Below are 144,179 nucleotides of genomic sequence, written 5' to 3'. Positions count from 1 at the left end.
TAGTAAATTGTTTTCACAATTTCATAAAAATATATGATATTTTCTGATTATACTCCTTTGCTATTTCCTTCACACTTTCCCTGCCTCCATTCCTTTGTAAAAATCCCCACCCTGTTTACTAGTTTTGACCTTATTTATTATCCCACAGAAGTTAACTAGGGACATTTGTGTTACCTCCAATCTGCTGCTAGTTGGAGCCCTGTGGGCTTACCTCTTGGCATACAAATGAATACTGTGCCTCCTCATTTCTCAGAGTCTGTTGTCAATAGTAAGTGGTGTGTATCCATGTATCTTTTCCCCTGTATAGCTAACTAATAGGAAGGCCTGACATTATATTGTGCTTTAAATTGTATACTTTGCACTTTCTGAATATAAGCTAAACATATATGAAGGATGAATTTCTTAATTTCTGTTATTATATGAAGATAAATGTGTCTAATTTGCTGTGTATTATTACTGGTGAGATGGACTATTTGATCAAACAACACACATTGTTTGAGTATGTAAGATCATGGGAATGTGAAATGATTCTCACCAAATAGTCCTTTTTCTGCTGTCAATCTGTTAGATTGCCTAAAGGAACATTTCTGATTCATTATGGCATAGATTCCTTAAGAAATGGCTTGGTACATCATGAAATGGTGAGCATTCCCAGATGGTCAAAGGGAAAAGCAGTCACTCTGTGGTTTGCAATGGGTGAAGAGTAGTTAGTGGAACTGGATTGTTGTTGAAATCAATGCCTTCAACAACTGCATTTGAATTTCTAATACTTATTTCAAAATTGCTATGACCAAAATCAAATATTCACTATGGTCTCTGAACTTAATTAGAATTAAGTTTTGTCTTTGAATACATGGGAATTCTAATACTTTGGTGTGTTTTTATTTTTCAAGTCAAACTGGAGTTGTCCTATCTTTTATTAATGAAATCTGTTTATTATATAATGACTTTTTAATGCCTGAGAATTTCATGCAAACATAATTGATTTTGATTAAATTTATCACTGCCTCCTCCACCCCAGCTTCTTCCATATCCCTTAAACACTTTTCCTTCCCAGTTTCATGTATTCTTTTTTTTCAAAGCACACTGAGACACTTTAAAGATTACTATATGTGCGTGGCTATAATTCAATAATCCAAAACCTGTGTAGCCACTTAGGGGTAAAATCCTAGAAGAAAACCAGTCCTTCCTGTCAACTGCCATCAGTTGACATTGTATCCTCAGCTGGGGCTGGAATGCCATAAGCTCAGTCCCCATCCATGCCAGGATTATGGTTAGCTTATTCTCCTGCAGGTCTTCTGCATGTGGGCTAGCCTCTTGTGAGCTCATATGTGCAGCAACACTTTCATCTCTGAGAAACACTGTTTCACGGCACGTGCTCACTATATCTGAGCATCCTCGTCCTTGACAATTCCCGACCTTAGAGGGAGGAAGTGAGATATACATGCCATATTCAGAGCTAAGTATTTCTCATTATCTGTACTTTGAGCAGCTTTGGATCGCTGCCTTGAATGCCTACTACTGAAAGAAGAAACTTCTCTGATCCAGGAAGGGAGCTGTACGAAGCACCTCCTGCCAGCTGGAGGAGTTTGCCTTAACTCCTTTCCTTTTCTTATACTCCATATCAAGTCAATACCTTCTGTTGGTGCAAATTCAAATTATATTGTGGTTCAATTTATTGTCATGTACTGATACCTTTTGGGGGATCTAATTTCTGTTTATTAAGTAGATTGTGTGAGAAACTTGTAAGTTGTTGGCATTATTTTGCTAAAGTTCTTACATTGAAGATACATGGATTATGTTAATGTGTAGCTCAAGTGTTATTATTGGTCACCTTTGAAACTCTCCAGTATATCTTGTCATTAGAGAGTCCCTTTCCTTTCAGTGTCTTTACGCCTACAGCAGACACCCTGACACTCCTTTGAGTCACATCACACCATACCATACAGCCAACAACTCAAGTCAAGGTTTCCTGGCTTGGAGGTTCTCTCTGGTCATTCTGCATGGCTTACTTTCTAAATTAAATGGATTACACAGTGGCACAATACTGAAGTTGTTGTTTTATAACTACCATGTTCCACATCTTTGATTTCCTGCTTTGTGATTACATTAGCATCTGACATATGTGTCCTTTACATTGTTGCTTTGATCCTTCCAAAAGATTATTAGTTCTAGGAGAGCCAGGACTTAGCACATTGTGTGTATCACAAGTTTTAGGTCCAGAAAAATGCCAGGCACTTTGCAGCTTGTCACAGACTACAGTATGAAGAAGTGTTTCTCTTTCGCCCTTGGATGATTATCATCTCTATAGTAATTCCCACTTCTTTAAAAGGAGATTCTCTCGTCTTTCTTTTATTCTTCACAAATAAATAATTCTTGGAATCCTATTAAACCAACCTCATGCTTGCTTTGTCAGCAGTTTGTAAGTAAATTGGAATTGAAACTATTTGTGTATATTTGAACTTACTTAGAATACTTGTATATGAAGTTTGTTAGGGCTTTATTCTTAAAATTATTACCCAATCCCATAATCTTCCATTCCAGCTCGTGTTTATTTCACATGGGTTCTTCCTAGAATGTTAAACACTGCAATCATCAACTCCTGATATTTTTCTTGGAATAATGTTCTTACTTTCTGAATAATAGCCCTTAAATTCCTCATTCTTTATAAGTGTTTTTATTTTCTCTAGAATTGTGAATCTAGGCATCTGTATATTCTCTGGAAATCATAAAACGTTTCCTAGAAATAGAAAACTCTTCACTCAGTCACTTCAAAATATTAAACTGTCCATACTTTACATATTGCATTTTAATGAATTTGTTTGCATAATGACCATAAGTATAAAATAAAATGAGTCTTAAGATAACTTTATAACATATAATAGTTGGAAATGGAAGTGTATGGCTGTAATTGTAGTACCTGCAGGTCATGCTGGTCACATTTATTTTTATTATGATTTTTCTGCTACTTTGACTACTTTATGAATAAAATAGAGGAATATTATGTATCCATATGGAGCAGACCTTATCTAAAGTGCTTGGGTACCAATATGCTTTGGCTTTTAGAATTTATTTTGACTTAGGACATTGGACACTGCAGGGGTAAGTGCAGGTGTAGTTGTTTTACGTATGACTTACACAAAAGCCCAGAGGTAATTTTGTACAACTGACTGCCCTTCCAAGTGATCCATCATATGAGACCAGATTATGATGTTCTATTGCCGAACCATGTTACTACTTAAAAATGTTTGATCTATATTTAAGATTCCACTTTACCCCAATCAGAATGGCTAAGATCAAAAGCTCTGGAGACACCAGATACTGGCTTGGATGTGAAGAACTGGCTTGGAACAGAGCTCTCCATTTCTGGTGAGATTGTAAGCTGATACAACCAATATGGAAATAAATCTGGTTCCTCAGAAAATTGGAAATAGTTTTACCTGAAGATTCAGCTATCCCACTCAGCATGGACATGTGCTCCACTGTGTTCATAGCAGTTTTATTTATGATAGCCAAAAGCTGATGTCCCTCAATGAAAGAATGAACATAGAAAATGTGGTACATTTATACAATGGAATACTAGTCAGATATTAAAAATGATTACATCACAAATTGTGCAGACAAATGGATGAAACTAGAAAATATAATCCTTAGTGAGGTAACCCAGACCCAAATCTCAGAATTCCCATGATACAACTCACAGACTATATGAAGCTTAACAAGAAAGAAGGCCAAACTATGAATGCTTCAATTTCACTTACTAAAGGGAAGAAACTAATCAATGGAGGCAGAGGGAGGCATCTAGGTGGGAGTGGGGAGGGGAAGGAGGAGGGAAAAGGCAAGCAGAATCAGATATAGAAAGAGAAAGGAAAGAGGGCCAAGAGAATGAATAGTAATATATAGCATGGAGAGGGGAGCGCAGGGGTAATCACTAGAAAGTCCCAGATGCCAAAGCTGCAAGAGAATCCCAGAACCCAGTAGGGATGAAATTAGCTGAAATGCCCAAGTGTGTGAAGACAGAACCTGTAGAGACTACCTCCAGTAGATTGACATGACTCCAAGTTGAGTATGGAGCCACTTATCCATCTCAAATTTTTTAATCCAGAATTGTTCCTACAGAACACTCAAGTCTAAAGGAAATACAGAGACAAAAATGGAGCAGAGACTAAGGAAGAGGCCATCCAGAGACTGCTCCACCTTGGGATCCATCCCATCTGGAGACACAAAACACTGACACTATTGCTGATGCCAAGAAGTGCTTGAAGACACAAGCCTAGTATGGGTGTCCTCTGAGAGGCTTCCACCAAAATCTGACCAAGACATATTTAGATACTCATAGCTCATCATTTGACTGAGCCCGGGACCCCAATGGAAGAATGAGGGGAAGGACTGAAGAAGCTGAAGGGGGTTGTAACCCCACAGGAAGAACCACAGTATCAACTAACTGGACCACTGAGAGCTCCAAAGGATTGAACCACCAACACGAGCTCATCTATGGCTTCTACTACATATGTAGCAGAGGACTGCTCATCTGGCATCAGTGGAAAGGGATGCCCTTGGTCCTGAGGAGGTTTGATACTTCAGAGAATGGGGATATAGAGGAGTGGGGCAGAAGTCAATGGGTGGGTAGGGGATTACCCTCTTAGAGAGGGATTGGATGAGGGGTTTGTGAAGGGGAGACTTGGAAAGGGGGACATTTGCAATGTAAACTAATAAAATAAAAAATTCAAAATTAAAAATAAATTTAAAAATTTAATTCATGATTATCCTTGACATTGAAGTGTCACACTAGGTTAAAGAGTGGCATCATTTTGGAGACAGTGTCTCATGTAGCTACATCTTTATGTAGGTGAAGATGATTTTGGTGCAGAAGATTGAATCCAGAACTGAGTAGTTGCTAGGCAAACATTACTGAGTTACATGCACAGTCCATACATAAGATGTGTAAATATAAATAATAAATATAAAACCAAGCTAATCAATCGATCACATTCATGTTTTGGTTATTTAAGGTAAAATTTTTCTTGTTTTAGAAACTTTTTTTGGAATCTACTAATACTGTATATGTGAAAATTTTCATAGTTGTTTCAAAGACTATGTGAGATAATTCATATAAAAACATTTCCACATTGATGGATTTTCATATATTGAACTGTACCCAGGGAGAATACATGAATTTCACTCTGAAGAGAAAATTAAGTAGACATAAGAAGTGGATGGAGAGAGGAAAATTGGTAGGACAGGAGGTGAGGAGAATAACAAGAATGGAGAACAGGTGTTGGGGTGAGGCAGGAGGGGTTGGAGTGAAAATGGAAATCAGTGCAGGGGGATATCTGATGACTAGCTGGAAGCCTGAGATAGGAGAGGATACAGGGAGTCTATGGTGGTGACCCTAACTGAGATTCCCTCCAGGAAGTGATAAAGGGACTGAAATGGCCACCTTACATAGGTAGGCTTTCAGAGTATGGAGGGGGATATCAATCCACCCAAAAAATAACTTCAACCCCAAACCTGTCTTGCCTATAAGAAGCTCAGGAATAAACATGTACCAGACTGAGGAAACATCCAATCAATGACTGTCTCAACTTAAGAGCCATCCCATGTGAGATAGCCAACCCCTGATACTATTATGATCTCTGTGATGCTTGCAGACATAGACCTAGCATAATTGTCTTTGGAGAGGCTTCATCCAGCAGCAGGAGGAGACAGATGCAGAGACCTATAACCAAACAGCAGCTGGAGCCCAGGGCGTGTTGCTCATAGAAATGAGCAAGTTGGATGGGTGAAGAACACCACAAGAACCATGGAGGCTCATACAACCTGGGCAATCAAACAGGGGCCATGCAGGAGCTAAACCGAGACCCCCTACACATTTGTAACAAATATGCCATGGGGACTTCATGTGGGTCCCCTAACAAGTGGACTAGAGTCTGTCTTGTTCTCTGTTGCCTGACATTTGTTCCCCTTCCCCCTATCTGAACTTTCTGGTTGAGCCTCACTGGGACCTAGTCCTATTGGGACTGGATGCCCTAGGTGAACTGGTACCCAAGAGAGGCACCCTTTAACTGAGAAGTGGTGGGAGCAAATGGGGAGAGGGAATCGTAAGGGTGGGATTGGGAAGAGAGGAAGGAGAGAAGCTGTGATCAGGATGTAAATTCAATTCTAAAAGAAGAAAATGTGGACAAGAAAAAAATCCAAATGCCAAGAATTAAATTACACAGAGGACATGCCTATAGTTAGTGCAAATGGCCATACATTTCACTGTAAATATTTTTATTCCATTTGCTATATATTATGACATATGTTCTAGGGCAGCATGGTCAAACTAGCTAGACTCTGGCTTATAAAGCAAAACAAAACAAAACAAAATAAAATAAATTGGCATGGGATTGAGCTTAGTGCTTGACAGCATAAATAAGGCTACAGGTTTTGTTTCTAATGTGTATTTGCATTTCTGACCTCATATAAAATTTTGTTTCTCTTGTGCACTATAACTTCAAGAGAACACTGACATGTCTTGTCTCCAGCAATCCTGGGAAGTTTACCTATCATATTTGTGAAGTCCTTTGTCTCTACCACAGTTTGTTTTCTGCCAAGGAACAGGGAAAGTTTGAACCTCAAGACTAATAGTTATCTCAAGAAAGAAAATTCTTTATCAGTGTTTATTGGTAGACTTGTTGAACCTTTGAACATTCTAAGACATGATAAGAATACTCAAGAAACATGAAAATAGTCACCATTCTACTAATTCTTTATGTTTGCATTTTATGAGTTTCTGTTTTATAGTTTATTAGGCATCCTTCAGGCTTATTTTCTTTGGATCCTCAGTAAGTTAAGGCTGAATTTTTCTACCATTTAGCATTTAATTTGTTAAGGATCAAAAAATATTAATACTACTGCTTATGCTAAGTAAAATTCCAAATTCCTCATGTCTTTCTCTGGCCATTATTCTGCAACTTTGACTGAGTAGAGAATATTGAATACTCAGAAAAAAACATAAAGTGTGTTGAATAAAAATGTTATTTTCATAGTTATTTGAATCTAGATTTAGGAAAACATAATTTTAGCTCAATATTCCTTTACATCCTATGACAATGGAACATACAATAAAATTAGCACAATTTGCAGTCTTGGAACAAGTAGTTACAAACCAAAGTACACGTTACCAAGTTCTTTCTGGTGATACAGAAGGAAGAAAGGAAGGAAAGGAGGGAAGGAGGAAGAGAGGGAGGATTAACTCCTCCAATTTTTCCTATGCATCTACATTACAGCATGCACTGAAGGTTGCTTTGGTTTGAAGGTTCCCAGTCAAAGGTTTCCAGTCAAAGAGCTGTGAGATTGGGTAAGAGATACCATAAGCTATACAGGACATGCTGACCTATGAGGTCCTGAATCTGAAGAAAACATTAGCCAAACATTTTAGAACTTACCACATTAATCAATATAACTCCCCTTTGTGAAATATAAAAATAAAGAAGAGTTACTATGAATTTCTCTTCTCCAATGTTCAAGACACTGTGATTATGTAGGGCAAACTATCTTCTGCAGCAAAGTCAAACCATATGATTGGATATAGTTTCCATGTCAATGTGAAGCCTCTTTATCAAATGTGTCTGTCACTCAAGGAAGAGATATGTAAATATGGCTTCACTGTACAATGAAGGACTTCGGGGATAAACACCAAAGAAAACTAACTGAATTATGATTGCCTCTCAGTAGAGTGCCCTTCTTCTATAAAAATAAATGAGAAATTGCATGCGCATTCAGTGTTACCATAATATAAATTAGAACTTTTTATATGAATTTAAAGACTAATGTGGAACTCTTTGAGCAAGAGTGGAAGGCGACCAAGAAGAGAGAGAAATGAGTCACAGGAATAGAATGTGGGAGTGCTGAACAATAATAAAGGATAGTTATATATAAAGATGAAAGTATTTCAGTAAAACCCATTTTATGCACTAAGCAAAATGAAGGACAGATATGGCATAGTTTACATGTGTACAAACCATTAGCCTATCTTAGCCTAATAAGGCAGTTACAACTTACAAATAGGAAGACCAGAACATCAAAGAAGGGGTTATTCACATTCTGAAGCTAGTGCTTAAGAGTTTCCTCATTATCAGCCTTGAAATGTTAGTAGTGCACTGTGCAGCTCTGTGAATACCTGTGATGCATTAGTGAATTGATGAATGAGATGCCCCTTCTGAGGTGTCCATTAATAAACTCACAACATAGCGGTGATGGAGGCAGAATGCTTTCTTTTCTCTTTTGGTCCCCTCTTATTTGTGGCCTCCAATTCCTATAGTGTTAATTATTTGTCTTTTCAGTGGAACTAAAACAAATATATACACATGACCCTGGCTTATATAAATCACTTGGTTCCTGTTTCTGCTGACATACATTTTTAAATTGCCCCTTTTTTCTAATTCCAAGTGTATTGATCTGTATTTCCATCTTAGATCATTCATCTTTGAGATGCTTGCCTCCGTGGCGTGCATGTACTGAGGCAGCCATTCCTAACCTGCTCTAAAGCAGCTTACCACACGATTGTCTTTCTAAATCAATGGTTTTAACTATCTCCAAATCTCCCCTGAAAATCCATTTTATTTCTATTACCTTTGTAAGTCTCTTTAGTGTATTAAAGAGTCTCAGAAATTGCTGATGAGACAGAAGTTCAAAATAGCTACATTATGAATTTATTAATGAATGGCTCAGAAGGGGAATAGTTTCATCAATTCACCAGTTCCATATTATTCTTTATGAAACTGCATAGAGGATTGCTTAAATTACAAGGCTGAGGAGCAAAATAATCATAAGCACTTTAGGATATCAGATGCAATTTTGTCTTTGAACCATGCACAGCTATCTAGCTTAATTTTGGAAGAGTTTCTGGAATTTTTATTGTTACAGAAGTTTGAGGTAATTCGAAATGTAGACAGCTCTGCTTAAATTTGATATATTCTCAGTTTGGCTTTAAGAACATATGACCCTTTAGGTGTGATGATGATTAATATCATTTAGTCTTTGTGCTTCATTTCTACAGTTAGTAATAGTGGTATGCAATTAAGAATAGTCTTTTTAAAAGGCTGCGGTGCGAAGCATCCCTAAATACCTACTCATTTATTATACTAGTTTTTTAAAAACACAAGTTTTTTCTTCTGGAACTCTTCAAACAGTTCTGAAAATTGTGTAGAAAAGAAGGGAGGTTCAGTTTACACCTCAGACTATTAGAAATTTGAAGAACAGCTTGATATATGTATGGAATGTGTATCAGTCTGGGTTCTCTAGGGGAACAGAATTGAATATATATATATATATTCCACATACAAAAAAATACTATATTTTATTATTGTATTTATTATATTTATGATATTTTTACATATATGGTATTATGTATGTATTATCTATGTATTACATATGTGATACTAATACTCCCATATATTTGGTATTAATTAGAGTGGCCTTTATGCTGTGCTCCATCTGATTCAATAATGGCTCTCTGGCTGTCCAGTATTGGAAAGTCAAAGAATCTAGTAGTTGTTCTGTCCATGAGGCTGGATATCTCATATGGTCTTCATTATATGCCAGAATCCTAAAGAAGTGGGCACCTATAGCAGTGAAGAAAAGGACTTGCCTGTGCGAGTGAGGACAAGCTTGTAAAAAAGAAAGATTCCTTCTTCCGTTTCCTTTGTTTTGGCTACCACTAGAAACTATGACCAAGATTAAAGGCAAATCTCCACCCCCAACCACCACCAATAGGTTTAATTAAGAAAATATTTCTCACAGGTTTATCCATCCACTTCGGTTTTAGTTAATTTTAGATGTAGTCAAATTGACCACCAAGAATAACCATCAGAGAATGCATACATACATATCTTTTTGTCATTAATTGTGATTTTACAATTTCACAGCCAGCATGAGCTTTCTTCTAATCTCTTGTACAGAGTCACCTGTAGTTCCTAACCCAGTCAGTCACTGATGAATTTGTATCCCAATGATTGGAGCTGGATGCTTGAGAATTTTTGAGCTGGAATTAGGTAGTACACTGTCTTCTTTGTCCTGTTGAGACTCTTGCATTGGACTACACACTATGCCCGACATGTGTTCATAAGTAACACTTCACTGCAAAAATTCACTATAAATTAACCATCCACTTGACTGTCTGCATTTGGATCATTTGACCTTCTTATTCCAAGAGAGCATTTTTGAATACTTGCACACATTTTTTGCAGTCTTTTTTTTTAAAATAGGCATGTATTGTATTTGAATGGTTCAAACCTTTCAGAACAGCTTGCCCTGATGCACACTATTGGCTAATAGCATTCAGGTAGCTTGCTTTTATGTCTGTTGCAGAGCTCAGCTACCATTGCCAGATGGTAGGGAACTTCCTCTACCTGGTGCCATCATAGGACAAAGTGAAGATTTTCCAGTGTGGGTCTCAGGCAGCTTTTTAATCTTTCGTTTTTTCATAGTAGTGACTGGTAACTGAAGGAGACTGGAACCGCTAGTGTTGGCTGGAACAGTCTTTGCCCAGGCCTCAAGCAGCAGAACTCATAGCTATTCTAGTCTTTCATCTCTTGTACAATCATGTAGTGTCAGGATTCCTTAGTTCTGGTCAACAACCAGAACTGCAGTTTTGGGACATGCATGCAAAGGTAGAGGGGTTATCCAATCCTTGGCAGTGACCATGCTATAGCTCTTGAGCATGGGATCACTGGAGCTCCTGACCCTAAGTCTTGACCCTAAGTCAGAACTCTCCCATTCAGTAAAGGCTGAATTCTTTCTCTTCTGCTCTGTACAACTTTCTATGTATCCTCAGAGTCAATTCTCCACTTGGCTCCTGCCTGGCCTGACTGTGTTTGTCAGCTTCCTCTTCCTCAACGGCCAGGTATCTAGCTCTTTTTCAACCTTTTCAGTTTATTTTGGAAGCTGTTTGGCCAGCATTGCCACTCAACTATCTCTGTTGTCTTTTCATGTTATTAACTAAATTTGTACTATGAAAAATAGATAAGGAAAGATCTCTTCTCCAAATAAGAAATTAACAGGAAGCAACAATTACTATTCCTTAATGTCTCTCGAAATCAATGGACTCAATTCCCCAATAAAAAGACACAGAGTAACAAACTGGATTCATAATGAGGACCCAGCATTTTGTTGCCTACAGGAAACACACCTCAGAGACAAAGACAGATACTACCTCAGAGTAAAAGGTTGGAAAACAACTTTCCAAGCAAATGGTCAAAGAAGAAAGCTGGAATAGTCATTCTAATATCGAATAAAATCGATTTTCAGCCAAAAGTCTTCAAAAAAAGATAAGGAAAGATAGTTCATATTTATCAAAGGAAAAATGCACCAAGGTGTACTCTCAATCCTAAATGTCTATGCTCCAAATACAAGGGCACCTACATACATAAAAGGAATCTTACTAAAGCTCAAAGCACACATTGCACCCCACCCAATAATAGTAGGAGATTTCAACACCCCACTCTGACCAATGGATAGATCACAGAAATAGAAATTAAACAGAGATATATACAGACTAACAGATGTTATGAACCAAATGGACTTAACAGATATTTATAGAACATTCTATCCTAAAACAAAAGGATAAAACTTCTTCTCACCACCTCATGGTACTTCCTCTAAAATTGACCATATAATCAGACATAAAACAGGCCTCAACAGATAAAGAAAGATAGAAATAATCCCACGTGTCCTATCAGACTACCATGGGATAAAGCTGGTCTTCAATAACAATAAGGAGTACATGGAATTGAACAATGCTCTACTCAATGAAAACATGGTCAAGGAAGAAGTAAAGAAATTAAAGACTTCTTAGAATTCAATGAAAATGAAGGTACAGCATACCCAAACTGATGGGACACAATGAAAGCTTTGCTACAAGGAAAACTCATAGCTCTGAGTGCCTGCAGAAAGAAACAGGAGAGAGCATATATCACCAGCTTGAAGTTCCTAAAACCTACACACCTAAAAGTTCCAGAACAAAAAGAAGCAAATATACCCAGGAGAAGTAGAAGGCAGAACATAATCAAACTCAGAGCTGAAATCAACCAAATAGAAACAAAAAGGACTATACAAAAATTAGCAGAACCAAAAGCTGGTTCTTTGAGAAAATCAACAAGATAGATAAACTCTTAGCAGGACTAACCAGAAGACACAGAGAGTGTATCCAAATTAACAAAATCAGAAATGAAAAGGAAGACATAACAACAGAAACAGAGGAAATTAAAAAAATCATCAGATCCTACTACAAAAGCCTATATTCAACAAAAATTGAAAATCTGGAGAAAATGGATAATTTCCTAGACAGATACCAGTTAAATCAGGAACAGATACACCATCTAAACAACCCCATAACTCCTAAAGAAATAGAAGCGGTCATTAAAAATCTCCCAACAAAAGAGCCCAGGTCTAGATGGGTTCAGTGCAGAATTCTATCAAACTTTCACACAAGACCTCATACCAATACTATCCAAACAATTCCACAAAATTGAAACAGACGCAGTGCTACCAAATTCCTTCTATGAAGTCACACTTACTCTTATACCTAAACCAAACAAAGACCCAACAAAGAAAGAGAACTTCAGACCAATTTCCCTGATAAATATCGGTGCAAAAATACTCAATAAAATTCTTGCGAACCGAATCCAAGTACACATCAAAACAATCATCCGTCATGATCAAGTAGGCTTCATCTCAGATATTTAGGGATGGTTTAATATAGGGAAAACCATCAATGTAATTCACTATATAGACAAACTGAAAGATAAAACCACATGATCGTTTCATTAGATGCTGAGAAAGCATTTGACAAAATTCAACACCCCTTCATGATAAAAGTCCTGGAAAGAATAGGAATTCAAGGCCCATACCTAAACATAGTAAAAGCCATATACAGCAAACCAGTCACTAACATTAAACTAAATGGAGAGAAACTTGTAGCAATCCCACCAAAATCAGGGACTAGACAAGGCTGCCCACTCTCTCCCTACTTATTCAATATAGTTCTTGAAGTTCTAGCCAGAGCAATCAGACAACAAAAGGAGATCAAGGGAATACAGATGGGAAAAGAAGAGGTCAAAATATCACCCTTTGCAGATGATATGACAGTATATTTAAGTGATCCCAAAAGTTCCACCAGAGAATTACTAAACCTGATAAACACCTTCAGCAAAGTAACTGGGTATAAAATTAACTCAAATAAATCAGTAGCCTTCCTCTATACAAAAGAGAAACAAGCTGAGAAAGAAATTAGGGAAATGACACCCTCCATAATAGTCCCAAATAATATAAAATACCTCGGTGTGACTTTAACCAAGGAAGTGAAAGATCTGTATGATAAGAACTTCAAGCCTCTGAAGAAAGAAATTGAAGAAGATCTCAAGATGGAAAGATCACCCATACTCATGGATTGGCAGGATTAATATAGTAAAAATGGCCATTTTACCAAAAGCAATCTACAGATTCAATGCAATCCCTATCAAAATTCCAATCCAATTCTTCATAGAGTTAGAACAATTTGCAAATTCATCTGGAATAACAAAAAACCCAGGATAGCTTTAACTATCCTCAACAATAAAAGGACTTCCGGAGGAATCACTATCCCCGACCTCAAATAGTATTACAGAGCAATAGTAATAAAATCTGTATGTTATTAGTACAGAGACAGGCAGATAGAGCAGTGGAATAGAATTCAAAACCCAGAAATGAACCCACACACCTATGGTCACTTGATTTTTGACAAAGGAACCAAAAGCATTCAGTGCAGGTTCACTGGAGGTCAGCATGTTGAAGAATGCAAATTGATCCCTTCTTGTATCCCTGTACAATTCTCAAGACCAAGTGTATCATGGACCTCCATATAAAACCAGATACATTCAAACTAATAGAAAAAGTGGGGAGAGCCTCAAACACCTGGGTACTGGTGAAATTTACCTGAACCGAACACCAATGACTTATGCTCTAAGATCAAGAATCAACAAATGGACCTCACAAAATTGCATAGCTTCTGTAAGGCAAAGACACTTTTTCATTAGGGCAAAACGGCAACCAAAATGGCAACCAACAGATTGGGAAAAGATGTTTACCAATCCTACATTCTATAGCAGGCTGTTATCCAATATATCAAAAGAACTCAAGAGGTTAAACTCCAAAGAGTCCCATTATAAATGGTGTAAAAGAATTCTCAGCTGAGGAATATCAAATGGCTGAGAAATACCTAAAGAAATGTTCAACATCCTTAGTCATCAGATAAATGCTAATCAAAACAACCCTGAGATTCCACCTCATACCAGTTAGAATGACTAAGTTCAAAACCTCAGGTGATAACAGAAGCTGGCAAGGATGCGGAGAAAGAGGAACACTCCTCCATTTTTGGTGGGATTGAAAGCTGGTACAACCACTCTGGCAATCAGTCGCCAGGTTCCTCAGAATAATTGGACATAGTACTACCTGAGGACATAGCTATACCATTCCTGGGCATGAACTCCAAAGGTGTTCCAACATATAACAATGACACATGCTCCACTATGTTTGTAGCAGCCTTACTTATTATAGTCAGAAGCTGGAAAGAACCCAGATGTGCTTCAACAGAGGAATAGATACAGAAAATGTGGCATACCTAGACAGTGGTGTAGTTTCAGCTATCAAAAACAGTGAAACTAGAAAATACCTTCCTGAGTGAGGTAACCCAATCACATAAAAGCACACATTATATGCACTCACGGATAAGTGGATATTAGCAAAAGCTCGAATTTCCCAAGATACAATCCACAGACCACATGAAACTCAAGAGGAAGTATGACAAAAGTATGGATGTTTCAGTCCTTCTTAAAAGGGGAAACAAAAATATTCACAGGAGGAGATATTGATATAAATTTTAGAGCAGAGACTGAAGGAATGGCCATTCAGAGTCTGCTCCACCAGGGGATCTAGTCCATATACATACAGGCACCAACCCAGACGATATTGATGATGCTAATAAGTGCATGCTGACAGGAGCCTGATATAGCTGTCTCTTGAGAGGCTCAGTCAGTGCATGACAAATACAGAGGCAAATGCTGGCAGCAAACCATTGAACTGAGAATGGAGTCCCCACTGGAGAAGTTAGAGAAAGGATTGAAGGAGATGAAGGGGCTTGCAACCTCATAAGAACAACCTTACCAATCAACCAGAGCTCCCAAGGACTAAACTACTACCAGTAGAGTACACATGGACAAACCCATGACTCAGATATATATGTAATAGAATGGCCTTTTTAGACACCAATGGGAGGAGAAGTTCTTGGTTCTGACAAGGCTGGAACCCCCTCAGTGTCAGGAAATATCAGGGCAGAAAGGCAGGAAAGGATGTGTGGTTGAGGAGGGGGAACACCCTCACAGAAGAAGGAGGAGGAAGGTGGGAAAGGGGGAGGGGGTTTTTTTTGGACAGGAAAGTGGGAAAGGGGATAACGTTTGAAATGTAAATATAAAATATCCAATGAAATGAAAAAGCAGAGAGATTAATTAACATTTTCACTTTAAAATACAAACTGAGAATAAGTCAAAGGCTGGCACATTTTTATGCTCAATGAAAAATTTGATATTCAGAAAACAGTTAATCATATATACAATGAGAGTGATTCATTCACACAGTGAACAATATTCATAGAAGATCGTACTTAAAGCTACTGCCTTAGATTCCTGAGCACAGTGCTTGGCAGCCCTGGAACATACAACAGCTGAGTGTTAAGAAGGTCCACTTATTGCTGGAAATAGGAGAAATGCTTTTTTTCAGAACTTCATTGTTTTATAACTTCCACAATAGTTACAATGAAAAAATACTTGTTTATGTATCTTTCTTCTTCTTCTTCTGTTGTTGTTGTTGTTATTTAAAAATACTGTGTGTGTCTGTGTGTGTGTGTGTGTCTGTGTGTATGCGTGTGCATGCATGCACATGTATGTGCCATGTCAGACTTGTGAAAGTCAGAGGTAATCTTGCAGGAGTTGGTTCTTTTTCTACCGTACGAGCCCCAGGAATCAAAATCATGTAGTTACTCTTGGAGTCAGCCATCTTTAAAAACTGAGTCATATCCCTGGCCTGTAAACACTTGACTGAGGATGATTGACCTGTAAATATATGTGCATATTTAATGTGGACAAGTCAATAGGTTTTCACCTATCACACAAAGCATTCACATTTCCATCATCTTTTGGGTTCCTCCTGTAATTATTACTACCTTTCGACTATAATTCTTCATCCTTAATGAAAACTATCATTTTCTTTTATTAATATATATGTTACTAATTTATTTTGAAATCTTAAAAAAGTGGATCACATTATATCTGTCTGAATTTAAATTTTTATCCACTCATTTTTAATTCTCATCTCTTTTCTTAGAGTTAGCACTTGTTTAATGATGCCTGTCTGCACACTACACTGACTGTCAAAATTTTACCTTCCCTATGCATCTGTCCTCATTGTATATGCAACAGCATATGGCTACACACAGACACACACACAGACACACACACACACACACACACACACACACACGGGGGAGGAGGGAAGAAAGAGAGAGAGAGAGAGAGAGAGCGAGAGAGAGACAGAGAAACAGAAGCAGAGAGAGAAAGAGACAGAGATAGAGACAGAGACAGAGAGAAATAGAGAGACAGAGAGAGAGAGACAGAGAGAAACTCACTCAAGAATCATGCCAATAGCTATCTTATCAGAGATTGTGGTGGTTTGAATATGCTTTGCCCAGGGAATGCCCAGGGAATAGTACTATTAGGAATTTTGGCCTTGTTGGAGAAACTGTGTCTTTGTCTGAGGAAATGAGTCACTGCTTAGAAATTAGTCTCCTCCTGTTTGACTTTGGAACAAGATATAGATATTTCAGAGCCTCCAGCATCATGCCTGCCTGGACACTGTCATAGTGTCATGTTTCTGACCATGATGATTATGGACTGAACCTCAGAACCAGTAAGCCAGCCCCAATTAAATTTTGTCCTTTTAAAGAGTTGCTTTGGTCATGGTGTCTTTTCACAGCAGTAGAACCATAACTAGGAGAGAAGTTGGTACAAGGGACTGGGGTATTGTTGAGAAGGCCAGACCTTGCTTTTGTTTGAAAGAATATGAATTTTGGGACTTTGGATTTGGAAAGCAATGGAATACTTTAAGTGGGGTTTAATGGTTTATTCTAGTAGCAATATGGAAATCTTTGTGCTGAGGAAGATTTGAACTATGGAAGCCCTGCTCTAGAGATTTTCAGAGAAGAATTTTACTATGTGGCCTAGAGACTGTTCTTGTGATATTTTGGTGAGGAATGTGGCTGCTTTTTGCCTTTGCCCAAAGAGTCTTCCTGTGGCTATGGTGAAAAAGAGTCAAATTAATTGCATCATCAAAATTAGGTCTCAAAAACCAAACTTAAATTCTGTGCTGGTGTTCACTTTCATGAAGAGGGTTTTGATGAAGCATAGCAAGCATATAAAGAACAAGTATAAAATATATCGTTCAAGTATTAAAGGGGTACCATGAAGTAGAATGGAGTTAATCCTGTGTTCAAGGAAATAAACAGATTAAGGGAATGGTGACTTCCAAGCAAATACCAACCTGCTATATTTATTGTTTTTGCTTTTTTCAGTTGAACAAGGGACTAAATTATTGCTTTCATTTGGAATTTTAATCTGAAATGAACTAAAATCCAAAAATGGAGAACACAGATATGATCCAGATCTTGAGCCTGGAAGACACAGGTTTTGATCCTAATATTGTGGAATAGTGGGCATGAAAAGCTTATGTCCAGGACTGATAATACACACCTTTAATGCCAGGAGACAAAGGCAAGCAGATCTATGAGTTCAAGGCCAGGCTGGTATATAGAAATTTCCAAGTTGAGAAAACCTTAGATTCAGGTATGGCTGAACATACCTTTAATCCCAGAATTCAGGAGACAGATGCATGCAGTTCTCAAGTTCAAGGTCAGTTTACAGAGCAAGTTCCAAGACAGCCAAACTTTTAAGAAGTGATGGAGTTGGAAAACAGAAAGTAAGTGATGATATCACAGAACAAGGAGGGTGGGGCATGTTCCAGCCTCAGAAAGCCAGAGAACTCAGCCATCTAGCTCTGGCTGTAGAGTCAAGAATAGAAGACTACAGGGACTGTTGATACTTTTTAGCTCTAGCTAAGATTAAAAAGAGCCAGCATCATGGTAAAATCTTCTGGGGAGTATTTTCTGAAACACAAAGAGGTTGTGTACTAGAGATAGACAAGGTTGTACCTCATACTGCAACGGAACTTCGTATTATGTAAGAATTACACAAGTGGTACTGGTTTTGAAGACATGAAGAATTCAATGAGAGTAGCTTAGGCTTGGGACTGTGACAGACCAGGGAAAGCTGATGGTGAAGTACAGCTTCAGTTGCAGTTGTTGGCCCAGGAATTTGAGACTTGGCACCATGAAAAGAGCCTATGATAGGTTATTGGTGAAGCCTAGTTGCAGTGAAAGACTCCACCACATTAGAGGTGCCAGTAACATGGATGGACATCAAGAACAGAAGCAGCAGAGGAGTCACCAAGAGACTAGAGTGCTACAGATGGCAGAGCTGGAGATGGGACCCCAGCCCATTGGAGGAGCCCAGAAGATCATATATTGATCCTATTCTGTAACCAGAAGCTAAAAAGTCAAAGTTGCCTTCAATACCCCAAGATGCAGAGTTCTCAGCTTCACCTGTATCATGCCTGCCTGGATGCTGTCTTGCTTCCTGTCATGATGATAATGGTAGACTGAACCTTAGAATAAGCAAACCAGTCCCAGTTAAATGTTGTCCTTTATTAGACTTGCTTTGGTCATAGTGTCTGTTCACAGAAGTAAAGCCCTAAGACACAGATGCAACCAAATTTCGACTAAAATTCATTTAGGAAAAATTCTGTATCTGTGCTAAAAAGTATAGTATTTTTGTCCTATGAAATTGCTTCCAAGCAACACAGAATAATGGACACCTGACTATCATTTAAATTGCATTAAGTGTATTAGTCTGCTAGAGTTAATGAAAGCACAGAAAATGTACATATCAGTTACCTGTAAACGTGACACTACTCTAAATGGGGAACTAGAGCATATGCTTGTTTCTGCCTGTGGGCAAGCTTATAGTAAAATTTTCACAGTTATAGAAGGTGTGTGTGTGTGTGTGTGTGTGTGTGTGTGTGTGTGTGTGTGTGTGTGTGTGTATGTGCATGTGAGTGAAACTATATTTTTTCCCTCTACTGAAAGTGAGCTATTTCTGAGATAGCTATTTATTGTCCTTCATAACTGCTTGGATTTTCCTCAAAACACCATCTCAATGTATATTTATCATATATATTTTTTCAATTGATACTTGTTCCCTGTTTTGAATTTTCTTTTATTTAATTTTATTTATTTTTAATAAAGAAAGCAAGTGGTCTTTGAAATAATTGCTGAGATAATAGGACTTAGGCTAGACATTCTAGCTAGCCCAACCATAGATCTCCACAAGATGTCCATATGTCTCTTCATCTTAATGACTGGACCAGGGTTCCATAGCCCATATTCCAAGTCCAGTGAAGAGTTTGATCAATGTATTTTCTAGGCAGCTGTGCTCATTAGGCTGTTGTACAAAAGAACAATATAGCAGCAGCAGCAGCAGCAACAACAACAACAACAACATGCATCACTGCCTTTAGCATGAGCATTTCTGGCATTTTGTGCTCCTACTTATGACAGAAGTGCCAATAGAACCTAGAGCATTTTTGATGCCTTGTCAGGATGGTCCCTGCCTTAAGTTTTTGACTGTTTTCTTTTTCCCATTCTTATCAGGGCCTTCTATTCTCTGCACTACAACACCAAATACTGACCCCAGTGTCCTGCACCTTCGAGGAGAGGGTTTATAATGTCTTAAACAGGCTCTTAGGGTCCAGTTCCTTGACTCCATTATCAAAATCTAGCAAAGTGTGTGCTTGTCAATGGTGTTATGATTAGACTGTTACCCAAGTTTCTAAGAGACAGAAGCAGAGCCTTGACAGCTCCAATAAATCAAATTTAGCCACCGTTCTAAGTGTTAAAAATCTGAAAATGGAGATGTCTTCAAAGTTACCACATTTGGAAAACAGAACTATAGACTCCCTTGTAGGATTTTATTGAAGCAGAGATAATAAAAGGTCACTCGTGGGCATACTGATTACTTATGAATATCTTTTACATTCTTCATAAGCCTAGGCCTCATGTCTCAATCTAAATATATACTTAGTGGTAACTGGCTATCTTGTCCCTGTTTCCATTTCTGTCAGGTTTTATAATTTTTCCTGTCGTAATAACAGCATCCTTTCTTATGCTTTCAACTATCTTAGACACTTTACCGCTGATTGCTGTGTTGAGTAATTATGCTTAGATTCATCCAGGTCTTCCAGCTTCTTTTAAGAATGGCACACTCCAGATGTCCATCCTACTGTTGTTTGAGCATTTCTCTTGGCCTAGGATCTTGCCCTGACCTCTTGGGTTATGTCTGCTACAGAAGGATCCCTAGACAGAGTACAATCTCTGTATTGTGCCTGGGGTGTGTCAGGATAAAATAGGAGACTGAGTATTTTACACAAGAGATTTTGTTCCCATTTGCCATGACTCTATGAAAAACAGTTAGGATTTATTATAAATCTTTAAGTGCAAGGAACTACTTTCATAAATAAATGAAGTCTGAATTGTTTATGAGGGAGAGGAAAACAGATAAATGAAGAACCAGGATAAATTGGCCACTTCCCACCCATCTTGCTACTGCAGTGATTCTGTGAATTTTTGTTCTGTTCTTGGTCCAACATAACTAGTTCCTTAAAGACAAGAGCGTGCCATGGTGGTAATGAAAGAAGAAACATTTAAAAGCTTCACAATCATTGAAAAATACAAAATAACTTGCTATAACTCTAACCAGGCAAGTGAAAGACTTGTATGTTAAAGACTCCAGGTCTTGGAAGAAAGAAATTAAAGAAATTTCATATGGAAAAATGGAAAAAAAAATAGGATAGCAGAATCAATCTTGAACAATAAAAAAACTGCTGAGGTCTCACTATTTATAATTTCAAGATGTGCTACAGAACTATAGCAATGAAAAACACATATCCTAGGCATAAAAAAGACACATTGGTCAATGGAATCAAACTGAAAACCAAGACATTCAAGACATAAGGATACTTGGTTATTATTAGTTTGCTTGTTTTAGGGAAAAAAGGCAGAAATACATATTGGACAAAGACAGTATCTTCAACATAGTTTATCTCACTGAATATCTACATATAGAAGAATGAAAATAGATCCATACTTATCACCCTGAACAAAACTCAAGTACACATGATCAAAAACCTCAACATAAAACCAGATACTATGAACCCAAAAGAAAAGAAAGTAGGAAATACTACTGAATTCACTGGCATAGGAGAAAAGTTCCTGAACCAAACATCCTTAGCACAGGCACTGGGATCAACAATTAATAAACAGAACCTCATGAAAACTTTAAATCTTCTGTAAGGTGAAGCATACCTTCAGTTGGACAAGAAGGCAGTCTACAGAATCAAACCTCAAAAAAAATCCAACTTGAAAATGGGATTCCAGATATAAACAAAGAATTCTCAACAGAGGAATCTCAAATGACTCAGAAACACTTAAAAAATTTTCAACATTCTTTGTCATCAAGGAAATGCAAATAAAAAGTATTTTGAGGGGTTGGGGATTTAGCTCAGTGGTAGAGCGCTTGCCTAGCAAGTGCAAGGCCCTGGGTTCGGTCTCCAGCTCCAGAAAAAAAAAGTATTTTGAGATTACATTTTACACCTGTCAGAATCCTTAAGATCAACAATACAAGTGACAACTCATACTGTTGAGAATGTAGAGTCAGGGGAATACTCCTCCATTGCTCGTGGGAGTGCAAGCTACACTTGTACAGCAACTACGAATCTCAATACGGCATTTACTCAGAAGGCTGGCAATCAAGTTACTGCAAGATCCTGCCATACCAGTCATAGGAGTATACACCCAAAAGATTCTCCATCCTACCAAAAGGACACCTCTTCAACCATGTTCATCCAGGCTTTATTCATCATATCCAGAAACAGAAAACAATCTAGATGTAACTCAACTGACTAATTCACAAGCATATCATGATACATTTACACAATGAAGTATTTACCCTGCTGTTAAAAAAACAACAAATAAAATTTACAGGCTAATGGATTCAATTAGAAAAAATAATTTTGAGTGAAGAAACCCAGACCAAAAGAATAAATGTGGTATATAATTGCTTATAAGTGGATATTAGTCATTAGGTAAATGATAGGCAAGATACAATGTTTAGAGCCAGAGAGGTTAGTTAAAGAGGAGAGCTCTAGGTAGCAACACATGGATCTCCCCGGAAAAGGTAAATAGAATAAAGTTGATGGGCAGACTAGGAGTGTGTGGAAATGGGAACAATTAAGTGTTGTGGGGTTCAGGGTAGAGGGAGAGATGGTTGGATTTAGAAATTTGGGGGAAGTTTTACAGTGGAAACTTCTTGTACTATATAGAAATAACCCTAATGAGGACTCCTATTAATGGGGGATATGGAGTCTCAAAAGTCCATCTTTTCTTTTGCCACTAAGCAAGGTTTTCTGTTTTGGGACTGGGTTGCATTCAATTGGGTTGTTGGCCTAGGGATTTCCACAGAAATAAATAATCTACCCAGGCTATTTCTAAAACACTGCTTTTACTTTTAAATCTATCGTTCTTGTTATGTTTTCTACAAATTCTCCAGATTGGAGTTTAGAGTTTTCAAAATTTGCTGGTTTATCATCTTGGTGGGAACCCAGGTACCCTGGGATATGTTTGATCCCTCTGCACCTGCTAAGTGTCTGGTGTTGGCAGTGGCTTTGTCTTTGGTTTCCAATCCAAACACTCCCTACTGTAACTTCCTGTAGCAGCTTGAACCCAGATATATCATTTGCCAGATATAATACAGGCACAATCCAACACACATCAGTGAGTATAATTTTAAACCTGGAATACAATTGACCCACCTGCGTAATAATCATAGCCCCGACTCATTTTGTTGCTGGATTCCCCTTAAGTTCAAAGAAGAGAAGAGGATCATTACCAAGATTTACTTTTCAACCTTAGGCTGTCTGATATGCCCTTGTTTTCAATGCGTGGATACTACTGTTTTACAATGTTTGGATGCAGTGTGTTGAAGGCTTTTCCTCCAGAAACTTCATACTTAGTCAATGAAAACAATATCTTAGAGAATTTAAGAATGAAGAAGAAACTTGTATTCAGAAGTGCAGAGAGAGAACACTGACACATTGCTGCGTATCCCAGCAAAGATAAGAAAGAATATCTAAGAGAATTCTTTCTACAATTTTATTTTATTTATTTTCAAAATGTGTATTTGTCATGATAAAGTGTTTTTGTGTAGGTACTCTAGGAGCCCAGAATAGGATGGGATCCACGTGATCATGACCCACTGAACCTGAGTGCTGGAAACTCAGGGTCTTTGGAAGAACACTATGCAGTCATGTCCACAGAGCCATATCTTCAACAGAGATGGAGAGAATTTAAATAAAACTACTGAATGTCATTAAGAAACACCAATAACTGGTGCTCAGTGGCATTTGTGGAGTGGAAGAACAGTTTGACTGCATTTTAGAGTATCTGTTCCTGAGCTCAGAAAAAATTGTGAGAAAGAATTGGCAGATGCTTCTGGCAGCTGCATTATTGCCTCCCAAAGTCAGGGAAGAAGTAAGCTGATATTCAAGGTAAATGGGACTATGAAAGCCTAATACTACTGCCTCTAAAATACGGTATTTACTGAACCAGTAAAGAGGAAATGCCTAACTGGTTTTAAGGATATTTGAAATTTATATGGTATGACATTCTAGAGAGTTTAGAAATGTTTAAATTACCAAAGGATATCCAACCACTGAAGTTAAAAATGCATAACAGTTCAAACTGTCATTCTACACAAGGAGAAACTTATCTTTAACTAACACCTAAGATAACTTTCTAGTTTAAGCTCAGCAGTAATTCCTATTTAAAATAAACAGTAGAATGTCTGGGGACAGGCACAATTGGCATACACAAGATAAAAACATAGGAAAGTATCAAGATCTGCTGTGGGGGTGTTGCTATGTTCAAATACAAATATGCTTACATATGGCACTTGCTGGCTAATTTTAATTTTAATTCTTTGATCATAATTTTGTAATAATGACAATAGCCATTTGTGTTTTGTCTTCAAGCTGTTCTCTGTTTTGTAAACATTTTACCACCTGTTGCTCAATTTTGTGGTACCATATCATGTACATGTGACTTTTAATAAATGACAATTCTATATCAGTCATATCAATTGGCATGTGAATGAAGAGTCCTAAACCAATAGTGAATTGTCCCCAAATTGCCCCCAATCATTGTGTGCCTTTATTGACATCTTGTCAAAGGTTTTACTTTTTTTTTAGTTTTATATTTTATTTAGTTTGTGTGTCTGCATTTGTGGGTATGTGTAAGCCATCGTATGCATGAAGAGGCTAGAGGACAAATAGAAGAAGGTTGTTACCTTTTTATCCCATGTAGGACCTGGATATTAAACTCAGACCTTTAGGAATGGCATCAAGTGCCATCTTCTCAGGCCATCAGAACATTTCAATTTCTACTTGGAATTCATTTCATCTTACATGATGATCTACGTCGATCAAAGGATGTGGTAGTTTTGAAACTGACAATTAAATATAAGAAAAGAATGTATAGATGACTTTGGGTTTCACAGAAAAGAAAATTGCAGGTTTTTGCTTTGGTTGATGTTTTCCTTCTTTTTTTAAAAAATTGGATATTTTACTTATTTATATTTCAAATGTTATCCCTTTTTCCAATCTCTCTTCCCCTGCATCTATGAGGATGCTCATCATCCACCCATCCACTTCTGCCTCCTAGCACTGGAATTCCCCTACACTGGGGCATCAAGCCTTTGCAGGACCAAGGGCTTCTCCTCCCACTGATGCCCAACAAGGCCATCCTCTGCTACATATACAGTTGGAGCCATGGGTCTGTCCATGTGTACTCTTCTGATGGTGGTTTAGTCCCTGGGAGCTCTGGGGATTGGTATGGTTTTCATGGGGTGGCAAACATCTTCAACTCCTTCAATCCCTCAATCCTTTCTCTTAACTTCTACAATGGGGACCCCATTCTCAGTTCAGTGGGTGGCTGCAAGCATCTGCCTCTGTATTTGTCATGTTCTGGCAGAGACTCTCAGGAGACAGCTATATCAGGCTCCTGTCAGCATGTACTTCTTGGCATCAGGAATATTGTCTGGGTTTGGTGGCTGTATGTCTATGGGCTGGATCCCCAGGTATGTCAGTTCCTTTCCTTTAGCATTTCTTTAGGTGCTTTGAAGCCATTTGAAATTCCTCAGTTGAGAATTCTTTGTTTTGCTCTGGACCCAATTTTTAATCAGGTTATTTGATTCTCAGAAGTCTAACTTAATTCTAATCCATTGGTCTAACTTCCTGTCTCTATACCAATACCATGCAGTTTTTATCACTATTGCTCTTTAATACAGATTGAGGTCAGTGATGGCGATTCCCCCAGAAGTTATTGTTGAGAATAGTTTTTGCTGTCCTGATTCTTTTTGTTATTACAAATGAATTTGTAAATTCTTCTTTCTAACTTTATGAAGAATTGAGTTGAAATTTTGGTGGGAATTGCATTGAATCTGTAGATTGCTTTTGGCAAAATGGCCATTTTTACTATGTCAATCCTGCCAGTCCACGTGCACGGGAGATCTTTCCATCTTCTGAGATCTTCTATGATTTCTTTCTTCAGATACTTAAAGTTTTTATCATACAGATCTGTCACTTTGGTTAGAGTTACACCAAGATATTTCATATTATTAGTGACAATTGTGAAGGCTATAATGTCCCTAATTTCTTAGCCTGTTTATCATTTTAGTAGAGGAAGGCTACAGATTTTTTGAGTTAATTTTATATCCAACTACATTGCTAAAGCTATTTAATAGGTTTAGGAGTTCTCTGGTGAAATTTTTGGGGTCACTTAATTATACTATGATATCATCTGCAAATAGTGATAGTTTGACTTCTTCCTTTCCATTTTGTATCCCTTTGATCTCCTCCTCCCCCCCAATTGCTCTGGCTGAGACTTCAAATACTATATTGAATAGGCAGAGAACTAATTGGCAGTCTTGTGTAGTCTTTAATTTTAGTTGGATTGGTTCAAGTTTGGTTTGATGTTGGCTACTGGTTCCCTGTATATTGCTTTTACTATATTTAGGTAGGGGGCTTGAATTCCTGATTTCCAAGACTTTTAACATGAGGGGCTGTGGAATATCATCAAATGCTTTCTCAGAATCTAATGAGATGATCATGTTTTTATGCTTGTTTGTTTATATGATGAATTACATTGATGGTTTTGTGTATATTCAATTGCCCCTGCATCCCTGGGATGAAGCCTACTTGATCATGGTGTATGATCATTTTGATATGTTCTAGGATTTGGTTTGCAATAGTTTTATTAAGTATGTTTTCATCGACATTCATAAGGGAAATTGGTCTGAAACTCTCTTTCTTTGTTGAGTCTTTGTGTGATTTAGGCATAAGCATAATTGTGGTTTCATAGAACTAATTGGGTAGTATTTCTTCTGTTTCTATTTTATAGAATCATATGAAGAGTATTGGTATTAGGTTGTCATTGAAAGTCTTATAAAATTCTGCACTGAACCCATCTGGTCCTGGGCTATTTTTGGTTGGGAGATGTTTAATGGTTGCTTCTATTTTTTTAGGGATTATGGTACTGTTTAGATAGTTTATCTGACCCAGATTTAGCACGAATATCTTATATCTGCCTAGAAAATTGTCCATGTCCTCCACAGTTTCCAGTTTTGTTGGCTACAGTCTTTTGTAGTAGGATCTGATGATTTTTTTTAATTTCTTCAAATTCTGTTGTTATGTCTCCCTTTTCATTTTTGATTTTGTTAATTTGGATACTTTCTCTGTGCCCTCAGGTTAGTCTGGCTAAGGTTTTATCCATCTTGTTGATTTCCTCAAAGAACCATCTCTTGGTTTTGTTGATTCTTTGTATAGTTCTTCTTGTTTGTACTTGGTTGATTTCAACCCTGAGTTTGATTATTTCCTGCTGTCTAATCCTCTTGGGTGTATTATCTTCTTTTGTTCTAGAACTTTCAGGTGTGCTGTCATACTGCTAGTTTATGCTCTTTCCAGTTTATTTTTGAAGTAACTTCAATGTGTGAGTTTTCCTTTTAGCAATGCTTTCATTGTCCCATAAATTTGGGTATTCTGTGCCTTCATTTTCATTAAATTTTAAAAAGTCTTTATTTTCCTTCTTTATTTCTTCCTTAATCAAGTTATCATTGTGTAGAGTGTTGTTCAGCTTCCAGGTGTATGTTGGCTTTTTGTCGTTAATGAAGACCAGCCTTAATTCATTGTGATCTGATAGGATGCATGGGATTGTTTCAACCCTCGTGTATCTGTTGAGGCCTGTTCTGTGACCAATTATATGGTCAATTTTGGAGAAGGTACAATGAGGTGCCGCGCCCAACCTGGACCAGCAAGGAAGACACAACCACAGGAGATCTTCTTTAAGCAGTTTTACTCAGGAACCTTGATACAATCTTCTGACCTCTCTCTCTTCTGGCTCTCTCTCCTGACTGACTGTCTCTCTTCTGTTTCTCTCTTTTCTGTGTCCTCTCTCTTCTGACTCTCTCCCTTCTGACTCTCTCTCTTCTGACTCTGTCTCTTCTCTTTCTCTCTCTTCTGACTCTCTCTTTTGACTCTCTCCCTTCTGACTCTCTCTCCTCTGCCCCTCTCTCTTTCTCCTTCTCTCTCTTTTCTGACTCTCTTTCTCTCCTTCTTCTTCTTCTTCTTCTTCTTCTTCTTCTTCTTCTTCTTCTTCTTCTTCTCCTCCTCCTCCTCCTCCTCCTCCTCCTCCTCCTCCTCCTCCTCCTCCCTCCCTCCCTCCCTCCCTCCCTCTCTCTCTCTCTCTCTCTCTCTCTCTCTCTTTCTCTCTCTCTCTCCCCTCGGGGAACGCCCTGCACCACACTTAAATAGCTAGCACTGGCCAGTCCTAGCAAGCCACGTGGATCATGTAGATAGGCTGTCATTATGCGGAAGCTAGCGGGCCAGGCGGACATAGCCAAATAAGGACTTGTTTACTGCAAGGAGCGCTCACCATTGGGATGGTGGAAGGCCGAAACCAGCGCCATCTTTGAGGCGTGGCACATCGTAGCTCTCTACAGTTCCCCCTTTTTGTTTAATTAATTAAGCAGGCAAAGGCACAGCTGAGTGTGGCGACCCCCACCCCCCGTCTTAGGATCATCCCTTCATTAAACCCGTCGTAGGACACCTCGTCACCCACAAGGTTCCATGTCTTAGGTAGAAGGGAAGTTGCCCGTCGCTGGGCAAGGTCACTCACATATATTCAGGGGCGAGGTGCAACTAGGTCTTCTGAATGACCGTAGGCCAGGCTTGAGGGGACTGTCCTGCTTCAATGGCTGTAAATGTCTGTACCACCATAGCCACGTGCCACCTCTGAACAAACCTCATTCTACAGAGACACCACATGCTCACTAGGGAGACCAGCAGCAAGAGTCCAGCTAGGGCTCCCATACCCTCCCACTCTCTAAGATGATTCATAGCAGCAGCAATCCAAGATGACAATTCCAAAGCCAGTCTAGCATCTGCACATGTGGAGTTCACGGTCACGATGGCTACATGTAGCTGATCCATTAAGAAATCGAATTCTCAGGGGTTGGGGATTTAGCTCAGCGGTAGAGCACTTGCCTAGCGAGCGCAAGGCCCTGGGTTCGGTCCCCAGCTCCAAAAAAAAAAAAAAAAAAAAAAAAAAGAAATCGAATTCTCCAGTCCAATTACCTAAAAAATAACTTGACAACTGTTTAGACAAATTAGAGGAGTGGGCTTAAAGGTCATGACGTAGCGGCATGAATCTCGGGAACACCGAAAATTGGCAGCAGCCTGTTCATTGGCATATTCAATTAGAAAAGCTCTCCAATCTAGATACTGCCCTGGGCTGAGGCATGCTCACACCAGGTTGGTCCAATCATTAGGAGTCATGCAAAATCTGTGCAGAGCCTCTATCTGAGCTATGGTAAATGAGGCCATAATGCCATATATCCTGACTGATTCTGCCAGGGACTTGATCACCTTAAAGTCTAAAGGCTCATGATACCTTTGTTGATTAGCATCCACATAAACAGGATAGGCCAGATGTAGTTCTGTGCGGAGTGTCTTCCACATTTCTGGGCAGAATGTACTACCCGAAACTCTACTTCCTCCCTCTACAACATTGCAGGGAGGAGGAGCCGAGGGGAACCTGCCAGGAGGTTCCTCCACCATTTTAGGCTTTTTCCTTTTCTTCTTCTGTCTATTCCTTAGAGACTGTTTCCGCATTTGGTCTATCAACTCTTGTAACTCTTCTTCTGAATCTGTTTCGTCTGTTTCCTCCTCTGCATCTGTCTTTTCTGAGTCTGTCTCCTTTGCGCTTCCCTGCTTTTCTGACCTCTCCTCTTGAAGCATTTCTAGGGCAGCTTACCCCTTCTCTATAGCTGCCTGACAACATTTCTGATCCTCAAGGCAACTACGCACTAAGTGACATACTGTACGGACCCCAGGTCTTAGAGTCCCCTGTTCCCGGGCAAAATCAAGGTCTTTCCCTAACTTGTACCAGCTCGCCACTGTGAGATTACCAGAGGCTGCAAACCAGGGTGCAATGGCATTGCATTCGCTCAAAAATCTCTCTATGGTGCTTCTTTTTATTTTTAGTTTCTTTTGCTCAAACAGCTCTTGAAGAGCCAGAGAAATTGGACGAGACTGTGAGGTCCCCATGACAAAAACTTTCTATGCTGCTATGGCTAAATTCACCGTGCGTTTTGCTACTTTAGGTTCTCTGCTACCACAAACTTTACTTTCGGTTCTCTGCTACCGTGAACTTTGCTTTCGGTTCGCTGCTCGTGAATAAATTTTTCAGGCAGTCTACCTCTATCAAATCTGATCAGTATGACTCTGTGAGGTTTCCAGAGCCTAATCACACCTTTTAAAAGCACAAAGACAAAATCATTCTCCCAAAATACTGTGTTCCTTAGTCTGAAACCGGAACAGCTTGTATCTTGTACTCTCTCCCACAGTAATAATATAACCATAAAACTCAAAGTCACACCCATCATAATATTCACTTGTTCCTGGAGCAAATAAAAAACTCTCCAGATTTCCAGGTGTAAGCTACATCCCTCTTAACTTATCCCCAAACCGGGAACCTTATAGTTTCAATCCGAGAGCTTTGCGACTTGTCCCAAAACTGGGAACCTTATTGTCTCAATCCGAGAACTTAACCCTTGTCCCAAAACCTGGGAACTTTATTGTCTCCTTTCGGTTCGCTGCTACCACGAACTTTACTTTCAGTTCGCTGCTACCGTGAACTTTACTTGCTCACTCCCCTGAGACTTTATAGCCGCTTATTTCCCGTGGTCCTTATTGTCCCACCTTACCTTGGGAGCTTTCCAGCGCTGCCCTGACTGCAAGAAGTTCTGATCTCGGAGAGAGTTGAGTCCCTTTACGGTGGATTCAAGGATTCCCCGTACGGGCGACCACTTGCCGCGCCCAACCTCAACCAGCAAGGAAGACACGACCACAGGAGATCTTCAAGCAGTTTTACTCAGGAACCTTGATACAATCTTCTGACCTCTCTCTCTTCTGGATCTCTCTCCTGACTGACTGTCTCTCTTCTGTTTCTCTCTTTTCTGTGTCCTCTCTCTTCTGACTCTCTCCCTTCTGACTCTCTCTCTTCTGACTCTCTCTCTTCTGACTCTCTCTCTTCTGACTCTCTCTCTCTCTCTTCTGATTCTTTCTCTCTCTTCTGACTCTCCTTTCTGACTCTCTCTCCTCTGCCCCTCTCTCTCTTTCTCCTTCTCTCTCTTTTCCGACTCTCTCTTTCTCTCTTTCTTCCTCTCTCTCTTTCTCTCCTTGGGGAACGCCCTGCACCACACTTAAATAGCTAGCACTGGCCAGTCCTAGCAAGCCACGTGGATCATGTAGATAGGCTGTCACTACGCGGAAGCTAGCGGGCCAGGCAGACATAGCCAAATAAGGACTTGTTTACTGCAAGGAGCACTCACTGTTGGGAGGGTGGAAGGCTGAAACCAGCGCCATCATGAGGCGTGGCACGTCGCAGCTCTCTACAATGAGGTGCTGAGAAGAAGGTATATTCTTTTGTTTTAGGATGAAATGTTCTATAGATATCTGTTAAATCCATTTGATTTATAACTTCTGTGAATTTCAGTGTGTTTCTGTTTATTTCTGTTTCCATGATGAGAGTGGGGTATTGAAGTCTCCCACTACTAATGTGTGCTTTGAGCTTTAGTAAAGTTTCTTTTGTGAATTTGGGGACCCTTTCATTTGGAGTATCTATGCCCTGAATCAAGAGTTCATTTTGGTGGGTTTTTCCTTTGTTGTGTATATAGTGTCCTTCCCCAACTTTTTTGATAATTTTTGGTTGAAAGTCAATTTTATTCGATATTTGAATGGCTACTCCAGCTTGTTTCTTGGAACCATTTTCTTGGAAATTTTTTTCTAGCCATTTACTCTGAGGTAGTACCTGTCTTTGTCACTGAGGTACATTTTTTGTATGCAAAATGTTGTGTCCTATTTATTTATCCAGTCTGTCAGTTTATGGCTTTTTTTTTTAAATTGGGAAATGAGTACATTGATGTTAAGACTTATTCAGGAGAAGTGATTGTTGCTTCCTGTTATTTTTGTTGTTGGGGTGGAATTATAATTGTGTGGTTACCTTATTTTGTGTTTTTTGAAAGATTACATTCTTGCTTTTTCTATGGTGTAATCTCTCTCCTTGTGTTAGAATTTTCCATCCATTATCCTTCTTAGGGCTGGATTTGTGGAACGATATTGTGCAAATTTTGTTTTGTCATGGAATATCTTGGTTTCGCTATCTACAATAATTGAGAGTTTTGAGGGATATAGTAGCCTGGGCTGACCCCTGTATTCTCTTGGTTCTTTATGACATTTGCCCATAATCTTCTGGCTTTCATAGTTTCTGGTGAGAAATCTGATGTAATTCTAATAGGTCCTCATTTATATGTTACTTGCCCTTTTTCCCTTACTGATTTAAATATTCTTTCTTTGTTTTGTGCATTTGGTGTTTTGATTATTATGTGACTAAAGGAATTTCTTTTCCAGTCTATTTGGAGTTCTGTTAGCTTCTTTTATGTTCATAGGCATCTCTTTCTTTAGGTTGGGGAAGTTTTTCTTTTATAATTTTGTTGAAGATATTTACTGGCCCTTTAAGCTGGGAATCTTCATTCTCTTCTATTCCTATCTTCCTTAAGTCTGGTCTTCTCATTGTGTCCCAGATTTCCTGGATGTGTTTTGTTAGGAGCTTTTTTTCAGTTTTCATTTTCTTTGACTGTTGTGCCAATGTTCTATATGGTATCCTCTGCCCCTGAGATTCTCTCTTCTATCTCTTGTATGCTGGTGGTGATGCTTACATCTATGACTCCTGATCTCTTTCCTAGGTTTTCTATATCCAGTATTATATCCCTTTGTGATTTCTTTATTGTTTCTATTTCCATTTTTGAATCCTGGATTGTATTGTTCAATTCCTTCACCTGTTTGGTTGTGTTTTCCTGTGATTCTCTAAGAGAATTTTGTGTTTACTCTTTAAGGGCTTCTACATGTTTACTTGTGTTCCCCTGCATTTCTTTAAGGGAGTTATTTATGTGCTTCTTAAAGTCCTCTATCATCATGTGATGTGATTTTAAATACAAATCTTGATTTTCCGGTTTCGTGGGGTATCTTGGACTTGCTGTAGTGGGAGAACTGTGTTCTCATGATGCCAAGTAGAATTGGTTTCTGTTGCTTAGGTTCTTGCACTTGCTTCTTGCTATCTGGTTGTAGCTGGTGTTAGAAGGTCTTTCCATCTCTGACTGGGGTTTGTCCCTCCTGTGAGCCTGTGATCTTTCCTGGGTGTCCATCTATTTCATGGCAGTAATGGGGTGCAGAGATCTTTAATCTTTTTGTGCTAGTGCTACTGGGAGACAAGTTCTCTCTGGGCAGTATTTGGATGTGGAGACCTGTATCACAGGGTTAGCTCTGGGGTGCTGATTGGAACCACAAAGTTCCTGTCCCCAGCTGCTTTGCTGTTCATGTGCACCATAGATTCCTGGCAGGTCCTTCTTTGGCCAGTTATTGGAACAAAAGTGTGGTCTCACCTGTGAATTTGGGAGCAACAGCACTCTTGGGAAACCATCGCCTTCTGGGTGGGATTTTGCTATGGAGAGCTGTGGCTCAGCCTCAGCTCTGGTTTGCCACTGCAACTGCAGGAAAGTATCCTGTCCATGGCAGTTCCCCAGTTCCTGTGCCCTGTTTTTTCGTCTTTTCCAGTTAACTTTCACATTGAGTCTTTTCTTCAAAGTTATAGAATCTTGCAGTATAGTTTTAGCTTCTGGGATTTTTTTTAACTCTGGAAACTGTCATCATTTGGTTTTCTTGCACCTAGAAGAGATTTTGAGAAATACTTCAGTTGATCCCTGCCTTTCTCTGTTCTCATTAATATGATGACAGATAAATAGGAATCTACCCTTCCTATCTTAATTGTATGTAGACTGATATGAGGCAAATGGTAGAGGCATAAATTTCCTTAAATCTGTGACATGGGTTCAGAGAGTCTTCCTAAGTTCAAATCTAGATTTGCTAAAAGTAAGATGGACCTATATAATAGTATAGTAATAAGTATATACTATATACTCAAACTATGCACATATATTATATATATTATATAATAGTATAGTAATAATTATAATAATATGAGACATCATATAATATAAAATAAGACCAGAAATATTCAATAACGTTTAAAAAGAAAACCATGACTTCCTCATTAGCTTTCTTCTTCTTCTTCTTCTTCTTCTTCTTCTTCTTCTTCTTCTTCTTCTTCTTCTTCTTCTTCTTCTTCTTCTTATGATATTGAATGTTAGGGTAAACTTGAAATATAATCCTAGTGGAGTAAAACCATGCCTGGTTTGCATACTCAATAGCAAAATATTGTAGCTCACTCATGTAGTGAAGTAAAGTCTATGTCTCAGCCAAACCAAACCTTTTATTTGATGTGTTACTTAACACCTTGTATCTGAGGAACATATGCTTTCCATGCCTTTTGCTGTGTATTATTCATTTGTACCACGATGAATTCTTGAAACAGTGAGCAATGAAGTGAAAGATTCCTTCCTTACATTACATTCATCAGAATATTTTATCACTGCAACAAAAAGTTAGGGAGACCAGTAAAATTTCTAAATTCAGATAGATGAAACAGGAAATGCAAGGTTTGTGAATGAGTTTTCCTTGAGAGCAATATTTAGTGTTTATACTCATTTAGTTTAAAAAGAGTAAGACTCTAAATATAGGTGAGAACCATACATATTTTTAGGAGAGATTTTTTGGCAATCCATCAACAAGCATCTATGAAAAAATGTAAACTTAAAAATATCATGTCAACTTGTCAAGATCTGTAATATTAGTTCTAGCACACAATGCAGTATTTGCTCACAGCCCATTAGGTTGGAAAAAGCTGTCACTGAGTTCTCAAACACCTAGCTAATGACCAAACACACACTTAAAATGTGAGTTAACTCAGATATGAATCTGATATTTCCTTTGTTAAAATACAGAAGGCATGCCATCCTGTGCTAGTTTTTGAGATTACAACAGTGAAATTTTGTAATCAGTGCATGTTATGAATTTTGTGTCCTCTAGAACTATATTAAATTGTATGCCCGGGAAGGCCTTCTATTTAGCATTCGCTAGTATTGGTTGTGTCTTGTAGAATAAGGTTTAAATGCACCTCTTATGTTTTTTTCTTTTTCTTTTTTTGGCCATACTCTCAGCTTGGATTTCACAGTTCCTTTCTTGTGGTAACATTTTTCAGACTCATCCTTGCGTCTTTCCCTTCTTCAGAATGTATTAAACATTGTGATTCACTACTTCCTTGCAAACCTACCAGCAAAATGTAATTTTGTGGTTACAGTATTTATAATATTCCTCAACACCCTGTATATTTCAAATATTATAAGTCTCACTCATGGTTCTTCTTATAGTTAACATTGGCTTTTATATCAATTATTACTTCTGGTTTTATGCAGAGAGCACTAGTTCATTTTGTAAAGATAATATCTCCCTCCATCTCTATACTATAATGATGGGTTAGTCATGTTAGACTGGTTTAAAATCTAGCATCTAGATTTCTTCAGCTTTTACTTGTCCATATCAATTAGAAATGAAGAGATGGAACAGAGTTAGGAGAGTGTTCTGCTACTATCAAGGATTGGAGTTTGGTTTCCATAACACATGTGATTCGTTACAACCAGCTATAACTCTAATTGTATGGGATCTGATGACATCTTATAACCATCATTAGCACTTGTACTCATGTCCACAAACACACACCCACACCCACAGACACACATTCATGTACACACTTCAAAATAAAGCAAATCTTAAAGTATTGAGTAATCTATAAACAGTGCACATTTTTTCTTCGACATTAAGTACTGAGTCTTTGTTTTTGCAATGTATTCCAGACTATAAAAAAATTACAGGAAAAAAAACCAAATAAAACACAGGAATCTCTTTTCAAGATACAGACCCTTATTCAAATTCCCATGAAGCTTTGATTCTTTTTTCTTCCAACACTAGATCTTGTGTGTACTTATATGATAATTTGGGTGATAATTTTTTAAGCTTAAACCGACAATTTTATACTTCTTTCATTCTTTCAAATATTCATTATGAAAATGTAGATGAACATAATTGTAAATTAGTGTGTAATTTGTTGACTTGGAAATAGATACAGACCCATCATTAAAAATTAATGTCATAAATAATGAAATACTTTAACTTTATAAAATATAATAAAATAGGCTTCTAAAAAGTGTCATGCAATTTATCCAGAAAATAGTAGTAATTAGCCATCCAAAGAATGTGCTGTGAAAGCAGAGAATTATGGTGGACACATAAGAAAAGGTACTTTATATTTGGAAGAGCAAGTAGTGTCACAAAGCCGAATATATCATGGTTTATGACTTTATAGTTAAGAGTGTGAGCATATTTATCTCAAAAGATGGATATACTAGATCAAATGCATTTAGATAAATGTTTCCAGAACAACGGAAAAATTAAGTTGTACTCAGCCATCATCTGTGTGCATTAGGTAATAGAAATGACCATTATTCATCTGTTCTTGGTTAATCATCCTGATTTTATGATCCTCTCTATTAATAACACAAATTTTCACATTGCTGGTTTTTACTGTAAATAAACTAATGTTGAAAAAGATTAATTGTTTAGTGTCATAGAATTTATAACAGAGTATAGGTACTCAATTCAGCAAATCTGATTCAACCCTTGCCTTAATCTAAACTGAAGTCAGCATTGATAGTGGCCTTTCATAAGTTTTTACTGCAAGGATATTTCTCATGCACATTGGGATTTGTAAGAGGAAAACAAAAATTTCATCGAACCTTGTGCCATTCAGTAGGAGCCAAAACACCTTATATTGTTTTTTTCCTTGCTCTGACAAAATTTCCAGAGGAAGAATTTCAAGGGGAAGATTCTTTTGTATCACAGTTTATAGGTGTAGATCTTCATGGTAGAGAAGTTTGGTTCTTTTGGTTTGGTCTACATAATGGGAATTGGATTTTAGCTTGGTTTGCTTATGCCTGGGAAATGTGTGAAGCAGAGAGAGCTCGACCTAAACTATAGATAGGTACAACTTTCCAAGCCCTGCCCAGAGTTGCTTGCTTATGTCACTCAGTCACCATATCCTAATGGTTGCACAAGCTCCTAAAATGATTCCACCAGTTGGAGGTACATTTCGATGTGTAAGATTCTGGGTGGCATTTCACCTTCAAACCATGGTAGGAGGGAGACTATGGAAGCACACACTTTCACACAAGAGTTGCTTATGGAATAAGCATGTTTGTCTCCTACAAGATTATTGTTTGTTTGCTTGGAGATATCACATTAATATGATAAAGAGTGAAGAGAAGATTCATTGTTGGTTGAATTATCTGCCTGCCTGAGACATCATTCTCAAGAATGGTAGGTATAACAAGCCAACTTGGATTGATTTGATTAGAAATTAAAAGAAATCAGTATTGTTTGCATTTCTTGTCTGTGTAGAAACATGTTTAAGTAAGGTTTACACTCATTTTGAATTACATTTGAAGTCAGTTGTTGTAGCAAGAGCAGCTGGTCAATCTAAACCTCCGTACCCCGGACTGCTCGCATGGAGCTGACACGCCAACAAGTCCTAGAGTTAAGAACACTTATACTCTACCAGCCACAGAAATGCTGCATGTGTCATTCAGTTCACTCATTCCTGCCAAAAAATGTTCTCATTTTACCCACGTTACTCATGTGTCTATCGCATTGCCACTATGGAATAAGAAAAAAGAAAAAAAAAAAAGGAAATATAAGGGTACTTTCACTTAGGGTCCTGTTTATTCAAGATGATAAACATAAGACAAGAAACTTGCATTTTAAGAAACTGGAGGAACTTAATAAATTATGAATATAACTGGCTCAGAATCTATGTGTGGAATATTAATCTAGATAAACAGGAATCAAGAGCCTTTGCTATAGCTATACCAGTCATAAACGAGGGGTGGGGGTAGGGATGGGAATGGGGTGGGCAAGCACCTATGCCATGGAGAGAGACGTTACATCAAGCCTCTTCATAGTATATTTAGGAGCTTCAGAAGTGTCCCTGACAGGGATGAATGCTCCTCCAAAGACTGAGTGGCCTCAAGGTGAAGAACTATAGCTGCTATCGCAGAGGATCCAGCTCAGTTCCAAGCACCAAATTTACAAATATAATATAAAGACAAATGAATCAAAAATGAAATTAAGAAATACTACACACACTGTGGCAGCTAAGGTTATGAATCAGAAAGCCAAGCAATAGTAAAAAACCTGAACATTCCTCAGTTGTTTTGCTTTTGGTAATGCTGTTAGTTAGACATTTGGGAAGCGGTGATAGAAGACTCTACCGATGCTCAAAGGATAACTGAATTCAAAAGTCCTAGATGTTAATGTGCAGGAGATCAATTAAGATCATCTCAGCCCACTCACTTGCAGGAGAGGATAGATCCCCATGGCATACTCTACAGCACAATGGAATAATATTTGAAAAAAAATAAAGAGCAAAATGATTTCCCCTAGTCCACACTAGGATAATCATTGCAAATAATTACAAAAAAGCCCTCTCAAGCCATTCTTCCCACTCTCTAGCCTCCTCAGCAAATTAAAATGATTAATAGGCTTTGAGGCTCCAGACCTACACAACAAAGAGGAACTCTGTGCACCAAGTTTCATAGCAAAAGGCACTGCTTTAATGAAAAGGTTTAGAGTGAATGGCATGAATCATGGTGGAGTTACACACAATAGGGGCCTTCACTATCTGAACAGGAAGGTTCAGGCACCTTAAGCTTACCCAGCGTAAGCTTTGTATAAGTCAGAATTTCCAAATCTCTGAAGTTGAAACATTTAGAGTAGATTTTAGATGGAAGAAATGCTTTATTCTCTTCGTTGGGAATTGTATTTCTATAATGAAAAGCCCTCTTAAAGGTGCAAGAGCATTAAAAGTTAAAAAACTGTGTCTCATAAAGGGTAATTGCTGTTTCCTCATTGAACTCAGAATATCCTGAGAGCAGTGGGTAGAAACCTGAGTGAAAAGGTCAAAATGCATTGAAAGGGCTAGAGACTGACTTTGAGGACTCCTAAACTTGGCTTATCTTTCTTTGTAAGGATGTGTCTACACAAGACCCATTTTTCTAACTATCATAGTGATAGGTCTTGTAAATGGCAGCACTGAGCATGCCTGACCATCCCCTTAACATCAAAATATGTCATATGAAGACTTTGGTAAGCTTTTTCTTATTGAAATTACTAATCTCCTTACATGCGAGCTTTACCTGTCCATTGTGTATTAACTATGTTCTCATTGCTGTAAGAAAATACCCAAAAGGTAACTTAAGAAGTGGTTTATTTTGGCTCACCATTAATGACAAGAGTCAGTTATGGCAGGGAACCATGACAGGCGGAGCATGCAGTGGCTAGTCATTACATCTACACAGAGGAAGAAAGATGAATGCTGGAATTCAGCTCATCTTCTCCTTTTAATAACTTCAGGACCCCAGAACATAGACTGGTACACATATTTAGAAAATGCCTTCTCCCATCAATTAACCTATCCTACACTGCTATGGCCAGAAAGTTGGCTGATTCTAGATACTGTCAAGGTAAAAATCCCAATTAACCAATCCTATGATTGTGGATAGCAGCACAAGTCAGCAAAGATTCCAATTTCCTGACATCCAGTGGACCAACTTAGTCTTTTAGAAACAGGAAAGTGCACAGGATATGTGGACTTGTGTTTCTGGAGATATCCTGGTTATCCTTGTTTGTGAAAGAAGATTTCAGGCAGGAAGTAGTGTATTGGGCACAGGTCTATATTGATGTTCAAGCAATGTGGTGCTGTTTGAGTGTGAACTGTCATGTCCCCACTTTTGTGGCATTCCTTTAGTGTGCAGTACTTGATAAGTGTCAATTACTTGTCTTGTTGCTGTGACTAAATGTTGGCCTAAATTAAGAGAGGAACGGAAGTTTATTTTGGCTCAACTTCTACAGCACAGCCCAATGAGGTAGAAAAGGCATGGCTTCAGTAATATCTGAGTCAGTTTCATCAGGAATGTGAGATAAGAGTGTTCCATTTTGAAACAGGACAGATAGAAATGAATGTTAGTACTTTATTTGCTTCATCCTTTGTTCCTTTTAACTTTGAGTAAATATGCAAGAGTGTGAGATGGTTCTCTCAACTTTCAGGGTACTCCTCTAAGCCTCTTCAGAAATTGCCTCACAGGCTCCCATAGATGTGTCATCCAGATGATTTAAATCCAGCCAAGTTGACAGTGAGGATGACCTGCCATGGTCACACAGGAGGTGCACTTGAACCCCAAATCATCAGATATTTGCTAAAGCATGTCCTTTCTGAATTAGAGTCCCTTCTCATGAAACAAAAACTTATATTTCTGTCTTATATTAACTGCTTTATACTTCTCACCATGTATGAGATTTACAACTCAGAATACCCTATGTTCATAAAGTATTTCTGAGTTTTGTGCCCTGGATCATTTCCAGTATTTTTATTAATAAATAAGCTACATTGAGTTTTTTGCTTCTGTTTGCTCATTGATCAGTATGCTCAAGAACCAACTGTACATCTGGTAACTTCTGGAGATGTTATGCTTACACTGTGCCTACTACAGCTTAGAGACTTCATTTCAAAAGTCCCTGATCTATATTCTCAAGTAAAAATAATTGGTTATACTTTCTTTAAGTGAATTTTTCAATGCTGTATCCTTCAACATTAGGTTTTGTTAACCTGTACTAATTCTGAACTCCAGGATAGGATTTGTGATTCAGAAACTAAAGATTCAGGATTTTGGAAGATGCCCTCCTCAATGAAAACAATGAAAATTTTACTACTTAAATTAGGAAGGACTTTTTGAAAGTCTCTCTTTGCCATCATCCTATTATTCTTTTCAGACCCACTGGGAATATAATTCTCTCATGCAGCTCTATAAGATGACTTCGCAGTGCGAGCTTGGATCTTATCCTGGGTAGATATGCATTGCAATCTCTGAGTCCCTGCTAGCCATGTACAATAAGACTTGGCGTTCAGATTATCAAAATCATTTTATCTTTTTCGGAAATGAAACTCCATATGAGCATCCATACTATGAGACATGAAGATATAGACTTTTTTTAATTGTTCAGGGATATAGATGTTTTAATGTGTTTAAACTGCTGTTTGTTTGGCTTGTAAATAACAGGTTCCCTGCAATATCTATTGCCTTCTATATTTGATCACTGTAAAGTACAATGTTTAGCCGTATATGCATGCATATACTACAATACATTTTCCTCTGTCTCTGTATGGAAAAGAAGAAATTTAGTCTTTAAAACAAGGAAAAATATAACAATACCACAATCTTACCATAGGGAAAGTCTGATTTTGGAGGTGAGGATATATTTTTCCAAGGTAAGATTATTATTACAACTGTACTTACCATACCTCATAGATACACAAATCAGAGATGCAGATTTTTCTTTTTATTAAAAAAAGAAAACATTTAATTGGGACTCACAGTTTCAGTGGTTTAGTCCATTAGCAAGATGGTGGGAAGCATGGTGATCTGCAGACAGACACAATAACTAATAGTTCTAGATACAAATCCTAAAGAAGCAGGAACAGAGATAAGCACAAGGCCTGGGTTGGACCCTTGAAACTTCAAAGTCCACACCAGTGACCCCTTTCCTCCAACAAGACCAAACTTTCTCCAAGGCCAAATCTCTTCATCCTTTCAAATATTACCATTCTTTTGTGAGGAAACACTTGAATATATGAGTCTATGGGGATCATTCCTTTCTTTGGTTAAGTTATTTATTTATTTTATATCCAGATTGCAGCTTCCTCTCCCTTTCCTCCTTCCTCACGCTCCTCTCTTCCCAGCACCTCCATCTCATTTTGCCTAAATCCCCATTCACCCTTCCTCCTCTTCTCAGAAAAGAAGAGGCTTCCTATGGATATCCACCTACCTTGGTAAATTACCTTGTAATAACACTAGCTACATCTTCTATTGAGGCTAGGAAAGGGAGCCTAGTTAGGGGAAATGGATCCGAAGGCAGGCAGTGTAGTCAGAAACAAATGATTTTTTTGCTATACTTTTATACAGGAACCTAGCATATCACAATGGTTTTACCCAGCAACTGATGGAAATAGATGCAGAGGCTCACAGCTAAAAATTAAGAGGAGCTCATGGAATCCTGTGGAAGAGGACAAGGAAGGATTGAAGAAGCCAGAAGGGTCAAGTATATCACAAGAAATTGACAGAGTCAACTAACCTGGGCCCATAAGGGCTCACCAAGTCTGAACTGCCAACCAGAGAGCATGCCTAGGACAGACCTAGGCCCTATGAACATTTGTACCGGTTGTGCAGTTGGATCTTCCTATGGTACTTCTAAAGCGAGAAATGCAGATTTTTAAAGAAGAAACTCCTTCCCAGCTTGCACATAACTAATAATGCTGTCCCAAGTACTGATTGTTTCATTTGAAGCCACAATTTACTGGAGCCAGTCTAACAGAGAGACAGATAGCACCCACCACTTAGAGCTGTGATTAATATGTTTTTAGTCTTTTTAGATCCACGTAAGACGATTTTCGTAGATCAATGGTGTTTACCTCAGTAATTATATTAAAGTGAAGAGAAAGACAAAATTCTCCTTTCCATTGAGCTTGGAATTGGAAAGCTAATGAGACGGAGAGTGATGAGAAGACCATTTGAGGCTGTGGGAATTATAGAGGGGGAGATTCTGATTTCTGGTACTGAAGTAATTCATACAAGTTTGGGATTGAATGAGAGAAAATTACAGATTATAGATTTAATGTGGAAAACTGTAAGGAGTCTATTGTAGCCTAAAAATCAAGGAAACAAATGTTTGTCCCAAATAAGTTACTGGAGAGAGAGTAAAATGTATCATTTGATAATGTTCTGGTCCTGTGTTCTGTAACAGTGTCGAAAGTTTGGTGTGTGGATGTGAGACTTCCTGAAGCTCTGATCTATAGATTTCTGTGGGTTACACCTTGGAACGTGTAAAATGTGAACCTGGAGAGGCTGTTATAGACATAAACTGGTACTTAAACTGAGGTGCACTGAAAGAGATGCATGGAGATGCCACTGTGTCATTGTGGTACGAAGAGACAGATTTGCAGAAGGGGCTTTAATGTGATTTTAATGTGTTTGTAAAAGCTGTGGAAATCTTGGCACAGTGCCTACATCATCGAGGCTGCATGCAAGTAGGTCAGAGGGAAAGTGTGAGACAGAAACTTAGAGAACAGCATGAAGGAGGCCATCAACAGCTGAAGGGGAAATCAAGTTTATTAATTAGACGAATTAATTGGTTAGCTTTGACTTTTGCCTTATGTGGTCAAAATAGATAAGAAAACAGATGGAGCAGTCTATATGGTTTATTAACAGAGCTTAACGTATAATTTTATTGAAACTAAAGAAACAAATGAATAGATTCAGTGACTCTCATGATTTTAGAGTGTAATGTAGTGATTGCTATCTCTTAGGCATATGAGTTCAAATTAATTCAACATAAGAGACTAGTCAACTGCTTGGTCACTAGGTCAATATAAAATGACAGCCCAGTAATGGATCCCACTAAAAGATATAACTGTGCTATGGATTATTCTTGTTTAAGTTAAATAGATTTTTCTTTCTCTTTTGAATGAAGAATGGGGGCCTTAACAACAATATTTTGATAACATCAAATGAAGAGTAAAGGGGCATTTTGCAAGGATGATTTATATTGTCTGAGTTGGTGTATGTGAAGCAAAAGTTATTGCTATAAAGCAATATGCTGTGCGATGTTATGATACAGTGTGAGGGCATACATACATATACACACAGGCATGTAGACATACTATTCCTTAATGAGCATGTATTTATATGCATATAAATAAATAAGAAAGGGAGAGAGGTGTGACAGAGCCAGGAAAAGCAAGGCTTGCTACATGTGTGATAGTGAGCAAGCAGATAGCATCCAGGAGTCAAGAATAAAGCCATAAACATGGGGTCAAACCATGTGTCCAGGGCTTCTGGTCATTGTTGTCCACACAGCATCCCGATCGCCATCATTCTTCTCTCTATATACAACATCCTCCTGTGACTTGCTGGCTGATTTGAATTTTTCCAGAGCATACAAGTGAGACTATGAATACTGTGTATTTTGAGAAATAATCAGCTAACAATGATCGTATTTGAACATAGAATGGTTCTTTAAAAATTATTATATTTGGGCTGGAAATCTGGATCATTAGTTAAATAATTTGCTATACATGTATGAAGTCCAGAGTTCTAAGCGCCAGAACCTATGCAAATGCTGGGTGAACATGTTATGGTGTCTAGGAAGGCAAAGAGAAGGGCCTTTGCTAAAAAGCTAGCTAGCAAAGTATCTTAGGATTTTTATTACCGTGGATATACACAACAACCACAGCAACTTTTATACAGGAAACATTTAATCAGAACTGGCTTACAGTTCACAGGATTAGCTCATTATAGTCATGGCTGGAAGCACTGTGGCTTATAGACAGAAAGGATGCTGGAAAAGATGCTGTGGGTTCTCCCTCTGGATCTGAAGATAACAGGAAAAAAGAGACACTGACTTGAGCATTGGAAACCTCAATGCCCACCTCAAGTGACATACTTCTGCCAACAAGGCCATATCTGTTCCAGCATGGCCAGATGTCCCTATAGCATCACTCCCTGGTGACCAAGCATTCAAGTCAATGAGCCTCTGGGGGCTATTCCTGTATGAACCATCACAGAAGGCTGCTTTTGTTGTAGATCTATTGGGGTTGATCGAGGCACCCTTTATTACTGAATAAGACAAACCAATAACACCTTTTGTCAACCTCAGGCTTCAATATGCATACAGACACACTGCTTGGGTCCAAAAATAGGACAACATGCATATGGACACATGCACACTTAAATACACAAAAAGCAGAATATTAAAATGAATTAAATCAAGTTTAATAAATGAGGATGTTTTAGTATTGCACATAACACATGCTTGTCCTGTAGAATTGCCTCTTAAAACAAGCATAGTTATAAGGATTTTACTTTTTTTGAGCACCCTGAAAGTGTGAGAAAAATTGAAAGGCTGAAAGTCTATACCTTAATCTACCATGGTACATGTTGAATATTAAATTGGGACTAAAAAGTAAATTAGAAATTGGATTAGACTTAGGCGAACACTCTCCATTTGACTGACACTTCCTCTTGTTTTCCTTCTGTGTCACATGAACAGTAACCTCACTTTAGAGAGGTGAGTAAGACCATCGTTCACTCAGGAGGAGAGGAAACATTTAAAAAAGCAAGTAGGTCAAGGCTGTGATAATTTTGAATACTGATCAAAATATATTGTTTGCTTTAAGAAATTCTCAAAAAATTAATAAAATACACTTTAAAGAAATTCTAAATGAAGCTGGGATATATCTACTTGTACGTGCTTTTGCTGTTCTTCAGTTTTTATGTTCTAAAGAAACTTTTGAACTTAATCAGTGTTTCAAAAGGAAGTTTAGCGTGATCCTTTTTAATGAATTGTGTTCAGGACAGCATTGTTACAGAATTAATACCCTCAACTTCAATGAATACAGCACCCCATCCATGGGGGCTCTGGATTTACTTCTCTTCCAATGCCAACCGGTCGATCAGGTGAAGTCTTAAGTGTATTCACATGAATTGTCAACAATTTTGGCTTCTATAATAAAAAAGACAGCAACAAAACAGTATTTCTTCTTGAAAGAATTTAATATATTTTACTGACACAGGGATAGAAATAGAGTTATTAAAAATTAAAAGGATTTACAGTCATTCATCATTCATCATTTTTATACTTTCTTCAAAGAGATTCTACATAAAACTGTAACACTGAAGAAAAATAATTCAGGGGACCTGATGGCACTAGTAATTAATTGGGATACAGATTATCATTAACGATCTTAGTTATAGGCTTTATGTGCCCATTTTGGCTCTCTCCAAATATTTGTGTTGTCAGATTTGGGAAAATTATTCTAACTTAGATGGAACATAGATTATTAAGGTGTAGTTATCTGGGATGGATATATGTACAAAAAGAGGAAAGAACAAGGCAGGCATAAGGCAGGTATGTCAACATTTACAAAAATAGGTAAAAGAAAATAAGATCAAGAGGAGAACTAATCAGAAAAGGTAAGTAGCACATGTATAAAAGGACTAAAGTCCACAAAGAAGCATGAAGAGTTAAGTAGCAGGAAGAAAAGTTTAATATCTGAGAAAAGACATTGAACAGAATAAAGGAAATGGCAGAATGGGGGCAAGGGAAGGAAAGGGCTTCCTCTCAAGCACTGATGAGAATTCTTTAAATGAAAAGCATGACCTAGAATGAGTTGATATTTTTAGTGTAATGCTACCTTAGAAAAATGCAGCTGACAATTGTTGAATAAAGGTCACTCAATATTTAATTTTAGAATATAGCTTTTAGTTCTTTAGACCCCAGAAAATTTTAAAAACCAAAATTTTGATTAAAGTCTGGTGTATATTTAGGTTATAGAATCCAGCACTTTGTGGTTCTTAAGATACAATGAGTGGTACACATTTAACAAAGCTTTTAAATTCTAATCCTGTTTGAAACACACTTTCTCTCGAGTTAGACTTTGTTGCATTATATTTGTGGAAGCTCAACTTTTTCGGAATTTTAGATTCAAGTAATTGTAAAGGCTATAAATAGGCTGTATAAATAAATATAAGGGAAGCAAGAATGGTCATAAAATGCAAAGCCCATAAGCGGTAGCCCCTGTCTGCTATGTTAGATTGTCTGATATTTATGAGGCTATGCGTCTTTAATGCTCACATGAGCAAAAGTGTCTGGTAGGGTACTTGGTTCCCTTTCTCCTTTCTCTGGGGGCCAGTGTGAGTGACCTTGGTCCTCTGTCTCTTTCATTTCTTGTTACATCAGAGGCCATTTATTTATTGTTTTGTTGCTGAGACGAAATATCCAGCATGAATCAATTAGTATGGTTTAATTGGTCACGGTTTGAGTGACATGATTCATTATGGTGGGAAAAGTCAGTGCAGATGGTTCTAGCTCTGGTCTCAGAAGCATGAAGCTGCTGATCACCCTGAGACCACAGGAAGCTGAGAGAGATCAGTGTTCATAGGCTAACAGGATTCTTCTGTTTATTTTCTAATGGACTCTCTCAATGAAATGGAGACTGTTACATCCAGAGTGCTATCTTCACACTTCTCTGACAATTTTTGGAAACACTCCTGAAGAGTATATAACTTGAGGGCCAGTAGAAAGAATGGAAACAGGCAACTTTGAGAGGTAGGAGATAGGCCTCCTCCCCCAGAATGTACCAGAGACCTCAGAAGTGAGAGACTCACAGCACTTAAAGGGAGGGGACTTAGATGAAATGTCCTACTGTGGGGAGAGGGAACTTGTAGAGCCCACTTCCAGCAGAAAGACAGGGCATCAAATGAGGAAAGGACAGTGTTGCTATCCCACAGTCAAAACTTTCTCAAGGGTGGCCCCAAGGCCTGACACTATTACTGAGGCTTTGGAGTGCTCACAAAAAGGGACCTATCATGGCTGACCTCCAAAAGACCCAACAAACATCTGAAAGATTCAGTTGCAGATATTTACACCCAAACAATAGACAGAAACTTCTGACCACTGTAGTTGAATTAGAGAAAAGCTGGAAAAAGCTGAGGAGGAGGGCAACCTTCTACGACCAGCAGTCTTGATTAAGCTGGACTCCAAGATCTCTTAGACACTGGACCACCAACCAGGCAGTATATACAAGCTGATATGAGGCCCCTAACATACATATAGCAGAGGACTGTTGGGTCTGGGTTCAGTCAGAGAAGATATACCTAACCCTCAAGGAACTGGAAGCCCCAGGGAAGTTAGAGGTTTGGTGGGGTGAGGTGTGTGTTTGTGGGAGTGGTTAGTGGAGACGTCTTTGTGGAGTCAGGGGATGGAGAGGAGGTATTGGATGAGAAACAGTCAGAGGGTGGACTGGGACGGGGATAAAATGTGGAGTGTAAAAATAAAAAAGAATTTAAAGAAAAGTATATAGGAAACTCAAGAAGAAAGAAGATCACACCATAGTTTTCAAACCTCTTTATGGCTAGGTAATATCTCATCATATTGTATCACATTTTCTAAATCCACTCCTATATTGATGAGCTTTTAGATATTTTCTCCTAGTTATTATGAGCAAGTGTTTCACTTTTCTAGAGTAGTTATGAACTATGTTTGATTATAGGATGTGTCATTTTTTCATATTATTAAACATTTGTCTCATACCTGTCATTTTCTTGTCCTTGAGTCTACATCATGAAAGCATGCAGTAATAAAAATTTTGTATTCTTAACAGTTTTGGAATCAATAATGACCATGTTTTTATTTATAAAGTTTTGTTGAAATCTTCAAAAAAAAAACAAAAACAAAAAAAGATCACACCAAAGTCTGGATGCTATAGCACTATTCAGTAGGGGGAAAAGAATAATTTCTGTGTAGTAGAGGGAGAGAGGGATCTAGGGGGGGAGAGAGGAAAGGGAGGGAAAGAGGGCAGTTCAGATATGGGAGGAGATGGGAAAGAAGTACAACGGGCAGGAATTTGAAAGTAGGTGTGTATCAGTGGGGGAGGGTAATTGAGGGTAGCCACAGGAAAGTTCCAGATACCAGAGACCCAAGAGGTTCCCAGGACCCAACAGGGAGGACTTTAGCTGAAATACCCAACAAAGGGGAGATAGAACTTGTAGAGACCATATCCAGTGGATAGGTATGGCTCGCACTTGAGGGATGGGGCCACTCATCCACCTCAAAAATATTAATTCAGAATTCCTCCTGTCAAAAGGAAATGTAGGGACAAAGAGTGGTGCAGAAACTGAAGGAAAGGCCATTCTGAGACTGCCCCACCTAGGCATCCATTCTATCTGCTGACACCAAACCCAGACACTATAGCTGATGCCAAGAAATCATTACTGACAGGAGCCTGGTATAGCTGTCCCCTGAGAGGCTCTGACAGAGCTGGACTAATACAGATGTGGAAGTACACAGTTAAACACTGGACTAAGCATGGTGACCACAATGGGGAAGTTAGTGCAAGGACTGTAGTTGATAAAGGGGTTTGCAAACTCAGAAAGAACAACAATATCAACCAACCAGAGCCCCCAAAGCTCCCAGGACTAAACCACCAACCAAAGAGTACTCAAAGAATACCCATGGCTCCAAGCTGGATATATAGCAGAGGAATGCCTTATCTGACATCACTGGAAGGAGAACCCCTTGGTCCTGTGTAGGCTTGATGACCTCGGATAGGGGAATGCTAGGCTGCTGAGGCATGAGTGGATGGGTGGGTGGGGCAGCACCCTCATAGATGCAGGGGTGAGGAAGGAGGGGATGGGGGGGTTGTAGAGATGAAATTGGGAAGGGGATAACATTTGAAATGTAAATAAATAAAATAACAAAAAAGAGTATATAACTTTACTGGTTATTGGCTATGAAGCTTAGTATTTATTCCAAATTTTAACAAATGCAAGTTTAGACTTTGTCCTTTTGTATGTTACAAGGTACTGCTCACAAGTTATTTTGTATCAATAGAGGACTCAATTGGCAGCCTTATTTACTCCACAATAAATACAGTTTTGGGGGCTAGAGAGATGATTCAGCAGGTAAAAACACATACCCTTCTCTGTTATCAGAAAACTATAATTTAAATCCTACCACCCTCATCAGGAGGCATTCAAACAGCTTTATATTATGGTACCCATTTCTGGTCCTCTTCAGCAGCTGCATACCCATGTACTCAAACATTCACACACACACACACACACACACACACACACACACACACACACACACATTTTGGAAATCTTATTTTCATTTTTTTAATGAATTCATTTATTTTATAGGTATGTCTGTGTATCATGGTGGCCAGAAGGCAGAGATGAATCCCTTAAGGCTTGGAATTACAAACAGTTATAAGCCAACATGTGTGTGCTGTTAATTCAACCCTGGCCTTCTGGAAAAGCAACAAGTATTTTTCAAACTAAACCTTTTTATGACCTGTTTTAATTTTCAGTTATATGCTATTCTTTTCCTTCTCTTCTCCTCTTCCTCCTCCTCCTCACTGTTGGTTGCCATAGAAACAATACACATAAGACCACCAATAAGTACAGTCTGTACTAGAATAGATACCAGCAGCTCTGCAAACCAATAGGCTGTTTTAGCTTCACCCCTGAATACAGTTTTTATTCTTCAGTTAGGTTTACTGAGATTTGTTCCTGTTAGGCTATGGTCAGTTTTATCATCAGTTATCCTAATAATGTTATATGAATGAACTTCTTTTGACGAGTTTCCTCTACTAGTTGTGGGTCAAGCAGGAAGACCACAAACTGAGGACTCTTCTGCTGTTATAATGGGACGGATGGCAGTGTTGACACGTTTTAACTAGATCCTAAATCTATAGCTATAGTTCTTTAAGAAGATTTGTGCAGGCTGGCAACTTCCTTCAGCAGGTAAAGGCTCTCACCACCAAGTCTGAGGACCTGACTGAATCTCTGAAACCACAGAGTAGAAAGAACTAACTCTTGCAAGTTGTCCGCCACAAACTTGCTATATGCACATGTGCAGACACATACACATAGATATACACAGAGATACACACCAAGGCACACATACATACACATTTATTTATTTATTTATTTTGTGTGTGTGTGTGTGTGTGTGTGTGTGTGTGTGTGTGTGTACAAAAGTTGGAGGTAGGGTCTGAAGAACCATTTTGTGTGAGAAATTATTTTAATTTTTTTCTCCAGTCTTTAGGTGTTAGCTGCATTGCCGTCTAGATAATGCCAAGAGCACAACACCCACACAGAAAATTGACCTGGACTTGTCACCACTTCATCCAACTCTCCCCAGTTTCTGACATCTTTCCTTTTCAAATTCTAGAATTGTGTCCTGACTTTCAAAGCTGTTTTCAGTGTTAGAAGCAACATCACTGTTGTAGATTTAACTAGTGGTGTTTGCCTTGCTGCCTAGAATTGGTACTGCTTACCGCATGAATTTCACCTTACCGACATTTCTAACCGCAAAAAAGAAAGTAGTGTTGACTGTTTCTTAGTGCCTTGAGTTTCCAGAAAGACATGTTAAGAATATGATTTGCATAATGATTAAGCTGATGGTTAGGTAATAAATCTAAATTCTAGAATTGCCCTATCATTTCTTGGTAGCAATTTCCATGAAGGTAATAACACAGTCTCACTAATTTTCCATCCCTTTGTGAGTTTAAAAAGTAACAACTATATTCAACCTGAGTTAGAATCAAGTGAATTATTAGTAGCATATATTATACATTTATAAGTGCTTATTAGTTATATATAACTATAGTTTATAGACTAAACATAAAGCTTACTGTGTATTAGTATTAAATTTATGTTTATGAGTGTGTGTATTCTTGATCTGCAAATAGCTGCTTCAGATTGTACAGAAAATGAATCTTCATATCGAATCCTCTCAGAGTTGCGGATGGATAGCTACTGAGCTGGATTGACTGCAAGGGCATGTACCAGTGAGAATGTGATCCAAGCCTTCTCCTACTGCCATTTTATAGTACACTTGAATTTGTCTGCTGGACTAGAGGAGTGCGATCATGGGGATTGAAGTACTGGCCTGAGCATTCAGATCAAAGATTGGAGAATGAAAACTCTGAAGTGTCTTACCAAGTATAGTATTGGTGGCTATGGAAGTGATCACATTTCATAGAATGAACTTCATAAACTGGTGTGGAGTAAATTCATCAAGACTTGGACACTATATTATCCATATCACTATAATATTCCCTGCCATTGCTTTGTCTAGATCATCTCATTTTATTCTGCTCTTATAGTTAGAATAAATATTCAGCCCTCTATTCAACATATTTCAAATACCCCTACAGCCATCCAAGCCCAAATAGATCCAGGGCAATGCAATTAGGACTTAACTGGATTTAGTTTATTGCTTTTTAAATATTTATATATATATATATTAATCCTTCAAGGGCTGACATTAGTTTATTCTTCCTCAAAATTTCTAGCTGTACCTTGTTTCTAACCTAAGCTAGGTTGGTGATCAAATTTCATTATCTTTGTGATTTTAAATAAGCTTGAACTTCTGCAAAATACATCTACTCAATGTATGATAACCTTTCTGAATTTTGAAAATGGCAAGATTAATCTAATGAAGAGGTGATATTTATTCTCTCTGCTCCTTGACTGCTATTAAAGTGAATAAAACTTAAATTATTTCCCTTTTTACCTCACCTTGTCAGATTTTTTTTAGAGCCTGTGTCACAAAATGCAAGCCTGGTTAAATGTCTTGACAGATTCAAGAGTATAGAAATAACAGCAATTACGTGCTGGACTGTATTCTGCTGGTGGATTCCAGGCCACCTCAGAGGTGTTGGCCTTGAGGAGGGTACAGGACACAAGTGTGCAACTGTAAGAGAATTAAATGGATCTACAATGAGCCCCATTTGTTCTTGCCCACTTGGTAATTTTCAAGCGGCAAATTTAAGTAGACCAGAATCACTAAAAAATATTTGCAGTACATTAACCTGTTATAAGATCTCAATCACAGGAAATAGTTGCTTCTGATGAGAATATTGGATAGTACATTTTCTTAAATAGATTATCTATATTAAAGTTTTGGTAAAACTGAGACATCAATCTAACATATGGTATTTCATAACAGATATCCGATGTTTGAGGCTTCCTAAGTTAGAATACACAACTTTAATGAACATTTTAAATGAACTTTGTGACATATGTTAATAAAGCACCAAGCCCCAAAGATTACGGGAAATCAAAGCTGCCAGTGTTCCTCATCTCTCACCAGTGTGGTCACATTGTCTTCCACTGTGCAGACAATGGAATTTGTTATTTCAAATTCTTGATTTTCATATCTTTCATGAACTGTAATTTCCTCATAAAGAGGTATGTTTCTCTCCCGTCTCAGCCCTTAATTCTCAATTGTCCATAATTAGATGGAACAGAGCTATTGTCAAATGAAGTAAAACTCTTTCAGTGGACTGGCTTCTATATACTTTTACGTATGTATTTTGATGTGCCCACTGGCCATCTATCATTTGTAAAGACTGATAATTATGATGGAAATATGAAGGAGAAGGCCCTGAATTCTCAGTACTTGGAAAAAAAAGCATGCCTGAATAAAGAGCAAGGCATTCTAGAATGCCAGTTAAAGTACCTCTATCAAACGAAGATGGTGATGGGCCGTAGGCTGCTGCCTATCAAATTTAACCTCAGTAGATAGAAGATTATTACTGTGTTTAGAAGTTGAGCTACTTATCTTTTCTCATAATGTTAATGTGGTGAATAAGAAGGGTACAGAATATTAATTGTATGAAACTATTGCTAATATAAGATAAAAGTTTTGTGCACTAATTTTGCAACGGCATCTCCCCTATTGTGTTTCATTACAATGTACAACAAACTTTAACAGCAATGTGTTTTACAGAGTTCTGCTTTCCTAAGCTTGTGTCAGATAGGTTGAAGCCATGGCTCAGTGCTCTGGTATCATATTCAGAAACGTGGCTTGAGACAAACTCCTGCAGAGTGCAATGGGGGAATTTGAAAGCTTTGCAGCATTCTAGATCGGGACATGAGATAATACAGACCTTATTGCATGGACATATTAACAGGAGGTAAATAAAATCATTGGCTCATCATGGTGGCTGCCTCATAGAAGACCACCTGTGAGAGTGAGATAAACTGGACCCGGAAGCCAGTGGGCATGGTATGAGGGTTTCCTTTTCCTTTATTTTTTTAAGTTTTCCAAGGCTGTTTTCTTCTATCTATAATGTCATTTTCATTCTGGTTTCTTTTTCTTACTTAATTTCTTTTTAGCTACAAAATAAGAATATCTTAGTATCTGATACTTGTGTCTACCAAAAGCTGTGTTGATAGGACTGCCTAGTAGTACCCCGTGAAATATGCTCACTGTTAATTCTTGGAAGAAGGCAGTAGGTCAGATACCATGAGAACTTAGAATAGCCTGAGAGTTCAATAAATAGCAAAGGCATTTTTGTATTTTCTTTCTACCATAGCAAACTCTTAAACTTTTGCCAGAGTAGGGTGCAACAAACGCTATGGTCATCTTTTCCCACGCAGCCTGCATTCTCTTAAAGGAGAGTGTGCACCTTTTCTTCCTTAAGTGGCAGTGATCAGAACTTTAGCAGATTTGTATGAAATTATACTATGTGGATTATGTTCAGCCAGATAACTCCAACAAGAAAGACAGGGAGAGGCCCCCATGAAGAGGGTTTTTATTATTGTTGTTATTTTCTAGATATCTGTGTATATGTTCATGAGTCCTTGCAAAGCGAGTTTGCAATCTGAGAGCAGTCTGCAGCGCTGAGGCTCAAAGGTCAGCTTTTGGTTGTTGATTGCAGATGCCTTTCCCCAGAAAAGCCTTAGTTCCGTCTGCATCTAGGGTCTTTCAGTTGCTTAACGACTACCTAAAAAGGTCACCCAGGTTTACATCCTTTACTTAAACTGAACTGATCTCACACATTTATCACCTCTACAATTATCTTCACAACTTCCTGAGATTAATTTATTCTTCTGACTGCCTGTGTGTGTGGCTTGGTTGATACACAATGCTGACTGTCATAGTTTTCTCATCCAGCCGTCACCAGCACAGTGATTCTATCTCCTTGGGTGATGATTTTACCTTCGACATTATTGAAAATTGTGATGGATGAATGCTGGGAATTTGGGCTTTAACCATGCTTTGTCTTGCTTTGGAGTGTGAATATGTACCTGCAGCTTAGTAATATTTGAATCAGCACACAATTACATTTTGTAGTGAAAAGGGATATCTGGCATAAAACAGAAGGTCTTCAATGGTTTGAATAACAGCTCTAGGCCATTTCTCAGATAGGAGAATCAGATCATTTCATAGTGTTGGATCATGTAACTCCTATAATTTAGTGTGTTAAAAATAAAGCCTCTTTCAGAAATGCATTTAACCCCACAAAGCGGTCGGTTCACAGTAGCTGAATTTTGTTGCTCAGTGTTCTCTGCACCAAGGGACCGAGTACTTCCATGAAAACCACACAGCCTTCTGCATTACGGATTTTATGTTGTGTGACTTAGCCAGGTAATGCTATTCTATTAACTTTTAAAGATTTCTTAGTGCTAATTTCATTGTAAATTAAGTAATAATCATTTACATTAAAGGTGACTTCTTCCACTTTCCTCCTGCCTGGGTTTTAAAAATGGGGGATCATTCAGTTTCTCATGCTCGTGAAGCTCAGGGGCTTCCTTAAATTGCTGGTGTTTCACTGCCTCAACCAAAATTGTTGCAAAACCTGTTTAATTCCTGCTGTTATTGCCATGTTCCTTGTTAACAATGAGGTCATATATTGTATCTACATAAAGTTGGTGAACACAAGGAGAGCAAATGGATCTTTTAAAATACTTTAGAATCTATCCACTCTTGTGTCTCCACAGTCATTTTCACTAAATTTTGTCTTCCATCTATTCTTGTATCCACTGCCAAGGCAATGCCACCCCAACCCCTTCAATATCTAGCTACAGTCCTAGGACGAACCAGTGTCTTTTTCATACATCTCAAGACATACCCTAAAGCATTCTTCTGAAGACTGATCTTCCCAGTGCCTTTGAGCTAAAGCTTGCATGGCTGCTGTCTGAACATTATGGTTTCCTTTCTTTCAAAAAATGTTTTGTTATTTTACGCATATGGTTTTTTTTGGGGGGGGGGCCTGCACGTCTATGAACCAGTTTTTGCCTGATACCCATGTGAGCCAAAAGAATGTGTCATATTCCATGGTCCTGGAGTTACAGATGGTTGTGAGCTGCCATGGGGGTGCTTGGGAAACGGAGTAGTCAAAACGGTGCTTTGCAGGAGTAGTCAATTCTGTCTTAACATCTGAGCCAACTCTTTAGTCCCACTTTTTAATATGTAGTGTGTGTGTGTGTGTGTGTGTGTGTGTGTACATGTAGGTGAATATGTGTTTCTGCAAGTGCACAAATAAGCATATACATATATTTGTATAGATTTTTGTTGTCTCTGGTAGTTTATTCTTAGTATTTCTCTACTAAAGCAGCATCTCTTGCTATAACTAGAACTCATGAATTCTGGTGAATGTAGTTAGACAGTATGCTTCAGGGATGACCTATTTTTGCCTTCTGTGTGTTGGGACGTAGGTGGCCTCTAGGACTACCCTACTTTTATGGTGATTTTAGGTATCTGAACTCCAGTCTGTGTCCTTGAGTTTAAGTACTTTAGTCACCAAGGCACTCTGCAGACTTATGCTTTCTTCAAAGCTGCATCCTTATCCTTTCTTTAGAGTAGACATTCCCATAAGACAGCTAAAGGCTCAGTGGCTAAAACACTAGACATATAAGTGTGAACAGCTCTGCTTGATCCCCTGACATGTGTAAAGCTACATACAATAGAGCTGTGATCATGAGGCTCCTATAGTGTTAGGATACGCTGAGACAGCAGATTGGAAGCTAAGAGAATATCTCTCCTAATATACAAAATTTTAAACAATAAGATCCCCACTTCAAAGAAGATAAAAGGCAAGGACCAACACCTATGGTAGTTTCATGAGTTCAGAAATTCATGGTGACAAAAGCCCCCCACACCCACATAAACATACACACATAAACATATATGCATACAGACTAAAATCTAGATACTCAAGGACAATACTGCAAAATTATATAAACATTTTGTTATCATATTCAGATAATTCCAATTATATATACTGATATCAGTGTCCTTGTGTATATGGAACACATCTCTATGAGTCTTTAATAGCTTCCTGATGTTCCTTATCTCCAATGAAAATAACTTCCTAATATTCATCTCTTATCCATAAGGACCCTTGAATTTGTGTCAATTTATGTACAATGCAAGTTTCCAGTTTTAAGCACCATTCCACTTTTGAAACCATGATCAAAGGAGAGGAGGTCCTTGTTCCCTTGAAGGCTTGAGGCCTTGGCATAGGGGAATGCTAGGGCGGTGGGGTGGGAGTGGGAGGCTAGGTGGGGGAGCATCCTCGTGGAGACAGTGGGGAAGGGGGTGGGTTGGGGGATTTTCAGAGGGGAAACTGGGAAGAGGGATAGCATTTGAAATGTAAATAAACAAAAAATAATAATAAAAGAAAGAAACCGGGATCAGCTTTACTCTGCACATAAAAGGCTGAATAGTCATTTTAAAGTTCATTTCACATCCTTGTATCATAGGTACTTGGAATCTGGTATGCAAATACTGGCAGGAAAGAATTTCCACATTCACTCACCTTCATGTAGTGTAAATAATGGTCCCATGCACACAATTGTATACTTAGGCAGCTATGATTAATACAAGCCTGATCACATATGTGTAATTTGAAAATTCTGCATTACTTTTCCTCCTTCAATGATCTTTGTACTTTTCTATCCTTATGGAATGTTTATAAATCTATTTTTCTGAGTGACTCATAATATTTGACTATGTTTAAGTTTCAATGTGCTGCTGTGATCCACTATTTATTTATTTATTTATTTATTTATTTATTTATTTATTTAGGCAAATGTTCAATTTAGGTTACTTTTCATATGCATTTTTAAAACTTTTGTCATTTTAATATCATGAATATTTTCAAATCTATCTTTTATTTAGAGAAATAATGTACTGATGTCAATTTATTGACTGTGTTATGAGCAGGTCATAGAATTATTTCCTCCTCCTCCTCCTGTTGAACTGAGCCAGTGAACCCATCTCTTTTTCCTCACTACACTGGCCTTTGATTGGTGCATGCAGTTCTCAATTGCTGTGAGAGCTGCACATTTCAGAATCCAAGTATAAGTGAGATCACATGATGTTTGTACCAGACAGTTTTGCTTTTAATAATGTTTTCCATTCCCAATCATGTTGTTGCAGATGACAGGATTTTCTAATTCTTAGGGATGAATAGTATTCTATTTGATATCAAATAGTTAAATATAGTTTTTAAAGAGAAAATATACCATAGTTAGTAGATAATGAATATTCTCAATATCACTAAAAATCAAGAAAGGGTAAATCAAGTCCACAATGAGATGCCATTTCCCTTTTTAAAATAATTATCCTAAGGCATAAAAAAATTACTGTTCCTCCCTCTCATCCTTGTCCCTGTAGATTTTGTCTTTTGAAAAATGTACTTCCTAGAAAGTCTTTGATAATGCCTAGTCCATGTGATGTCTCCTTTTAGATATTATGAATCATCTATTTTCTTTTTTCTGTGTTTTGGTTTTATCTTTGCTATTCATATTTTGACTTGTAGTATGTTAGTGTTTTGTTAATAAGTATATGGTTCAATAATTACTGAAGGAAAGTATTTCATAGAAATAAAGTCAGTATTCAGTTTGTAAAGTAAAACTTGCCTAAAATATGTCAATTAAATATATATTTAGGTGAGTATCTCCTTCTGGTGTACTTGTTTATTTATGTCAGAAGTAGAAAACAAAATATGTTGAGAAGCTTGAGGCTAATAGGCTTTAGTGCTAGGTAAACAAAGGTTTAGTTTCAAATAGAGTGCAACATCCATAGTCTCTAGACCCTCAATGGCTGAATAAATGAATGACTTATTCACCTGCTGGGTTTTGGGAGCCTTAATCAAAGAAATTTTCATGAGTCAACTTGAGCCATTAGTCATCCTAGGTTTATTCCTGTGTTGCAAAATGCTAACAGGAAAGAGATAAATTTATAGTTTAGACAGTTTGTCTTGGTTTCCCAGAGTTGACTAGTATTCTTGGCTCCCTACTTTTTCTTGTTAGGCTTTTGTTAAATTGATACAAGTAAAACAAAACTAAAGAGAAAGAACCTTCATTGGGAGAATGCTGCCAACAGATTTACCTGTCAGCCAGCCTGGTGAGAGTGTTTGTCTTCTGATGATTGAGATGGCCTGGTGGCCTGCGGGTCCTACCATTCCACAGCAAGAGATTCCAGATGGCATAAGAATGTTGGCTGAGAAAGCCATGGAGAGCAAGTCAATAAGCAACATTCTTCCATAGCTTCCACTACAGTCTCGCCTCCACATTTCTGCCTGGATTATTGCCCTCACATCCCTTCATGATGGACTATTAATTGGATGTGAAAGATGAAATAAACTCTTTCCTTCCCAAATTGCTTTTGGTCATGATGTTTTATTACAGCAGTAGAAGTCTATGTAAACTACCACTACACCCTTTCATTCAGCCAGTAATGGAAACCAAAGACAAAAGTATGCTAGGGAAGCTGCAGAGAGTTTATCTATCAGTGATGTCAAAGTTACTTGGGTAATGATCCTTTCTAGAATGAGCTATGATTCACTGGCTGTAAGAAATAATTTTAGAAAATAACTGCATTGCAATACACTTATTTAATTAATGATACATATAAAAAGTATTTCTCTTCTGAAATTCTTCGGTCATATTGGTGCTCACAAATAAAGTTTGTAGCAGTATGAAACTAATATTTTAGCAATTCTGATGACATATTAACCATAATTACTATTCTGAATTGATACTCATAATGCTGTCATATGGTTATTGATTCAGGAAATGATTTTTATTCAATGTATCTAGAAAAGAAGAGATATAAGAAACAATTTGCTTTTGTCTATTAGGGAATAGAAACCACAACTATTTTAACTTAGAGAGTGGACTCCCTTGCTTTGCGTAATGACAATCTAAGGAAGATTGATCATCATTACTTTGGATGGCTTCATCTCATCCATTGATGTTTTTTGTGACAACTGAGGTTGATGAGTGGAAAACTAAAAACATTCTGTGAACAGAATTTGGGAGACAGGTTTTGGATTTTTAGAATGAGCAATAGAGAGGATGAGGAACCACAGATTCCTGGGGCATGGTAGGTGGGTTGATCTTGGAAAACACAACGTGAAATAAAGCTCCAGGGAGTGTCTAGAAAATGAGCACGCTGAGTCATGTCTATTCATAAAATCCCCACAGAGAATTTGCTAGACAGTTGCATGCCGGTGAGTAAGTTGGCATGCTGGTCCACTCTCTAGATAGCGGTGAGACTCACTGAAAATTCTGGAATTTGTCTTCATTGCGTATATTATATTCTCCATCATATGACAGTATCTGACTTGAGAAAAGATTAAATTACACTGTCAGCTGCAAAATAATAAAGAATTATATTCTATGATATGAAGATATGTGATAAATGTTCAAAACAGACAATAGTTTAAGATGTATGACTTTTCAAGATATTTCCACTTCAGAGGTTCATTCACAAAATTGAGAAATCAAGGAAACGTCAAATAATCCACTGAAAATAAATTTTATTCTCAGATTAGGAGAAGTACAAAGTTCAAGTATTCAATAGGATTTTAATCTCTGAGAGACAAGGCCTCAGTGTCAGCTATTTTCATGAGTAAGCTAACATTGGATTTAGACAATTTTCTAGATCACTACAGTGATCTCTGTAATCTAGCATAATCATATATGGCTGCATGCAGCAGGTATATCTGTGATGAGAATTTTCAAAACAAAGGGTACAGCCCTGTGTCCCTATCTTTAATAACAATTATTAAAAAATAATATGGGCACAAGTCCTCCGAAGAGACTGTGTGCCCGCAGGTACCTGTGTTTTCCAATAAACCCTCTTGCTGATTGCATCCGAGTGGACTCGGCTCGGTCATTGGGCGCTTGGGACTCCTCCTGAGGGAAAGGTCCTCTCTGGGGATCTTTCATTATGGGGGCTCGCCCGGGGTTTGGAGACCCTCCGCCCAGAGATCACCAACCACCCACCGGGAGGTAAGCAGGCCGGCGTTTGTCTTGTCTGTTGTGTCTTGTCCTGTGAACGATCGATAAATAGGCTCAGATCTGGGGACTATCTGGGCGGGCCAGAGAAGGAGCTGACGAGCTCGGACTTCTCCCCCACAGCCCTGGAAGACGTTCTAAGGGTGGTTGGAGGAGAGGGAGATCCAGATCCGTGGCACCTCCGTCCGTTTTCGGAGGGATCCGCACCCTTGATGACTCCGACTAAATTTTATTGGAGTAGAGGATCCAAGACCCTCGCTGACTCCGTCTGAATTCTTGGTTTCAGTTTGGTACCGAAGCCTCGCGGCGCGTCTGTTTGTTACTTGTTTGACTGTTGGAATTGTTTGTCTTCTTTGTGACCTGACTGAGGTTTTCTGGATGTGTTGGTGTCTGTTAGTGTCTTTTTGACTTTTGTTTCATGTTTGAATTTGGACTGACGACTGTGTTTAAAATCTTGGACCGATGACTGTGTTTGAAATCATGAAACTGTTTGCTTTGTTCGTCGAAGAGTTTTACTTGGTCCCCTTAACGCTTAGTGAGTAAGAAACTTAATTTTGTGGACCCCGCTCTAGTGGCGGTGTGTTGGTTGATAGCCAAAGTTAATTTTTAAAACATAGTGTTTTGGGGGTTGGGGATTTAGCTCAGTGGTAGAGCTCTTGCCTAGCAAGCGCAAAGCCCTGGGTTCGGTCCCCAGCTCTAAAAAAAGGAAAGAAAAACAAAACAAAAACATAGTGTTTTATCTGTGCTTGTGCTCGCAGCCAGCTGTGATGAACTGGGAAACATTTAAATTTTGCTTGGGAGCAAAGAATCTTAAAGGCGGAGTTTCAGCCGGTATGACACTTAGTGCGTAGCTGCCTAAAAGATCAGAAATGCTGTCAACAGGCAAAAAAAAAAAAAAAAAAAAAAAAAAAGGGACAGGCTGTGTTAGAAATGCTACAGGAAGAATGATCTAAAAAGGCTGAGAGCTAGGTGGGGCTATAAGGAAAACACACAGTAGGAGAGCGCTCATTTAGAGAAGTTCTTTAAGGAAGCCTGCCTTATCTGCTGTCTTTATTCCAAGGGAGGAGTCAGTCTCCAGCACTAAATTACTTGGCGGTGGCCACAGTCAGGATTAAGGTTTTCTTTTCCATGGGCCTTTAACCCAGTGAGACGGTTTGGTAAAGGGCTGCTACTGAGGTCCTGATAGCCCCAGGTGAACTGGTTACGATTCTTTTTTCAGCCACCTGGCATCTAGCAACCAGGTTCTAACCATCTCTCCATCCTTTTGTTATTAGTTGTTACTAAAAGCCTAGTGTCATTTGGAGGCTAGTTCTCTTGAAAGACAGAGCCACTGAGCTGGCACTGAAGGGAGGTACTCCTTAAGGGAAAATCTAAGTCCAGAGAGACAACCTGTAACAGATAGACTGCCCCTCTGCTCACTTTTCTGTTTCACAGACACAAAGATTTTTTGTCCCAAGAAAGCCTCCTGGCTTAGCTGTGTGACTAAATGCTATTTGCCCTCTTCAGTGGACCTCTATTCTCGAGATTCCCTTGTTTTCTCACCATCCCATTTGAGATGCTTGTTAGTAACTATTACAGGTCTTCTTTACCACCGAGGAAAGACAAAATCCTACTAGAGGCCAGAAAAAATGTTCCAGACACGGATAGAAAGCCCTCGCTTCTGCCTGCTCTCTTCAGACGCCTGAAGGTAGGGAGTGCTCCAGGTCTGCCGCCAGGCTCCAAGGGTGGGTCTCTGAGGGGCTGGAAAATGCCCCACCAATCTGGCTAAGATAAAGAAAGGATATGAATAGAAAGTTACAGAAATTTGAAGGGCTAAGCTAAGTCGCTGAGAGTTAGTATAAGTTACAGAGAAAGTAAGGTTAAAAGAGAAAGAGGTAAAAAGAGCAGGAAGCTAGGGAAGAGAAGAGATAGAAAGTTAAGAAGAAGAAGTTAGAGAGCTAAAGAGAGATAAAAGATGAGAGAGGAACATATACTGGCCACAGTAGTTAGGGAACCTAGGAAGATAGTACCTGGCAACAGAAGAGAATCCCTGGCTAAAGATCAGCGTGCCTAATACAAAGAAAAAGGACACTGGGTCAGGGACTGCCCAAGAAGAACAAGAGGGGCCATTGGAGAGCTCCTTGGTCCTAGAGTGCTGGCTATGTACAGAGATAGAAGGGAAGTGTGGATACAGGGACCCAATGCTCTGTGCTCCTATGCCCCCCCCCAGTGGGCCAATATCTAAGGACCTTGAGTACAAGGGGCTACTGACAACGAACAATACCTATGGACTGCCCGAAGAATAGTGGACCTTGGCGTGGGCCGGGTAACCCACTAGTTCATGGTCATCCCTGACTGCCCCTATCCCTTGCTCATGAGAAAATTGCTCTCCAAATTGGCTTGCGTGGGCTGAAATGGCTGGGTGAGACCATGTGTATGCATATCTACAGACTATGTATGTGGAGCTTAAGACCTGTCTCAGTGCACCAGTACCTGATGCTGGGAGATGTGTGACTTAGTCCTGTTCTGCCTGGAACATATCACTCCTGCCAGCCGGGCACTAACAATTATCACCCAATCCAGGACTTAAGCTGTGATAGAGTGGCTGATGTCTTGCCTTTGAATAGTGTCCCAAAAGATGGGACCACTGGTCAGCTGCCATGGACTAGATTCTCTACCGGTTGGGGACAATCTGGTCACCTTGCTGCCCAATCTGGATCTGGAGTCACTGCAACATGAATGTCAAGCACTGGCAGAAGCCCATGGATGGAAGAAAGACCTCTGCAACTGGCTGATTGACCCCTGCTGAAAGCCGAGGACCTTGTCCACAGACGGGAACAGTTCTCTTCATGAATGAAGGTCAGAGACAAGTGGGTGCTGCCATGGTGGACAAAACGATGTCATCTGGGATGGCTGAACTTCTACCCCCCCAGCACATCAGCACTGCAGATGCCTTTGCCATCTCTTAGATGCCCTGATGAAGCCAACAACTGTGAGTACTATTCATTGCTCAGGGTATCAGGAGGGAAGAGATTCAGTGACATGGGGCAGTAACAAAGCAGATAAAGTGGCTCGGGAAATGGCTATGCAGGAGCCTATCCTGGTTGCAGGCCTGCAAGATTCAGCCACTGAGAACTAGGATCGGACTAAGGGATGGCCTCACTTAGAATGTAAAACAGAAGAAAAGGCCCAAATTGCTTAAACAAACAAACAAACAAACAAAAAGACAATGACGCACTTGAGGGGAAAGCTATACTCCCCAGAGAACAAAGAAAAGACTCACTTTGCCAAATACAGAAATGGACTCATTTAGGAGATAAAAAGTTTGTCCAAGTAGTTAACTGTATGTAATAGACTTTAAGATTTTAGCCGGAGAGGCAGTAGAAAGTATAAGGTATGACAATAAGTGAATGCTTAGCAAGCAAACAGGGCAAAGAGACCTAGAGAGTTTAGTGAAAAGTCGAAGTGAACTTCATTGAGATAAAACCAGAAAAATATAATCACAAGTATCTCCTAGTGCTTGTAGATACCTTTTCAGGAATAGATAGAAGCTTTCCTCACCAAACGAGAGACGGCCTCTGCAATCATCAAGAAGATACTGGAAGAAATCTTCCCCAGGTCTGGAATGCCCAAGGTAATCTGGTCAGACAACTGCCCTACTTTCGTTGCCAAGGTAAGCCAGGGTGTGGTCAAGTATTTAGAGGTCGATTGGAAATTACATTGTATTTACAGACCTCAAAGTTCAGGACAGGTAGAGTAAATAAATAGAACTCTAAAAGAGACCCTGACCAAATTGACCATGGAGACTGGCACAGACTGGGTGGCACTCCTTCCTTCTTGCTCTCTTCAGAGCAAGAAATACCCCTTCCAGATTCAGCCTTACCCCCTTTGAGATCTTTTATGGGGCCTCAGTTCCCCTGACTCTATTAGATGATGTTACTGAACCAACATGTCATAGTGCCATAGTAATAATGATTTGTGTGCCAGGCTAAAAGACCTACAGGTGATACAGAAAGAAATCTGATCACAGCTGGCAGCAGCCTATGCCCTGGAGACCCCTGAGACATCTCATCAGTTCCAGGTCGGAAGCAGCTACACTGAGCCCAGACACTCGAGCATCGCTGGAAAGGACTGTACCTGGTGCTACTGACCACCCTGACAGCCGTCAATTCTCAGCCCTCACCAGCCACATACTAGCTGTTGGGGCTGAGAGCTGAGACCAAGAGGGACACTCAGATCTTCAAAAAGCTCCCTAGACTTAAACATCAGATAAGTGGATACATCAGAAACTGACTGGGAGGTTGCTATAATGCTCACTTGAGGAGTGTGCTTTAGGAACAAGAATTTCATGTTTGCCCTCGTTCTATCAGGATAGGTGTGGAAATAGGCTTGATTTCTATTGCAAATGATGTAACATTGTTAGTACTCCTAACACTTCTTGGGACTGTGCCTCAGGGATCACAACCTGTATGAGTTTAGAAGTTCTGAAAGACAGTCATGACCTTGGTGTATAGGTTCAGATAGTGTCCAGATTGGAATCCTGATGCTAAAGACTTAGTAAGATACACACAAAAAAAAAGGAGTTGAGAAATACTTAGGGCTAAGGCTATCTAGGTGCTGCAAGGGCAGCACAAGGACATCTGCTGTTGCAATGCAAGGCTTATAGAGAATTCAGAACTGCCATTCAGGAGTAATTAAAGACTCCATGAATAAATTTAGAGAAAGGTTAGATAAAAGACAGAAAGACGGAGAAGCACATCAGGAATGGTTCGAGAGCTGGGTTCGTAGATCTCCTTGGATAACTACTCTGATATCTTCCCTTATGGGACCCTTCTTAGTTTTGCTTCTGCTCCTGATTATAGGTCCATGTATGTTAAAGAAACTAGTTAATAGGCTTGACTCCTACAGAAAGATAGAGACGCTTAACAAGGTTGGTTTGAGTCTTGGTTCACTCGGTCTCCCTGGATGACTACCCTACTCTCTGCTACAGCTGGGCCATTATTAATAATTTTCTTGGTTTTAGTTTTTGGACCCTGTGTGACAGAGACAACAGTACCAGTCAGTTAGGACAACTGGGGAGGCCAAATACAAGACTTGATATCAAAATTCTAAGATTAGAATTATTTAGTAGAAGGAGAAGGGAATGAAAGGAGAATTATACGAATTTTAGGTTTGGAGATACAAAATTAAAAGAATAAACCCCAAAAGGCCACAGACCGAGGGCTAAGCCCTACAGCCAGGACTAGCAGGCCATAAAGATAAAGGAGCACAGGAAACACTGTCTAGGCAGGACTGGCAAGCCATAAAGATAAGGAAAGGAATGCAGAACAGACCAGGAGTACCGGACCTGACTCACAGGCCACCTGGCAGGAAGAGATAAGCCCCCAACCCCCGACATCCAGGATGCCCCAAACCTGCCAACGTGTGTAGCTATACCTTATTACCTCATCATGTGAAATAGCCAATCATATGTGAACATGTCTATGTGCCTCGTTTGAATCCACCAATCCCTGTAACTATGCATCTGCTTCTGTACGCCCGCTTCTGCTTCCCCAATCCCTATAAAAGCCCCATGCTGGAGCTGCTGGGCGCACAAGTCCTCCGAAGAGACTGTGTGCCCGCAGGTACCTGTGTTTTCCAGTAAACCCTCTTGCTGATTGCAAAAAAAAAATAATAATAATATGAAGTAGCTCTATGGCATCAAGTCCTATTATGTCGGGTGCCCAATGTCCCGCCAGCAAGAACGACGCACGGCAACAGGATTCTTCTGAGAGCAAGCCTTTACTGTGTTACAGCTCTTCTTAGTGTTACAGCTCTTCTCAGTGTTATAGCTCTTCTCAGTGTTACAGCTCTCTTGAACAGGGACCCCGAGCAGCAAAGTCGCTCGACTTATATACACAACAGTATGCTAATTATCTCTCAGGGATTGGTGGGGCATGGATCACCCCACTATCACCCCACTACTTGTCCTCCAGGGATTGGCGGAGAATGAATCACCTCATTAGCATATTAACGGTCAACTGACACCTGGTGCATAAACCGCACATGTGCAGTACCGCTGTTCACCACTAGAGGGAGCCCTAGCAAGGGGACAAGCCTGCACATGCACAGTAAGTCCTTTATATCCAGACAAGGCTGGATGTCGGCGCCATCTTTGTTTCGCCGCGCCGCTCTCTACATCTCCCCCTTTTTTGTTTAATAAAATGACTGGTCTAGATCTGGGTGTCACGTCAATCTTGTCATTGCTCCTGTCTTAGGTTGTTCTCATCCAAACTTGGCCTTACCCATCATAGAGTTACCCTATCGCCACCGGGCCCCATGTCTTGGGTTGGTCCGAGCTCGAGGAAAGTTGTGTGTCCCTGGATACAATGACTCCACATGACTGTGACAAAAATGATCTAGGGCGAACTCTTGATCTTTCAAAGAGGCCATCCATATGTTGGGAGAAGTACCCTTTTTAATGGTGGTCATAGCCTGGTAAACAACCACTTTGTGTCTGGCACGTTCTCTTTTTAAACGGCCAATAAGCCAGAGACCTACTCCGCATCCCAGGAGGACAATAGCTCCCCGGGACAAACTTGCCCGCCCACTCCTTAAAAAGGGAGAAAGCATTGGTAACCCATGAGGTAAAGTCTTCAACTGTGATGGGGTCCAGCCTAGTGCTGTTGAGGACAGCAATCTGCATCAGCAATTGTCTTGATAGTTGCTCTGCTTTCATGGACCAGTTTCCTTTCAGATAATTCGAGATTTCTTTGCTCTGTTGAAAATTTTGAGAAAAGTTAGTTCGCAAAGGAATAATGCATAAACCTCTAAGGGAGGAAACACAAGGCAGCTATGTCATATGATACAGTGCTTCAATTTGTTCTTGAATTAAATCTATCCTTTGATTGGCTAATAGAAGGCCAGATGCCAAATGGGTATTAAATTCTTCTTGTATCTCTAGCGCCACTGCAGTTCTTTCTACAATCCAGCCGTCTGTATTTGATTGGTCATAGCGATTGCAGCTGTGGTAGCTGTGGCAGCAGACAGCACAATGGCTGAAATTATGGCTGCCGTAATTCCAAAATCTCTTTTGGCTCTCAGCAAATTAAGAATAGGAAAGCTATCTGGGTTTGCCTCCACTGGGATTGGCACAAAGGAGGGAATCTTAACCATCACTGCGGTGTCATTGGTGCCATCCCAGCATTCAGCTAAATAGCAGACTACATCAGAGCTTTTACAATTTAAAGCACCACTGCTTACATTAGTGCTTATCAGAAAAAAGGTGATCTAGCACATACTGAAGTACTAGTGGCAGTATTATTTACCAAGAGGTTATTATATTGAATATTAATCAACCTGGTATCACCTTTTTCTGGGAGCTGAAACATTATACAGCACGAAGTTCTCTCCCATCAACCTAGCAAAGGGGGTCAGGGATGTATATGCCCCTTGCTCATTGGACAGCACCCATTGAAACCAAGGCCAGAGATTATGCTTGCCAGTCTTATTCTCAAAACAGTAGAATTGCTATGAACTGGCATGGGTACTGGCCAGGATCTGGCAATAGCCCACAGAGTGAGCAAATTAACCTGTATTACCATTCCCAGTAGTAACAGTAGGGTTCGTAGTCTCATCTTCAGGAAGAGCAGAAGACAATCTTCGAGTCAAATGCTCGGGTACCCAAATTGGATTTTCTTGATTCTGAGGAAAAACACAAATTGCTCCCCTAGATCTCGAAATCACGGGATCTGGGCCATGCCATTCATCAGTTAAGACATCCTTCCACTTTACTTCTGCATTAGTTATAGGTGTAGTAGCAGCATGGCGATCCGCAGCAGAGCGGCCATGCGCATCCAAAATTAAGAAATTTAGAGTAAAAAGAGCTAAAGAAAGTTGTTCTTTTGGTGTTTGGCCGCTGACAATTCCCTCTTTTTGTTTTTGTATAAGCTCTCTTAAGGTACGATGTACTCTTTCCACAATTCCTTGACCTTGGGGATTGTACGGTAAGCCTGTAGTATGACCGACCTGTATTGTCTGGCAAAATGCCTGAAAGGACTTTGCAGTGTAGGCAGGCCCCGGTGTCTGTCTTGAGACTATCAGGCTTTCCCCAGGCTGCCCATGCCTCTAAGCAATGGCTAATGGCATTACGAGCCTTTTCACCAGTCATCAGAATAGCTTGTATAATACCGGAACAGGTATCAACAGAAACATGAGCATATTTTAAATTTTTACCAGTTTTATGTCAACTTTCTGTTATCAATGTTACATTTTTTTAAACCATATCCAATAACTTAAAAGCCAATAGTCCATAACCAAGGCATGTAGAGAATATTCATACATTTAAAACCAGTCAGAAAACAAAATTGAAATGGCTACACATATCTTAGCTATAGGTGCAAGGCTCCAAGGGCCAATTGAAACTGCTTTTTTAAGAGAAGCACCTTGTCACTTGCTAAATCTCCTTGAGACCAGGAATCCAAGTAGGCACACTCAAGTTTATCTTTTTGTTTGATTCTCCTGAATAAATTTTCAGGCGGTCTACCTCTATCAAATCTGATCAGTATGACTCTGTGAGGTTTCCAGAGCCTAATCACATACCTAGCAATAGCCTCAACTTGAGCCACAACAAAAGCTGCACTGACCCCATTTTTTATCTCTACCTTCTCTCTGTTCCTTTTATCTCATTTTCTTTTCTTTTTTTCTTTCGAGACCTTTTCTCCCTCTGACATACTTTCTTACTGTTCTGCAAGGACCCTCTGACCTGTCCTAACGGGTCTAATGGCTTCCTCACATCGTTTATCCTCGAAGCAGGCAGGGACCATTTGCCAAAGAGGTTTTGGTCTGGGCTTAAGCTTGCCGTCAGTGGCTTCTCTATCCCACACAAAGAAAAAAAGAAACAAAATTACCAGCCTTGCCCACAAAGGATCCATAACTTTAGGTTTCTACACAGTGGCTCTCCACCTAGGCCCATATCTTTCTTCCTCATATATGGCTGCCTCTTCCTCTAATTCCTCCTCCTCGGACTCTGACAACTCTTGCTCAGAGTCACTGCCAGCCAGTTCTAAGGCTTCTAATTCTTTTAATAGATACAAAGTATCCTCTCCGGATGACTTGTACTTCGTCCTCCGGGGCATACCTATTTTTTCCTCTGGTGGCGTTTCTTCTGCCTTTTGTATCTTTTTCACTTTTGTTTTAGTAACCTTTTTCTTTTTGCGCGCTCCTAATTTCTCACTCCACTTTGTTTCTGACATGCTCTCTTAAATCCAAAAAGGGGGCATGCCTCTCAGAAGCCTAATTTCTCACTCTGCTCCGTTTCTGACAGGCTCTCTTCCAAAAAGGGGCATGCCTATCGAAGCTTACCTTTTAATTTACCTTCTCGCAGTTCTGAATCCTCTTCAGCACACTGAAGGGTCCCCTCGGCACCGGCGATGTTGGTTCCCGGGTTTCGGCACCACTTGTCTCGCGCCCAATGCCCCACCAGCAAGAACGACGCGCGGCAACAGGATTCTTCTGCGAGCAAGCCTTTACTGTGTTACAGCTCTTCTTAGTGTTACAGCTCTTCTCAGTGTTACAGCTCTTCTCAGTGTTACAGCTCTCTTGAACAGGGACCCCGAGCAGCAAAGTCGCTCGACTTATATACACAACAGTATGCTAATTATCTCTCAGGGATTGGTGGGGCATGGATCACCCCACTATCACCCCACTACTTGTCCTCCAGGGATTGGCGGAGAATGAATCACCTCATTAGCATATTAACAGTCAACTGACACCTGGTGCATAAACCGCACATGTGCAGTACCGCTGTTCACCACTAGAGGGAGCCCTAGCAAGGGGACAACCCTGCACATGCACAGTAAGTCCTTTATATCCAGACAAGGCTGGATGTCGGCGCCATCTTTGTTTCGCCGTGCCGCTCTCTACACTATTAGCCCTTGGTAATCATAGGGATGGAGTTTGGATTCTTATCAAAGAAAAAGAGGAAAATTCCCAAAAGGAAAACAGAAACCTTTGCTAACCATGGTCATGTTGTGAGAAGAGTCTTGGAGATAATATTTAAAGTGTAGACATGGAGACACCGCCGGAACCTGAAGGAAACAGACCGGATAAACAGTTCTCTGCACCCAAATCCCGTGGGAGGGAGAGCTAAACCTTCAGAGAGGCAGACAAGCCTGGGAAACCAGAAGAGACTGCTCTCTGCACACACATCTCGGACGCCAGAGGAAAACACCAAAGGCCATCTGGAACCCTGGTGCACTGAAGCTCCCAGAAGGGGCGGCACAGGTCTTCCTGGTTGCTGCGGCCGCAAAGAGCCCGTGGGCAGCACCCCGCGAGTGAACTTGAGCCTCGGGACCACAGGTAAGACCAACTTGTATGCTGCAAGTGACCTGCCTGGTGAACTCAAGACACAGGCCCACAGGAACAGCTGAAGACCTGTACAGAGGAAAAACTACACGCCCGAAAGCAGAACACTCTGTCCCCATAACTAGCTGAAAGAAAACAATAAAACAGGTCTACAGCACTCCTGACACACAGGCTTATAGGGACAGTCTAGCCACTGTCAGAAATAGCAGAACAAAGTAACACTAGAGATAATCTGATGGCGAGAGGCAAGCGCAGGAACCCAAGCAACAGAAACCAAGACTACATGGCAACATCGGAGCCCAATTCTCCCACCAAAACAAACATGGAATGTCCAAACACACCAGAAAAGCAAGATCTAGTTTCAAAATCATATTTGATCATGATGCTGGAGGACTTCAAGAAAGACATGAAGAACTCCCTTAGAGAAACACAGGAAAACTTTAATAAACAAGTAGAAGCCTACACAGAGGAATCGCAAAAATGCCTGAAAGAATTCCAGGAAAACATAAATAAACAAGTAGAAGCCCATAGAGAGGAGACACAAAAATCCCTGAAAGAATATCAGGAAATCATAAATAAACAAGTAAAAGCCCATAGAGAGGAGTCACAAAAATCCCTGAAAGAATTCCAGGAAAACACAATCAAACAGTTGAAGGAATTAAAAATGGAAATAGAAGCAATCAAGAAAGAACACATGAAAACAACCCTGGATATAGAAAACCAAAAGAAGAGACAAGGAGCTGTAGATACAAGCGTCACCAACAGACTACAAGAGATGGAAGAGAGAATCTCAGGAGCAGAAGATTCCATAGAAATCATTGACTCAACTGTCAAAGATAATGTAAAGCAGAAAAAGCTACTGGTCCAAAACATACAGGAAATCCAGGACTCAATGAGAAGATCAAACCTAAGGATAATAGGTATAGAAGAGAGTGAAGACTCCCAGCTCAAAGGACCAGTAAATATCTTCAACAAAATCATAGAAGAAAACTTCCCTAACCTAAAAAAAGAGATACCCATAGGCATACAAGAAGCGTACAGAACTCCAAATAGATTGGACCAGAAAAGAAACACCTCCCGTCACATAATAGTCAAAACACCAAACACACAAAATAAAGAAAGAATATTAAAAGCAGTAAGGGAAAAAGGTCAAGTAACATATAAAGGCAGACTTATCAGAATCACACCAGACTTCTCGCCAGAAACTATGAAGGCCAGAAGATCCTGGACTGATGTCATACCGATCCTAAGAGAACACAAATGCCAGCCCAGGTTACTGTATCCTGCAAAACTCTCAATTAACATAGATGGAGAAACCAAGATATTCCATGACAAAACCAAATTTACACAACATCTTTCTACAAATCCAGCACTAGAAAGGATAATAAATGGTAAAGCCCAACATAAGGAGGCAAGCTATACCCTAGAAGAAGCAAGAAACTAATCGTCTTGGCAACAAAACAAAGAGAATGAAAGCACACAAACATAACCTCACATCCAAATATGAATATAACGGGAAGCAATAATCACTATTCCTTAATATCTCTCAACATCAATGGCCTCAACTCCCCAATAAAAAGACATAGATTAACAAACTGGATACGCAACGAGGACCCTGCATTCTGCTGCCTACAGGAAACACACCTCAGAGACAAAGACAGACACTACCTCAGAGTGAAAGGCTGGAAAACAATTTTCCAAGCAAATGGTCAGAAGAAGCAAGCTGGAGTAGCCATTCTAATATCAAATAAAATCAATTTTCAACTAAAAGTCATCAAAAAAGATAAGGAAGGACACTTCATATTCATCAAAGGAAAAATCCACCAAGATGAACTCTCAATCCTAAATATCTATGCCCCAAATACAAGGGCACCTACATATGTAAAAGAAACCTTACTAAAGCTCAAAACACACATTGCACCTCACACAATAATAGTGGGAGATTTCAACACCCCACTCTCATCAATGGACAGATCATGGAAACAGAAATTAAACAGAGATGTAGACAGACTAAGAGAAGTCATGAGCCAAATGGCTTAACAGATATTTATAGAACATTCTATCCTAAAGCAAAATGATATACCTTTTTCTCAGCTCCTCATGGTACTTTCTCCAAAAATTGACGATATAATTGGTCAAAAAACGGGCCTCAACAGGTACAGAAAGATAGAAATGATCCCATGCATGCTATCGGACCACCACGGCCTAAAACTGGTCTTCAATAACAATCAAGGAAGAATGCCCACATATACGTGGAAATTGAACAATGCTCTACTCAGTTATAACCTGGTCAAGGAAGAAATAAAGAAAGAAATTAAAACTTTTTAGAATTTAATGAAAATGAAGGTACAACATACCCAAACTTATGGGACACAATGAAAGCTGTGCTAAGAGGAAAACTCATAGTGCTGAGTGCCTGCAGAAAGAAACAGGAAAGAGCATATGTCAGCAGCTTGACAGCACACCTAAAAGCTCTAGAACAAAAAGAAGCATATACACCCAGGAGGAGTAGAAGGCAGGAAATAATCAAACTCAGAGCTGAAATCAACCAAGTAGAAACAAAAAGGACCATAGAAAGAATCAACAGAACCAAAAGATGGTTCTTTGAGAAAATCAACAAGATAGATAAACCCTTAGCCAGACTAACGAGAGGACACAGAGAGTGCGTCCAAATTAACAAAATCAGAAATGAAAAGGGAGACATAACAACAAATTCAAAAAATCATCAGATCTTACTATAAAAACCTATATTCAACAAAACTTGAAAATCTTCAGGAAATGGACAATTTCCTATACAGATACCAGGTACCGAAGTTAAATCAGGAACAGATAAACCAGTTAAACAACCCCATAACTCCTAAGGAAATAGAAGCAGTCATTAAAGGTCTCCCAACCAAAAAGAGCCCAGGTCCAGACGGGTTTAGTGCAGAATTCTATCAAACTTTCATAGAAGACCTCATACCAATATTATCCAAACTATTCCTCAAAATTGAAACAGATGGATCACTACCGAATACCTTCTACGAAGCCACAATTACTCTTATACCTAAACCACACAAAGACACAACAAAGAAAGAGAACTTCAGACCAATTTCCCTTATGAATATCGACGCAAAAATACTCAACAAAATTCTGGCAAACCGAATCCAAGAGCACATCAAAACAATCATCCTCCATGACCAAGTAGGCTTCATCCCAGGCATGCAGGGATGGTTTAATATACGGAAAACCATCAACGTGATCCATTATATAAACAAACTGAAAGAACAAAACCACATGATCATTTCATTAGACGCTGAGAAAGCATTTGACAAAATTCAACACCCCTTCATGATAAAAGTCCTGGAAAGAATAGGAATTCAAGGCCCATACCTGAACATAGTAAAAGCCATATACTGCAAACTAGTTGCTAACATTAAACTAAATGGAGAGAAACTTGAAGCAATCCCACTAAAATCAGGGACTAGACAAGGCTGCCCACTCTCTCCCTACTTATTCAATATAGTTGTTGAAGTTCTAGCCAGAGCAATCAGACAGCAAAAGGAGGTCAAGGGGATAGAGATCAGAAAAGAAGAAGTCAAAATATCACTATTTGTAGATGTTATGATAGTATATTTAAGTGATCCCAAAAGTTCCACCAGAGAACTACTAAAGCTGATAAACAACTTCAGCAAAGTGGCTGGGAATAAAATTAACTCAAATAAATCAGTTGCCTTCCTCTATACAAAAGAGAAACAAGCCGAGAAAGAAATTAGGGAAACGACACCCTTCATAATAGACCCAAATAATATAAAGTACCTCGGTGTGACTTTAACAAAGCAAGTAAAAGATCTGTACAATAAGAACTTCAAGACACTGAAGAAGGAAATTGAAGAAGACCTCAGAAGATGGAAAGATCTCCCATGCTCATGGATTGGCAGGATTAATATAGTAAAAATGGCCATTTTACCAAAAGCAATCTACAGATTCAATGCAATCCCCATCAAAATACCAATCCAATTCTTCAAAGAGTTAGACAGAAAAATTTGCAAATTCATCTGGAATAACAAAAAACCCAGGATAGCTAAAACTATCCTCAACAATAAAAGGACTTCAGGGGGAATCACTATCCCTGAACTCAAGCAGTATTACAGAGCAATAGTGATAAAAACTGCATGGTATTGGTACAGAGACAGAGAGATAGACCAATGGAATAGAATTGAAGACCCAGAAATGAACCCACACACCTATGGTCACTTGATTTTTGACAAAGGAGCCAAAACCATCCAATGGAAAAAAGATAGCATTTTCAGCAAATGGTGCTGGTTCAACTGGAGGGCAACATGTAGAAGAATGCAGATCGATCCATGCTTATCACCCTGTACAAAGCTTAAGTCCAAGTGGATCAAGGACCTCCACATCAAAGCAGACACACTCAAACTAATAGAAGAAAAACTAGGGAAGCATCTGGAACACATAGGCACTGGAAAAAACTTCCTAAACAAAACACCAATGGCTTACACTCTAAGATTAGGAATCGACAAATGGGATCTCATAAAACTGCAAAGCTTCTGTAAGGCAAAGGACACTGTGGTTAGGACAAAACGGCAACCAACAGATTGGGAAAAGATCTTTACCAATCCTACAACAGATAGAGGCCTTATATCCAAAATATACAAAGAACTCAAGAAGTTAGACCGCAGGGAAACAAATAACCCTATTAAAAACTGGGATTCAGAGCTAAACAAAGAATTCACAGCTGAGGAATGCCGAATGGCTGAGAAACACCTAAAAAAATGTTCAACATCTTTAGTCATAAGGGAAATGCAAATCAAAACAACCCTGAGATTTCACCTCACACCAGTGAGTATGGCTAAGATCAAAAACTCAGGGGACAACAGATGCTGGCGAGGATGTGGAGAAAGAGGAACACTCCTCCATTGTTGGTGGGATTGCATACTGGTACAACCATTCTGGAAATCAGTCTGGAGGATCCTCAGAAAATTGGACATTGAACTGCCTGAGGATCCATCTATACCTCTCTTGGGCATATACCCAAAAGATGCCCCAACATATAAAAAAGCCACGTGCTCCACTATGTTCATTGCAGCCTTATTTATAATAGCCAGAAGCTGGAAAGAACCCTGATGCCCTTTAACAGAGGAATGGATACAGAAAATGTGGTACATCTACACAATGGAATATTACTCAGCTATCAAAAACAACGACTTTATGAAATTCGTAGGCAAATGGTTGGAACTGGAAAATATCATCCTGAGTGAGCTAACCCAACCACAGAAAGACATACATGGTATGCACTCATTGATAAGTGGTTATTAGCCCAAATGCTTGAATTACCCTAGATGCCTAGAACAAATGAAACTCAAGACGGATTATCAAAATGTGAATGCTTCACTCCTTCTTTAAAAGGGGAACAAGAATACCCTTGGCAGGGAAGAGAGAGGCAAAGATTAAAACAGAGACTGAAGAAACCCCCATTCAGAGCCTGCCCCACATGTGGCCCATACATATACAGCCACCCAATTATACAAGATGGATGAAGCAAAGAAGTGCAGACCGACAGGAGCCGGATGTAGATCGCTCCTGAGAGACACAGCCAGAATACAGCAAATACAGAGGTGAATGCCAGCAGCAAACCACTGAACTGAGAATAGGACCCCCGTTGAAGGAATCAGAGAAAGAACTGGAAGAGTTTGAAGGGGCTCGAGACCCCATATGTACAACAATGCCAAGCAACCAGAGCTTCCAGGGACTAAGCCACTACCTAAAGACTATACATGGACTGACCCTGGACTCTGACCTCATAGGTAGCAATGAATATCCTAGTAAGAGCACCAGTGGAAGGGGAAGCCCTGGGTCCTGCTAAGACTGAACTCCCAGTGAACTAGACTGGTGGGGGGAGGGCGGCAATGGGGGGAGGGTTAGGAGGGGAACACCCATAAGGAAGGGGAGGGGGGAGGGGGATGTTTGCCCGGATACCGGGAAAGGGAATAACACTCGAAATGTATAGAAGAAATACTCAAGTTAATAAAAAAGAATAAAATGTAAAAAAAAATAAAATAAAATAAAAAAAAGAATAAATCCAGGGGTTGGGGATTTAGCTCAGTGGTAGAGCCCTTGCCTAGCAAGCAAAAGGCCCTGGGTTTGGTCCCCAGCTCCAAAAAAAAAAAAAAAAAAAAAAAGAAAAGAAAAGAAAAGAAAAAGAGAAAAAGAATAATTCCACATAAAATTGGCCTGCAGTCAAGATTGTGGCAACATCCTTGATTAATGATTAATGTGGAAGGCCTAGGCCAGGGTGGTACCATCCCTGGGCTGGTGGTCCTGAGTTGTACACACAAAAGCAAGCCAGTAAAGAGTATTCTTCCATGGTTTCTGTTTAAAAAAAAATAAAGTGTAGACACTGAATCTATGATGTCTTGATTTCTGGGTATGGAAACTATCATAGCATTATTTGCAACACATTTATTATTATTATTATTATTATTATTATTATTATTATTATGTGATTAACACATCCCTAATCACACAAATACATATGTATTCATGCTGTTAATATAGTCATCATATTGATACAATTGTGGTTTACTTCGGGGGTGACAAGACACTATTTTTTCCAACTTGTGGGAAAATGTGAGTTTCCTCACCTGAAAGAATTACAGTGAATGATATGCTGTAAGTGAAAGTGAAATTGTATTTAGGAATTTTATAATCTCCTACTCTTTCAAGCTCTAGCCCTTCTCCACTGGTCACCTCTATATTACACTATATATTACATGAAGTTCACTTTGCTCTAAATTTTGAGAAAGAGTTAATAGTAATAAAAATATATAAGAGGAGGCAGAGAGACCAACTGTGAATGCCTTCTACTGCTTTATGCTGCACCAATCGCTCTATTGCTGTGACAAAAATACTCTGAGTTAAGGGAGAGGGGTTTATGGCAGTTCATAGTTTAAGGGTACAGTTTACCATGGAAAGGAAATTGTGATGGCTGGAACTTCAGAAGCATCTTCCTTCTTCCATGCAATCTCCTATCTAGCTCAGGGAATAGTGCTACCCATAGTGGGTAGACCTCCCTACCTTAACTAAACACATCAAGATAATCCTCCCTGTCTTCTGCATTCACAGAGGCCATATACTAAATGATTCTATATTTGATCGTGTTGATGACTGACATGTTAAGGGTTTAGCTCTTATTTGTTTTACATAGACCCTCTTTCGAGCTACTGTGAATGACTTGGAGGTTTGGGGTTTTGTTGTCGTTGTTGTTGCTGTTGTTGTTTGTTTTGGTGTTTGTTTGATTTCTTGCTGCCTCACTCATTTTTAAAAATAAGATAGGCAATGACACTAGAGATTATAAAATCCTATTGCTTAAAGCTGTTTCGCCACCTCTTTTAGATTTTTTGATTCTGTGTGAGATACTGTTAGTTAAATCCCAAACAGGTAGATTGTTCATGTGTAACTCTGGGTCAGCCATTTTGGTGACAAAAACCAAAAGTTTTTGGTTTCTTTTTACTTTTAAGGACATAATTTTCATAAGAGGTGACATAAAATGGTTATAATGAGATGTTTAGAATGTTTATGACACAGTCTAATTATATACACCAATCTATTGAAATTTAAATGCCATCCTTTGCACTGTTGCAGCTTTGCAGTTTGTTCCTATGAGTGATATATGTGATACTGAGATATATTTTACATTGAAACATACAAAGTAATAGCCTAATTAAAAAAGATACGGCTTTAAGAGGAGGAATAATTATAAGGAAATGGTGCCAAGTTGCCAAGGAGAATTTATTATCATCTAAATAAACAATAGCCAACACTTCACAGATGAACAAATGGAGGTTTCAGGCTCTTTCTTTCTTTTTCTTTTTCTTTTTCTTTTTTTTTTTTTCTGAGGTGGGGACTGAACCCAGGGCCTTGTGCTTGCTAGACAAGCACTCTACCACTGAACTAAATCCCCAACCCCCGGTTTCAGGCTCTTGAGGTCATGGCCACACCATTCTATTTTCCCTTTTTGTAGTAGTATATCAAAGAATTTGTTCTGTTTCCCCTGTGACCTTGTAATGGAGAGCAAGCAAGTCTCTCTGTCACCTGAAGGATTTCATTTCAGAAAAGACACCATGATATACTGAGTATTTTAAGCTTGCCATTGTTCATCTAAAATAGACTGTACAATGTGAGTATATGTTCTGAATTCTGTTTGCTTGGTGTGCTCATTACTTCATGTCAATTTACAGAATGGTGATTTCTCAGACCTTCCATACATTCTTTTCCAAAACAGGTCAAGCAAGTGGACTGATACTATTTATGTATGTGTTTATAGACTTGGAGGAAGCTAGGCAATAATCTGGGTGTGAGACAAGTAGGTAAACACTGAAGACACCTTTCCCTGTGGGTGATAAGTGTTACACAGAACTTGAAGTTTGGAAATCAGGACATCCAGTTTTTAGTTCAGGTCAAGGACAATCTTGTCATAATTTACAAAGGCAGAGAGAAGTTGTCTTTCCTTTTCTTACATTCATTTTTATTCTATACTCTTTAAGGGGCATATACATAATTGCCCCAAAAGCAAATTCAGTCATTTCTGATTTTTTTTCTTAAAGCAATCCACTTTATTTGGAATATTTTCTAAGTCCTCTCCAGTGGAATCAGGTCCAAGTCCCAATACTCCATCCATAACTCTGTTTTGGATATGCCTTTCTATTTATTATAGAAGTCTACAGTTCTCTGTTACCTCTCTGAAAATCTTACACTAGTTTTCCATTTTGATACATATAATTTTTTATTCAATTTATCATTCTGAAATTCCTTATGTGATGTGTCTAAATGAGAACTTGGTTTATATTAATCAAAATTTAGATGAAAAAGCCAATGGTAGATATTGAAATTGATGTGGTATGTGAAGTTTTGTTTAGGAAAAGATACACATTTTTGCTCTAAGCATCATAGAGACACCCTGGGAACAGAATGCCATGTCTATTCCACAGCTTGTCCAATCATTCCCCAGTTTCCTTCTCTTGGAATAAGAACCTAGTGTCTACCCAGTGCATGACATCAAGTAACATTCTTCTAGATGATTCATGTCTTTCCAAAACAGCTTCTCTTATTCCTCAGTTTATCAGTGATATCTCATGAACAACTAGCTAAGGTTTGTGTTAAAAAGTTAATCTCTTTTGTGGTACTAGTAAGTGAACATCTTTAGAGTCAGACTAAAATTTCTTTTGATAAACACTTCACCTCAAATTGGTTACCTTCTTGACAGTGTTCAAAATATATACAAGGTAACAGTAGCAAGCTGAGACTGAGAATTTAAGAATACAGACTCTTTAATACAAGAGGATACCATGATAAAAAACTCAAGACAGGCTTTGGTGCTAAGTTAACACTTAGTCTACCTGCTAGTGTCATCCATATGTCCTGGCCTGTGTTTAGGTATTTTCATAAGAGACAATGACCACTCGAGCCAGCAGAGACAGCTGAATTTCATCAACTTGTCACTCACTGTACATACCAGTTGAAAAGTCATGGACCTGTGCAGAGTTTCGTTTGTAGAACAGAGCAAAACATTAATAAAAACAGGCAGAATACGTTCATCATAAGCTCTGAGGTTGTTTTTAATTTATTCATTTTTTGTGTTTTGTATTGTTTTATTGTTATTTAATGTGCCTTACAGATCAAGACAGATCTAGATTCTCAGTAAGACTCCATCATTCTATGTCTGATATCTTCAGGCCTGTAGAGAGGTAGCTAATGCCTGTTCTGTGATCTTTGCTTAATAGTTTATATTTTATGGAAGTAGCATTGGTTATCAATTTAAAAAATAAAGAAGGAAAGAAAGAAATTCACCCCCATTTCATCACAAGTGCTTTACTGTCCTTTCCAGTTACAGTCATTGTAAAGTTGTTAGATAGGTTTTCATACAGATTTCTAAACTATAGTCTTCTCATAGACTAACCTTCTTTCCACCTCAATGGTATTTTTCATAAGCCCATATCATCCCTTGTTAAGTCAGTGTTTAATTTCTTATATGTTCAGGTAAAGAGAGTTAGAAAATTAAGAAAGTTAGTGTCTTATAATTTAACACAGGGGAACTCTGTGTCTTAGGAATTTCAAGAGGAAGTGAGAAATGGCAAATGCCCAGTGATCTAATCAGTGCCTGGTATCACATGAACTGGAAAAAGAGCTTTTTAAAAAGAATTTCAATCAAAAGAACAAAATAGCCCTTTCAGCCAGTGCATTACACAGGAGCAGATCATCAGCACACCAGCCCCTCTGAAGGTCCCAGAGTCTGAAGGCTTCCCAGGAGATCTGCTGCACCCAGGGCAACAGGCAAGTGGCCCAGATAAATAACCTTAGCAGTGGGGACCTCTGAGCAGCTCAGCAAATGTGGGATCCCTCCCTTCCACTGGATCTCCACCTTGCTTCCAGCCTACACCCTCTGCCTGGGCATATAATTATGATTTCTACCCCTCTGAAGATCCCACATTATGAAAACCTCTCAGGAGATATGCTGCAGCCTGGATCACAGGTCTTCCAGGAGAACTGCAACAACTCAGGAACACTGGAGTCAGGCTCAAGATAGAGATACCCAGGCCAGTTAATACCAAAGATAAACAGATGGTGAGAGGCAAGATGAAGACCATAAACAACAGAAGTCAATATACTTTGGCGCCATCAGAACCTAGTTCTCCTACCACAGAAATCCCTGATGTGGTGGTTTGTATATGCTTGGCCCAGTGACTGGCACTATTATAAAAGTGTTGCCTTGTTGGAGAAGGTGTGTCACTGTAGGTATAGGCTTAAGGTCCTCACCCTAGCTGCCTGGAAGTCAGTATTCTGCCAGAAGCCTTCAGATGAAGAAGTAGACCTCTCAGGTCCTCCTGTACCATGCCGGCCTGAATTCTGCCATGTTACTGCCTTGATGATACTGGACTGAACCTCTGAACATATAAGCCAACCCCGACTAAATGTTGTCCTTGTTAATGGAAGACTGACTTCCAGGAGGCTAGGGTGAGGCCTTAAGCTCACACCCACAGTAGCATACCTATTTCAAGAAGGCCACACCTTATAATAGTGCCACTCCCTGTCCCAAGCATCACAAATCATCACTATCTAAACCATCACATTCCATCACTAGTGGAAGGGTAAGTGAGGGAAAATATTGTGATTTAAGCTGGGTCCCATGCGTCAAGCAGCTTGGAAGTAATTCAGGAATGTATTCATTGCATTTAGAGGGTACATAGGATAAGATGAGAAATTGGAATCTTTGTTTTGAGAGACGATGAAGAGTCACCCCTATACTCAGAGCACAGTCAGAAAAGCAGCAGAGTTAATAGAGCATCCCAGAAGATATGGTCAAACTAAGAAGAGAATGAACAGTGCTTCTATACCCACTGTGAGTCTTGTAAACCTAAGACACTGGGCTGATAAAAACAGGGCTTTCTGGGCATATAGCACAGTCAGATATTGAAGTTACTAGGCCAACTGTCAACTGTGGAGCATGGGTAGCACAAGGCATGAATTCATCCTATGTCTGACACAATGATATGTTTTCTCTATCACTGAAAATTGGTATCACTTTGATGACTGTCTTATGAGATGAGAAGAAAGAAATATTGCATCATCCAGCAGTAGAAATAGGAGTTCGAACACCTTCTGAATCTAGATTCAATGCAGCCGTGGTGGTGATGTTTTGAAACACAAGGAAAAAATCCAATAAGTGACTGATGAATTGTAACACTGAATGAGTTTATTTTTGACCAGGAATAAACAAAATGGTTGTAGAGTTAAGGAATCACAGTGTGAGTGAGAAAGCTTCCTTCATAGGCTCACTCACTGACAGGACTTGTAGAAGCAACTGAATCCCCAAAATTCTGGTTAAAAAGATGTATTGTTTGGCTCATTTAGGTCTTTGGCGAAAGTAGACCTGTGGGAGATTGGAAGGACTGGGTCATTTGGGGTGTTTGAAGATTGCCTGGCCCAGGCACTTCCCATCTGTCATTCACTCTGGTATGTGGCTCTGTTTTTTTTTTTTTTTAAATGTGAAATGTTTTTTATTGAAAGCATAGTGTCAAAATTATAGTTTTTAGCAGGGCATTTAAAATACATGCTTTTTAGAAAACCATTTATTTATTTCCTTTACAATCCTGTCTTCCCAGTAACCCACCATACAAATCTTCCCTCCATCACACTTTTCCTGAAATGGCAAAGCTTGTTTCTGGGTGTCAACGCCCATGAATGCTTTTTTTTTTTTTTTGATTTTTTTTTATTAACTTGAGTATTTCTTATATACATTTCGAGTGTTATTCCCTTTCCCGGTTTCCGGGCAAACATCCCCCTCCCCCCTCCCCTTCCTTATGGGTGTTCCCCTCCCAACCCTCCCCCCATTGCCGCCCTCCCCCCATAGACTAGTTCACTGGGGGTTCAGTCTTAGCAGGACCCAGGGCTTCCCCTTCCACTGGTGCTCTTACTAGGATATTCATTGCTACCTATGGGGTCAGAGTCCAGGGTCAGTCCATGTATAGTCTTTAGGTAGTGGCTTAGTCCCTGGAAGCTCTGGTTGCTTGGCATTGTTGTACTTTTGGGGTCTCGAGCCCCTTCAAGCTCTTCCAGTTCTTTCTCTGATTCCTTCAATACGGGACCTATTCTCAGTTCAGTGGTTTGCTGCTGGCATTCGCCTCTATATTTGCTGTATTCTGGCTGTGTCTCTCAGGAGCGATCTACATCCGGCTCCTGTCGGTCTGCACTTCTTTGCTTCATCCATCTTTGTGGCACATGTTTCACCATAATGAGGATCTGATTCACTTCAGACTTAGGTATCAGCTAATTCATGAAACTGTGTATCTCTTGTTTCTAAGGGGATTGCAACCCCATAAGAAGAACAATGTCAACTAACTGGACTACCCAGAAATCCCAGGGACTAAATCATCAATCAAAGAGTATACATGGAGGGAGCCAGGACTCCAACCAGATACATATGTAACAGAGGTTTGTCTTATTTGACATCAGTGGGACCGGAGCGAGACTTGATGCCCCAACATAGGGAGAAGCTAAAGGGGTGACGTGGGTATGGGTGAATGGGTGCCTCATAGAGGCAAAGGGGAGGGGATAGAAGGGAATGGGCTGGGGGGGGGGGGTTGGTAGAGGGGTAACCAAGAAGAGCGTTATCATTTGAAATGTAAACAAATAAAATGATTAATAAATTTAAAAATTAAAAACTATAAAATGTTATCAATAGTAATATCTATGAGGAAATGGCTTGCAGATTATAAAATAGGAAAAATAAAGAAAACCTTTTGTCTTAAAAATCATTCTAGAAACAGATCTCAAATAGAAGTGAAATAATATAATAAAAAGGGAAGTGTTTACTTAATATTGTACTCCAGCTTAAAAACAGTTATTTAGTTTTTAGGAAGATAAAGTCTGTGGAATATAAGACAAAACATTGGCTTTCATTACATTCTTATTCTGGCACATTCACATGCATAAAATCTCTTGTCACAGAATCTGAGAGGTCAAGCATCAAGAGAGAAATAACTTTAACCTAATTTAGACAATGAAATAGTGTTGAACTGTGAAATTAGTTATGTCCAACGCCATGCCAATCTGAGATTGTAGAGTTGCTACTGTGTGGTATGTTGCTTCCAGCTCCTCTCTGCCTCTGCCAGCTGTCAATTAAGTGCCTCTAATGAGGACACCATCGGTCGCTTAAAGAAATGTTCTCCCTTGAGTATTTCCCCCTTGAGAAAGGTTATATTATTAGACCCAGTGAATAATCTAGCAAAAACTGTCTGTATTTCTTGTGAATGGCAGTCACACCTGTATTTTAAGAATTTAAAACTTCGAATCTATTTTCAAGTTTTACTTCTGTGTAGTGTGAAGTTCACAGTAATTACATACAACTTTAAAAAGAAGTCTTATGATAAAAGCATGCCATGTTGAGAAAAAATAATATTTTGAGTTACATTTCTTCTGTGCTAAGATACTATAGGTAGAGGTGTGTGAAAGGTTTTGATAATGTCAAATAGCATTTATTTTAACATACAAGAATGCACACATATTTATACACACACATTTACTGACACATTTATATATGCATACATACCTGTACACAATACACACATATATGCATACACATGCACATATATGTACATACATGTATGCAAGCACATATGTATTCATATCCACATGTATACTCATATATGTATACGTACACTCATATGTTCACATATGCATACACATACATGCACACAGATGTAATCATGTTTGTACACATATATGCACATTCATACACATATGCATAGTTATAGACACACACTTACATACGTGTACACACACAGGCAAGTTTGACTTCAATGAGCCATTCTGCAGTTAAACTTTATCACTCCTGGACTGTTTCAAAGTAGAAGTTAACCACACAAAGAACTGTGTCCTCTTGAACACACAGCGACAACTTGTAGGTGTGTAACATTAAAGAGAATATCATATATAGGATCCCAAGAAAGCTAGTTTACTTTAACTTAAGTGACATATTTTCCAATTAAAACACATTCCAAAGTGTTTCTCCATTGCTTTCATTCACTAGCTTGGTAGAGTCCTGCCAAGTCTTTGTGTGATATCCTGTAATCTGTGCCCTCTGATTTGCCCATTTCTAAATGTCCTAAACACCCCCAGCACTCTTGGTGCTTATCTCTTTGTTTAAGTAACTTTTTTACCCTTTCTCACAGGACAGTTACCGAGTTGGGCATTTTTCCCTGCCAATTTCCTCTCTTTTGCTATCACTTTAAAATTATTTTCTTTTATATGGAGTGCGGAACAACCTCTCACTAATGACTAAGTTGAATTAAGCTTCCTTGTTATGTGTTCTAAGGCATTGCTGTGGTAAAATCCAAACAACTGTCTCTGGACATTGATCTGAACTCCAGGTTAAATACATTTATGTAACCTTATAAAATCTATATTCAAAATAGCCCAGGTCCTGAAGGGTAAAACATTGACAATGTAAATTCAGTTAATTCTGGTCAGCGTGGGAGGAATTATTACTATTTGGTGTCTCCTCCCAGAAGTAGCTGTGCATAGTCACACAGAAGGCTAACTATGACAGCAGACAGCCTTTCTGGAAAGGTGTTAAGAATCTCTTCTGGACCCACAGGGTGAGCCTGCCTTATAACTGCTGTGAATCTGAAAAGCTGCAACCACAGATCTGCTGCCTAAGGACTCAGTACTAAGCTAAGGCCTGTCCAGTGCCCTCTGGTGTTATAGCAGCTTCTTCCTTCAAAGTACATTCTCTTCTAATATCTATTTAGTGTGTACTCTCCAGCCCCTCAAGGTGCTCAGCTATTCTACTCAAATTAGGAAACAGGAAAGCAGAAGGCCATTTTAAAGATACTTTACTTCATGGTGTCATATTGTAAAGAGGCCTAAAAGCCTCATCTCCAAGCTATCAGTGCAGCCAAGTTTGACTGTCCAGTTACTCCAGGCAGAGCCATTTGATGGATTAAAAAGTGCTTGTATCAAATTGACATCTGCCGCTTCAGGGAAACAATGAGGACATTTTAGGCATGTATTGAAAATGGAAATTGGGTTTTGGGACATTGAAAATAACGTCCAAAAACATTAACAGTGACATTTGTGACTGAATATATTTATAGGTGTAGAAAAATAACACAATGATTGTTTCCTATAAAGCAAAATGCTATTTTACCAAATGGAAATGATATTTTTTAAGTTCAATCTTTATTTTAAAATACTATGACACATGACATAACACTTCCTGCCCACCTAGATGACTTGAGTTAAGTCCTTGGGAACCAAATGCTAGAGAGAACCAACTCTTAAAAGTTGTACTCTGCTTCTCTGCCCCTCTGCCCCAACTATGCTCTGGCATATTTAGAAGTGTGTATGTGTGTGGGGGGGGATGCAAATTAAAACAAATTAAAAGTTGGTAACAGCTCCAGTGCATGGAAACATGAGTTTCAGATGGAAAGATCTGGGTTTTCCCCCAGGAACATCCTGTTAGATGATTCTTTTTCTTGTCTGAAACCCTAAAATTAGGGACAGGCTATTTTTGTTTTCTCTAGAATCCAGATATTTCCTACTAATATACAATTGTGGTTTGCTGAGCTACAAGTATACATATATTCTTTTGAAAGATAAGGTTCTAGCTGACAAAACTGCCTTTGATAAATCCAACAGAATCTATTAAAGAACTTTTAAATGTATGTCTTTATTTGCTTGGGTATTATATGGAAACACCCAAGGCTTGTCACTGTAAAACTATGAAATTTATTTTATTTCAACTGTGAAACTTGGGAAGTCCAAGGTGAAGGTGCTGGCGGATTGGGGTATATGGTGAATACTGTATACAGAGGAAAGGTAGTGTAACCTCACGTGGTGGAAGGATGTAGGATAACCTAGCTATGTACTGCAGGGAGCCTCTTTCATGGGCATCTTGAGAATGATGGAGGTAACCTCATGGTATGATCATTTCCTGCTCTCACTCTCACATCATCATTCCTGGATTCTGACCGAAACCAATCCAAAATTATGAATAGATCTTTTTCTCTATCGATTTATTCCCTGTGTGTCTAAATGTATGCTACATGTGTGCATATGCCATGGAGGCCAGGAGAGAGGTCAGAGACCCTGGCTCTCGATTAAGAGATGGTAATGTGCCCCTCTTAGTCTGGGAACTGAACTTAAGATGTCTGAAAGACCAACAGTGATTCCTAACTTCGGAGCAACATCTCCTGCTCCTGAATGAACTTTTAAATGTTACATTTTCAGATATAATATTTGTTATAAAACATATTGTGGGATGTGGAAAGTATGTATGCCACTTTTGTGTAAAGTATAACATTGAGATAATCATGTTTATTTCTTTAAAAGATTGTATTATGTTTCATTTATTTTTGTGTGCCTCCACAAACGGTTTGTATATGCACATGCATATACAGGTACGGACACATACATGTTTGTCACTGCATATATATGGAGGTCAGAGGACTACTCAACGAGTTAGTGAAGTGGAAATTTCTGGTTTCTTTGGAGACTTGGGTGTATTGTGTGATGTTTTTCTGTAAATTGTCTTATGAGAGAATAATTTCATTGAAACAGGCACATGAGAGGATGTTTTGCTGAGAATAGACATGTAGTGATTTTCTGGAAGCTGCCTGAATAAAGAGCATGTAATGTTTTGCTAGAGCAGATGTTTGGGAGGACATGCAATATTTAAAAGGTATGAAAATAACCGAACAGATAGTGGACAATGCTATGCTGCATTGGTTCACCTTGCCACTCTTTGCTGCCATTGTTGGGCTTTGCTGATGCTGGTCGTCACCAGTGATGCTCTTTGGTGTTGGTTTGTCTTGCTAATCATTGTTGAGTGTCATTCATTGTGACTTCACAGAGAGAAATGCACCAAAGAACTGCCTGTGGCTTCTTGCCATTTCCTTGTACTCAGGCCTATTGGTTGAGCCTCACGGTTTTTCTTTATTGAACTGCCATTGCTCATCCTTGGATGGCGTTTGCAAGTGGATTGAGTTACCAGTGTTGATTTGTGTGTACTGCCGATATCCTCATAACATAGATTGGATTCCTCCAGATAACTTATTTCCTTTTTATTTTAATTCCATACCCCTGTATGTATGATAACTTATTTCTAAAAAAGTCCACACCCTCCTTTTACCCTATAAACCTTTACTTTCCATTACCTCTGGTGGGTGGAGGGCTAGAAGGGAGGTTACAAAATTTAAATACACTTATTAAAGTAGGTTTTGAAAAATATAAGCCTACAATTTGGTTCTCTTTTTCCAACATATGAGTCTCGGGTGTAAACCTCAGGCAGTCAGGCAGGACTGTCAGCCGGCATCTTTAGTTGTTGAGCCCTGAGTCATCTCAAAGTATCATTAAGTATGTATTGAATATAGACTAATAACAGAACAGGTATTAAAGTAGAATTTTAATTAGAAAAATTTTCCATGTCTGCAATTTGAAAAACAGGATGACAGTATAAAAACTGAGTTCTTTCAATAGAGGAGAAAAAGCACACTGGAGACAGACAGTGATGTCTGAGAGAATATGTTCAGAAGCAAGCTAAAGGCAAACCATGACACCACACTCATCCCAGGTGGGAGTGCAAAGGAAAATAATTACAAGAAAGAACTTAACACTGGATAAAGGAAATGAGTTGACATGATAGCTCATGGGTCTCTTAGAGGGGCCCAGACTGAAAACTAAGTAAATGAGACAAATCCTGCTTGTGATGCTGCAGGGAATATTATGGAAAGGAAAGATCTGAAGCTTCATGCACAGAGCCGCCAGAATTCTTATGCTAGCAGCAACTGTCAATTTAAGATATTTCTTCATAGTGTAAAACTCAAGGTTTAGGAAAACTGTCCTAGGGTATCCCAGGCAATGAAATGAAAATGATACATGAATAAAAAAAAATTTCTCTCAAAAATATCTAAAGAAAGACAAGCAAACAGGGTCTCACCACATTTTAAAAATGGAAGTATGGAAATATGAGCCAGAGTTAAATATCAAACCCAATGTCTCATTATTGTCAAGAACATGGGAGCACTGCATGGTGCATGGGATGACGGGTGCCATTTCCGGAAATCCTATTGGAATATGAGTGGATTCTAGCCATAGACTTTGTGATTATATTTTAAATTAAATGGTAGAGATGAGACTCAGGCTGGTTAAAAAATGAAATATTATTACATAAACATCATGTTCTATGACAAACAGAAAGGATGCTGCAAAATAATCATTGATCCTGTGCAGGTCAAACATGCGAATCAGAGAAAGCTTGATAATGATGTACAAATTCAAGGTTGGAGTGGAAGTCAATAGAGATAAAGACAGCATTAATGATTATTTATATATTTATAGGAATATAAAATAGAGAGATATCAAAAAACACCACAAAAAATTTGAACACCCTATCCATGGAGGAAGTAATGATTGGGAATTTTACCTTCAACTTCTTTTTCTTTTTTGGTAACAGGATCAAACAAATAAAATAATGCTGGGGTGACTGAACAGAGGACAGTACTACATGATTGGAAAGTAATTTCATTTTCAACTCTTGCACTCTTTAAATGATATACAATAGATTTTAATATTTACCACACTTTGAGAATCCTTGTTGAACATAATCAACAAGAATGGACATATTTCTTCTTACTACCTAGCGATACAAAACTTTCAGAGGTAAATGAACACTGGGTAATTGTACTCAAAGATGAGCCAGTGAAGTACTCGATTCATTATCTTGATCACAGATTATTGTTGTAAAGTAAACAAGACACAGGTATTGAACTATGTGATTTAGAGGTGGGTAACTATAATGAAAATATTTAAAGATGGCAATGGTATTTGCTTCATACATTGAACTTTTTTCATGTCTTTTGGAAAGATGAAAATCATCTCATGACTATTGGATACAGAGATCAAAGCTATTGGTTTTCAAACCTGTGATGATCCCCAAAGCATAAATTATTTCATTGCTACTCCATAAGTTGTAATTTTGCTACTGTTATGAATTGTAATGTAAATATCTGATAGGCACAGTAAATCATCTGTGACCCTTATGAAAAGGTAGTTAGAACCCCAAATGGTTTGTAATGCACAGGCTGAGAACAGCTTAATTGTAACCAACTGGTTCCTGATTGGACTAGATAGAAGCAGCCTTGTCTTCTCCATTCCACTTGAAAGGGAAACCAACTTGTGTTTGCCTCAGGGGCAAATCAAAACAGTTTAATGCTTATCCTGTCTTACTTCCCTTCTTCTTTTCTCTCTTACACCGGTTTACTTATTTATTTTTTTATTGGTTATTTTATTTATTTACATTGCAAATGTTATCCCCCTTCCTGGTTTCCCTTCTGCAAACTCCCTAACCCATTCTCTCTCCCTCTGCTTCTACGAGAGACCTTCCCCACCTACCCTCACCTCAGTGTCCTAGCATTCCCCTACACTGGGGTATCAAGCCTTCAGAGGACCAAGGGTCTCCCTTCCCACTGATGCCAAATAAGGCCATCCTCTGTTACATATAGGGCCGGAGCCATGGGTCCAGCTATGTGTACTCTTTGCTTAGTGATTTAGTCCCTGGGAGGACTCTCAGGAGACAGCTATATCAGGCTCTCAGGAGACAGCTATATCAGGCTCCTGTCAGCAAGCACTTCTTGGCATCAGCAGTAGTGTCTGGGTTTGGTGTCTGCATATAGGATGAATCCCCAGGTGGGCGGTCTTTGGATGGCCTTTCCTTCAGTCTCTGTTCCACTCTTTGTCCCTGTATTTCCTTTGGATAGGAGCAATTCTGGGTTAAAATTTTTGAGAAGGGTGGGTGGCCCCATTCCTGACCTGGGGGCATGCCTAACCTCTGGGTATGGTCTCTGGATACAGACTCTCTCCTTTGTTGGGTATTTCAGCTAATGTCATCCCCATTGGGTCCTGGAAGCCTCTTGCTTTCCGGCATCTGAGACATTCTGTGGGCTACCCATAGTTTTCCATCTCTTATTGCTACACACCTCTCTTCAATTTCCTGACCCTCTGTACATCTTCCATCTTCTCCCACACCTGACCCTGCCCCCTTTTTCCTCTCTCCTTTCTTCCTCCCAAGTCTCTCCCACCCTCTGCCTCCTGTGATTATTTTCTTCCACCTTCTAAGACCAATGTGTGGATTCTTCAGTCCTTAAATTTTAGAATCCATCCTTAATATTGCATGCTTCCCAGCTTTTGTTGACCAAGACTAAACCAGCAACAAAATATAAAGTGTCCTGTCTGCAATCCAACCTAGTGCAAATGCAAACAAACAAACAAACAAATAAACAAAAAACCACACCATACCAAAGGAAGGGCTGGGGTGGGGGTTTAACGGACGTTATCCACTGGTTCAATAAGTAAGAGTTTCCTTGCCAGCAGTAACATTTCCAGAAACTCCTGCTGTGTAAGCTGTAAGACTTCAAGCTGAGCTCTTTATTCTTTATTCAGCAGCAAGCTGCCCTTAGATAAATTACACTGATGGCCAAGTGAAGCTCAGGTAATGTGAGACCAGAGTATCGCTGACATTCCTCACGTCATGCACCATTATCAGACTCAATGAAGCAAACCTTTGGAAATCAAAGAGAAGCCTCACCCTCTCTGCGTTTTGCTGTGCAGAAATTTTTAACTGCTGGTTAGTCTATTTTTAACTTATTTAAATGGAGCCAACTGCTCGCTGCCTCAGAGGGCAGTGAACCGAGAACTCTTGCCTGGCTTGTACCGCTTTGGCCTTTACGAACTTCATGCCCGAAATTTCCCATTACAGATCCTGTTTGCCTTCTACTGAAGTATCTAGTACAGGTGTTAGTGACTAGAGTATAGCTGAATTCTTTCTTCTTGTCAGGGTTTTCTATATAAAATCACTAACTTGTATTCTCCAAGCAGATTGGTCTCCAGATAACATCCCCTGAGGGAGGCTAATCAGATCTTCATTTAATTTTTTTTCTTTTTATATCCCAAACACTGTCTCTCTTCACATCCTCTCTTACAGATTCCTTTCTTCAATTCTCTTACCCCATCTCCTCTGAGAGGGGAAGGACCCCTGCGTATCTTACCACCCTGGCCTCTCAGTTAGACCTTAATGTTCCCATGTGAAAATTGAAGCTTAGTTCCTAAGGGGAAGAGTTCTGATGAGGTTTGGGACTGTGTGACAGGCTATGTCACAAAAGCTGTGTATTGTAGTACCTGACTCAGCAGTGTGGCTGGGTGGGTGAGATTGTTTTCATTTCCTCAATCTATTGTCTTTTTCATGACCTCTTTGGCTCTTCTCTGTGACACAGGGCTGCGAAGTTTCAAATGGTTTGCACTGTGTACAATCTTGTATGTCTAGAAATTATTTCACCCACTTTTCCTTTTTCCTAATTCCCTTCTGTAAAATTCTCAATCATTTTGTTGTGCATATTTTCCAATACTCATCCAAGTTCCATGCTTTCCCATGACTGATTTTTCCTTTCCTCTCTAGCTATATTTGTTCCACTAAAAGTCATTAGAACAAACATAAAAATGGTGACATTACAATTTTAAGTCAAAGAAAGACATATAACTACAGTATAAACCATTTTCCTTGTTTAAAATAACCCTGCATTCTTTTCACATGAATGTCTGATCATCTAAATAGTGTGACCTAATTTCTGAAATGAATAAATGTGGTGGTTTTGAGGTTGGAGAATGTCCTGTTTTGTGTACTTGGTTCTAAGTGTAGTTAAGATGTGTTGAAAGAAAGGCGAAAGGCGCATGGAACACAGGAAGTGAAAGGAGGAGCATTAGGACCAAGCAGGCAGAGACGTGAATAGTATCTGTGCTAGTAGGAAAATCACCCAAGCTGTGGCATGGAAGAGGGAAAAGCAGGCTGTTCTCAGCAGCTCCCATGGGGATAACACTCAGGCTGGGGATGCAGTTTTGAGCTAGGAACAATGAATTCGCATTACAGCCTCCTGTGAGAATAAATGTCTGTTATCTTGAACATCAGTTTAAAGTATTTTCTTATAGAAATCAGAAAAACTCTCTAAATTCTTAGTTCTTCCTATTTAGAAATATGTTTGCTTCATATCTATTCATATACTTGTTATGAGGTTAATTTAGCTATATTAGTAGTTTGTTTTGAGTTTTAATGAATAGGTAAACTAAATAATATCCTGCATTAGTTGTCATTATTTGACTACTAGTAGCAAAAATACATTCACCTACCCATACTTCTAAAAGTAAATTATATTTGCCTTTTTAAAAGAAACTCAAATATAACATGATGTTTTCTTTTAGTGGGTATGATTTAATGTTATTTATGTAAAATTTTATAATTATTTTTAAACAAAATAATAATGACATATATTTCTTGTACACAATTATTGTGCCTGGTGCCCGGAGAGGTCAGAAAAAGGAACTGGATGCCTCAAAACTAGAGTTTCAGGTAGCTGTGAACCCTCATGTGGGTGCAGAGAACTGGAATAGGGTCCAAACCACTGACACACTTGTATAGCCTTGTTACTAATCTTGTACATTTATAGACATAGAAGGAAAATGGCAGAAAACATTCAAATGACTACATTCTTGGAAGATTCAGACAGTAGGCTATCCCTTTGGACATGTTTGTTCATCTATCGTGGCTAGTCTAGCTAGCCAGTATGCTGTCGGTGTCCCCATCTCTGCTTTAGGTACAGGGGCATTGCAGGTGACTTGTCATGCCCTGTTAACTTATTCATTATCTACTTCAGTCAGTTGTACTCTGGGAAGGACAACCTTGCATAATCTAAGAGGCCACTCTCAAACATTTGACTTTGTCTACTCTGATCTAGGATCCTTCTATTTCTAAACCTCCGTATGGCATAGAGATTTCTTTTCTAAATGAAGAAAATAACCCTAGAATTTCTTTCACTGATGGGTTTTTAGTTTTAAGTAAAAGACTGTGTATGGAACAGAGTGCTTTTATCATGAAGAGTGTCTCTTAGCTACCAGAGGTTTTCCTATACTACTCTACTTAGAAACATATTAGGACAGTTTCAAAAGCACTTCTACAAGTCAGGGGTACTCCTTTATTTTCAGAAGAGTTAAAGTTGGAGGTTGATGACCTCATAATAGATACATTAACTCAATAGGAAAATAGCTTAGCTTCAAGATTCTGCAATGATGCCATTCTCCTTCTCACTAAGTGTATTGCATTTAAAAGCAATGAAATTACATTCTGTTTGTGATCTCTCTTTGCGTCCATATGTTTTCTCAGATACTGTCTCACAGTCAGTGTAAGTGGCAAAATTGCTGATGATTAATGCAGGACTGAATTATTTATTCTTTCTATTTAAAGGTTTAAATAGAATACATTTATTTGTAGACAGCTAAAATGGTGGTGTGGCATTATGTTTTTCTTATTGGAGAAGCATTCACATTTCAATTTCTCATCTTTATTTGTTTGCTTGTTAAATTACCTTTTATAACAAGGCAGCATGAGGCTAAGACAGACTTCTATTACTGTTATCAGATAATATCCTATGAATTGGAACTGTGTCTTTAATTTCATTAAATGGATTATCTCCTCCATGTACAGCAGCAGTTTTTTTTCCCATAACTATACACATGTGTGCTAATAATAGGCAGCAACTGATCCTTTTATAAAGCTGTGTGGGTAAAGATTCAGCACTTTGAGCATTAGTCTGTCACATTTTCCCAAAATTGTATGTTACATTTTGGTAAATCAGGACACATCTGGAGAAATGTTTTTATGGCACATAAGTTTCTCCATCTCCTCTCATAACAGCCAAACCAAAGCTCAATAACTAAAACTGTATACATACAAAAGAATTTGCCAAGAGAGTGGGAAATAAAGTTTGGGTATGTCTTCTTAACGGTGATGTGGATTCTCAGGCTCCTGAAATTACATGGTTATTTTAAAAAAATAAAAAATAAGATAAATGCAATAAATATTTCAACTAACATTAAAAACAATCCTGAAATACTATTAAACGTAAATTTTACTCCTCAGACAGTATATGCTCTTCTCACTAAAAGCTAAAAATAATTAAGGTAGGATGTAACAGAGGAAAGGAGGGTGCAGGTTCATGAAGCATCAGTTTTTATGGTATTTATCAGAAGTAAAGATTTTTCTCTGTACGTAAAATTAAGAACACAGATGGAGGAAAAGAGTATATTTTACCTTTCTGATATTCAAACGGCCACAGTCAACTAGAGAAGTCGATTTTGGAGGGGCTATGTATGTGCACTCAGATATACAATAACATAAGGCTAGGCATAGGTTAGTAAGATATAGATGAGGAGGCTTATCAGAAACCTTTTAGAGATGGCTCAGTGGTTAAGAGCACTGACTGCTCTTCCAGAGGCCCCGAGTTTAAAACACAGCAACCACATGGTGGCTCACAACCATCTGTAATGATATCTGATGCTCTCTTCTGGTGTATCTGAAGACAGCTACAGTGTACTTATATATAATAAATGAATGAATGAATGAATAAATAAATAAATAAATAAATAAATAAATAAATCTTAAAAATACATGACTGAAAAACCCAGAGGAATGAAAGTAATAGTTAGGATGCACCTTCCCAAGTGATGCATTGGTATTAAAAGACAAGCAGAATTTGTACCTGCCATTAAGAGTGATTGATAGATAACTTCTATGAAAGTTAACAATTTACCTTACAATAACAAATTTTTTGAAAATAGTGAATATTACACAAGAAACTGTTCCTGCTACCAGGTTGCAGAATTTAACACATTATTATTTATGATTTTTAAAGTGACATTGGAGTAGCAGCAATTGGAGAAAGAAAGTCTCATATGGGATTATACAGAAAAAAGGGACTGTCTTCTTAACGGTGATGTGGATTCTCATGCTCCTGGAATTACTAGGTATTTTAAAAAATAAAATAAATGAATGGTGATGTATAGAACTGCCAAATTGTTGTTTATTATTAAGGATAAATATTCAGGAATTTTTTTATTTATGTCATATATTTTTGTTAGTATCTTGGAAACATTCTCTTGCTCTTATTGTTTCAAAAATAATAATTTAACTTCTGAATATTTTAAAAATTTTATACTGTGTTTAATAAATTGTATAACTATTTACATCTAGAGTGGTTGTAGAACTACAAAGAGAGTTTTGCTCAGAAAAAATAAGTCTGATCCATAGTGAAACAGAAGAATAAGTGGTTGAGCTAGAAGTGTTTTCACTTGGTCTGTTGGAATTTCAAGCAATGTAGTAAGCTGATGCATTGAGATATCTCACCAGCATTGTCCCCAGGCAGCAAGCATAAGAAGCAAGAGTTGTAAAAAATGACAAATGACCAGCCTCTGCATTTTGTCACACACATACGCATGTGCACACACACTCACACACATGCATACACACATACGAACACATACATATACATAATACACACTCATATACACATTCACACACATGAGCACATGCACGCTTACAGTCAGTCACGCATAGCTTAGAACAATTGAAAAGAATTTTCTGAGGTTGAGACACAAAATAAAGTTTATCCATTTGTTTGCTTTTTATCATTTCTAGGCAAGATAGATACTGACAATGGCAGTGAAGTAAAAAGTTGTTCTACATCATGAAAATCAAAGAAAAGGGGATAGGTAATGTGCATAGGTCGATGAAAACACTTTCACTAGATTAAGTACAAAGATAATTTAGAGGTCAAAAATAGAAATTGTGATTAATATTTGATATCAGATGCCAAAATTAAGTCTAATATCATAAAACAGTGTGAATTTATTTAATATACATTATTATTCTTTGAATGGGCAGAAAACCTACTTATATATTTATGTTTGCTACAAGTGTATGACGGCAAACTGTCTAGGCTGATTTTATATTGTAATAAGTTTACCCTAACAATTATTTACTAAGTACACACTGTTAGGATACAATTCTGGGTTTGAAGGAGCATAAATAGGCCTGGCATTTTAAGTTTTTATTAGGGTAGGGTTAACTAGAGTAGTTGTGGTATTTATACTTTAACAGAAATATATAGGTTATCAGAGTTAGATATAAAATGAAAAATTAAGAAGAAAAGATAAGGCTCCTGAATTCATGAACTCATAGGAGTTTAAGCCATACACAAAAGCCTGCACAAGAGTAATGCTGAAGATTCCATCATTTGTATGGCAATGACTCTTGAAGCCTCTCCCCATTGTAAGGAGCAATTTTCAGCTAGTGTTTGGTGCTGGAAAGTAATGTTTTCTGTAATGTAGTCATTGGCAGGCTGCCCATAGATCAGTGAATAATCACAACCTATGTTCATGTAAGTGAACATAGTGTAAATTAAAGTCCATGAATTACCAAAAAAGGAAATACATCACAAAAATATAAGGAGGGTCATTGAGAAGTAACTCATTGGGAGTAGGAGAGAAAGGGATGAATATGATCAAACTATTAGACATTCATGTGGGAAACTGTCAATGAACACATAAAATATTTTGAAAGGGACAAGAACCCAAATAATAATACAATAAGTTTGATATCATGGACTCACATGCAGAGCAGCTAATCAAATACTGGAAGAATTTAGAAAGACAGAGATGACACTGAATTGATTATGAGGGTCAGCCAAGGCTGACTGCCACAGTGAGATCCTTTAACCATGTATTTCAGTAATGGAGTACTGTTCACAGTTGGTGTCGGTATAATTCTCTGAGCATTTGCTATCACCTTTTCATTCTTAATCAGATTTTAGCTTCTACATGTATGATATCTGGGACACATACAGCTGCTCTGTATGTGAGTCCATGATAAACAGGCTCCAGAGTTCTTGACATGATGATCAATCCTATGCGGACAAATTCTCCACACCGGTTTTGTCATGTTTCTCTCTTCATCAGGGATGTTCAGGCTCAGTCATAGACTCCGTTTCCAAAAGTACAGGCTAAGTACACTCAGCAGTGCCTTTGAAGACTGTCATCACACTTCTCACTTAGCAGGTTCAGTACCTTAGCCTGAGACTTGGTTGTATTGGACTGTATTTACTGTCTAAGTGTGATGGATAATTGTCTATGTGGATCTGTCTCATTGCTTTCTTATTGATAGTCCTTGAGAAATTATTAAAGAAGCTAGAAGTATAACATTCTGAGAGTATGGAGGAGTGAGGATGAGAACAGTCAAATTTCTGTTCCTCTCCTGTGAGGTTTCTTCTCCACTTTAGACAATGTTGCTCAGTTGATGCAAAGCTGTGCCTGGTCAATTGGCATAGAGGCAATTAGGGCATGACCAGTGTGTATACCTACCACTGACAGCATTGGTTATCCTTGGGTGATCACCTTTAAGACCTTGGGCTTTGTTGCCCCTTTCTTTCACTTTGTACATAACACATTGATTTCATTTTTTACTGGATTTTTTAATTTACATTTCAAATGATATTCTCTTTCCAGGATTTTCAGACATAAGGCCCCTATCTTATCCCCTCTCCTTCTTTATAAGGTTGTTCTCCTCCCCATCCACCCCCTTCCTGCTCCGCAACATTCTCTTAAACTGAGAGGTCCAGTCTTGGCAGGTCCAAGGGCTTCTCCTTCTATTGCTGCCCAACAAAGCCATCCTCTGCTACATAAGCAGCTGGAGGCATGGGTCAGTCTTTGAGTAGTGGTTTAGTCCCTGGGAGTTCTGGATGGTTGGCATTGTTGTTCTTAGGGGGTTGAATTTCTTAGATCTTTTGTTCTTGCACTCCAGTTTGGCTGAATTCAGACATGTTGATGATAATCATGATGAATCTGTTTAACAATGACTAGCAGGGGGAGAGTTGCAGACAGTGAATGGCAGAAAGCATTGTCTTGGAAGACATTTGCACAATCTTCAACCAAAGCAAAAGCTTCTAAGATTTATTAGAGAATAAACAAGATCTCAAAGTCTTGCATTTCTTGAAACTGGAATTCAGGCTCTTAAGCCTACTGAGTAAAGCCTATGGGGAAAGCAACATGCATTGCTCATATTAATACTGAAAAGGAATTTTATCATTCACCTATCTTTCTATTCTTTCTTTAGTACCACACAAAAGTCTCTGCTTCATTAGCTCTATGTAACTTTTTGTAAATAATTCTATGACTATTCCTAATTGACTGTCATCCTGAATACAAGTTCCAGTATTGATACGAGAATAGAGCTCCTCACTGGTAACATTTCCAGTCCCACACAAAGCTATCCCTCCCTGGTCCTAATCAATCACAGTAATTTCAATCGTTTATGATCTTCAACCATTTCTCAAGTGTTGTGTTAATAAGTTCTGTATTTTGAAGCTGTGTGTGTTATTTCTTTGTAGAAAAAGCCTGTACTTATTTGTTTGGGATGTTCTGGACTTCAGCTTAGGATTAGCCTGACAAGAATGATAGATGGCAGTTGTAAGTCTGGAATAGAACACACATGTCTTTCTGTGAGACACCTGCTTCTGTTTATTTTTTTACACAAGCTGTATCAAAAAGAAAGTTTTCAGGGAATTGTCAGGGACTGCTGCTGTCAGGCTGCAGAGTTCCGGGGATTTGTGGTTCCACTATTCTCATGCTCATCATCAAGTTGTTGACACTGTAGATCTCATTATCTCAGCCATTCCCATTAGAGCTTGGATTTTAGGGCAGAGCTGTTGAATATAAGCATTACACCTTCTTAGAGGTCTCTCAGGTACTGGGTCTGATATTGCAAGCATTCTGTAAAAAAAATCGGAATTTTCTTGAGGCTTACCATAGACCCCCACATATGACTCACCGAGGAACTTGACAGACCTATTTGACATGTATAGATTTTTATCTTCCCCAAACCAAACAAAACATCCTTTATTCTATTCAGAACGAGTTTATGTAGCCTTCTTGTTAAAACTAAATTAAACTTGAGCTATAAAAATAAATATTGGAAAGAAAGCCTGAACCAACAAAGAAATCAAAAGGAAACAAAAGGGAGAAAAATAAACTTAAGAATGTTAAAATGTCTGGAAATAATTGTTACTTGTACATTCATTCAATAATTATTTACCTGGGATGTTAAATTACTCTAATCTTTTGACTTAAGTGAAAAAATTAAAAGCTTGGTTGTCAGGATAGCTCAGCTTGTTAAGGTACCTGCCTCCATCAATGGCAAACTGTGCTCAACCCTTGGAGTCCATATGGTGGGAAGAGATTAGGTTAAAAATTATCCTCTGACCTCCATTTTCTTGTCAGTTTATTATACTGCACGCATGTAACACACACACACACACACACACACACACACGGGGACGGAGAGAGAGAGAGAGAGAGAGAGAGAGAGAGAGAGAGAGAGAGAGAGAGGTAGATCGCAAAATGCATAAACATTCATTTGAAGGAATTATAAAGCCTTACTCAGTTAAGAGCTGTCCAGCAGACAGGAATTGGAACTCTGGCTAAGTAGTGGAATGATGAAGGTAAATCCTGAAATGATTCCAGGGGTTGGAGGAGAAACTAGAACAAGGACAAAGGAGATTTATAGGTAAAAGAGGTGATGGAGAGAAAAATGTTAAAGAAGCATAGATGACGTATTTCTGGTAGGAAATTGGTGCAAGGTGGTATTGGATGGTGAAATTTGCTTTGCCTATGTTGAATGCTGGCAAAAAGAATCCTCCATTAAGCCCAACACCCAGTAGGCTGAAAAGAGTCAATGCTGAAGTAGCCATAGATTGGAATCTTCAAAAGGAGGGTTAAATAAAAATGGATATTCGAGTGTTAGTAATAAAAATTAAAATAGCACTGTTCATTAAAGGTCAAGATGAGTAAGATGTATTTATAGTGAATATGTAACCATGGTAACTACTGGATATAAGCTTCTGGCATATTGAATGTATGACCCGGACGGGCTACTTGCTAGGCTGATGCATGTCAAAGACAATATTTATGCTACATTAAATAATTAAAATATGGCAAATAATAGCTACACTTAGAAAGATGCCATAAAGTGCTTTGCTTTCTAATACTCTTATTATATAAAGAAAATCCAAATGTGTGTTTCATGAGATGTTTGCATTATTTCAAAATGGGCAACAGAGTCATAGTTATTTCAGTTTCTAAAAGGGCACCTAAAAATCCAAGCAAGTCTCATGATTGGCCAGAAGTGACCCCAAAAATTATATCTCAAAGATGAGGCAAGATGCCTGAATCAGCTTTCTGACCTATTGCAAATTGCAGAAGACAGCCTATTGCAAGATAATATTTTCATACTTTGTGTGCTTACCTGATAATTGGAGCTATGACAATTACTTCTTCCTCTCTGGGAGATGCAGCACATTAAGAATGAACTGGGGTAATGGGGTGAATATAAGGAAGCTTCAAATTTCAGTATGTGCAGAGGCTTTGGTTAATATTCCAATATGCTTCTCTCCTGATGATGAATTTCAGATAATAATGATTATCACTGTTGGAATTAATTTTCTATATGAGTGTATAGTAACCATTTCATCTAACTGATTTGCATCTGTTGCAATTATAGGCTCTCACTATTCACTTAATGAATGCATGGTTTCCTATTATCCATATAGTTTATGTGATATTCAGAAGTTTAGGGCATAAAAATTGTAAATTAAATCTATATAAACCACATTAAATTATGCTCTCAGTACTGAGAAATTCAATAGTTATTCAGAATTCTATATCAAAATAAAATGCTGCTTTTGCAGTCCTCAGGATATCTTGGATTGTTTGTTTGTTTGTTTTGTTTTGAGTAAAGTGATGGACTGGTCATGTTCAATCTACTCTTTATACCCAGAAAAGCTTGTGACTTCATGATGAATATTTAGGAGAAGCCCATGGAAGCAGTATTATATTGAGAGATAGTGAATCTAAGGAACAATAAATCTATGATAGAAGCAGGCTTTATTTATCTTATGGAAATGTCAGAAAATACATGGAAGTGATTTAATTTATTTGGAAGAAACTTCCCTGAGACATAGAGCGGGATGATTTAGTCTGCCAGGGATTGACAAAAGATGCCTTTCTATAGAGACCAGAGATATCTTCACCATGGCCAAATGTGTACTAATCTGTATATCATGTGTATGTGAAGGTTATGTGCAGACTAATAATGTCACTGGTGGTAACCATGGTTAACACATTTTCTGTGAGACTCCTCAGGAAGTAGAGGGCAGTCATTGTAACTCTGAATTTCCTGACTGGTTCTGTAGAAACTTATAGGGAAGGATATTTCAGTGTTACTTTTCCTATAATTTAAGAATTAACTTTAATAAATTCTCTACAGAGATTCTTTACTTCAACCCATTTCTTCTGCCTGTTGAATCCCTTTCAAGCCACATCCCCAGAGGTCACCCAACTGCTGAGTGACTTCTACTGACAAAGACGTCCAACAGAGGCACATTACATCAGGATCTTCAAAATTAGGACAACCCCCAATACCCTCTACAACAGGAACATCCCGGGACAAGCAGATGGGTAAAAGCCCATGAAAGGATACAATCGACAGAAGCCCTGTCAACAGGGCACCTTCACAATAGCTATTCTACCACAGCAAGCCCTGCATATCCTAAAAATTGAAATACAAGGAAAAAAACCACAAATTGAGGGAATCATGGAGATGGAAAAACCTAGGAAAGAGAACAGGAATGGCACAAACCTCACTAACAGAATATAAGTGATGGAAGAAAACATATCTGGCATAGAAAATATGACAAAAGAAATATAGAAGAAAGAGTTAAATCTAAGAAATTCCTGACTCAAAACATTGAGGAAATCTGGGATACCATGAAAAGCCCTAACCTAAGAATAATAGAAGGAGAAGAAGGTGAAGACTACCAGCTCCATGGCCCATCAAATACTTTCAACAAAATCATAGAAGAAAAATTTCTCACTCTAAAGGAAGAGGTGTAAATAAACATAAAAAAATTTACAGAATACTAATTAGCCTAGATGAGAAAGATAAATACTCCAGCCAAATTATAATCAAAACACTAAATCTACAGAACAAATAAAGAGTATTAAAAGCAAAACGAAAGAGGGTAGGTAGCATATAAAGGCTGGCCTATCAGAATTACACTGAACTTCTCAAGAAAGACACAAAAAGCTAGAAGAGACCGAACAGATATTTTGCAACCACTAAAACAAGAAACAAAGAAAAGAAAAAAAAAAGCCCACAGATGCTAACCTCGACTATTATACCCAGAAAAAGTCTCTATCACTATAGATAAAGAAAATAAGATATTTCAAGACAAATCCAAATTTACACAATATTTATCCACAAATCCAGCCCTACAGAAAATATTAGAAGTAAAACTCCACCCTAAGGAGTATAGCATCCAAGAAAACACAGGATATAAGAAATTTCATAACAACATAAAGAAGGAAAACACATATACACAGACACATACACACACAGACATACAAACACACACACACACACACACACAGACACACACACACCACCACCAACAACAATATCAACATCTTCAAAACAACAAGAATTAACAATCACTGGTCATTAAGATCTCTCAACATCAGTGGGCCCAATTCCCCAATAATTCTGTAAGACACAGGCTTACAGAATGAATGCAAAAACAGGATCCACCATTCTGATGCATATAAGAAACACACCTCAGCCATAAAGATAGACATTACCTCAGAGTAAAGTGCTGGAAAGAAGTTTTCTAAGCAAAGGACCCAAGAAGCAAACTGGAGTAACTATTCTAATATTTAATAAAATAGATTTTCATCAAAACTTAATCAAAAGAAATGGGAAGAAACATTACATATTTATCAAATGAAAAATATACCAAGATGATGTTTCCTATCTGAACATCTATGTGCCAAATAAGTGGTGTCCAAATTTGTAAAAGAAACATTGCTAAAGCTAAAATCACACATCAAACCTCACACATTAACAATGGGAGACTTCAACTTTTCAATTTCACAAATGACCAGATCATTTAGACAGAATCTAAACAAGAAATAATGAAACTAACAGAGGTTCTGAATTAAAAGGATCTAACAGATATCTACAGAACATCTAGTCGAAATACAAAAGAATGTACTTCTCCAAAATTAACAATGCAGTCTGTCACAAGGCATGTCTCAAAGGTACAAGAAAATATAAATAATGCTATGTATCTTATCAGACCATGATGGACTTCAACAGAAACAGAAACACCAGAAAGCTTATACACTTATAGAAATTAAAAAACACTGTAGTCAATCATCTCTGGGTCAGGCAATAAGTAAAGAAAAGAAATGATAGGCTTCCCAGAATTCAATGAAAATGAATACACAACATACCCTAATTTATCAGACACAATGAAATCAGTGCTAATATGAAAGTTCATAATACTAAGTGCCTCTATGAAGAAATTATAACATTCTCATAACAGCAATTTAAAAGTACATCTGAAAGCTCTAGATAAACAGAAGCAAGCACACCAAAGATTAGGAGAGAGGAAATAATCAAAATCAGGGCTAAAGCAATCATTTAGAAACAAAGAAAACAATACAAAGTATCAATGAAACCAAGATCTGGTTTTGAGAAAATCAAGAAGATAAACCAACCTTTAGCCAAACTAAGAAAATTCCAGAGAGACAATATACAAATTAAAAAATAAGAAATAAAAAGGGAGCTATAACAACAGACACTGAGAAATGTCAAAGAATCATTAGGTCTTACTTTAAGAACCTGTACCCCGGGGGCTGGGGATTTAGCTCAGTGGTAGAGCGCTTACCTAGGAAGCGCAAGGCCCTGGGTTCGGTCCCCAGCTCCGAAAAAAAGAAAAAAAAAAGAACCTGTACCCCACAAAATTGCAAAATCTTAATAAAGTGGATGATTTTCTAGAAAGATATTACTGACTAAAGTTAATGAAGATCAGGTAAACCTTCTCAATAGACCTAAAATTTCTAAAGAAATAGGAATAACTATCAAAAGAATCCCGACCACAAAAAGCCCAGGGCCAGACAGGTTTTTTTTAATTGGATTTTAAAAAAAAATTACATTCCTAATGTGATCCCTTTTACCAGTTTCCCATCCATAAACTTCCTATCCAATCCCCTTCCATTTCTTCTATGAGGGTGTCCCCCCACCCATCTACCTCTTCCCTTACCGTGGGGAGTCCAGCCTTGACAGCACAAAGGGCTTCTTCTCCAATTGGTGCCCAACAAGGCCATTCTCTTCTACATGTGTAGCTAGAGCCAAGGGTATGTCCATGTGTACTCTTTGGATGGTGGTTTACTTCCTGGGAGCTCTAGTTGGTTGGTATTGTTCTTTTTATTGGCTTGCAACCCCCTTCAGCTCCTTCAATCCTTTCTCTAACTCCAGCAATGGGGACCTTGTTCTCAGGTCAATGTTTGGCTCAAGCATTCGCCTCTATATTTGTCAAGCTCTGGCAGAGCCTCTCAGGAGACAGCTATATCAGGCTGCTGTCAGAATGCACTTCTTGGCATCAGCAATATTGTCTGGGTTTGATAGCAGTAAGTGTGTGGGCTGGATCTTCAGGTAGGGCAGTCTCTGAATGGCCATTCCTTCAGTCTCTGCTCCAGACCTTTTCTCCATATTTCCTCCTATGAAATTTTTTATTTCCCCTTCTTAAATGGACTGAAGTATCCACATTTTGTTTGTCCTTCTTCTTGAGCTTCATGTGGTCTGTGGATTGTATCATTAGGTAATCTGAACTTTTGGGCTAATACCCACATCAGTGAGTGCATATCATGTTATGGTTTCATTTATTTATTTATTTATTTGTGATTGGGTTACCACACTCAGGATATTTTCTAGTTATAAATAGGGCAATTTGATTCTCCGGAGTCTAACATCTTGAGTTCTTTGTATGTATAGGATATTAGCCCTCTATTGGATGTAGGATTGGTAAAGATCTTTTCCCAATTTGTTGGTTGCCATTTGGTCCTAATGACAGTGTCCTTTGCCTAACAGGAGTTTTGCAATTTTATGAAGTCCCCTTTGTCAATTCTAGATTCTAGTGCAGGAAATTTTCCCCAGTGCCCATGTGTTCAAGGCTCTTCCCTACTTTTTCTTCTATTAGTTTGAGTGTATCTGGTTTTATATGGAGATCCTTGATCCAGTTGGACTTGAGCTTTCTACAGGGCAATAAGAATGGATTGATTTGCAGTCTTCTACATGCTGACCTCCAGTTGAACCAGCGCCATTTGTTGAAAAGGCGATCTTTTATCCCACTGGATGGTTTTAGCTCCTTTGTCAAATATCAAGTGACCATCGGTATGTGCATTCATTTCTGGGTTTTCAATTCTATTCTATTGATCTATCTGCCTGTCTCTGTACCAATACCATTCAGTTTTTACACTATTGTTCTGTAATACAGCTTGAGGTCAAGTTTTCCATAATGTGGGTTTTTTGTTATTCCAAGTGAATTTGTAAATTGCTTTAACTCTATGAATAATTGAGTTGGAATTTTGATGCTAATTGCACTGAATCTGTACATTGCTTTGGACAAGATGGCCATTTTTACTATATTAATCCTGGCAATCCATGAGCATGGGAGATCTTTCCATCTTCTGAGTTATTCTTCAATTTCTTTCTTCAGAGACTTGAAGTTCTTGTAACACAGATCTTTCACTTTCTTGTTTAGAGTCACACCAACATATGTCATGCTACTTATGATTATTATGAAGGGTGTCATTTCCCTAATTTTTTCAGCCTGTTTATCCTTTGAGTAGAGGAAGGCTACTAATTTATTTGAGTTAATTTTATACCCAGCCACTTTGCTGCAGTTGTTTATCAGACTTAGTAGTTCTCTGGTGGAACTTTTGGCATCACCTGCAAATATTGATATTTTGACTTCTTCCTTTCCAGTTTGTATCCTTTTGACTTCCTTTTGTTGTCTGATTGCTCTGGCTAGGATTTCTAGTGCTATATTGAATATGTGGGGAGAGAGTGGGAAGCCTTGTCTATTTCCCGATTATAGTAGGATTGCTTCAAGTTTCTCTCCATTTAATTTGATGTTGGCTACTGGTTTTCTGTATATTGCTTTTACTGTGTTTAGGTATGGGTCTTGAATTCCTGATCTTTCCTAGACATTTAACATGAAGGGCTGTTGAATTTTGTCAAATGCTTTCTCAGCAACTTAGGAGATGATCATTTTTTTTAGTTTGTTTATATAGTGGATTATGTTCATGGATTTTTCTATATTGAACCATCCCTGGATCCCTGGGATGAAGCCTACTTGATCATGGTGGATGATCATTTTAATGTGTTCTTTTATTCAGTTTATGAGAATTCTATTGAGTATTTTTTGTGGCCAGAGAGTTTTAATGTAGAATTCTTTTTTTAGATATATTTCTTTATTTACATTTCAGATGTTATTCCCTTTCCCAGTTTCCTCTCGATAAGCCCCCATCCCCTCCATCTCTCTTCCATATGGGTGTTCCCCCCATCCACTCCTATTACCCCCCTTCTCCGATATTCCCCTTAACTGAGTGTCCAGTCTGGCAGGACCAAGGACTTCTCCTTCTACTGGTGTCCAAACAAGACTATTCTCTGCTACCTATGCAGTCGGAGCCCTGGGTCAGTCCATGTATAGTCTTTCGGTAGTAGTTTAGTCCCTTGAAACTGTTTGGTTGGCATTGATGCTCTTATGGGGTTGCAAGCTCCTTCAGCTCTTTCAATCCTTCCTCCCTCTAATTTCCCCAAAGGGGGTACTATTCTCAGTTCAGTGGTTTGTTGTTAGCATTGACTTCTGTATTTGACATGCACTGGATATGTCTCTCAGGAGAGATCTATATCTGGTCCCTTTCAGCATGCACTTTTTAGCATCATCAATCTTATCTAGTTTTAATGTAGAATTCTATAAGTCTTTCAAAAGGAGCTAATACCAATACTCCTCAAACTATTCCACAAAATAGAAACAGAGGATACTTTGCCAAACTCAATCTATTAAGCCATGGTCATCTTGATATCTAACCATACAAAGTCTTATCAAAAAGAGAGAAACTCAGAACAATTTCTCTTAAGAACATTGATGCAAAAATACTCAGAAAAATACTTGCATACTGAATCCAGGAACACATCAAAAACTTTATCCACTATGATCAAATTGGCTTTAACCTAGGGATGCAATTGTGGTTTGAAATATGAAAATTCATCAATGTAATCTGCCATATAAACAAACAGAAAAAAATTAAGGAAATGATTTTTTCATTAGAGACTGAAAATCCCTTTAACAAAATCCAACACCCCTTCATAGTAAAAGCCTTTGAGAGGTCAGAGATACAAGGTACATACCTAAAAATAATCAAATCAATATACAGGAAGTCAATAGCTAATATTGAACTGAATGGAAAGAAACATAGAGCAATTACACAAAATGATGGAAAAGATAAGGCCCAATATCTCCCCATCTACTCAATATAGTACTTTAAAGTATAGCCATAAAAATAAAACAAGTAAAGGAAAAAGTCAACTATCATTATTTGTGGATGATATGACAGTATACATAAGCAATCAAAAAAAGAAATCATTTAAAATAGACATCAATAATATAAACTATCTTGGTGAAACACTAACCAAGCAAGTAACTGACCTTTAGGATAAGAACTTTACATTCCTGAGGAAAGACATTGTAAAATATATCATAAGATGGAAAGATTCCTAGTGTTCATGGATAGGTAGTATTAACAGTGAAAATGTTCATTTTTATCAAAAGCAATGGACCCTTTGGATGCAATACCCATCAAAATTCCAAGACAATCTTTATAGACCTCAAAAGAGCAACTCTCAACTTCATATCGAAAAACAGAGAATCCAGGATACCAAAAGCAATCCCCCAAAACAAAAGAACTTTGGGAGAAGTAACAAACTCTGATATCAAGCTAGCTGTACTACAGAGCAATAGTGGTAAGAACCACATGAAATTTGTACAGAGACAGACAAAATGACCAATGGAACCAAATCAAGATCCCCCAAATAAGCCCCCAGTAGCATGCATACTAGATTCTTGATAAAGAAACAGTGAAAGAAAACATCTTCAAGAAAAGATACTGGACTAACTGGATATCTGCATAGGGAAAATGCAAATACATCCATTTTCATAACACTGAACAAAACTCAAGTCCAAGTGAATCAAAGACCTCAAAATAAAACTGGATATACCAAAATTAATACAAAAGAAAGTGGGGAATAATCTTGAATGCATTTGCACAGCACGATGACAACAACAACAACAACAACAACAACAACAACAACAACAACAAATGGCTCAGCATCTAAGATCAATAATTGATAATTGGGACCTTATGGAACTGAAAATCTTCTTTAAGGCAAAGGACACTGTCAACAGAACACAATGGAAACCTACCGATTGAGAAAGAATATTCTCAAACCCTCTATTTGACAGGGCTAAAATGAAAAATATATTAAGCTTAAACTCATGTAATTAGACAAAAATTAAGCTAATGTTCAAAGGCCTTAGGGAACAGGGAATTTCAAACCAAAAGAACTCTGATAATCTGTCTTATACTGGTTAGAATGGCTAAGATAAACCCTCAAGTGGTAGCATATGCTGGTCAGATGTGAAACAAGGGCAACACTCCTCCATTGCTGCTGGAGGTTGTACAACCTCATTGGAATCAATTTGGTACTTTCTCAAAAAACTGGGAATAGTTCTACCTCAAGAACTAGTGATATTACTCCTGGGCATATAACAAAACATTTTTGACAATCTACAAGGGCAATTCCTCAGCTATGTTCACACGAGTTTTATTCCTAACAGCCAGAAACTAGAAACAACCTAGGTGTCCCTCAACTGAAAAATAGACAACAAACATGTTCTATGTCTCCACATTGGACTGCTATTTGGGTATTAAAAACAAAGACATCACATATTTTGAGGGATAAGGAATGGAATTTGAAAACAAAAATCTGAGTGAGGCAATCCAATGCCTAAATATTCATTTATAAATAAATAAATGGTATATGTTTATTTATAAGTGAATATTAACCATAAAATACATGATATCTATGATAAAATCCACAGATCCCAGAGGCTAAATGAGCAAAAAGGTACAAGCAAGGATGCTTGAATATCACTTAGAAGGGGGAATAAAATATTCATAAAAAGATAGGTGGAAGGAGGTAACTCGGTGGCAAAGAGAATGAGGAGGAAAATGGGGGTGTTCGGGATCAGGTGTGGGGAAGGACAGGCCAGATGGCCAGATGGCTATTTGAAAGATTGGATATCTACAACTTACAGAGTTGTGGAGGAGATGGGGGAATCTCCAGCACATGACAAATCTAGGATAAGTGAGGTACCCAACAATCAATGGTGGTGACCTTAGCTGTGACTCACAGCATTGGGGATATAGAACCTGGAGAGGTCACATTCTGTATCTAGGCAAGAACCCCAGTGGAGCAATAGGGAAACCAACCTATGAAACTATTGACCCAAAAATTATCCTGTCTACAAAAATGCAGGGATGCAGGATGAAGCATAGAGAAAGGGAATGGCCAAGCCATAACTAGTCCAACTAGAGATCTATCCCATGGGCAAGTAGCAATCCCTGACAGTATAAATGATACTGGGTTATCCTTTCAGATAGGAGTCTACCATGGCAGTGCTCTGAGATGCTCCACACAGATACTGACACAGACAGATGCAGACACCCACAGACAAACAGTGGAAGAATCTTAGGGACTCTTATGGAAAAGTAGGTGGAAGATTGTGGCCCCGAAAGGGATAGAAATGCCACAGGAAAACCAGCAGAGTCAATTAACCTGGACCTCTGTGGCTCTCAGAACCACCAATCAAAGAGCATTCATGGGTTGGACCTAGGCCTCCCTGCATATGTATAACAAAAGTGCAGCCTGATCTTCATGTGGGTACTAAAGAACTGGAACTTGATGCTCCCAAAATGTGTTGCCTTTCTATGGGTTATTTTCTTCTAGCTGGGCTGCCTTGTCTGGCATTAGTGAGAAAGGATGAGTCTAGACTGGCAGAGATGTGATATGTCAGGGTGTGGGAATACTTGGAAGGGGGGCTCACCTTCAAAGAGGAGAAAAGGATGAGGGTAGCATTGTATTGGGGTAACCAAGAGAGGGAGGTAGCAAGTGGGATGTAAAGTGAATAAACAACAACAACAACAACAACAACAACAACAACAACAACAACAACAAGAAAAAACCAATCACATTGTGAATTTTGCAGGCAAATAGATGGAACTTGAGAATACTATCACGTGTGAGATAACCCAGAGCCAGAAAAACAGATATGGTTTAGATTCATGTATTAATGGACATTAACCATAAGGGGCAGGATTATCATTCTACAATCCACAGACCCAAAGACACTGGGTAACAAGGAGGTCCCAAGGAAAGATGCACAAATCTCACTCATACAGGAAAACAAAATAAGAATTGGAGGTGGATGAACAGAGGAAACTGAGTGAGAAAGGTGGTAAGGAAAACAACTGGGATGGCAATCAGGTGTGAGGAAAGGGGATATAAGAGAGGGTTGGGAGTGAGAATAGATATCAATATCACCAGGGGGTATCTCTTGTGACTAGATGGATTCCTGTGACAGGAGAGAATACGAGGAGTTTTTGGGGTGAGTCTGGGTTAGATTCCTGCTACCAGGGTCTGATATAGGGACTGAAGTAGCCATCTCCTGTTGGCAGGCAGGACTTCCAGAGGAGGGGGCTAGACATCAGTCCACTCAAAATACTGTCAAACCAAATTTTTCTTGCCTACAAGATGTATAGTGATAAATATGAAGCAGAAATTGAGAGAATGGCCAGCCAATGACTGCCCCAACTGAAGACCCATCACAAGGAAGAGAGCCAACACCTGGCACTATTAATGATACTCTGCTATGCTTACTGAACTTAGCATAATTGTCCCCTGAAAGACTTCAAGCAGTGGATAGAGGCAGATGGTGAGACATACAGCCAAATGTCAGGTAGAGCCTGGGGAGTTTTGCAGAAGAGTGGGGTATAGAATTGAAGAAGTAAGTTGGTGACAAGAAGACCCAAAGAGTCAACTAACCTTGGCCAAGTGAGCTCACACAGCCTGGGCTTCCAACCAGGGAGCAATCAGGAACTGGACCTAGACCACCTAAACACTTGTTCCAAATGTGCAGCTTGGTCTGCACAAATGTAGATCCAAGTAGGGAGGGTCTTTCTCAGTCTCTGTGTCTCTGCTCCCTCTCATTAGATTCTCTTGCCCAGTTCTTGGACTGCCATGATGGGCTTCCGTGGGAAAGTATGTGCCTAGATCTGCTGGGACTAGGTGCTCCAAGATAGGGTGATACCCAAAGTCCTCCGCCTTTGCTGGAGATGGTGGGTCTCTGGGGAGAGGAGATAGGGTTCTTTGATCTGTGATACGGATGTAAAGTGAATAAAATAATAAATAAAAAAAATTTAAAAATCTACAATGTATTTCTACTTTTGTTCAATTGTATTCATGGTCTCAGTCTTTCATATGTTATTTAATTTTGTTTTTTCTTCATCCTGTTTCATGAATAATGTTTAAATTATCTAAGTTGGGTCCTGAGTTTTGCTGTATGGCCCATGATGCCTCTCAGAGGACTTTGGCCACAGTGACCATTGAATGGATACTACTGGAATGAAAAGTGAACTGTAGATTAAAGAATAAAATATAATTGCTGCAACATAAGAAACTGACTTGTAAGGGGCTCTGTTAATACACTCATTTCATTGGTGACCTAAGTGTTTTGTGGAGAAAGTGTTGTATTGGTTAACACATTCATAGCTGTTTTCACACGGCTGATAAAACAATAAATGAAACAGATAAATCTGTAGCCAGGTAATGCCTGTATCATTGGAAGAGTAATGGCGAAGTAAACAAAACTTATATGGAATGATGATAAGAGCTATTGGAAAAAATAAGGCAGATAGAGTAGGATTGCAACTTATAAGGAAATACCTCACTAATAAACAGGTATTTGAACTAAGATTGTTCAAAATAAGAAAGTGGATGATATGGCTATTGGCAAAGGGACACTCCAGACAGGATATTCCTATTTTATTTTATTATGTGTATGTATATGAGTGTTTTGCCTACAGTATTTGTACCATATGCATGTCTAAAACATGTAGTGATCAGAAAAGGAAGAAGAATCACTGGACTGGAGTTACAGATAGTTATAAACCACCAGCTAGGCCCTCTATAGCAGTCAGTGTTCTTACCCACTGAAGCTTCTCTCCAGTCCTCACAGGTGGTGTATATTCTCATGCAGCACCTTTAAGAAATGAGCAGATGGAGGCCTTATTAGCTGTAGATGGTAGGAAGAAATGTATATAAATGTTTCCATTTTAGAAACATAGGGGAGAGCAGCTAGGTGGGGCATTACATTACTGGGAGGACATTGATGTTTGGCAAGAACCATGCAGTGGCTTTAGGTACTGCAGTCCCTGGGCTGAAGGATGAGGAAGGAGACTAATGAGCAGATAAGACAATGTGTAAATTCTTTTCAAACTGGAGGGAGAGATCATAATAAGGTAAAAAGGACAGTTGAAGACAGCTAATATGGTTCTGTAACAGGTTGGATGAGGGGTCTGAGAGAAGATAAGAGGTGGAGACAAAAACCTTTGGATTGAGTAACTGAGAAAAATTGATACTAATCACATGAGGGAGGCTATGTAAAGAGTCAGGGCTGGGAAGTAGGATTTTCCTGTTTGTACTTCTTTTTTTTTTCTTTTTCTTTTTTTCCCCGGAGCTGGGGACTGAACCCAGGGCCTTGAGCTTGCTAGGCAAGCGCTCTACCACTGAGCTAAATCCTGACCCCTCTGTTTGTACTTCTTAAATATCATTTAGTCCAAAGGGAGGAGAGAAGTAAGGAGGAAAAGAGTAGGAATGCTGTTTAGCAAATATATGAAAACCATGAATACCCCATCCTGATTTTACACAGCCCCCGCCTTAGTTAAGATTTTACTGTTGTACGTAGCAATGAATAGCCAGTAAGAGCACCAGTGGAAGGGGAAGCCCTTGGTCCTGCCAAGACTGAACCCCCAGTGAACGTGATTGTTGAGGGGAGGGCAGTAATGGGGGAGGATGGGGAGGGGAACACCCATAAAGAAGGGGAAGGGGAGAGGTTGGGGGGATGTTGGCCCAGAAACCAGGAAGGGGAATAACAATTGAAATGTAAATAAGAATTACTCAAGTTAATAAAGATGGAAAAAATAAAAGATTTTACTGTTGTAAAGCAAAACCATGACCAAGGCAACTATTATAAGGATGACATTTAATTGGAGCTGACTTACGGGTTCAGAGGTTCAGGCCATTATCATCAAGGCAGGAGCATGCAGCATCCAGGCAGACCTTTGGCTACAGGAGCTGAAAGTTTCACCTCTTGTTCTGATTGCAGCTAGCAGCAGGCTGGCTTCCAGGAAGCTAAGAGGAGGATATAAAGTTCATGCCCACCGTGACACACCTATTCCAGAAAGGCTACACCTCCTAATAGTGTCAGCCCCTGGGTTAAGCATACATATACAAGCCATCATAGCCACAAACTAAAAGATCAGATTAGAAAAAGAAACCCAGGAAGGAAGCAAGACGGGAGAGGGAGTATGGGCATGAACAGGAGGAAGTAGAAGACAAATGGGGGGAAAGAAAATTAACAATGTTCACATCATTGTGATAGTTAATTTTCTTTTTTTTTTAATTAACTTGAGTATTTCTTATATAAATTTCGAGTGTTATTCCCTTTCCCGGTTTCCGGGCAAACATCCCCCTTCCCCCTCCCCTTCCTTATGGGTGTTCCCCTCCCAACCCTCCCCCATTGCCGCCCTCCCCCCCATAGTCTAGTTCACTGGGGGTTCAGTCTTAGCAGGACCCAGGGCTTCCCCTTCCACTGGTGCTCTTACTAGGATATTCATTGCTACCTATGGGGTCAGAGTCCAGGGTCAGTCCATGTATAGTCTTTAGGTAGTGGCTTAGTCCCTGGAAGCTCTGGTTGCTTGACATTGTTGTACATATGGGGTCTCGAGCCCCTTCAAGCTCTTCCAGTTCTTTCTCTGATTCCTTCAACGGGGGACCTATTCTCAGTTCAGTGGTTTGCTGCTGGCATTCACCTCTGTATTTGCTGTATTCTGGCTGTGTCTCTCAGGAGCAATCTACATCCGGCTCCTGTCGGTCTGCACTTCTTTGCTTCATCCATCTTGTCTAATTGGGTGGCTGTATATGTATGGGCCACATGTGGGGCAGGCTCTGAATGGGTGTTCCTTCAGTCTCTGTTTTAATCTTTGCCTCTCCCTTCCCTGCCAAGAGTATTCTTTTTCCTCATTTAAAGAAGGAGTGAAGCATTCACATTTTGATCATCCGTCTTGAGTTTCGTTTGTTCTAGGGATCTAGGGTAATTCAAGCATTTGGGCTAATAGCCACTTATCAATGAGTGCATACCATGTATGTCTTTCTGTGATTGGGTTAGCTCACTCAGGATGATATTTTCCAGTTCCAACCATTTGCCTACGAATTTCATAAAGCCGTTGTTTTTGATAGCTGAGTAATATTCCATTGTGTAGATGTACCACATTTTCTGTATCCATTCCTCTGTTGAAGGGCATCTGGGTTCTTTCCAGTTTCTGGCTATTATAAATAAGGCTGCGATGAACATAGTGGAGCACGTGTCTCTTTTATATGTTGAGACATCTTTTGGGTATATGCCCAAGAGAGGTATAGCTGGATCCTCAGGCAGTTCAATGTCCAATTTTCTGAGGAACCTCCAGACTGATTTCCAGAATGGTTGTACCAGTATGCAATCCCACCAACAATGGAGGAGTGTTCCTCTTTCTCCACATCCTCGCCAGCATCTGCTGTCACCTGAGTTTTTGATCTTAGCCATTCTCACTGGTGTGAGGTGAAATCTCAGGGTTGTTTTGATTTGCATTTCCCTTATGACTAAAGATGTTGAACATTTCTTTAGGTGTTTCTCAGCCATTCGGCATTCCTCAGCTGTGAATTCTTTGTTCAGCTCTGAACCCCATTTTTTAATAGGGTTATTTGTCTCCCTGCGGTCTAACTTCTTGAGTTCTTTGTATATTTTGGATATAAGGCCTCTATCTGTTGTAGGATTGGTAAAGATCTTTTCCCAATCTGTTGGTTGCCGTTTTATCCTAACCACAGTGTCCTTTGCCTTACAGAAGCTTTGCAGTTTTATGAGATCCCATTTGTCGATTCTTGATCTTAGAGCGTAAGCCATTGGTGTTTTGTTCAGGAAATTTTTTCCAGTGCCCATGTGTTCCAGATTCTTCCCTAGTTTTCCTTCTATTAGTTTGAGTGTGTCTGGTTTGATGTGGAGGTCCTTGATCCACTTGGACTTAAGCTTTGTACAGGGTGATAAGCATGGATCGATCTGCATTCTTCTACATGTTGCCCTCCAGTTGAACCAGCACCATTTGCTGAAAATGCTATCTTTTTTCCATTGGATGGTTTTGACTCCTTTGTCAAAAATCAAGTGACCATAGGTGTGTGGGTTCATTTCTGGGTCTTCAATTCTATTCCATTGGTCTATCTGTCTGTCTCTGTACCAATACCATGCAGTTTTTATCACTATTGCTCTGTAATACTGCTTGAGTTCAGGGATAGTGATTCCCCCTGAAGTCCTTTTATTGTTGAGGATAGCTTTAGCTATCCTGGGTTTTTTGTTATTCCAGATGAATTTGCAAATTGTTCTGTCTAACTCTTTGAAGAATTGGATTGGTATGATAGCTAATTTTCTTAACATTTAAAAACTTAGATATGAAAAACCAGCATCACTTGGTTACTTGGTAGATAGCATATGGGGGTAGGGTGGATAGATTGGGGTGACTTTACTTCCCCTGTCTTTTCTAGTTTCCAGAGACTTCTAGCATTCATGAGTCCACCCTCCATCTGAGATCCGACAATCACATCTCTAGGTGATATACATAGACACTCCAGATTTCCATCAAATGAAATTTCAAGCCATCCAGGACCCTGATCCACCATTCTTAGAACAACTTCTACTCTGTAAATATCTGCCACAGGCAGGAGACAGCTGTGGTATAAAGTTCCAGATAGACATTGCGCATGCCTGCCATTTAAAAACAATATTACAGTGGAGTTTTAAACTCTCAATCTGGTCTATCTAAATATTCCAACACCAGCTGTCTGCCCTGGGCTCTAACCGAGTAGTAGTATTCTGTATCTTCTTGTTTCAACTTTTAGGGCTGGTGGCTTGCTCTGAGACTTCAATTCTCTATAAGAATTCAGTGTGTTGTTCAGGTGTGTGTGTGTGTGTGTGTGTGTGTGTGTGTGTGTGTATGTTTTTTTGTGTGTTTGTGTGTATGTCTGTGCGTGTGTTTGTGTGTTTGTATGTCTGTGTGTGTTTGTGTGTGTGTATGTCTGTTTGTTTGTGTGTATGTCTGTGTGTGTGTGTGTGTGTGTGTGTATATGAGAAAGTCACACAGACAAGTACAGAGATAGAAAGAGGCAGAAGCCAATTGATTGTATTTTTAAAAACCAAAGAAACTGAGACCAAGCATGCCTGACAATCATTAAGCAGAGGTTTTATTTATCTAGTTCTGTCATATTTTCCAAAAGGGCTTCTGCATCATTATAGCTAATACAGTTTTTGCAGCACACATGAATGGGTACATTAAACAGTTGTGAATTACCCCAGAACATGGATAAAAAAACTTGGAAATTAATGTTTATTTTTTCTTACCTATTATTTTGCCACAAAGCAATTGTCTACATTTTATCACACATATCATGGTTATTTCCATTAAGTGGTATCTTGCTCCGTTTGACTGTGTCGCTGTTATCCAATTCTTGAGACATACCTTAGGATAAAGAACAAGTATCTACCCATTTGAAATTGCTTTGCTTTGTTCTATTTCTGCTCTGTGCCTTTGCCTTCATTAATCATGTCATATGATTCTGTCACTTGAAATAGCATCTGTGGGATAAAAGCAATGTATTGCAGCTCGAACTGTAACAGAAAACACTCTCCATTTTGCTCTAGGCTTTGAGAATATTCTCCCTTACTAAACTCCAAAATAGCTGTATCAGGACTGGGTTGGGGATAAGTTCCTCACTGACTTGCCAGGTCAGGCAGATGAGTTCAGAATGTGTGTCATCAGGTGTCATTAGCAGTTTATTACAGAATTTTTCACTAATTAACATCACTAGGTTCAAAACCAAATTTATTAGATCCTGCGGGAAAAAGTATTAACTACACTTTTCCAGGTCATAAAGAATGTCAGGTTCAAAGTTCCAATGAAAACCCAGGTCTTCTACCTCAGAACTAAAGGGTTTTTTTTTCTTGTTTTGCCTTCACAGCCTTCTTCCTTTCCACATGTTATAGGCCTTCAACACATATACAGCAGAGTACTCCTCGGTATGGGTTCAGTCAGAGAAGATGCACCCAGCCCTCACCTAACCCTAAGGAAGTTTAGAGGTCTGGTGGGGTGGGGGCATCTTTGTTGAGATAGGGAGTGGACAGGAGTGGGGCGGAGGTATGGGATGTGGAATTCTGAGGGTTGGACACAGAGGGGAATAAAATCTGGAGTGTAAAAATTAATTAATTAACTAATTTTTTAAAAAAGAAGAAAAAGTAACTCTAATAATTGATACTCATGTCTTGTTTACTGATTAATAGTACTCTTTTCTTTCAATTGCCTTATAAAACAAAATATTTATTTGGATGATTGTTTCTAATTTTTTATTAGGGTATATTAATTATATAGTTTTATTATGGAATGATCATATATGTATATGATGAACTTTATCCCTACCGTCTTCCTTTCCTACTGTTATCTTTTCTCTTTTCAATAATTTACCCCCTTTGCTTTCATTTTTCACTTTGTTTTTATGTTGGTGGTGTTTAAGGACTTCAGTCATGGTTACTTACAGGTGCATGACCATGCAGACAATCAGTCATTCCTCCAGAAACCATTACCTGTGTAAATCCCAGGAAGAGCTGGAAGTGTGAGACTTCTTCCCCAGTCTATGGTGTAATGTGGATGGTCCGATCTGATATCAAATGTGGGTCTTGGACCCAGTCATCACAGCGATTGAGAGTTTAAATATTTAACAGTGGTGTCCTGCCTGGAGGGCAGTGTTCCACCGATTCCTCTGATCCCACATCTCATGCTCTCTGCCCCATGGCCCAAGGTGCTCCCTGAACTGGAGATGGCGTAATAGAGTTTTATTAGTGCTAAACAAGGACACACAAAGGAGAAGGCCTCAAGGAGGAGGGCCGCTGCCTTAGGTGGGTTCATTGTATCTGGATCAGGAAGAGATGAATGTTGGTGATCAAGTTGATTTCAACTTTTTATTTGTTCTGGGTCTCCAGGTTGCTGCCCACATTCTGGGATGTGTTTCTGTGATCCTTCTGTTGACTCTCTGAAACACACAAAGGGTTGTGACTTCAAATTCTGATTTTGAATGCACTGTGTTTCAACGTAAAGTATACTAGGTCCCACCTTTGAGGAATACTATGCCTTTCAAGGAAACTGATGGAAGTTGGTTCTCAGGGTAGCCTTGAACTAACAGCATGAGTACTCCACCCTTCTGACAACAGTTTTCATGTGATTATGGTTTCTTTAATTTTTATTTGAGAACCGTGTGCCTTGATATACTGTATCTTTGTATTCCCTGCCCTCCACTACCTTGAGGTTTAACTATTTTTGGAACAATGCTAGTCCTGTTCTATTTTAATGTCTGGGGTCATAAACTCCTCTCTAGCTTTACTCTTGAATTACACAAGAGTTCTGATATGGTTACTCCCTCTCCCTACTCATTCCACTACCCTAGTAAGTAATGAGATGAGATAGAAAAACCTTCCCTCCAACTTACAATATAGGAAGGCCAGGAGCGGTAATGAGGTGAACTGCATAAAACACTTGGAGCAGAAAGAACGACATCAATTATTTCTGCCTATTAATCTCTTGAGATGTAATTCTTGGCTTTATAATGTAGTTCCACACTGCAGTCTCAGGTGTTCAGTGACAACAGACTAAAACTGTTCTCCATTCTGCAGGTGTTCAGATCATATAAAGAAATAACTGTACTGGGGGGATGAAAAGGCTCTCTGCAAATTGTTAGAGCAGAGTAGAGAAAATTTACACCATATTGTTGGATGTTAAGCATGTAATGTTCATAGGTCGTGTTTCTGCAGTGAAGGAACAATTTTCCTTGATTTTTTTCAAACTGTTCAGACTAACTCATCTTTAAGATTCAGAACTCCACACAGAAAAACCTTCCAAGGCATCTTTAATCTTGCTTGCCAGGAGTTAAGGCATCTTTTTATTTCTCCTTTTTGTTTTGTGTATCATGTACTACATGAGCATGCATTTTGCATGTGTGTGAGAGAATTTAAGTGTCCACATTTGTGCATGTGTGTGAATTATCTGTGTATACCAGAGGTTGACATTGATTTACCTAGTAAATTGAAGCAGCATCTTTAAGGGAACCCAGGAGTCACTGACTCTCAGTCTAAATGGTCAACTTGCTCCAGGTGGCCACCTCTTCATCAGTTACAGGATTCCATTAGAGATGAGCGACTATGCCCAACAAGCATTTACATGGTTTCTAGGGAGCAGAATCCTGGACCCTACTCTTTCATTGCAAATGCTTTACCCACTTAAACATCTCCATAGCCCCTCCTCTGACTTTCTATATTTTAGGACACTGATACCAATTTTTTTTTAGTTCATGTCAATTGATTTGAGAAGTTTAAGTCTGTGAGGGATAGAATCAGCAGCTTCTCATAGATATCAGGATGACATTTAACTTAAAACATAACTGACAGGCTGTGCTGACAAAGCCAAGTCATCAAACACTGGCTTCTTTGGGAACAGCCATTAAACATGAGTCTCAAATGTGAAGGCAGATACTTTCGATTGTAAAATGTAGGTACTTGAGTTTTCAAGTTTGCCTTGATCTGATGAGAATAGTCTTCATTCACCTGTTCTCTTTACTGTTTTGATTTCTGATCTGTTTATCTACTCTTATCTGTTTATACTCTGTGTATAGCAGTGTTCTAATCTCGATGTCCTACACAGAACCTTGTATGTGTGTGTGTTTATCTATATTATGTGTGTGTGCATGTGTATGCATGCGTGCATATGTATGTATGTATATATGTATGTATGTATGTATGTATGTATGTATGTGTATATGTTTGAGGCACAGAGCATAACTTTTCCCCACTCACCACCTTAAAGAAAAAAAACAAGCCCATCTGCTACATAAAGAACATTTGTTGGCTGTCTCAGCACCAAGGCCTTCAGAACCCAGAACAGCATGTGGCCTGAAGCCAGGTTCTTGCGCAGTAGCCTTAGGTGATGATGGTAGTACCGGGTATGGTCCCTGAATACTAATGAAGAAGCCTTCTATTGGCAGTCTTCAAACCTTCACTTCTTGTGGGGATGTGATGCATCACTGTGAAGTAAATCCTACCCAATTCTGCTTCCATTCTGTAAATGGAGGTTACACTGGAGTCACAGTCTACAGATTTTCTCCGGCCTCTCTGTTCTGGGCTCTGTTCTGCCTTCCACAGTACCTTTAGTGCTTCATAATTCTATGCTAATGGCTAGTATCTGGTGAATACATCTGAAGGCAGCATGCCTCCTGCTTAACCTTATAGAGTGTTTTGGCATTTATACAAGAGTCACTATAACTAGTTGCCCATGTTAAGATTATATCATCTGGGCCATGTTAGACTGTTACTATGAAGCCTCATTTTGACTAGTCAGATTGGAGTAAGATTATCAACAACCCAGATCTATACATTGCTTCTACGATCTTCCTAGCTCTCTGTGGTAGGTAATCTTTCTCATTTCCATGACAAAATTACTGACAAGTGCAATTTAAGGGGAGAAGGAATATGATTTTTTTGCCTTACAATTCCTTCATTGCAGGGAAATAGTGGCAGATGGCCACATTGGGTTCACAGTCAGGAAGCAGAAAGAGATCAGTGCTGAAGCTCAGCTCACTTATTTCCTTGCGTTAATTCTAGAACACTGGGCTAGGGGTTGATGCTGTATGCATTCAGTGTGCATCTTTCTCTTTCAGTTGACACCATCTAGAAGCTTCCTCACAGACATCTCCATGACTGTTTCTCTGGGTATTCCAAATCCCATGAAATTGACAGTCACAATTAATCACTATAATATCTCTAGGAATTTAGATCTACAGTTCAGGAAGTATTTTGTATTTGCCCTTCGTTCCTGGGTGATATCTCTAACCATTGTACAGTCTAATCTTCGGATCATACTTTATATACCTAATAGACTTCTAAGCCTCTTGGCAACATTATCTAAGTTCATGCAGTCAATCACATTGTTACCCTCCAAGCTACAAGTTCAGCTCACTTGTCCACAGCCTTTCAAATACTTATATGGCTTTGCTCCATGAATTCAGCTTTGAAGGCACTGGTTAAAAAAAATACCTATTTTCTTCTAATGTATTGCTTTAATGCATCAATCTAAATTTATGGTTAAATAACCAAAAATCTTCTGTATATAAATGGTTATTTTGTTCACATAGTAAAGGGTAGAATATTTTTAAAGATACTAAATTTCTGTAATCAAATATACAGCACAAGAAGTTTCCATTGGAGTTTGGGTGCAGACAAATTAAGTTTGGTGAAGACATTCTCCTCAACTTTTTTTTCCAACTTTTGCTCTAATTATCCTCTGTAGGTATCTGATTTAAGCATTAGGACAGTGAAGAAAATCTGTGTGCTTAAAATGTGGATTTCGATTTAACCTTTTAATAATTTGAGGCTGTATTACAAAACAGTCTTTATACCTCAGTTTCCCCAGGTGAAAACTTTGCATAGTTTTCTTGAATTTCTTCTTAAAGATTGATGTATATTTAAGAACCTCAAAACAGTAAAGGACAATTGACAACATTGTATATGTTCTACTTTGAATCTCCACAAAAGCACACTCTTTTCTGGACACTAAGAAAATGTCAGCAAACATAGAGAGCAGGCAGAACTAAAATTAAAGACAGAGATCACTTTTCCCACACTGCTTTATAGTTCACAACTCTCAAGTGTTCTCTATAGCAGTAATTTTTATAAATAAAAACCATAAGTTTGCATTAACAATGCAATTTTAAAATCCAAAGGAAATTAATCTAAAAAATAGTGGAGAGAGAAAAGTTAAGAAAAGCCAAATTGCAGCAATGTGGTGTCTTGCCTGAAAGTAAGGAAATTGTAAAATATAGAAAAATAGGAACACAGGAACACTAACTCGGGCACACCATTTACTTCTTCAGCAGGGTGTCTGTGACTCATAGATAATTTATAGCTCTATTTAATTAGCAAGTTAGACGCGAGAGTGCCAGCATCTGCCCATGCAGCTGAAAGCAGTAATCTCTGTACTGGGTGTTATTGATGATTATGAAAAAAAAAAACTTCCAGTAGCAAGTGAAAGAGAATTTAGTTTTCTACAGGGCTGCAGAGGGGGGAGATGAATCACAGAGATGGAATCTTTGGAGATTCAAACATGGCAAATAAATCTGTGGCCTGGAGAAGGAAGCCACAGGCATACAGATGCTGTGATGGGAGGCACAGGGTGAAATATGGGGTAGTAGACTCCCAGCTTTGGTGTAAATATGTGGGTCTTTACAGAGAAGGGTACTGAGGATATGTTTGCTATTCTGCACTTATTCTCAATAATTTCAACCAAGGTGGTTTCCTTATTTGTATGAGAGAGGAACTTTTCATGAACAAACAGGTGATATTTTCAATGAAGCTGGCTTAATTTGGAAGGAAATGAGAATCCTAACTGAATTTGTGAGCAAAATATATACTTAAAATTTGAAATTATTGTAGGATAAAAGCATATGATATTTGACTTTAAGACATAACATCATCTCTTTACATTGATTTCTTGTCCACTAATCCAATGTCTTACTATCATGCTGGGAATCTTGGGTATGAATCCAGTGATCTTCATGACAAGCTCTCTACATTTTCTTAAAATCCCAGTCCTCATCTGTTGTATCTCTGGCAAATAAATGCTACTGTAAGGAAGATGGTCAAAGGAAGAGTTGTTCAAGCACAGTCCATCCATTCTCTGGGCATTATAGCTTTTCTATTAATTTATAAAATCATTAAATATTCAATGCCTGGCTTATAAATTAGTAAGTGGAGGATATATGAATTTGTATTTCATTTTACGATCCTGTGAACCATATGAGAGTGATTATCTTATTCATCATGCAAAGGGCCAGTGATTATTTGTGCACATTTGGGAATCAAAGACCTTCCTGCCATGCTTGAAAATGGCCCTTTCACAGGGTATATGGAGAAAAGTGTCTTGCATAATTAAAGCTGTTAACTTTTTGTAAGTGAGAAATATGGACGAGAGCATTTTCTATTCTTCTGAAACATTGAAACAATGTTAATACATGAAATAATATTTTACCTTCTGCCAACTTAGCATAAAGTTGCCTGGGTCACGTGTTTTGATTCCCTACCTGTTATGTGTAAGTCTGTACCCATGCAGAAACTCTGGTAATCTTATTTTCTTTCCTGACTTCTTTTTGTAGATGTCAAATATCATATAAGCTGGCTACTCCATTTCCATATAACTCACACTACTTTTTTTTTAGCCTTCTGTAGTTATCTCCTCCTCAAGTAAACAATGTTAATGACAGCTTTTCAATGTGATGTTGGGGAGTTAAAGGATACAACTCTTCAACCTTCAGAAAATGATTGTGTAACCATATTGTGAATATTATAAATGCTCCATTACATTTTGATGACATGCAACATTCTTTCCTATATGGAGATGTTTGTACTCTTGACGTTTAATACAAGAAGCTGTGCAGAGTCAGTGTGGGAGGGAAGCGAAGGCTCTCAAAGTGTACCTTCCCCAGTGGGAGAAATTCTTTGTTGAGATGTGTGAGAAATTTACTATGTCATTATTTTAAAAGAGTCATCTGGCCAGAAAATCATTAAAGCATAACAAGATAAAACTGGGTGTCCATAGGTCCAGGGACAGCTGTAGATGTACCTATAAGCACCGTGATGACATAGCAATGAGACTAGAATTGTGGCTTTATTGTTTAAAGTTTCTTTGTTTTTCAAGACAGGGCTTCATGCATCCTATGCTGGATTCTCACTCACTGTGTTTAGCTAACGATGACTTGGTCTTCTGAAGCACCTGCCTTCCTATTTCATGTGCTGATTAGAGGTACACACCATCACACCTGGACATACCAGCGCAAAGAACTGAACCAAGGGCTTTGAACTCGTTAGACAAGCACTTTACCAACTGAGCTCCACCCCTGCTTAATGAAATTTTATGTTTGTGACTTTCTAAATACAATGAAAAAAAGCAACATTTCTATTTTACTTACAATTTGCTCTTAAAAAATGGTTTGTCTGTACTGTTGGCACAGAATAGTTACTAATTTTATTTATTTTTAATTTATTTATTAATTTTATTTATTTATTTTTATTTCCCTCCCTGTGCTTTTGTTTTCTAACTCTGATTCCCTAACCAGATTGTTTTTTCATTTTTTTTTAACATTTACACTCATACCTGTCTCTCACCTTTTCCCTCTGGAACCTCCTGGTCTTTATTTTTACTTTGGCCTTGTACTATTTTATCTCATTTTCATTCTAGTTCAAAATCAAAGCAAAGTAAAAATATAACAACACATCCGACCTTTACAAGAGCGTTAATGATTCTTCCTTAAGGGTTTTTAGTGAGTTTCCAGCCCACAATGCCTATATTTGACCTTCTCAAACCTTTTATCTAATAAGATGGGAATGGAAAGCAACGAGACAGTTATTCTGAAACTGGCCAAATGTAATTCAAGTACATTTCTCTCTTTCTCTTCATTTTATTAACCAAGAAGTGCAGGAATGTCAAGTCTGGCTTTTTCAAACCATAAAACATCTAAGAATAACGTTTTCTTCAGGAAGTTCAAATAGCTATCCCTTCTAGTAATGGCAAAGGGAAGTCTATTCATGACAGAGGAAAGAGTTTTTGATCCATATTGAAAAGTAACAAATTGTAACTACATATTTGTTGCCTAGTTCATTAGGTCTCCTTCTACCATGACTGATCTGAGTCATCTTGTATCACATTTTCTTCTCTGCTTGTTGTCACTACCCATAAAAAAGTCCACCACTGCTGAGACAACTAGAATAAAAAGCCTCTTCTATCTATTAAATAGCCACTATTGATAATAAGTCGATTTTAGAACTAAAATCTGACGTGTTATTCTGGTACTGAATAAAAGTATTGTTGATATTCTTAACATTATTAAAGTAACACTATATATTCTTCTTTGAATAACACTAAGTATGTTTGTATTCTATGCACGATCTCCTTTTCTGTTTCTCTCAAGTGTGTTGACTCACTTCCTTTGAAAACCTCTTGTGTTTGCATAAAGCCATTTCTATCCCAGGGCACATATGTAGAGGTCAGTGGAAAAGTGGGGCATTTAGCCCTCCTTTATCACTCACCTTGTTTGAGATAGGTCTGTTTGCTGTTGAATTTTCGAGGTCCAGATTCATAATCTTTTCAAGTAATGACTTTATATCTATAATGTCTCTGCTCCAATTTGCTGTCTATATTTCAGCTGATATAAGTTCCCATAGTGGAAAGTTTTTCATTAACATAACAGCTCAAAAACCCTCCAGGGCCACCTCTTCTGTTAGGACAAAGAGAATATATCTCTTCACAGCCCTGATGCAGCCACAGGCTCTGGTGTTCACACATGTTTGTGTCTTCATACAGCATCTGCCTTGGTCAAGTGAACCTGCACTGTTTCTGTATTTGCAGCATGGTGTCATTTCTTCTCCAGTGTACCTTCCTAGAACTCTAGGACTTCTCTAGTCCCCCTTTCACTGATGCCTATTATATTCATTGTAAAAATGGCAAGTAAAACAGCAAAACACTATTCAGGTATTAAAAATAAGGACATTGTAAATTTTTTAGGCAAAAAGATGGAACTATAAAATATCATCCTGAGTGAGATAAACAAGATCCAAAAGGATCTGAATGGTATATACTCACTAATAAGTGGATATTAGCAAAAAGATGCAGAATACCCATGATATACCCCACAAAGAAGGTAAAAAAAGGCCCAAGTGAGGATCCTTGAATCCCACTTAGAAGTGGGAACAAAATAGTCATGGTAGGCAGAAGGAAGGACTGGGCACGAGACTTGATGACAGGGACAGGAAGAGGGAGGCAGGATCAGGTGTGGAGATGTGGGACCAGGGACTGGTAAGTGGGGACTAGGGGTAAATGGAAATGGATTCCAAGAGAATGCCTTTAATTCAGACTCTGGAGACCAGCATCAGTGTGCACATCTAACTTTACTGTTTATTATTTAACCTTGTATAGACTTCTAGCCAATTAGGGTATACATATGTACTCAGGGGCAAATTGGGGTACAACCTGCGTTGTTTAGATCTTACTCACCCACCTACCCATGAGCCTGTAGGTGAAGGTCCAATTCCCTGTGGAGATTTCCATAAAGACAGCCCCCAGGCTGGCTTTAGGTACTTTTGTGTTGTCTCACAGGTATGCGGGGAGCTAGGACAGATCATACACTGTTTATAGTGAATCGGGACTCTTTGAGGAGTCACAAGAGCCTGTGGTACCCAGCTCTGCATCACAAAACTTCTTCCACCTGGTTTATCTCCACATACCCCACACGGGGAGAGACAAAGGAGAGGCCCAGAATGCCAGGAGAAGGAATGGGATACGTACATGTTGTGTTTGGTGGAGGTTTAGAGGGGATCTCTAAAAAGTCTCAGGGACCTGGGAGGTTCCCAGGAGTCATTGTGTGTGATCTTAACTGAAATGTCTATCAGTGGGGATATGGAATCTTAAGAAACAACCTCCAGAAGCCAGACAGGATCCTCAGTGGAGAGGCGAAGAAACCAACCTGCTTACAAATGCTTTCATCCAAAATTGGTCATGTCTAAAAGAAATGCAGGAACAAGTTGGAATAGAGACTGAAAAAATGGCTGACCAGTGACCAACACAACTTGACACCCATCCCATGGGTAGGTAACAATCTCTGACATTATTAGTTATGCTATGTTGTGCTTGCAGACAGATTTGTAGCATAATTGTCCTCTAAAAGGTTCTACCCAGCTTTGGATTGAGGCAGATGCAGATACCCACAGCCAACATTGGACAGAGGTAGAAGACCCCTATGGTAGAGGTAGAAGAAGGATTGAAGGCCCTGAAGGCAATGGCAACCCTACAAGAAAACCAACAGTGCCAACTAACCTGGAGCCCTCGGATCTCCTAGAGGCTAAGCTACCAAACAAAAAGCATAAGTGGGCTGGTCTGAGGCCTCCAGCACATATGTAGCAGAGAGCTGCCTTGTTGCCTCAGTAGGAGAGGATGAACCTAATCTTACAGGAACTTGATGCATGAGGTAGGGAGGGTACCTGGTAGGGTACCCTATCAGAGGAGGAGGGGTGGTGGAATAGAAGAGCAACCCTGTGTTAATGGACCAGAAGGAGGGGCAGCTTTTGGAATGTAAATAACATATACAGGGTAAGCTTCTCTAAGCTTGAAGATAAGGCCAACTCTTGGTGAGATATCATTTTGCCCATGGTACTTAATCTTCACTGACTCTGTCATACCTTGGAAACTTTCTTTCCACTGGAGACTTCCAAAATGGTTAAATTTAATTTAATTTCATAGTAAATCTCCTATCTGGATCCTTGTTTCCCGTGTGGCTTTCTGTAATTTCTGTAAGATCAAGTCAACTAAAAATGAAAGAATCAGTAAAATTCAGAGGTCAGTCTTTTGCATTGTTACATTGTACTTAATTATTCATGCTCTAAATATAATTATTTACTCAGGGATTCAATCCCAGAATGTTTCCATCCATTAACAAGGATGATTAATCTCAAAGAACTTTTTTTGAGCAAAGCAATTATTTATTGTAGGGAAATACAGATGATGACATCTCTATTTTATATGTCAATAACAATTCAAATGTCCCTGCATGACAGTAAAACGTCCTCTAAATAGTACAATATTTGAATTATCCATTAATATACATAAGTACTATACATTATAATGTTATATATGTACAAACATTATTGAATATATACTTCTATAATATAATCATAAAGATGAACAAAAGTGTACTTCTGAAATTGGCTTCACTGGGGATGACGGTTTGGGAAAAATCTTCATTAATTTGGTAGCTCTTGGTTTTGGCGTTCATTCAGAAAGTGTACTGAAACAAGAAGGATGAATACTTGGAATTCAGGTTTGGTATGCTTAAGCACTCTGCCCTTGGGAGAGACATGCTTCTTATTTGTGAGTTAAGGAATTGAGCTAGTAGATCTGCTATTTCTCTTTAGCTTTGTAACAAGATTTCTTTGAAGCTGGTTGACAGTTCTGTGTATGGAGTTTTCAAGTAAGTAGAAGGGAATTGATACAGTCACAAAAGAAAGTGATTGAATGGGTTTCTGTTGAGTTTCATAACACAGTGGAGTTGAAAATGTTCACCTTTTATAACACATCATGTTTGATAACTGAGAACTTTAGCAATTAGAGTAAATTATTCAACTTCATTTAAATGATTAGAACTTTCTAAAATATGTTTAAATCCATTTCTCTGAGAAATATAATAGGAGAATGTTTATTTATCTGATACATAGACTCCATGTGCATTGAGTTTCAGAAACTGTAACATATAAACATCACACAGACAATTAAAAATCAAGTAAAATTATTCTTAAGAAGGAAATTGGGTTTTGCTAACAAATATTTGAAATGAAAGCCCTGGTGGATGCATACAATCAAACTTCAAGCTTCTCAATAAAGTTGTCCAAACAAACCAAAAAACAAAAAAAAAAACCCACAGCTTTTAATTTTTGGAAACCATAAACATGGAAATACTAACACCATTAAGAACAAGAGTGAAGGTGAATCTATTTTATATATTTTGTTAAATTCTCTCCTTGTATCATGTGAATCTTGGGATCAGCATCAAAGTGGATAATTATGCACAGGGAAATGTATTTTTACCCACTTATACCTTGCTGGTCTCTATCTTTAATTTTATAGTTACAGTAGATATGAAGACCTCCACACAATTTTTAGTTCCTTATACTTAAGGAAATTTAAGATGAAAATTTTACTCTAGGTAAATGAGTAGTCATTTCTGTGGTTATGTATCCATACCCTCTTATGAAGTTATTTTCATTGACCTAAGTGCATAAATGTGACACATTTCGTTATCATTAAGAATGTAGTGAAACTTGGACTGTACCTTGGAGTTTGATGGTTGTTAGCACTGTTCTTTTTTGAAGTCATGTACTCATGACAGCCTTACTTTGCTCTTTAGGAAAAAATCTCAAGCCTGCTACAATATCCACGTATTTGACAGCTGCGTATACCATACAAAAGTTGAAAGTGAGGAGACAGCTCACAGAGATAATGAGGATCTAGATAGCCAATAGTCATCTTAAAACAGTTTAGCTAGAGAGAGTAATGTAGCACCCAGGAACTAGAATTGAAGATGTAAAATTTAATTCAATATGATAAGTGTTGTAACTCACAAAAATTTGTGTGTCATTAACCTTACAGGGTAGGATACTGAATAGTGGTTGAAAAGATCTAGGTATTACTGTGATACCAATTCAAGTATATAGAAGTAAAAATCATAAAATGGATGAAAATTCAAGGAAATCTTCACCATTCAGTGTACTGTAGAAAATGAAAAGGAAGAAAAAAATAATGCATTAGCTTTTTAGTCAGGTTGATAGAGGAGTGAGAGATATAGACAAATTCAAAATAAGGCTAAATATCTTAGCATACGATGTTAAGTACAGAGTTATGATACCAGAACTTACGTTATCAATTCATTGGTCTATTCATTTTTTCTCACCCCATTTATGGACAACTTGTCCTTGTTCATACAGAAGAGGGTGGAAAGAAGTTTCCTTTTCTTCTTTTTTCCCATCTTTATTAACTTGGGTATTTCTTATTTACATTCCAATTGTTATTCCCCTTCCCGGTTTCTGAGCCAACATCCCCCTAACCCCTTCCTTACCCTTCTATATGGGTGTTCCCCTCCCCATCCTCCCCCCATTACCACCCTTCCCCAACAATCAAGTTCACTGGGGGTTCAGTCTTGGCAGGACCAAGGACTTCACCTTCCACTGGTGCTCTTACTAGGCTACTCATTGCTACCTATGCGATTGGAGCCTAGGGTCAGTCCATGTATAGTCTTTGGGTAGTGGCTTAGTCCCTGGAAGCTCTGGTTGCTTGGCATTGTTCTTCATATGGGGTCTCAAGCCCCTTCAAGCTCTTTCAGTCCTTTCTAAGATTTCTTCAACTGGGGTCCCGTTCTCAGTTCAGTGGTTTCTTGCTGGCATTCGCCTACCTTATTCTGGCTGTGTCTCTCAGGAGAGATCTACATCTGGTCCCTGTCAGCCTGCACTTCTTTGCTTCATCCATCTTGTCTAGTTTGGTGGCTGTATATGTATGGGCCACATGTGGGGCAGGCTCTGAATGGGTGGGTGTTCCTTCTGCCTCTGTTCTAAACTTTGCCTCCCTATTCCCTGCAAAGGGTATTCTTGTTCCCCTTTTAAAGAAGGAGTGAAGCATTCACATTTTGATAATCCATCTTGAGTTTCATTTGTTCTAGGCATCTAGGGTAATTCAAGCATTTGGGCTAATAACCACTTATTAATGAGTGCATACCATGTATGTCTTTCTGTGATTGGGTTAGCTCACTCAGGATGATATTTTCCAGTTCCAACCATTTGCCCACGAATTTCATAAAGTCGTTGTTTTTGATAGCTGAGTAATATTCCATTGTGCAGATGTACCACATTTTCTGTATCCATTCCTCTGTTGAAGGGCATCAGGGTTCTTTCCAGCTTCTGGCTATTATAAATAAGGCTGCAATGAACATAGTGGAGCACGTGGCTTTTTTATATGTTGGGGCATCTTTTGGGTATATGCCCAAGAGAGGTATAGCTGGATCCTCAGGCAGTTCAATGTCCAATTTTCTGAGGAACCTCCAGACTGATTTCCAGAATGGTTGTACCAGTCTGCAATCCCACCAACAATGGAGGAGTGTTCCTCTTTCTCCACATCCTCGCCAGCATCTGCTGTCACCTGAGTTTTTGATCTTAGCCATTCTCACTGGTGTGAGGTGAAATCTCAGATTTGTTTTGATTTGCATTTCCCTTATGACTAAAGATGTTGAACATTTCTTTAGGTGTTTCTCAGCCATTAGGAATTCCTCAGCTGTGAATTATTTGTTTAACTTTGAACTCCATTTTTAATAGGGTTATTTGTCTCCCTGCAGTCTAACTTCTTGAGTTCTTTGTATATTTTGGATATAAACCCTCTATCAGTTGTAGGATTGGTAAAGATCTTTTCCCAATATGTTGGTTGTTGTTTTGTCCTAACAACAGTATCCTTTGCCTTACAGAAGCTTTACAGTTTTATGATATCCCATTTGTCAATTCTTGATCTTAAAGCATAAGCCACTGGTGTTTTGTTCAGGAAATTTTCTCCAGTGCCCATGTGTTTGAGATGCTTCCCCATTTTTTCTTCCATTAGTTTGAGTGTATCTGGTTTGATGTGGAGGGTCTTGATCCACTTGGACTTAAGCTTTGTACAGGGTGATAAGCATGGATCGATCTGCATTCTTCTACATGCTGACCTCCAGTTGAACAAGCACCATTTGCTGAAAATGCTATCTCTTTTCCATTGGATGATTTTGGCTCCTTTGTCAAGAATCAAGTGACCATAGGTGTGTGGGTTCATTTCTGGGTTTTCAATTCTATTCCACTGGTCTATCTGTCTGTCTCTGTACCAATACCATGCAGTTTTTTTGTTTTTATTTTTGTTTTTTTTGTTTTTTTTGTTTTTGTTTTTATATCACTATTGCTCTATAATACTGCTTGAGTTCAGGGATAGTGATTCTCCTGGAAGTCCTTTTATTGTTGAGGATAGTTTTAGCTATCCTGAGTTTTTTGTTATTCCAGATGAATTTACAAATTGTTCTGTCTAACTCTCTGAAGAATTGGGTTGGTATTTTGATGGAGATTGCATTGAATCTGTACATCGCTTTTGGTCCTGAGTCCACCAGGCAGGTCTCTTGGAGCAGAAAAGTTGGTCTTACCTGTGGTCCTGCAGCTGAAGTTGCTCTTGCATGGCTGCTTTTGAGCACTCCATGAGGGCGGCAACCAGGAGGGCCTACACCGCATTTTCCCGGGGCCCTGTGCAATGGGGTCCCAGATGGAGTTAGGTGTTTTCCTCTGGAGTCAGATATGTGGGCAGAGTGTAGTTTCTTCTGGCTTCCTAGGTGTGTCTGCCCCTCTGAAGGTTTAATTCTCCCTCCCATGGGATTTGGGTGCAGGGAGCTGTTGACCAGGTCCCTTCAGCTCCAGGCGGTTTCTGGACCGCAGGGGACTGGCCGCTTGAGTGCCCCTATCTTCCTTTTCCCAGAGGCCCGATACAGTTTCCTCTTTGGCCAGGGATGTGGGCAGGGGTAGGCAGTATTGGTGGTCTCTCCCGCTCTGCAGTCTCAGGAGTGCCCACCTGTCTGGGCGGTGAGCTCTCTCTCCCATGGGGTTTGGGAGCAGGGAGCTGTGGCCTGGGATCAGCAAGGTTGGGGCTCCAGCTAAAAACCGGAAGTGTCTGGTCCCACAGGAATTTTGCCTCTGTGTGTCCTGAGTCCACCAGGCAGGTCTCTTGGAGCAGAAAAGTTGGTCTTATCTTTGGTCCCGTGGCTGAAGTTGGAAAGAAGTTTTCAAACTATCAAATTGTATATATTATATTATATATTCATTTGTAAATTTGAAAATATTGAAATTTTTCTTTTCTGTATTGATAAGCAAACACACAGGTAGAAAGAAGAGCAATGGTCATGCTTATATCCCTTCTGTACCCCCATTCTCTCTTCATAAAATCTTTACTAATTACAGTCACAAATAAGTTTTCTCTTTTTTGTTTGTTTTGGGTTTTTCAAGACAAGGTGTCTCTGAGTAGCCCTGGCTATCCTGAAACTCATTTGTAGATCATGCTGGTCTCAAACTCTGAGATCCACCATCCTCTGCCTTCTGAGTGTTCAGATTAAAGTCATGTGCCCACCCCACCCAGTGAGAAAGATTTTATAAATAAAGTAAAATTGGGTACAAGTTAAAAAATGTGTGACACTGATGCTTCTATATCTTAGTGCCATGTTTTCTAAGTATAATGCAAGCCATGGAAGAACTGATTAAATAAATTTTAGTAATGTATTTTTAAAATAACTTTAAAGATACTCACTTTTCTACTTTACTTGAAATAGCTACTACACTGATACAAATATAGAGATGAGATTCATGTACTGTAAGGATTCTATCAGGTCTCAACTTGTACCATGGTTGGTAGCATTTGTTAAAATCAGGACCTCATGGCCAAAAACAAATAGCATTTCTTCTATGAGCTAGAAATGGCCTCAGAGACACCTTGACCCTTGAGGGTTCCCATCACTGCTTCCAGTTAAATCTCCCCAGAAGGAAATGATGAGTGTGGAGTCTGGCATTACATATTCTGAAATTCCTCACTGAATAGGCCAGAAGCAGATTCCTGACTAAAAATCTTTTGATTCAATGGATTCTCTGCCCGGATCTGTAAGTGCTGATGATAGTTTTTCACATTAAGGAGACGGAAACAGAAGGCATTACACATTCTTTCCATGACTATTCATGACATCTTTGCATCACTTATGTCCCTTGAACTATTCTTGCCTGTGCTGGCAGGAGTACGGAAAGAAGTATGTGGTCATTCTCCTGGGGATTATATCAGAGAGGCGTGAAGGTAATTTCTTTTGCATCTGCTCAGTTTTCATTGGCTATGTTGAGAAATACAATGGCATGAAACATGCAATAACTGATCTTACTTTTGATATTATGCCCGAAATCTATTCTATTTTTGTATGAGTAAAATAAACATTTAAACTCTGCAGTGCAATAGAGCTTTAGAAGAGAAATAGATGCCACTATCTACTCTATAGATCTCATCTTTAGAAGAGAATAGATGTCAATAAAGAATTGAATCACCCTGAAACTCTGAAACTCTGTTGCAATTTCTTCTGTAGTAAAATCCCCAAGAAATTTTGTATTGTTTTATTTAAAAGACTTTCTGGAATTTTAGGTCATTCACTAGAGTATGAGCCCTTCAGTTATTTGAGTTTATGGTCTTTTCAAAGCCTGTTTTCAGTTGCTACCACAGAATACAGTAGACAAGGTAATTTTTAAAGAATTAAGGCTGATTCAGACATTTTTTCTGCATCTGAGAAGCCTGTGATGCACACAGAGACAACTGCAAATGACCTTGGTGCTATGTAACATGATTATTTCTGTCACATAATAATCAAAACACCAAATTACAAAACAATGAAAGAATTTTAAAAGTGGTAAGGGAAGAATGTTGAGTAGCAAATAAAGGCAGATCTATCAACATTGCACCAGACTTCTCACCAGAGACTTTAAAAGCCAGAAGATCTAGGGCTGATGTCATACAGACCCTATGAGAAACCAAATGCCAGTTCATGCTACTATACCCAGCAAAAGTCTCAAATTACAATAAATGGATAAATAAATATCTTTGTTCAAAGTTATTCCATAACAAATCCAAATTTAAACCATGTTTCCACTAAACTAGCCCTACAGAGGATAATAGGAGGAAAAGTGCAACACAAGGAGGGATACTATACCCAAGGGAAAAAAACCAAGAAATTAGCCTTCTCACAACAAATCCAAAAGAAGAGAACCACACAAACATAATTCTACCTCTAACAACAAAGTAACTGGAAGTAACATTCATTGGTCTTTAATAACTCCAAAGATCACTGGACTCAACTCCCCAATAAGAAGGCACAGGCTATCAAACTGAATACCTAAAAAGGACCCAGAATTTTGCTATATACAGGGAACACAATTCAGTGACAAAGACAGCCAAAGTAAAGGCTGGAAAAAAACTTCTGAGCAAATGTTCACAAGAAACAAGATGGAGTAGCCACTCTAATATAAAAAAAAAAATTAGACTTTCAACAAACATTATCAAAAAAGGTGGGAAAGGACACTTCATACACATAAAAACAAAAATCCACCATGATGAACTCTCAATTCTGAACATTTATGTCCCAAATGCAAGGGCACCCTCATTTGTAAAACAAAACATTGCTAAGGTTCAAAGTACACACTGAACCTCACACAGCAAATTTTGGAGGCTTCAACGCCCAACTCTTAACACTGGAAAGATAACAGAAATAGAAATTAAACAACTTTGAAATTAATAGAGGATGTGAACCAATAAGTATTATAGTTATCTACAGAATATTTCACCCAAAAACAAAAGAATATACCTACTTCACAGCACCTCGTGGTAACTTCTCCAAAATTATCTATATAATCAGACACGAAACAGATACAAGAATATTGCATTAATCCCACATTCTGTCAGATCATGAAGGAATATGGCTAGTCTTCAATAAAAACAACAACAGAAAGCCTATATATTCAAGGAAGCTGAACAACTGTCTACTAAATGATAACTTGGTCAGGGAAGAAATAAAGAAGTTAAAGACTTTGTAGAACTTAATAAAAATGAAGACACTTTATACCCAAACTTACAGGACAAAAATGAAAGCAGTTCTAAGAGGAAAATTCATATGTCCAAGTGCCTTCCTAAATAAATTGGAGAAATTATATACTAGCAGCTTCACAGCACATCTGAAAGCTCTAGAACAAAAAGGAACAAACACATCAAAGAGGATTAGACAGCAGGAAATAATCAAAATTGGGCTGAAATCAACCAAGTAGAAACAAAGAGAACTGCATAAAGAGTCAAGAAAACGAGGAGCTTGTTCTTTCTGAAAGCCAGCAAGAAAAATAAACACTTAGCCAAACTAATAAGAGGATACCTTATCCAAATTAACAAAATCATAAATGAAAATGGAAAAGTCACAAGAGAAACTGAGGAAATTAAAAAAAGTCATCAGGTCCTACTGCAAAAACCTATACTCAACAAAACTGTAAAATCTAAATGAAATAGATGATACTCTAGGCAGATGCCAGGTACCAAAATTAAAACAGGATCAGATAAACCATTATAACAGGCTCATAATGCCTAAGCAAATAGAAGCAATCATTAAAAGTCTCCCAACCAAAAATAGCCCAGGGATAGACAATTTTAGTGAAGAATTCTCTTTTTATTAAGCGTGATAAAATTTTATTATATTGTGAGGTCCACATATGTCAGGGATTCAGCTATTAATAAAAATTTAAATATGACAGCTACAGTTCATTCTTTTTCTGTTTACAGATAAATTTATTATTCAATTCTTACTTGATTATTATTGCTTTGCAACTCATTTAATTCTCCACACTGAACCATGAAGGGAGAGGGCTTGCCACACAATGGATGAACTCTAAGAGGACTTAAGTAGATCTTGGTCACAGCAATTTCAAGCTCTTGAACACTATCAAATTCTTAAGCAGAGTAATGAGCATAAAACAAAACAAAACAAAACAAAAACAAAAACTTGCATAGCTCAGGTACGCCTATCCGCCAGACCTAATCACATAATGCCATTATCTACCTGAGAGACATCTTACAATTCTCCTGTGCCCTGATTTAAATTTCAGGTCATACTTATAGCTTTGGCTGTCCTATTTCAAACTGACTCTTATCTTTTTTTAATTGTTGTTTATTGTATTTTACTGAAGCTATATCAGGTACTGTTTAAGATGCACTTCTTGGCATTAGCTATCTTGTCAAGGTATGGTGGCTGTATGTGTATGGGCCAGATCCAGAGGTTGGGGGCAGTCTCTGGATAGCCTTTTCTTCAGTTTCTGCTCCAAATTTTGTTACCGTATTTCCTCCTATGAATATTTTTGTTCCCCCTACTAAGAAAGACTGAAGCATCTGCACTTTGGTTGTCCTTCTTGATGTTCATGTGGTCTGTGGGTTGTATCATTGGGTAATCCAAGCATTTAGGCTAAAATTCACGTATCATTGAGTGGATACCGTGTGTGTGTGTGTGTGTGTGTGTGTGTGTGTGTGTGTTTGTGATTGGGTTACCACACTGAGGATATTTTCTAGATTCATCTATTTGCCTATGAATTTCATGAAGTCATTGTTTTGATAGCTGAGTAGTACTCAATTATGCAGCTTACCTCATTTTCTGTATCCATTCCTCTGTTGAGGGATATCTGGGACATTTCTAGTGTCTGGCCATTATAAATGATGCCGCTATGAACATAGTGGAACATGTGTCCTTGTTTATGTTGGAGAATCTTTTGGGTATATGCCCAGGAGTGGTATAGTTGGGTCCTCAGGTAGTACTATGTCCATGTTTCTGAAAAACCACCAGACTGATTTCCAGAGTAGTTGTGCCAGCATACAATCACACCAACAATGGGGGAGTGTTCCTCTTTCTCCACATCCTTGCTGTCATCTGTTGTCACATGAGTTTTTTAATCTTAGTCATTCTGACTGGTCTGAGGTGGAATCTCAGGATTGCTTTGATTGGCATTCCCATAATGACTAAGAATGTTAAACATTTCTTTAGTTGCTTCTCAGTCCTTCGATAATCCTCAGCTGAGAATTCTTTGGTTAGCTCTGTACCCCATTTTTAATAGGGTACATTTTTGATTCTCTCTAGTCTAACTTCTTGAGTTCTTTGTATATGTTGGATATTATCCCCTTAGTCAGATATATGATTGGTAAAGATCTTTTCCCAATCTGTTGGTTACTGTTTTGTTCTAATGACAGTGTCCTTTGCTTTACAGAAGATTTGTAATTTTATGAAGTCCCATTTGTCAATTCTTGATCTTAGAGCATAAGCCATTGTTGATCAGGAAATTTTCCCCAGTGTCCATGTGTTAGAGAATTTTCCACACTTTTTCTTCTATTAGTTTGAGTATATCTGATTTTATGTGGAGGTCCTTGATCTATTTGGACATGAGCTTGTACAGGGTAATAAGAATGGTTCCATTTGCATTTTTCTACATGCTGGACTCCAGTTGAACCAGCAACATCTGTTATCTTTTTTCCACTGGATAGTTTTAGCTCCTTTTTCAAAGATCAAGTCACCATAGGTGTGTGGGTTCATTTATCATTCTATTCCATTGATCTACCTGCCTGTCTCTGTACCTATACCATAGAGTTTTTATCACTATTGCTCTGTAATACAGTTTGAGGTCAGGGACGGTAATTCCCCAAAAGTTATTTTATTGCTGAGAATAGCTTTCTGTATCCTGGATTTTTTTTGTTAGTCCAAATGGATTTGCAAATTGTTCTAAGTCTATGAAGAATTGAGTTGGAATTTTGAAGGGGGTTGCATTGAATCTGTAGATTAGCTTTGGCAAGATAGACAATTTTATTATATTAATCCTGCTAACCCATGAGCATGGGAGATCTTTCCATCTTAAGAGAACTCCTTCAATTTCTTTCTCCAGAGACTTGAAGTTCTTGTCATATAGATCTTTCACTTGCTTGGTTAGTCAGAACAAGGTATTTTATAGGATTTGTGACTATTGTAAAAGGTGTCCTTTCCCTAATTTCCTTCTCAGGCTGTTTATCCATTGAATAAAAGAAGGTTACTGATTTATGTTAGTTGTATATCCAGCCACTTTGCTGAAGTTTAGGGGTTCTCTGGAGGAATTTTGGGGTCACTTAAGTAGACTATCATATGATCTACAAATAGAGATATTTTGACTTTTTTCTTTCCAATATGGAACCCTTTGTCCTCTTTTTGTTCTCTGATTGCTCTGGCTAGGTTTTTTGCGTACTATGTTGAATAGGTAGGGAGAGAATTGTCAACCTTGTCTCTCCCGTGATTTTAGTGAGATTGCTTCATGTTTCTCTCCATTTAGTTTGATGTTGGCTACTGGTTTGCTGTATATTGATTTTACTATATTTATATATTGGCCCTGAATTCCTGATCATTCCAAGACTTTTAACCTAAAGGGGTACAGGATTTTGTCAAACACTTTGTCAGCATCTAATGAGATGATTTTGTGTTATTTTATTCCCTTTGAGTTTGTTTATATATTGGATTACTTTGTTGGAGTTCCATAAATTGAATCATTCATGCATCAAAAGGATGAAGCCTACTTAATCATAGTGGATGCTAGTTTTCATGTGTTCTTGGACTCAGTTTTCAAGAATTTTATTGAGTAATTTTGCATTGATATTCATAAGGAAATTTGGTCTGAAGTTTTCTTTCTTTGTTGTGCCTTTGTATGGTTTAATTTTAAGCTTAATTGTGGTTTCATAGAAGGAATTGGGTATTGTTTCTTCTGTTTCTATTTTGTAGAATAATTTGGAGAGTATTGGTATTAGGTCTTCTTTGAAGGTCTGATAGAATTCTGTACAAAATCCATCTAGTCCTGGGCTTTTTTCTTTTTTTTTTCTTTTTTCTTTTTTTTTTTTTTTTTTGGTTGGGCAACTTTTAATAACGGCTTCTATTTCTTTAGGAGTTATGTGACTGTTTGGATGGTTTATCTGATCATTATTTAACTTTAGCACCTGGTATCTATCTAGAAAATTGTCAATTTCATCCAGATTTTGTTGTTTTGTTGAGTACAGGATTTTGTAGTAGGATGTGATGATTTTCTGAATTTCCTCAGTTTCTGTTGTTATGTCTCCCTTTTTATTTCTGACTTTGCTAATTTGGATATTGTCTCTCTACCCTCTGGTTTGTCTGCCTAATGGTTTATCTATATTGTTGATTTTCTCAAAGAACCAGTTCTTGGTATTCTTGATTCTTTGTATAGTTCTCTTTGTTTCTACTTGTTTGATTTCTACCCTGAGTTTGATTATTTCCTGTCATCGACTCCTCTTGTGTGTATTTGCTTCTTTTTTTCTAGAGCTTTTAGTTGTGCTGTCAAGTTGTTAGTGTATGCTCTCTCCAGTTTCTTCTTTGAGGCACTCAGAGCTATGAATTTTCCTTTTTGTACTGCCTTCACTGTATCCCATAAGTTTGTGTACATTGTGTCTTCATTTTCATTAAATTCTAAAAAGTCTAATATCATTCTTGATTTCTTACTTGACCAAGTTATTGTTGAGTAGAATATTGTTCAACTTCCATGTGTATGTGGGCTTTGTGTTGTTTTTCTTGTTACTGAAGTCCAGTCTTAGTCCCTGGTGATCTCTTAAGATGCATAGGATTATTTCAATCTTCTTATATCAGTTGAGGCCTGTTTTGTGACTGAGTATATGGTCAGTTCTAGAGAAAGTACTATGAGGTGCTGAGAAAAAGGTATATTCATTTGTTTTAGGATGAAATGTTCTAGAGATATCTGTTAAAACCATTTGATTCATAATTTCTGTTAGTATCTCTTTGTCTCCATTTAATTTCTGTTTTCATCATCTGTCCACTGCTAAGAAAGTGGTGTTGAAGTCTCCCATTATTATTGTGTGAGGTGTTATGTCTTCTTTGAGCTTTATTAAGATTTCTTTTATGAATGTAGGTGCCCTTGTACTTGGAGCATGGATATTTGGAATTGAGATTTCATCTTGGTTGATTTTTCTTTTGATCATTATGCAGTGTCCTTCCATATTTTTTGATAAATTTTGATTCAACATTGACTTCATTTTATATGAGAATGACTACTCCAGATTGTTTCTTGGGAGCATTTGCTTGGAAAATCATCCAGCCCTAGAAAGGACAATAGATGGAAAAGTCCAACATATGGATGGAAACTAACCCTAGAAAAAGCAAGAAAGTAATCTTCTTTCAACTTATCCAAAAGAAGATAGTCCCATAACAGAATTCCACATCTAACAATAAAAATAATAGGATTCTCATGTTACTAAAATTCCCTTTAAGTCTGAGATGAGTAAACTATCAATTGGTATATTTCAGTAACTGGATAACTCTGTACAACCATGTTCCAAAATAAGCAGCATATTATGGTGTTCCTCAGTCTTCTGACACATGTTAGAACATGTCACAACTTAATTTGAAAATCCTTGAAAGTGTCCAGTCATAAACAGTCCTAAACACCTGCTATGAATCTTGCAGATTAAACAAAATAAAATTGTGGTGCTTATCTGCAAATCTGAGCAAAAATAGAAAAAAATCTCATAACACTTTTCTTCTTGTATTATAGCCATACCATTCCCCTTTTACTATGGTCCCCAAACACAATTTCACATATGAATTCTTACTACACATTTGTAAAATTCAAATTTGTAGTATTATGATAGGTATATCATAATACTAACAAGCTTGGGAAGTCAGGGAATGGCATTAAGCCATCATTTTCACATAGGGTTTCTGCTGTCTGAAATTTCATAAATTCAAATATGGGAGCCTACCATAGAATTCTATCAAACAGGACCTATATTACTAAAACTATCCTACAAATTGAAATAGAAGGAACACTATTTAATTTCTTCTATTAAGCCACAGTTAAGCTGATACTTAAACCACACAAAGACACAAAAAAGAAAGAGAACTTCAGACCAATTTCCCATACGGATATCAAGAAAAAAAATACTCAATAAAATTCTCTCAAACTGAGTCCAAGAATACATCAAAACGATCATTCAACATGATCATGCAGGCTTCATTACAGAGATGCAGGGTTGTTTCAATATAAGGAAACCAATTAATGTCATTAATTATGTAAATAAACAACAATGATCAATTATTAGATGCTTAAAATCATTTGACAAAATACAACAGCCCTTCATGTTAAAATATTTGGAAAGGTCAGGAGTTCGAGGCCCATACCTAAGCATAACAAAGGCAATATATTGTAGGTTGATGTAATTATGCAGGTGAAGGTAGGTACAGGATGAGAAGGGAGGATGGGTGGGAGAAAAGTTTTAGAGAGGAAGAGATTGTAGCGAGAGGAGAGGGGCAGCAGAGAGAACATGGAAGTGGAGGTTATGTTTTCTCTCTGTACATTTACAGGTTGTTATGACTATTCTTAAGGGATGGATGTGTACACTATTTTCTAAATCAATAAACTGTATCTTAAATAGGTGGGCATAATTGGTTGTAAGTTAATTGTGTGAGTGTATTGTACATTGATCATTTAACATATAAATCTGGTTGTTGAGTCCCAGTTTGTTGAGTCATGACTTAACTGGGTTGTTGGAATTATGAACAGAATCCGTGACAAAAGGCCATGCTAGTCTACAGAATGCTTTGGGCTAGGATGGCATGGGGCCATGTTAGCATGGCCTGTGGAAAGCAATGGTAACAACCCACCAAGGGGACAATACGTGAAAGAGGTGACTGAGAAACAGCAAGATTATGCTAATCTGCACAGAGTGGAAACTCGCGTCAATCAAGTTTTGAATGCTTTTCTAATTATACCACAACAATATACAGCAAACTTATAGCCAACTTCAAATTTAATTGAGAGAAATATGAAGCAACCCCATTAAAATCAAGGATAAGAAAAGGCTGCCTTCTTTTCTTTTTGTGCTGCCTATTTATTTATTCAATATAGTACAGGACATTCTAGCCAAAGCAATTAGACAACAAAAGCAGGTAAAAGGAATACAAATTGGAAAGGAAGAAGTCAAGATACCACTATTTGCAGATGGTATGATAATATACATAAATAACTTCAAAAATTCAACCAGAGAACTCCTACATCTGATTAACAACTTCAAAAAAGTGACTAGATATAAAATTAAGTCAAGCAAATCAGCAGCCTTCCCCTACACAAAAGGTAAACAAGAAATAATGGAAATGACACCCATCACAATAGTTTGACATTATTGTATAACATAAAATATCTTAGAGTATTTCTAACCAAGTAAGGAAAATATCTGTATGACAAGAACTTCAAGTGTCTG

The 144,179-nt window shown here is 38.6% G+C and overlaps 1 long non-coding RNA gene and 1 pseudogene across 9 annotated transcripts; one reads left to right on the top strand and one right to left on the bottom strand.

Moving 5' to 3' along the window:
* Positions 1-31,754: 31,754 nt before the first annotated feature.
* LOC100909684 (uncharacterized) lies at positions 31,755-105,706 on the bottom strand. 9 transcript variants are annotated; one of them, XR_015627486.1, is made up of 5 exons: positions 105,488-105,706; positions 101,632-101,778; positions 100,767-100,865; positions 98,208-100,100; positions 96,918-97,940 (listed from the first exon to the last, which is right to left on the bottom strand). It is a non-coding gene; the product is annotated as an uncharacterized LOC100909684 (long non-coding RNA). The 9 variants fall into 9 exon arrangements; XR_015627487.1 differs by having other exon boundaries at positions 98,428-100,033; XR_015627489.1 differs by lacking the exons at positions 96,918-97,940; positions 98,208-100,100 and adding an exon at positions 32,210-33,573.
* Positions 62,000-64,745, top strand: LOC148003943 (uncharacterized; annotated as a pseudogene).
* Positions 105,707-144,179: the final 38,473 nt, after the last annotated feature.

The sequence above is a fragment of the Rattus norvegicus genome, chromosome 8 (genome assembly GCF_021556685.1).
Source record: "Rattus norvegicus strain SHRSP/BbbUtx chromosome 8, alternate assembly SHRSP_T2T, whole genome shotgun sequence".
In the NCBI taxonomy this organism is placed as follows: Eukaryota; Metazoa; Chordata; class Mammalia; order Rodentia; family Muridae; genus Rattus; species Rattus norvegicus.
Note: the sequence above shows the minus strand (reverse complement) of the source record. Positions and strands in the feature narration are given on the sequence as shown.